We start from the raw sequence: 144,179 nt of genomic DNA on the forward strand, positions 1-144,179 counted from the left end.
GCCCGCACAATAGGACTACTCTCCGCTTCAATCCAGGCAATATTTCCAGCCCCACTACACTATCGGGCAATGCAACGTTTGAAAACACACTACTTACGTCATTCAACATCTTACGAACAACAGATTTTTCTCACAGACGAAGTACAATTGGAACTCCACTGGTGGCTTCAACATATGGAAGCCTGGAATGGAAGGGCTATCTTCGGCCGACAACCGGATTTCATTCTGGAGTCAGACGCCAGCCTCCTCGGATGGGGTGCCACTTGCTCGGAACGTTCTACCGGAGGCCTCTGGTCTCCATCAGAACAGGCACTACACATCAATTGCCTCGAGCTAATTGCTGGTTCTTTCGCAATCCGCAGTTTCGCCAAGGAAGCTTACAACTGCAGCCTTATCCTGAGGATGGACAATGTCTCGGCAGTACGATACGTGAACCGCCTAGGTGGCTCCCGATCAAAGATGCTATCGGATTTGACAAAGGAATTGTACCAATTCTGCCTCAACAGGAACATCTCCCTTCGTGCAGAATACCTCCCAGGCTCCGACAATCTTGTGGCAGACTGGTTCTCCCGCCACTGGAGGGATTCCAGCGACTGGCAACTAGATCCACAAATTTTCCTTCAACTACAAGCTCTGAGAGGACCACTCAACCTGGACCTGTTTGCATCTCGCCTGAACCGTCAGACGGACGCATTCTTCAGCTGGCTTCCAGACCCAGCGTGCCTGGCAGTGGATGCCTTCCTCCAACCGTGGCCAAAATCCGGGGCATATGCATTTCCCCAGTTCTCCATGATCCCACGCACGGTACAATACCTCAGAACACAGGGCGTCATGATAACACTGGTGACCCCACTGTGGCGAACCCAACCAGGGTTCCCCTACCTACTGGAGATGTCAGTGGACTACCCCCTACTCCTACCCGTCTCCTACAACCTCCTCAGGGACCCTTCAGGCAACTTCCATCCACTAGCACTACAAGGCCACCTCCAGTTGGTGGCCTGGACCATTTCAGGGGATCCTGGAACATCTCTGGCCTTTCGACTGCTGCTCGAGGACTTCTCTGGGACTCTTGGGCCCCAGGAACAAGACGCTCTTATCTCTCAGCGTGGCAACGTTGGAATAGCTGGTGTTTGGAGAGGGACGTCGATCCCTTTTCAGCCTCTTTGATTAACATCATGAACTTTCTGGCATCACTCTTCGAACAGGGTAAGTCTTATCGGTCAATTAATGTTTTCCGTTCCGCCATTTCAGCAGCTCATACTCCTGTTGACAACTCCGCGGTTGGCAAACACCCCTCCATATGTAGACTCTTGCGGGGCATCCGACTGGCGAGACCCCCGGCTCCCAAATACAATCAATTTTGGGATGTTGCTATTGTGCTCTCCTTCTTAGAGAGTTGGCCCTCTAATGAAGAGCTCTCTCTCCGACAACTGTCGGCCAAATTGGCACTGCTGCTCTGTCTGGTGTCTTTTAGAAGAGTTTCAGACATCAGAGCATTTGACGTCCATGCCGTTGATTTTACCCCTGAGGGAGTACACTTCTCCATTACCCGGCGCACCAAAACTAACTCATCTATGGTAAATTACCCCTACTTCCACGACAAACCCACGCTCTGTGTAGCTAGCTGCGTCCGACACTACATCCTTCGCACTACTGACCTTAGACCACAAACAGGCCCCCTACTGGTGTCCTATGTTCGACCTCACAAACCAGTGTCATGCCCCACGATTGCTCGTTGGATCAAGTGGCTACTGTCCCTAGCAGGCATCGACCCATGTTTCGGTGCTCATTCAGTGAGAGGCGCGGCTGCCTTTTCTGCATTTACGTCCGGAGGCTCCCTAACGGAGATCCTCACATCCACAGATTGGTCCAGAGAATCCACTTTCAGAACATTCTATTTCAGACAATGCCCTCATGTATCCAATTCCATCTTATCATCGCTTTAAAACAGCAAATATGAAGCCTCCTGTCTTGACATAAAATTCGGGATTATTCTAGCTTTAGTGACCAAATAATCTAAATTTTATTAAAGACAGGAGGCGAATATTTTCCCGCCCGCTGGAATACGCGCCCAACCCATCTAGGTAGGTATTACACAACACCTCTACTTCATAAACCAATTATTTTACGTAATCAAGGTGCCAGACTACTCTTTACAACTACACTTACAGATAATACCCACATTCACTAAACATAACTGAAGACTTGTCAGAATATTTGGTGTACTCTTTGGTTGGAAACATGTCATTTAAAGTAATTAAGTAATGTTCTCTTACCCAAGAAACCATACTTTCACGACCTCTCTCTCTCTTTTTTCCTAGTGTGAAAACCCTTCACTATCCTCCCAAGGAATTACCTACATTCTTCAAAATCGTTTACATGGTTGACTTCACTTTGAACTGTTCATCCTTCTCCTGTTATGTTTACATGGTTGATTCTACGGCTGCATCAAGAAAGAGGAGCTGGGAGGAGCCTGATAGCTGGACATACTCTGTTGTGCACTCTGATTGGTTAAATTTTTACTTACTGTTAACTGTTTCTTTGCTGCTGGGAGTTACAGTAAAGAAAGATAAGCAAATATTCGCCTCCCGTCTTTAATAAAATTTAGATTATTCGGTCACTAAAGCTAGAATAATCCTGAATTGCAGCAAATACTACAGGATTTCTGAATGATACAGACAGTGTCCTGTGATTAAATGTAACTTCATGTAAGTATAATGCATAAAAAAATGCAAAAGTGAAAATATGTCAAAGGAACACTTCAAGCAACATAACCACTACAGAGCGCTTTAGTAGTTATAGTGAGAGTAGCGCCCTGGCCTCCCACCCATGGTAGTGCATTAACCTTTTTCAAATGGTTTGACACTTACCTAGGGTATACCTGCCTTCTACTCCTGCCTTCACTAGCATCGGCTAATGTGGTGGAATCTCGGTAAAAATAAATTTAGTAGGCCGAGATTTCCACGTGGCATATGTGTATGTTGGTGTATCAGTTTGTCAGTTACACGTAGCTAAAATACAATCAACAGTGTACTGAGCAAGTGTAGGAATACAGGATATACGAGTATTTCCCCTCCTCCCTTGTGCTGGGCAAGCCATGTGGTCAAACAGGAATTTAGTCTCTATTAAGTTGATTAGATAAGAGTATGTGTAGGTTGAACTGATTATGGGAGGAGCTACATGCCTATATAAGGGACCTACACTGTATGACCCTCTGAGTCCCGGTCGGTGAATCGAATAAAGAATCTCTTCCTTCCTGAAGAAACCTGTGTCCATCTCTCTGTGCTTGGCTTCCGTCAGTTTCTCCGGTATCATTTGGTGCATTGGCCGGGAAGCTCATCGTTCAACGGTAGCTGAGAAGCAGAGGCGTGAGACGGTCTATCTTTGCCCACGCTCCCTACGGCTGCACCCCTGAACTTCTGCGTGGACCTCCTTTCGTCTCGGCGCCACTGGTCTGTTGTCCAGGAGATCATCGGCCTCTACGTAGTAAGTGCTGGGGTGCCCCCGTCGATGAGTGTGAACCCAGGTTCAGGAACGAGGAGGTAAGACGACCACTGTTTTAGACGGTGGACCCACTAGGGGTATTGGATACCGATTGTGCGGTAGGCCCATAAGGGGTTATTTGTGTATGGAATCTGCCCCCTCCAGTGGAGGGAAGGAGCGAAGGCGCACCGCTCAATTAAACGCCCTGTAGTCAGCCCGTTTAATTTTGGTTTGGAGTCAGGTTGGGTTCTGTGTAAATAGCCCAAGCCGGACACCGGTGTCTTGTCTAGACTAGCGTTCTAGGGTGTATATTACGTTCGCTAGGTCGGAGGGACCGGGAGACTAAGCGGCGTCTGTGTAAATTCGGTCCGCTAGATCTCTACCTATCTTGGCTAAGTGGGAAGGCGTGTAAATTTGGAACCCACTAGATTTTTGATAGAGTATATAGACTAAGAGGGTGCTGTTGTAAATTCCGCCCTCTAGTTCGCTATATGTGATGCTTGGGCAGCGTGGCTAACCAAAACGGATGTAAATAGTTTTAGGTAGTCCATCGAGGTACTGGCCAATAGATTAATTGGGAATTGTAAATGTGTTAAAGATTGTTGTAGTAGCATGTATATCTTGCTAGATAGCGTGAGCTCTGCCGTCTAGCGAGAGTGTGAATAGTGTGTAACTGTATTATAGCGCACGGTACCATAACCATGTATAATAACTACTGATATTGTAAATAACTACTAATAACTGTCGTCTATGTTGTATGTTTAACACCATAACCACTACTAATTGAACTGTGACTTTAAATTGTACTCTAACCAATGCTAACCGTACTATAACTACTGTTTGTAAAGACGATGTTACTGGGGTATGTTATAGACGGGTAATTCAGATATAGGGAATTATAGCGTGGGTGACTGTATAGTTTCGCCAAAAGGCACAGTAATAGTTATTTAGTGACTGGTGTAACAGCTGTGTGTGTACGGGAATTCCCTGAGTGTTTTGTTGTGTGCGTTTCACCTAGTAACTGTACCACGTGGTGCTATTGCCAAGGGAACGGGTGTGACCGTTGGAAGTGTGTTTGTTTAGTTTCTGTTGGAGACGATGCTTCATTGTTAGTATGGGTGCGTCAGATTCAACGGTTATGGATCCCTTAGGATGTATGTTGAAAAACTTTAAAAAGGGATACACTGTGTATGATTTTGGGGTAAAGATGTATCAGGTAGGCCTGAACTTTACGGCCAGTTTCCGTATATTGATTGTTGGAAGCAGGCCGTAAATTACTTGCCAAAATGGATCCGGGTATGCCACGAGGAACAATGTCGCCTCATGGTGGCCAGAACTCGCTTGTCCACTAAGGCCGTAATTACGCCCCTTTAGGACACGCCTCCTGAATCCGAGATCCCCATGCCGCCCCCTTACTCCTCCTCCACAGGAAGAGGAATAGGAGGTGCTGTTGGTAACGCTTGCCCTGTTGTCCCCACCTACCCCCTCCTCTAGCTCAGAGCCCAGCCCTCTTGTTTTAAACCCTCCCCTTCCGGTACCTACCTCCGTTAACCCCAACTATCCAGATTTGACGTCATATCTAGTTCCTGGTCAGGCTCCTCCTAGCCCGGCCCGGAATATTTTACTCACTGATCTCCCCCTCAGTAAAGCGTCCCCTTCCCCTCGTCTTACTACCCCTCGACCGGAACCCCTAACTGACGTTTCTAAACGAAGCCCCATACTAACCCGACATTATCAAATGCCTCTCTGACTGACACCAGGCCCGACACACATTAACAGTGACGGCCAGTTACAACACGCTGATCCTGTATTCGTCTATGTTCCCTTCACTACTACTGATCTATTTAACTGGAAGACCCATAACTCCTCATACACCGATAAACCTCAACCCATGACGGATTTGTTTACCTCCATAGTCCAGACACATAATCCCACTTGGGCTGATTGCCAGCAACTGCTTATGACATTGTTTAACAACGAGGAAAGGACACGGATAAACCAAGCGGCAATTAAAGCGCTGGAAGAAGTGGCCCGTACACAAAATCAGGCCAACCCAGCAGCATGGGCCGCAGCACATTATCCAAATACTGATCCAGAGTGGAATGTCAATGGCGCAGATATGGCCCATTTAAAACCATACAGGGACGCTATTATTGTTGGCATGAAAGCCGGAGGAAAAAAGGTGATTAATATGTCTAAGACGGCTGAGGTATTGCAGAAATGTGATGAATCGCCCAGTGCCTTTTATGACCGATTATTGGAGGCATACCGTTTGTATACCCCCTTTAATCCAGAGGCTCCTGAGAATTCCCGAATGGTTAACTCTGCTTTTGTCAGCCAAGCCTACGGAGATATAAAGCGCAAACTACTGAAGTTAGAAGGGTTTGTAGGGATGTCCATAACCCAACTAATGGATATAGCAAATAAGGTCTATATGAATAGGGAGACAGAGACGAAGAAGGAGGAAGAGCGAAAGATGCGTAGGAAAGCAGATATGCTAGCAGTAGCTATCGCAGGCATAGATAGAAGGGAAAAGGAAGTATATAGGGGAACGGATAAAGGTGAGAATAAGTGGAATGGGGAACCTTTGAGTAGGAACCAATGCGCGTACTGTAGGGAAGAAGGGCATTGGAGAAGTGAGTGTCCACGAAGGGAACAGTATGAGAGAGACAGACCTAGGGCAGGATATAGCATTAATTATAGAGGTAGAGCGAGAGGTAGAGGAGGTCCTGGAGGAAATAGTGGGAATAATAGAGGAAGTGTTAGTGGAGATAGATATTACCCAGCAGCGTAGAGACCCCGCGAGAGAGAGGATAGGGACTTTGTGGGTTTGGCTGACACAGTCATGGAGGACTATTGATACCGACCAGGCTCCATCCCCCTTGGCCGAGCGGAGCCTATGGTCGATGTAGCAATAGGGGGAAAAAGGAGTTCTTTCATGATTGACACTGGTGCTAAACATTCGGTGGTGACTGACCTAGTCGGAAGAACTATCACCATAATAGGAGCAACTGGAAGGAGTGCCGCTAAACCGGTTCTTAAAAGTCGACTCTGTACATTGGGAGGCCACATAGTGAAACACCAGTTCCTTTATATGCCTGAATGTCTAGTCCAACTGCTAGGACGTGATTTGTTGTCGAAATTACAAGCACAGATAACATTTCTACCTAACGGAACAACATCTTTGAAGTTCAATGGACCCTCAGGTATAATGACAATATCTGTACCAAAGGAAGAAGAGTGGCGACTTTATACAGTGTTGACTAGCCAAAACCCTAAGAGTGATGAATCCTTGTTCAATATACCAGGAGTGTGGGCAGAGAATAACCCACCAGGACTTGCTCGTAATATCCCACCAATTCGTATCGAACTAAAGCTTGGGGTTTATCCAGTAAGCCTGAGACAATATCACATTCCACAAAAGACCAAGAAGAACATACAATCTTATTTGGATAAGTTCATAAGGTATGGTATCCTAAAATTCTGTACTTCCCCCTGGAACACCCCATTGTTGCCTGTTCAAAAGCCCGGTACCGATGAGTATCGCCCTGAGCAGGACTTGGGAGCAGTCAATGATGCGGTAGTAAGTATACATCCAGTTGTGCCCAATCCATATAACCTGCTTGCTTTAATTCCGGGTGGGGCTACCTATTTTACTGTCTTAGTGTCAGGGTACCTGTAGTCTCTACCCCTGAGACGGGTAGAGACTTAGACGTTTTTCCATCCAGACGGCATGATTCTCCCGTTCCTCGCGGTCCCCTCGCGCATGTAAATGCCGGCCGCGAGAGAACTATGCCTTTTTGTAACGTGGCGCTCAATAGTCGACGTCATGACGCTATTCTAGCCCAACCTGTCAGTCAAATCCCGGACACGAATCAGGTCTCGGCGGAGGCGTGATTAGTCTCTAGAACCAGGGTATTTAAGGGAGCTCTCAGCATTTGCTCATTGCCCTGTCGTGGTTCTAGCCAGCCTAGTCACACAGTGCTCTTGTATTCTCTTGTCTTTTGGTTCTGACCCGGCTTTGTTATTACTTACCTGTCTTCTCTGTTATCCTTGACCCGGCTTGTCTCTCGCTTACCTGTCTTCTCGTTCCCTCGACCTCGGCTTGTCCCTGACCATTCTATACATAGTATTACGTTAAGTCTGGCCATTCTAAGGTCCGGTATACGTTTCTGCTACTCTTTGTACTCTGCGTGTTGGATCCCTGTCCCGATCCTGACATTACGACAGGGCCAATGGATCCTGCAGGTACAAACTGTCAGCTTGGTTCTCCTGATCCTAGGTTTGACGCCATGGATCATAGAATGGATCAGATGGCACTAGCACTACAGGCGTTACTATCACGTCCTAATAATCCACCTGAGGAGATGCGTAATACTTCTATTCCTCCTGTGAGTTCAGGGCTAGAGGTAGCCACTGTAGGTGCTTCTTCCCGAGTTACCCCACCTGTACGTTATGCTGGTTCTCCTGAAAGGTGTCGTGGCTTTTTGAACCAGATCAGTATCCATTTCGAGCTACAACCCCGTTCCTACCCTACTGATAGGGCAAAGGTGGGATTTATTATCACATTACTCATTGAGAAGGCTCTGAGATGGGCTAATCCGTTGTGGGAGAATGATAATCCATTAGTCTATAACTATAATGCCTTTGTAGCTGCTTTTAGAAGAACTTTTGACCCCCCTGGCAGAAAGGTCAATGCAGCTAGATTACTGTTGCGCCTTAGACAAGAGAACCGAACACTTGTGGATTACGCACTAGAGTTCAGGTCTTTGGCGGCAGAGGTTAAGTGAAATGAACAGGCTTATATAGACGTATTTTTAAACGGATTATCCGATGTAATACTTGACGAGGTAGCGACGAGAGAGCTTCCCGAGAATTTGGAGGACTTAATTTCCTTTATCTCTCGCATTGACGAACGTCTAAGAGAGAGGCAGAACACTCGAGATAGAACCGGTAGACCTTCCTTTAGACTAGCTCCTTCATTTCAAAGTCCTGAAACCAAAAATCCACAGTTTCCAGAACCTATGCAGATAGGCCTTACTCGCCTCTCAGAAGAGGAGAGACAGTACAGGAGAAGGGAGGGACTGTGTATGTATTGTGGAGTCAGAGGTCACTTACGTTTGAATTGTCCCAATCGCCCGGGAAACGCTTGCACCTAAGTTTCTCTAGAGGACAGGCCTTGGGTGTTTCTATTTTGTCCTCTACTCATAACTACAAAGAACACAGGCTTCTATTACCCGTCTCTTTAACTTGGGAGAGGGGAACTTTAGAGACTGTGGCATTGATAGACTCCGGAGCTGCTGAGAGCTTTATCGACCAAGTTTTTCTCACCAAACACGCTATCCCATCCCAGTTAAGGAAGACACCTTTGGCTGTTGAGGCCATAGATGGTAGACCTTTAGTTGAGCCTGTGATTTTCCGGGAGACCACACCTCTTAACTTAACTACTGGTATTCTACACAAGGAGGAGATATCTCTACTACTCATTTAATCTCCTTCTGTTCCCATAGTCCTGGGATACTCCTGGCTGAAGAGACATAACCCCATTATAGATTGGAAATCAGGGGAAATAGTCTCGTGGGGTCAGGATTGTCAAGAGAGATGTTTAAAGAGAGTGTCACCCCTTTGTATTGTTAACACACTTAATAACTCTACCGACTCTACTAAAGTACAGATACCGTCCTTGTATCTAGATTTAAAGGCGGTATTTGATAAAGGAAAGGCTCATACCTTACCACCACACAGGCCTTTTGATTGCAAAATTAATTTACTTCCTGGTACTATGCCTCCCAGGGGCCATGTATACCCTTTGTCTACGAATGAGAACTTAGTCTTAGAGGAGTATATTCGTGAAAACCTAGACAAAGGGTTCATTAGGAGATCCTCCTCCCCTGCTGGGGCTGGATTTTTTTTGTTAAAAAGAAGGATGGTTCTTTAAGACCTTGCATTGACTACCGAGGTTTGAACAAGATAACCATTAGAAATGCCTATCCGATCCCCTTGATCACCGAGCTTTTTGATCGATTAAAGGGTTCCAAGATTTTCACTAAGTTAGACCTCAGAGGTGCTTATAACTTGGTGAGAATTCAGCAGGGACACGAGTGGAAGACTGCGTTCAATACTCGTTATGGGCACTATGAGTATACTGTAATGCCTTTTGGTCTCTGTAATGCCCCGGCGGTATTTCAGGATCTTATTAATGAAGTTCTTAGGGAGTTTCAGCAGGACTGTGTTATTGTATACCTCGATGAAATACTTATACATTCCAGGGATATTGAGACTCACCACGGACAGGTCAGAAGGGTTTTGCACAAACTTCTTCAACATGGCTTGTACTGCAAATTAGAGAAATGTAGCTTTGACCAATCCCAGACTACCTTTCTTGGTTACGTGATTTCTGGAGAGGGGTTTGAAATGGATCCGGAGAAACTCCAATCCATTTTAGATTGGCCTTTACCTAAGGGTCTCAAGGCCATTCAGAGATTTATTGGTTTCTCTAATTATTACAGACGTTTCATTAAGGGTTACTCCTCTATTATTGCTCCTATCACCAATATGACCAGACAAGGGGCTGACACTAAGAATTGGTCTACTGAAGCACTTCTGGCTTTTAAGACTCTCAAGGAGCTGTTTGCTTCCGCACCAATTTTAGTTCACCCTGATACTACTCTACCTTTCCTACTTGAAGTTGACGCTTCTGAAACGGGTATAGGTGCCATCCTGTCCCAAAGGTTGGGTGTGGATAAACCATTACATCCATGTGGGTATTTTTCCAAAAAATTATCGGGTACTGAGAGCAGATATGACATTGGTGACAGGGAACTCCTAGCGGTTATCATGGCTTTAAAGGAGTGGAGACATCTATTGGAGGGGACTTTGCATCCTGTTACCATTATCCTATATTGGGGAGGCTAAACGATTATCATCGAGACAGGCCCGTTGGTCTATATTCCTCACTCACTTCAATTACATACTCACATATAGGCCTGGTTCTAAGAATTCTAAAGCTGATGCCTTGTCTCGCCAACATGAGCCTTCTGCCATATCTGAGCCGGTTTTATCCTCTATAGTACCTAAGTGTAATATCATCGCTAACACAACTCTCAAAATCCATTCTCCGCTTCTGGATCAGATCAGGAGCTTGCAGCATCTGGCACCTAGACTGACTCCTGCGTCTAGACACTTCGTTCCTCCTGAACTCCAACTGGAGCTCTTACAGTGTCTTCACGAGAGTAAGGTGGCTGGTCATCCGGGCGTTCGCAAAACATATTCCTTGATCTCTAAGGATTTCTGGTGGCCTTCTTTACGAAGGGATATTAAGGATTTTATCGGAGCCTGTGAGGTCTGTACTAAGACTAAACTACCTCATTCGCTTCCTTGTGGTCTCTTACATCCCCTGGAAGTTCCAGAAAAACCTTGGTCCTGTTTGGCGATGGATTTTATTGTGGATTTGCCTGTTTCGAAAAAGCACACTGTTATTCTCACAGTGGTGGATAGGTTTACCAAGATGGCTCATTTCGTGCCTTTACCTAAACTTCCGACTTCACCTGAATTAGCGGAGATTTTTGCTAAAGAGATCTTTCGTTTACATGGGATACCTTCCGAGATTACTTCTGATAGAGGTTCCCAGTTTGTTTCACGTTTCTGGAGGTCATTCTGTTCTCAACTAGGCATTAAATTGAATTTTTCTTCTGCTTATCACCCTCAGTCTAACGGAGCCGCTGAACGTACCAATCAAAAGATTGAACAATATCTGCGTTGTTTTGTTTCTGAACACCAGGACGATTGGGTCGGTCTGATTCCTTGGGCAGAGTTCGCACACAATAATCTTGTTTGCGATTCAACTCGCTCTAGCCCCTTTTTCATGAATTATGGTTTTCATCCTTCCATTCTTCTGTCGGTTCCTTCTTCCCAGGGGGTACCGTCGGTTGATACTCATGTTGCCAATCTGAAGAAGTTGTGGGATCAGACTCGACAAATTCTCCTACATAATTCTATACTGTATAAGAAACACGCTGACAAACGCAGAAGGCCGGCTCCTAGTTTTGTCCCTGGTGATAGGGTATGGTTGAGTACTAGAAACATTCGTTTGAAAGTACCGTCTATGAAATTCGCTCCTCGCTACATTGGACCCTATAGGATCCTGAATCGAATTAATCCTGTTGCGTATCGCCTAGCGCTCCCCTCTGCCTTACGTATTCCTAATTCCTTTCATGTTTCCTTGCTAAAACCCCTGATCTGTAACAGATTCTCCTCCAAGGTCTCCTGTCCTCACTCTGTTCAGGTTGAGGGTCAGGAGGAGTACGAAATCAACTCCATCATCGATTCTCGAATCTCCCGGGGGAAAATTCAATACCTGGTTGACTGGAAGGGATATGGTCCAGAAGAGAGGACCTGGGTACCACAGGAGGATGTCCATGCTCCTCGTCTTCGCAGGGCTTTTCATTCCCGCTTTCCATCTCGTCCCGGTTCCTTCCGCCCGGTGGGCGTTTCTGAGAGGGGGGGTACTGTCAGGGTACCTGTAGTCCCTACCCCTGAGACGGGTAGAGACTTAGACGTTTTTCCATCCAGACGGCATGATTCTCCCGTTCCTCGCGGTCCCCTCGCGCATGTAAACGCCGGCCGCGAGAGAACTATGCCTTTTTGTAACGTGACGCTCAATAGTCGACGTCATGACGCTATTCTAGCCCGACCTGTCAGTCAAATCCCGGACACGAATCAGGTCTCGGCGGAGGCGTGATTAGTCTCTAGAACCAGGGTATTTAAGGGAGCTCTCAGCATTTGCTCATTGCCCTGTCGTGGTTCTAGCCAGCCTAGTCACACAGTGCTCTTGTATTCTCTTGTCTTTTGGTTCTGACCCGGCTTTGTTATTACTTACCTGTCTTCTCTGTTATCCTTGACCCGGCTTGTCTCTCGCTTACCTGTCTTCTCGTTCCCTCGACCTCGGCTTGTCCCTGACCATTCTATACGTAGTATTACGTTAAGTCCGGCCATTCTAAGGTCCGGTATACGTTTCTGCTACTCTTTGTACTCTGCGTGTTGGATCCCTGTCCCGATCCTGACACTTAGATCTCAAAGATGCCTTCTTTTGCCTACAAATTGCTGCGGAAAGCCAGTGTATCTTTGCATTCCAATGGGAAAATGCTGTAACGGGCTCGAAACGCCAGATGACTTGGACAAGATTGCCCCAAGGGTTTAAGAATTCACCTACCCTATTTGGATCAGCTTTAAGTCAAGACTTACTGGATTTCAAGTCCATCCCAGGAGAATGTGTACTATTACAATACGTAGATGATTTGTTGATAGCGGCAGTTACAAGAGAGATATGTCAGCAAGCAACACATGATCTACTGCACATTCTTTGGAAGGCAGGATACAAGGTGTCCAGGAAGAAAGCCCAGTTGTGTCAGCCAACTGTCAAGTATCTGGGATTCCATATCTCTGAAGGTCAAAGGATAATGGGGCCAGAGAGAAAAGAAGCTGTATGCCAAATACCAATACCCAAGAATAGAAGACAAGTGCGAGAGTTCTTGGGGGCAGCAGGCTTCTATAGGATATGGATTCCCAGTTATGCGATATTGGCAAAACCTCTTTATGTGGCTATAAAAGGTACAGAACACGATCCCTTCCTGTGGACCCCCGAACAGCAAAAGGCATTTGAAGATGTGAAGAAGGCATTGATGAGCGCCCCAGCATTAGGTCTACCTGATCATACACGCCCATTCTACTTATATGTACACGAGCAAAGAAGAATGGCTGTGGGAGTATTGACACAGTACTTGGGATCATGGCAACGACCTGTTGCATATATGTCAAAACAATTGGATGCAGTGGCCAGTGGTCTTCCACCTTGTCTAAGAGCCGTAGCTGCCGCCGCCCTGCTGGTAGCCGAAGCTGATAAGCTTACTCTGGGTCAGGAACTCTACGTGCGAGTCCCACACGCAGTACAGACGTTGCTAGACTATAAAGGCAATCATTGGTTTAGCAATAGCCGCATGACTAAGTATCAAGCTATGTTATGTGAAAACCCGAGAGTGCATCTAGAGACTGTTAATACCTTGAATCCAGCTCCCCTTTTGACCAACCTACTGAGTCAACATGATTGCCTGGAGGTGATGGATGAAGTGTTTTCAAGTAGGCCGGACCTTCGTGATTTTCCCATCCAGAACCCTGATGTCCAGTACTATACGGACGGCAGTAGTTATGTGAAAGAAGGGATTCGCTATGCAGGATATGCAGTGACAACCATAGACAAGGTGATAGAAGCTCGGCCATTGTCAAAAGGAACATCGGCACAGAAGGCAGAACTAATCGCACTCACACGAGCGTTACAATTGGCTGAAGGTTTGAGGGTGAACATCTACACGGACTCCAAGTATGCGTTTTTAACCACTCATGCCCATGGAGCCTTGTATAAAGAAAGAGGACTACTGAACTCAGAGGGTAAAGAAATCAAGTACGCAGCAGAGATATTACAACTACTGGAAGCCGTGTGGGAACCGAAAGAAGTTGGTATCATACATTGTCGAGCGCATCTGAAAGGTGATGGTGATGTAACAAAAGGAAATCGGATGGCAGATAATGCAGCCAAGCGTGCCGCTGAATCAGGAAAACAGGAGTATGTGGAACGTATAGCTGCTCTCATACCGACCCCTCTGTCTCAATGGACTCCAGTTTATACAGCTCAAGAAGAAGAGTGGTTAAAGACTGAAGCTGGGAAGTACCTGGAGAACAATTGGTATCAGTTAGAAGATGGAAGAATAGTTATTCCAGCATCGCTAGCTGTAGAAATTGTCCAGAATTATCATAACGGGACACATTTCGGAAGAGATAGCATGGAAGAATCTCTTAGGAAGCATTTCTAGATACCAAGATTGTCCAACTTGACTCAAGCCATTGTACGAAGATGTGTGATATGTGCCAAGAACAACGCAAGGCAAAGTCCAGTGAAACCACCGGGAGTCCAGTATATGGGAGGACTCCCTATGTCCGATCTCCAAATAAGACTAAACAGTAATGCCTAAATCCGGCGGACATCGCTACCTACTAGTAGTTGTGTGTACCTACTCAGGTTGGGTAGAAGCATGTCCTACTCGTACAGAGAAAGCAGGAGAAGTTGTGCGATTCCTGTTGCGAGAAATATTACCCCGATATGGACTACCATGCTCTATAGGATCGGATCATGGTCCAGCCTTTGTTCACCAGTGCCTACAACAACTGACTCATATGCTTGGTATTAAGTGGAAACTTCATACGGCATATAGGCCTCAGAGCTCTGGGAAAGTGGAAAGCATGAACAGAACTATTAAGAACCAATTGGCAAAGATGTGTCAAGAAACTCAACTTAAGTGGAATGTTCTTTTGCCAATAGCTCTGTTGCGCATTCGTAGTACACCTACCAGAAGGATGGGTCTCTCACCTTTTGAAATTATGTATGGGCGTCCACCTCCTGTACTTGGTAACTTAAGGGGGGATTTAAGTCAGTTGGGAGAAGGAATTACCCGGCAGCAGGTTGTAGAGTTGGGTAAAACTATGGAGGAGGTACAGAAATGGGTACAAGATAGATTACCTGTGAATATTTATCCACCTGTCCATTGTTATCATCCAGGAGATCAAGTTTGGATAAAGGAGTGGAACAGTGTACCGTTGGGGCCAAAGTGGAGGGGTCCTTATGTTGTTCTTTTGTCTACCCCTACAGCTATAAAGGTGGCTGAAGTGACTCCGTGTATTCATCACTCCAGGGTTAAACCAGCAGCAGTAGATTCTTGGCAAGCTACACCAAATCCAGAGAATCCCTGCAAGATCCGTTTAAAGCGTGTAACTCAGTCGGAGTGACGAGGAGATATTGGGACTTCAAGAGTAAACAAAGAGATCAGCAAGTAGGTGTTTTGCCGGCCATAATAAAGCCTGACCACCTACCCACGATACATAGCCAGAGTGTCTTGAAGGGACCTCTGTGAAGGGAAGAGAGGACTTGAAGGACTCCATTTCTTGCAGCCCTTACATCCTGGAAGCTGAGGTGCCATCGCACGGTCGTAGAATGAGTGATATGTTTTTTAATGTATATATGTGTGTTTTTAATTATTCAGGAAGGTAGAGGTACCGACACACCTGGCTGTGAGGTTTGCATTAAGACTACAAAAACAGGTAATCATATTTCCCAGACCCTTATTTGGCATTCACAATATGAGTGTAAAGGATATGTATCTAAGTGTAGATACTTAGGTATAGATTATAGTGTATGCCATTTAGGAGTAGGAGAACCTAAGTGTTTTAGTCCAGAGTATCAACCCCGTACAATTTGGTTGACCCTTCGGAATGGAGACTCACAGGGGACCCTAATAAATAAGACAATACTAGAAACCGTACATTCTTCAGGTGTTCTGCTATTTGATGCATGTAAGGCGATATCAAGTGGTAGAAAACCGTGGAATGTATGCGGGGATCTTAAATGGGAAAGAACGTATGGGTCTAATGATAACTATATTTGCCCCAGTAGTAAGAACAAGTACATAGATCCAAAATGCCCAAATAAGAATTATAATTATTGTCCATATTGGTCTTGTGTAGGGTGGGCAACTTGGGGACAGACAGTAGATAAGGATATGATTGTTACTAAGTTGCCTACCAAACCATATTGTAAGTCTATGGAGTGTAACCCAGTCCATATACTTATTAATAATCCTGAACAGTTTATAGATAGGTTCGGAAACTTATTTGGGTTCCAGATATATGGGACAGGTTTGGATCCTGGGACAATATTATTTATAGGGATAGAGACCGACACTGTGGCAGCCCAGACTCATCAGGTTTTCCATTCTTTCTACGAGGAGATGAGTGTAGAGAATAAGATCCCCCATAATGCTAAGAACTCGTTTATTGATCTAGCCGAGAGTATTGCCGGTAGTCTTAATGTAACCAACTGCTATGTGTGTGGAGGTACTAATATGGGAGACCAATGGCCCTGGGAAGCAAAGGAGGTAATGTATTCCGGTTCTGAGACAATTGAACAGATAACATCTTCTCAAGCTGATTATCAAATGAGTGTTAGAGGTAAATCTGAGTGGCGATTAAAGACCTCCATTATAGGTTATGTTTGCATAGCAAGGAAAGGAATAATGTTTAATACATCTGTAGGAGAATTGACTTGTCTAGGGCAAAAAGCTTATGATGATGATACAAAGAATAAAACTTGGTGGTCAGCTTCAAATGTCTCAGAACCACCTAACCCGTTTGCAAGTTATACCAATTTAAAGGATGTGTGGTTTGACCTGCTACATCGAGTTGGAAAGCCCCAGCAAATTTGTACTGGATCTGTGGTAAGAAAGCCTATTTGGAGTTACCACAAGACTGGGAAGGGGCATGTGTGTTAGGTATGCTCAAACCATCCTTCTTCTTGTTGCCTATTGAAACAGGAGAGACTTTGGGAGTTAAGGTATATGATGTGAATCATAGAAAGCAAAGGGGACCCCTAGAGATAGGTACCTGGGAAGATAATGAGTGGCCTCCCCAGCGTATTATAGATTATTATGGGCCAGCTACGTTGGCAGAGGATGGCACTTTTGGATATAGAACCCCAATATATATGCTCAACCGTATTATAAGGTTACAGGCAGTGGTTGAGATAATTACCAATGAAACATCGCAAGCGGTCAATCTCCTAGCGAAACATAATACTAGGATAAGGACAGCCGTTTACCAAAATAGATTAGCCTTGGATTACCTATTGGCAGTAGAGGGAGGTGTATGTGGGAAGTTTAACCTAAGCAATTGTTGTCTTCAAATAGATGATGAAGGGCAAGCAATAGCTGAGCTTACTAGCCATATGGTTAAACTAGCGCATGTGCCTACCCAGGTATGGAAAGGGTATAATCCAAGTAGTTGGTTTGGTAACTGGTATGAGCAGTTTGGAGGACTTAAGGCATTGGTAGGTGGAGTCATGCTAATCTTGATGCTGTGCCTTCTCCTACCATGTCTGATTCCTTTGGTAGTTAGGTCTGTGCAGAGCATTATAGAGAATATAGCAGAGAGAAAGGCTGCTGCACAGATAATGGCTATATATAGGTATGAGGCTCTAAATCAGGTAGAATTAGTACAGGAAGAGGAATGTTGAGGGATTCGTATCTTTAGGGAGTCGCAAAGTCTGGTCTGGTTCATAGCAACCTGAGGTGTAAGCAAACTATGGTTAAGTGATGCATCTGGAATTGTGAAATATCAGAAGCATCAAAGGGGGGAATGTGGTGGAATCTCAGTAAAAATAAATTTAGTAGGCCGAGATTTCCACGTGGCATATGTGTATGTTGGTGTATCAGTTTGTCAGTTACACATAGCTAAGATACAATCAACAGTGTACTGAGCAAGTGTAGGAATACAGGATATACAAGTATTTCCCCTCCTCCATTGTGCTGGGCAAGCCATGTGGTCAAACAGGAATTTAGTCTCTATTTAGTTGATTAGATAAGAGTATGTGTAGGTTGAACTGATTATGGGAGGAGCTACATGCCTATATAAGGGACCTACACTGTATGATCAGGACTCAGACTTTGCTGTATTTTGGTGACATTAGTCCCTCTGAGTCCCGATCGGTGATCCAATAAAGAATCTCTTCCTTCCTGAAGAAACCTGTGTCCATCTCTCTGTGCTTGGCTTCCGTCAGTTTCTCCGGTATCACTAAGAGTCAAAAACATGAATTTCTGTTTGCTCTCTTAAGCTCAGTGGCCAAGAGCAATGCAGGGCTTAGTTCAGGAGAGCTAACGGAAGTTCTAAGTTAGGAACTTTCGCCGCTTGGCCCACGTTACTGGAGTCGGAAGGTGTCATGTGGAGATTCCATCAGCTCTAATGAGCTAAGCCCTGCACTGTCATGCTTAATAAGTAGTGGAGGTGGGGAACCACACCCAGCGGACCTCAGGAATGAGGTCAAACCTTCAAAAACAGTATGACTGTTAACAATGGAGGATGCTGCATGGGGTTATACCAGGAGTGCCCTGGCACCTCCGCCCCTCCTTTTGTAAGTAGTTAAACTATTTTAGAATGGTTTGACTTCTTATCAGAGATCTGAAGGGCACGGCTCCACACCACAACTATTTGTTAAGCCTCACAGTACAGGGCGTGGCTCAGGAGAGCTAATGGAAGCTCAAGCTTGGGAGATCCAGTTCTCCATCAGAAAGCTTTCTCTGTGTCTTCTCCGCCAAAGAGCAGGAATCTATTGCAGCTCCTGGGTTTAAAGTAGTAGATTGAGCTTGTGAAGGAATATGAGAATGTTCCATTTCAACTGGTTGGAATCCAATCAGATCCTGGAGATAAAAGGCAGGTCTCTGCGGATGCGTTGACATGCAAAACTGCTGAATGGAACATTCAGCACGAGGTACATAACGTGTCTTTAATTTACTGAGAGAAATCAGAGCCTACAAAATGGCCAGCAACAACTGGCCAAAAAAATCTTCATTGTATCATGAAAACTCCTCCTCCAACTTTTTGCTTATTACTGATGACATCCACAGGTTGCCCCTAGGCTTCACACAGCTGACTATTCTTTATAAGGTTACTGCAATCACGATAACCAGTACAGCCCGCTGAAGTGGTCATGGTGCTTGGAGAACCCTTTCATATTTTGGAATATTTTAGAAACTCTCTCTAATTACTGATAGTAATAAGTATATATTGCTCAATATCTATATGCATGTGGGGGACAATGTAGCATTTCTTAGCTCCTGTGTGCGGAGCTACAAGAGGTAATTCGTGTGGACAGGTTGGTGAGCTCGGTGACTACTGATCAGGAGAAAACTCTTGCAGCAGTCTTATTGATTTGCGTATTGGACCTTTTGTTCTTACGGGGAGCAGCTGGAAACTACTATATGGTGAACTGTCTCCCTGGATTATATCCTTTATTATATTATATTTATTAAATTATATTTAATAGTGCTTGTAAGATGACTCCAGCTTTCCATAGGAGTCTGTAAATGTGAACACATTGAGTATAAAGGGTTTGCAAGCCTAATTCTGCTACATAAGATATTGGCCTAGATCATGCTTTCATTTTTAACCCCTTAAGGACACACGACATGTCTGACACGCCATGATTCCATTTTATTCCAGAAGTTTGGTCCTTAAGGGGTTAAGGAAAATCCTATATGTGGAATATTAAACTTCAAGTGCTTGTTATCAAGTAGGTGTGTGGTCTTTCCATTTACGTGGGAGTTTGAGATAGCTGTGTACGTTTGTTACGGATATTGACACTTTTATTTGGGGTTGCTTATAGTGGCTGATCAGTAAAATTCACTTTGGTTTAAGACAGTCTAAATACTTATATTCACTAAAGATGAGAATTGACAGGAAAATGTAAGGCCAAAACCAATAAACAGTAAAGATTCTCCAAGTCACCTTCCAGTTCAGCTACTTTGGCCTTAAAGGGAAACTATAGTGCCAGGTAACCAAGCTTGTTTTACTGGCACTATAGCTTCCCCCTTTGTCAACCCCTTCTGTCACTTACCTGGATCCTGCGCCGATGTCCCTCGGCGCTGGCTCAGCTCCGCCCACACCCCTCCCCCGCCGGCTGACAATAGCCTTGCTCGCATTAGGATCTCCCCACCTGAAAACATTATTCAATGTGGATTAGGCGACGATGGAAGTCCTCATGCATAGTGTGAGGACGTCCAGCGTTGTAAAGGTGATCAAAAGTCGTCTAGGCACCGAGAAGTCCCTCTAGTGGCTGTCTGGTAGACCACCACTAGAGGAGGAGTTAACCATAGCAGGTAGTTATTGCAGTTTATAAAGACTGCAATAAGTGCACGCTCACGGTTAAGGGTGATGGGAGTTTGCACCCAGACCACTTCAATGGGCTGAAATGGGCTGATTGCCTACAGTGTCCCTTTAAAGGAATAATACAAGCAACCAAATAACCAAAACATTACATTGTAGTAGTTGTGAGGCCAGGATTACTCTGGCAATCACCATTTTAAGTAGTTAAACCATTTTAGAACAATTTGACCCCAGGTAGTACTAGTACTTCGCCTTCACTACTTTTGAAGGAGAGCTGGACGATCCAATGCTGGAGTTCCGTTAGCTCTCCTGAGCTAAGCTCTGCACTGTCAGGTTTAGCTCACACAGAGACCATAGGATCTCTTTATGAACTAGGGGAGCTAGGTAAGAAATCAAATGGTTTGACTACTTACAGTGGGGCTACCAGAGCACTAATGGCACCATAAACACTATGGTGTGCTGTGGTGGCTATGGTGCTTGAGGTGTTTTTTTTTTTGTTATTGAACTTTGCTTTTAATTCACAACAAATCTCATTTTAGCGAATAACCCTGCTTGTTCCAGGTTGCTTATAGCAATTTGTGTCCTTATTTGCAAGTGCAGTGTTCACATAATAGGGTAGACATCCCCCTCCCTGGACATGAGCAGTCTGTGGCTCATTCAAGGCAATAAAGGAGCCAGTTCACTAAACATTAAACTAGGCTGTTTATAAATTGATAACGGCCACTGTATGGCTCCTATCAGCTGAAAGAGCTGATCAAAATTCTATGTGATCATCTGAACAGCTCTTTCATGATAAACTACTTATCTCATAATCATCTGATTAAAATGATAGAATAAGATCTGACCCCTCCTGATTGAAGTGTCTCATCCTGGTATTGGAGTGGTCTGCCTGCAAAATCCACTAAGTAGCAATTTACCTTTGAATGTATACTTGTTTTGTGTTTTTTTATTTTAATCTCTCTCTCCCCCCCCCCTTGGACTTTTTTTTTTTTTTTAAATGCATGCACCTTCCTTGCAAGACAGATTTCCTGGTTTGTCTTTGGACTGCTGATTGGCTAGGTAACTGCAGTCACGCTCCCATTGTTACGACAGCAGCTCAACGCAACAGTGAGGAGGCTGGGAGCCAAGGTAGCCTGCAGTAATCTCTCTTTGTATATTGGTTTTGCAGCTCTGACAGAATCACGTTAAATTGAACACAGAAGAGTACAAGAACAGGACTTACCCAGAAAATTCAAGACAGTTGGCAGCTATGTAAAATTGCAGGCATTGATAGAAAGTCCAAAAAATGGCTGCAAGAAATCCTAATAGACAGAATCCCCTGCCTTTACACAAAGTTTTGATTATAGGCAGTAGTGGTGTCAGGAAACATGATTTAATACTCCATTTTATGTATGGTGATTCTGAGGCAGACTATGAACTCACCGATCAGGACAGCTGCAAACAGGACTGCTACGTGAAAAAGGTTGTGGTAGATGGGGAGGAGGTCCAGATTGAAATCCGGGATCTATCTGGAATGGAAGACTATCAAGCCGTCATAGATAGTTACATCCAAAAAGCAGAAGGCTTTCTCTGTGCCTTCTCCATCACAGAGCATAAAACCTTTGCAGCTACTGCATGGTTAAGGGATCAGATTATGCTAGTGAAGGAATGTGACAATGTTCCATTCTTACTGGTTGGAATCCAATCAGATCCCGGAGATAAAAGGGAGGTCTCTGTGGATGAGGCAACATGCAAAGCTGCTAACTGGAACGTGGAGTATATGGAGATACCTGGAGCACAGACACAGGCTGAGGTACAAAAAGTATTCTTCAATTTACTGAGACAAATCAAAGCCTACAAAATGGAAAGCAAACATGATGAACACGACAAGAAAAAGCAGAAAAGCCTGGCCAAGATAATAAGAGAAAAACTTTTCAAAAAAAGATGAAAACATCGTCATTGCTAACATGCACACACCAGGATTAAGGCACCATATGGGGATTGGCTGCTCATTAACATCTTTGCAACATCTAGGACATTAATTAAAAATCAAAAAGCTGCACTGACATTTAACTTAAAAAAAACAAACAATAAAATAAATAAAATAAAAACCACATTTCTGATTGTATTATATTAACACATAATGAATCTCCAGTCACTTAAATTGTTTATTTGTACAGTATAGGCACAGATATAGTCTGTGTGTGTGGTTTTTTTTTGCAGTGCATATTAGGATAACATACAGGCATATGGTACCCCAAAGGCATTACACTTGCGTAGTTCAAAACATAGGTAACAATGGGGTATATAGGAACAGTGCACAATTTTTATTTTTAAATTCAAGAGGATCAGGTTTGGAGCATGCTAGGTAGGTATATATAGAAGTCACGAGTGTATCAATCTTAAGTACATAACTAAGACATTGGGGGCTGGGTTAGATGTCAGGCTTATGATGCTCTATGTGGAGGCATGGTTCTCAGAACACAATACAATAACTTAGGGCCCGGTGGAATCAGGCAACAGTGGGCTAGTAGGCAACCTATGCTACATAGTTTGATCCTCCGTAGTTAAGGAGTGGAGCATTCTATGCATTGAAAATGCATTAAACATCTAGGCATTTATGTCATCAGTCTCAATGTTAGAGGCACTGAGATATTGGTATAACCAATCAAATTATAAATTTCTAGTGTAATATAGTTTAAAGCAACTTTACCTCAATAAGCCCCTGAAAGTCATTAACGTCACATATGGTGTGGTTACCGCTAACATCAGTTATGGGTTGCGAGTGGTTCTGTAGGCTGCTTAACCAATTCCTTGCGATGGGAAGCTGCATGGGCATTCGTGCCAGAGTCCAGCAAAGGTGAGCCGGGAGCTTGTCACCTGTGTGGTGCGTCCTCGGTCTGGGCCCTGTGGTCTGCTAGCTACGTTCATTGCAGGACGAGTTGCAAAGGCGGCTGTTCGCCAGGGGCGGGGTGGGTCCTCCCTCCAGCCCCAGGCCGGTATGAAGGCCGACATCTTTGTGCCACGGGCCCGTTCTCTTCCAAGGACCGGGTCCTTCCCATAGCGGGAGTGACGGGGGGACGCGATGGTTTGTCGCCGTCTGTGGCGGCCGTCTCTCCGTCCGTGTGGATGATGTCTTCGGGTCAAGCCCTTGGTGGCCCTCAGCCCAGGTGGGCCAGCAGTGAGAGGTGCAGGCTTGTCTAGGTGTTGTAGGCCCGAGGGGGTCCCTTGTTCCCTCCGGCTCTTGCCGCCCCGCTTTCTGTCTCGAGGTTGGTGCGGTTTAGATATTAGGAGGGTTTCCAGTTTTACCCAAAACCGTTGAATAAGCTTAGTCAGCCGCTTTAGTATGCGGTCCACGGAGCAAAGGGCTGGTGCATATTGTTTGTGTGTCTTCTCATCATGCCATGTGTCAGACGCCATTATTGTTTCGGCCCTCTTCATGTGGCTGGACTCCGTTCTGGGTCTGTATGCTGTTTTCATGTTGCTTGATTTAGGCTGTCGAGTGGGGACCGGGATGACCCCCACCGGTCCAAAGGGGGGAGGTAGGAGAGTGTCTAGTCTCGTGGGTTACCTGGAGGCAGGGAGTTCCGGCGTCCCTCCCCAGCTCCGGTGTAGTAGGCCGCAGCGGTGCTCTCCCGGTCTCCCGTAACCGATCCGCTATGCAGGGTCTCAGGGTATCTCGCTGGGTCCCCTCTGGGCTCTGTGCTGCCCATCAGTGGGGCCAATAGCTGTTTTAGCCTGTTTAAAATTATTTTGTTTGCCTTTTCAGCGGGAGCTCATGGCATGCACGTCTACTCTCCTTGATAGCTAGGCTCCGCCGTCTGTGTGTGTTTTTTAATACGTGTTGCCACCCTTCCCTGGTCTCTTTCTTTTCTTTTTTTTTTTATAGTCCTTATATTTTGCTCTTATCAAGAGTGCTTTACAATCTATGCAAAAAGAGCATTGGTAATTATACAAACAGAGGCTACAGAATAAAAACACAGCTACTGGCATATAGTATGATATCCTGATGTGACATTGATAACTTGTGTCATTCAGATTGCAAAGTAAGAGAGTTCCAAGTACACCAGCTGGTCTGGTCATCCACTGGCCACAAACAGTTCCAAGGGCAGGGCTGCCATCGGACATTTTGTGGCCACTGACACAGCTCACTTTTTTTTATAGAAGGGGAATGGGGATACATTAATGGAGTGGAAAAATGTGAACATCAAAAAACTTAAAACTGGCATTTGCTTTCAGAAAATGGTCTGTTCTTCCTGGAATACAGTCATACAAACCTAGAACTACAGTTTAGTGGGATATTCCTCAGTGTGGATATCTACTTTGTAGTTCAGTAACTTCCCATTAAAGGGATTCTATAGTGTTATAGTGCCGACCTATGGCAGCTAAAAGGTTAAAAAAAACTTTCAGTAACTTATGCGATTCCACCGCTGATCTCCCTCGGTGCATTAGTCCCTCCCCTCCCATAGGAAAGTATTGCTTTAATGCTTTCCTATGGGGATTTCACTGACGCTGGATGTCCTCAAGCAGAATGTGAGGACATCCTGCGTCAGTTAAGGGACCTAATCTCCCTAGCATCTAAGAATTGCCTCCAGTGGCTGTCTGACAGCCACTGGAAGCAATCTTAGCCCTGCAAGGTAATTATTGCAGTTCATCAAAAAATGCAATGATTTACAGTGCAGGACTAAGTATGGGACACTGCACCCAGACTACTTCAATGAGCTGAAGTGGTCTGGATGACTATAGTGTTCCTTTAAGGTTCAATTATGTTCAGGTCCATCAGTGGGTGGGCAATGGAATGTGCTTTTCTTCCATCGTGATGCTCATTTAGAAATTATTTAACAATTTATATGGCAACATTCTTATTTAAATATTGGATAATGAGAGATCAGTGTTTTCATTATAAGATGCATCTGTACCCATTAAAGGCCTTTAGCTTTTATACAACTATGCTAAGCAATCATGTCATTACAGATCACTCACAGACAGGACTGAATGTATCTTTTGAGTTTCTTGCAATGTAACAATTCTGGCTGTTGAACATAGGATGACATATTGTGTTATTTTCCAGGACTCATTCATCCAGTTGTTCCAATCTTACATCAGTTTATCTATCTTCTTGGATTCAGGAAGGCCCGGACTGGCCATCGGGCATGGCAGCGATGGCCATGGGCCGAGACCGTCAGGGGATGTCACAGGATCTCCCCTGTCGGCCCATGCAGAGCCGGCACTATCCAAGCACTCAAAGATCAAAGATCTCCCTCACCGACCCAAAAGCACTGACATGCGGCCGGTCACCCAGCAGCCCCTCACACACACATTCACAGCAACCTCATACACACTGCACCCCTCACGCAACACACTGCACCACTCACACTCACACACATATTACATTCCAGATACACGCTAGATCCCTTACCCAACTCTGGATCATCTAATCTACACACACACACACACACATACACACACTAGATCTATATGTACATGCTGAATCCTCTACAAACACACACACACTAGATCTCCTATACACACTCTGGGTCCTTCACACACTAATAGCTCACCCATGGGCGTAGGAACTGGGGGGGATGGGGGGGACGCATCCCCCCCAGCAAATCATGCAGGGGGGACAGGTATGGGGAAATCCCCCCCAGCTCCGCCGGCCCCCCCTGATGCTGCAGCCGCCCGAGCGCTCTGCAGAGAGCCTCAGGCGGCTGCAGCTTTGCCCGGGCTGGTGCGTCCATGAGAGCGCACCGCCCGGGCGCAGCATGAAGAGAGGAGCTGACAGGAGGGAAGCGCTCAGCGCTCCCTCCTGTCACTCCTTCACTGTAGCGTAGCCGAGCGCTGTATAGTCCGCCGGTACAGGGAGCATCTGTCTCCTGTACCCGGCCGGACTAACAGGAAGTGCACACTGAGTGTGCACTTCCTGTTAGTCCGCCGGGTACAGGAAACAAAAGCTCCCTGTACCGGCGGACTATACAGCGCTCGGCCACGCTACATCATAGGTAGGGGAGGGAGGGAGAGAAAGAAACAGGAAGGGGGGAAGAGGGAGGGGGGGGGGAATAAAGAAACAGGGAGGGAGGGGAAATAAAGAAACAGGGAGGGAGGGAGGAAGGGGAAATAAAGAAACAGGGAGGGGGGGGAATAAAGAAACAGGGAGGGAGGGGGGAGGGGGGAATAAAGAAACAGGGAGGGAGGGGAAATAAAGAAACAGGGAGGGAGGGAGGAAGGGGAAATAAAGAAACAGGGGGGGGAAGGGGGGGAATAAAGAAACAGGGAGGGAGGGGAAATAAAGAAACAGGGAGGGAGGGTGGGGAAATAAAGAAACAGGGAGGGGGGGGAAGAAGCAGGGAGGGGGGGAGAAAGAAGCAGGGAGGGGGGGAAAGAAGCAGGGAGGGGGGGGAGAAAGAAGCAGGAGGGGGGGGAGAAAGAAGCAGGGAGGGGGGGAGAAAGAAGCAGGGAGGGGGGGGAGAAAGAAGCAGGGAGGGGGGGGGGGAAAGAAGCAGGGAGGGGGGGGGGAAAGAAGCAGGGAGGGGGGGGGAGAAAGAAGCAGGGAGGGGGGGAGAAAGAAGCAGGGAGGGGGGGGAGAAAGAAGCAGGGAGGGGGGGGAGAAAGAAGCAGGGAGGGGGGAGAAAGAAGCAGGGAGGGGGGGAGAAAGAAGCAGGGAGGGAGGGGGGGAGAAAGAAGCAGGGAGGGAGGGGGGGAGAAAGAAGCAGGGAGGGAGGGGGGGAGAAAGAAGCAGGGAGGGAGGGGGGGAGAAAGAAGCAGGGAGGGAGGGGGGGGAGAAAGAAGCAGGGAGGGAGGGGGGGGTAGAAGGAAGCAGGGAGGGAGGGGGGGGGGTAGAAGGAAGCAGGGAGGGAGGGGGGGGGGTAGAAGGAAGCAGGGAGGGAGGGGGGGAGAAAGAAGCAGGGAGGGAGGGGGGGAGAAAGAAGCAGGGAGGGAGGGGGGGGAGAAAGAAGCAGGGAGGGAGGGGGGGGGGAGAAAGAAGCAGGGAGGGGGGGGGGGAGAAAGAGTGACAAGGGAGGGAGAGAGATTGACATCCACCACACACACACACACACACACACAATCACACAATCATACCACCCTTACACACACAGAAACACACAATTCATCCTTACACACACTCAATGCACCCCGTGCACACACACACACACTCACACAATCATGCAACCTTACACACTCAATGCACCCCGTACATACACTCAATGCACCCCTTACAGACGCACACACTGCATCCCGTACATACACAGAATCACACCTTGCAGCCCTTACACATACAAACACAGATTCACACAATGCATTCCTTACACACATATCAGGACATCCCCTACACACTCCACCCCCTGTGAACAAACTCATTGGTGGAACATGAAGGTGGACCCTGGGATCCAGACCTTGAGCTGTGTAAAGGGCCCCCAAAAAATGGAGCTGCTTCCCGTTCTCACAGAACATTGATTTTTGTGACCACAGTTACAAACAGCCTCCAGAGAGCCTGTTCTACACCAGACCAGTGGAGCCAGACTGCAGCTAGAGCCCATCATCATCCTCATCTGGTTGTAAGTAGGCAATCTAGCATATTATTCGTTGCACTAATCTCTAATTTACCTCACATTAAAGAAACACTATAGTCCCCAGAAGCACTGCAGCTTAGTGTAGTGGTTCTGGTGTCTATAGCCTGTCCCTGCAGGCCTTTTAATGTAGGCACTCCAGCACTGGCGTTAGTTAACATGGCAGAAAAATAATTGGAAAGGGTTAGGGGGGCTACTAATAAGGATAGGGGAGAGGGGTAGGTAGAAAAATAATTGGAAGGGTTTAGGGGGGCTACTAATATGGATGGGAGGAGGGGGTAGGTAGAAAAATTATTGGAAGGGGTTAGGGGAGTACTAATATGAATGGAAGAGGTAGGGTGGGTTCTAATATGCATGGAAGGGGTTAGGGGGGTACTAATATGCATGGAAGGGGTAGGAGGTTAATGTGCGTGGAAGGGGTAGGTGGAGTTCTTTTGTGCATGGAAGGGGTAGGGGTGGTTCTAATATTCATGGGAAGGGTAGGGGTGGTTCTAATCAGGAGGATCCCGGCGCTGTATCCGGGTAAGTAAAACCCCTTCCCTGTGGTGACCCTTTAATGTTGTTATTATTTAATCATTTATATAGCGACTGCAAATTCCGTAGCGCTGTACAATGGGATAAACAACTCCTAGTTTACGGAATAAGAATATACCCGGCGAGTAAAAATGCTATCCCCCCCAGATTTTTTTGGGTTCCTACGCCCATGAGCTCACCTACAACACACACACTGCACCACCTACACACAGGAGTGTATTTACCGCGAGGCTGACAAGGCATTTGAGCGAAAGCTAAAGGATTCTATAAATGCAAATGTTGTATTGTCTGCAAGAGTTTTCCTCAGTCTAAAGTCACCCATTTTAAATCAAACAGAACTAACAAAAGTTATATTATATATTATAAAGATTTTATTGGATGTAATACCCCAAATTTTTTTTTACCAATTGGAGTGCCTGTGTGGCCTCCAATATGTGCGTATGACTACCAGGTGTTTAAAAACTAGACTAGGAGAACATTGCAGAAATATTAAAAATGGATACCAAAGCCACTCTGTATCACTTTACTATTCACAATAAAGATCCTAATTTCTGAAATGCACAGGAATAAAAAAAATGTGGGAATACTAAAAAATATTTTGGGCAGAATAGAAATGGAATGGGATTTTAGTTTGCAGACTCTAGCCCCCCATGGTCTGAATGCCGATTTTGATTTATATAATTTTTTATGATTTTTTAGTTGGTTTATATCCCTGCTTTTATGGTCTTTTTTTAGGTTTTACTTACAACCAAGGGGTTTTCAGTAGTTTTTAGATATGCTAAAGTGATATATTTTCATTTTACTATATGGCTTTGTATTTTATTTATTTTATAGACTCACAATAGTTTTATTATTATAAGTCTGTAACCAGCTTATATACTGTATAATATATCCATTGGCGACTCTAGACTTTGTAAGGCCTTAGGCGAAACTCAAACATGAGGCCCCCCACTAACACCCAAAGTCGAACAAAAAATAGGGGTGGCATTATGTGTATAAAGTGCTGTAGCTGTATTGAAAAAGCTTGCAGCGCTGGATACAGAAAGCTAGTCTTTGTATTCATTGTTCAGAGGCTTGCAGTGTCACGGCTCCCTGTGACCCTGTGTTTTGAGCTCTCCAACTGTAGTTATAGCATAATTTGCAATAAATAAATTTAAAGGATCACTACAGGGTCAGGAACACAAACATGTATTCCTGACCCTATAGTGTTAAAACCACCATCTAGCCCCCCTGGGCCCCTAATGCCTCCATAAATATAGCAAAATCTTACTGTTTTTCAAACCCAAAAAAAACAAGCTGTCTGCTGACATCATCACAAGTGGTAGCCTGATCCAATCACAGTGCTTCCCCATAGGATTGGCTGAGACTGACAAAGAGGCAGTGGAAGTGATCGAAGGAGTATTGTTTTAGGATCATGAGATAGCTGGAAATTTGTAACTTGTTTTATCATTCTAATGGTATCTTTCCATAAAGAGTTCTGCTCCTGAAACTGTGTGTCGTCCAGTTATTGAGATTGCTGTGGGGATACTGCTGTGTTATTTTGCCTGCTGGAAACTCTGCCTGTGGATTTACTATTGCCTTGTTCCTGAGCCTCACTGGGATCTTAAGTGGAGAATAGCTGTGGGATATCAGCTCTCTGCTACAGTGAGATTAACCCCTTCAGGACCGGCCTGTTTTTGCGATGTTTGTACGTTAAGGACCAGAGCAGTTTTAACACTTTTGAGGTGTTTGTGTTTAGCTGTAATTTTCCGCTCTCTCATTTACGGTTCCCATACAAGTTATATACTGTTTTTTTCACGACAAGAAGGGCTTTCTTTACATACCAGTATATATATTATGTCATATATTGTATTTAAAAAAAATAATAAAATATGGTGAAAAATAAAAAAAAAAACATGTTTTTGGACTTTTACTTGAAAAATCTTTTACTTATCTACAAAAGCTAATGAAAAAAACTGCTAAATAGATTCAAAATTTTGTCCCGAGTTTAAAAACACCCAGTGTTTACATGCTTTATTGCTTTTTTTTGCAAGTTATAGGCCTATAAATACAAGTAGGAAATTGCTGTTTCAATATATATATATTTTAAATGTATCAATAGTGACATTGTTACACCGTTATCTGTCATAAATCCCTGAAACACACCTAACATGTACATATTTTTTAAAGTAGACAACCCAGGGTATTCAAAATGGGGTATGTCCAGTTTTTTTTAGTAGCCACCTAGTCACAAACACTGGCCAAAGTTAGCATTTATATTTGTTTGTGTGTTAAAAATGCAAAAAACGCTAACTTTGGCCGGTGTTTGTGACTAAGTGGCTACTAAAAAAAGCTGAACATACCCCATTTGCAATACCTTGGGTTGTCTTCTTTTGCAAATGGTATGCCATTATGGGGCTAATTCTCATTCCTTGGCTACCATACGCTCTCAAAGGCAACCTAACCAATCTGACAAATTTCAATAAAAAAAAAAAAAGTAAAATCAAGCCTTATATTTGACCCTGTAACTTTCACAAACACTATAAAACCTCTACATGTGGGGTACTGTTATACTCAGGAGACTTCGCTGAACACAAATATTAGTGTATCAGAACAGTAAAATATATCACAGCAATAATATCCTCAGTGAAAGAGCTGTTTGTGTGTGAAAAATGCAAAAAACTTCACTTTCACTGACAATATCATCGCTGTGATATGTTTTACTGTTTTGAAACACTAATATTTGTGTTCAGCGAAGTCTCCCGAGTAAAACAGTACCCCCATGTACAGGATTTAGGGTGTCATAGAAAGTTACAGGGTTAAACACAGTGCTAGCAAATTAAATTATCTGGACTTTTGGCCTGGGTTGGCAGGCAGGTCCCTCAAATTGCAATCATTAAAATTACTTAATTAGGTAAAAATATTACATAAATATGCACGTAGAATTTTAATATATATACATATTTATATATTTGACGTCTACGTGTATATTTATGAAATTATTTATGTAATTATGTATGTGGACATATGTATATTTCGTATTATTTTTATTTATTTATTTATACATAGATATATATATCATTACATTCTAAGTGTATTTTGATATAAATATATATATATCAATATCAAAATACTGTTAGAATAAAACTGAATATATATATATAATTTTTTTTTAATTATTAAAAATTATTTTTATTTTTTGTTATTTATTTTTATTAACATATTATTTGTATTTTATAATAATATATATATACCATATATATAGTTATTATATATATTGTATATATTCATGTGTAATTTAAATATAAGTGTATTTTTATAATTATATACGTATATATAAATATAAAAATACACTTAGTGTGACATTATATATATGATATATATACATATATTATATATAGGTATATATAGATATAATACATGTATATATAGCATATATATATATACACATATTTTTTTTTTTTTTACACAGATTTTTTTTTTACACTTTATTTTGGATTTTTCACTTGCAGGGAGACTGCCTGTCAGCACAGACAGTCCCCCTGCAGGCAGATACACAGACCCCTATTGCGGTCATGTGATCGAGTGATCACATGGCCGTGGGGTCCTGATCTGCCGAGGGGGGACTGCCCGGGCAGACAGGCAACCCCCCTGGACCGGGAGGAGAGCTGATCGCCGCCGTGGGACCGACGGCGATCAGGTAAGTAGCCCAAAACCGTTATGACGGTTCAGGACCGTCAGCGGTCCAAACGCACGTTTTACCGCTGACGGTCCTGAACCGTCAGCGGTCGTTAAGGGGTTATGCCTGCAATGTAAACATAGCAGTTTCTCTGAAACTGCTATGTTTACATCTGAAAGGTTAAAACCTGGGGGACCTGGCATCCAGACCACTTCATTGAGCTGAAGGGTGACTATAGTGTCCCTTTAAGCAAAACAAACCCCCCAAAAAAGGGCAGTAATGGGCAAGGAGGTGTCACCGGTGACTGAAGGCCTAACGTTGAGCCTTGTGACAAATTCTCATTCACGCACCCCATAAACGCTATTGACGCAGATACTTAACCCCTTAAGGACCAAACTTCTGAAATAAAAGGGAATCATGACATGTCACACATGTCATGTGTCCTTGAGGGGTTAAGTTCCTAATTCAGCAGAGGTGAGTATAAAACAAACTAACTTCCGCAGCAATTCTGTGTTCATGACAACTTTGCCATCGTCTAATGCCTCAGGTCATCCACAGAGATCTGTTATCCATCCACATATGTGCCCTGGCACTTCTCCAGTACTACCATACAAGCACTCCATTCTGTAATTACATGTACATGTCATGCTGGCACCAAATGCCAACTCAAAAATAAAAAGTATTTTTTTTATTTTTGGGTGGGGGCTAAATTTTATTTACATATTAAATTTTTTAAAACTCTCCCTAATGAGAGTTCTTTTTAAATGATGGCCCACAATATGCCTGTATTTTGTGTTTGTGTACACACAGTGTGTATACAGGGTGCACACTGTTGTTAGTTAGTGCTGTGTATACCGTGAGGATGTCAGTGTTTGTGTACACACAGTGTGTATACAGGGTGCACACTGATGTTAGTTGTTTAGTGCTGTGTATACAGTGAGGATTTCAGTCCCCTCCTTGCTGTGCTCTCTCCTCCCTCCATAGGGCAGTATTAGCCAGCTCTTTCTCTCTATATCAGACACAGGATCTGCTTTTCGCAGCCGCCGCCTTGCCGTCAGCTTGCCCGGAGCCTGCTCTCCGCTATCCTTCAGCAGCCATGTCCGAACAGGGCAGCAGCAGCAGCCGATATCAGCAGGTAGGAAAGTGCCTGTTGGGCAGCGCGGTGGGCCGGGGAGACGGTACGCGAGCCCCGGGGATGAGCTCTTGTCAACTAGGCCGCAATGTTGCCATCTGCCTGCTGGGGGGGGATTGAGCTCAGCAGATACAGTCATGGCAGGATGGGCTGAGCAATGCAGCACCTTTATACCGAGCCTGCATTCATACTGTGCTATATGTAAAACACCTTCTACAGTGTACACCCCATCTAACATTGGTTATGGCCACAGTGTCATAGATACCCATTACAACATGTGTAATGCTGCAATACAGCTTAATAATTCGTGATCAAGATTCATTTGGTATACAGCACACGTTAATCGATCCTCGATCCAAGTGTTATGAGAATGAGATGATATGTTACATTTTATACATCTGTGTGTGTATATAAATATCTATCTATCTATCCCCACCACCCCACTGTCTATCATTGGCTCTGCAGCTGTTACACTGCTCTGGCTAGCCAGGAGTTCTGGGTCAAATAATTCAACAACTGGAGGGCCAGTCTTGGACACACATGGGTACAAACACACTCCTCCTGATGACCTTTGACATGCCAGGCATGTAGTGATATAAAATAATTAATCTTAGCCTCTACCCAGTATTTATGACAATTTGTGTGTATGTACATGTAGCAAAATCTTGTACGTGCTCACTTTTTGAGTCTTTTGAATTATGTGATGATGAGCACGACCTTTCAATGCAGTGCAATTACGAACCATGCATAATTAAATATTGCAGAGTACTGCACTTTAGTTCTAGTACAGCCAGTAGCCATCAGCAATAATTTTTGTTTTCTGTACAAAAGGCTCATTGTGGTTAGCTGTGTATGTGTTGTGTTGTTTTTTAAAATTTTTTTTATTAAAGGCATCCTAACCACTACTGCAACATTTGTAACTGCAGCTAATACATTACATGTTCTGTACCTTTTAATTTATAGTACAATTAAAGGTACACTTTCACCATAACCACTACAGCGGACTTTAGTGGTTATAGTTTGAAAGGCCTTCAAATGCTGTGTGCTTGCCTTGCTGTGTCGGTCCCTTCCGATCAGAGAGATGGCCTGATAAAGCACAAGGGGGTTAAACAGTATTGGCTGTGAGTGTCAGCTGATCGCTGTCAGCCAATCAATACTATTTAAACCTGGTTGCATTGGTATAAAAACATGGCAGTATCAAATTACACTTTATAAGGCAAACTCAGGCCAGATGGTCTGCAGGAACCCAACCCTGCAAAGTAAAAGTGAAACCATGTCTAAATTGACAGATTACTGGTGGACAGAACATGGGAACACTGTAGAGCAAGCATGTCAAACTTGCGGGCCGCATGCAGCCCACACTAAGTATATTTGCGGCCCTCCTAACCTGGGGCCGCTTTGTGCGGTGGCTGCGACCAGCCGCAAGACAGGCAAGATCTTTCATGTCTGATTCTTGCCTTTCCTTCCACGGCCGCAAGAGGGCAGAGTGTCTGTCTGTCTGCAGAGCAGGCCAGCCACTCGCCCTTCCCTCTTGCTGCAGTGCCAGAGGAGCTTCTGGCCTGCTTAAACAGAGAAGAGCAGGGCTGGAACTGGAGGATGCGCGGCTCATCTTGAGGTAGGAGAAGAGGGGCTTTGGGGAGCTTCCTGTGTAGTGTGCTAAATTGGGGAGGGTGAGGGGCAGTACATTGGGGAGGGTGAGGGGCAGTACATTGGGGAGGGGGGGCAGTGCATTAATTTGAGGGAGGGAGGAGGCAGTATATTGGGGAGGGAGGGGGAGGGGGGGATTCGGGGGCAGTGCATTCATTTGGGAAGAGTGGGGGCCGGTGTTTTTAATTTATATAGGAGGGATGGAGGAAGTGGTGTATTAATTTGAGGGATGGATGAGGGCTAGCAGTGTATTAATTTGAGGGAGGGGGCCAGTGTATTAAATTGTGGAGGGGGGGCAGTGTATTAATTTGGGGAGAGAGGGGGCAGTGTATTAGATTAAGGGGCAGTGTATTAGATTGGATTTAGGGAAATGTATTGAATTTATGGGCAGTGTATTAGAATGGGGGAGGGGGCAGTGGATTAGATTTGATCTGCATGGAGGTGCTGGAGCTCGCCATGAAGATGCTGATTGGCTGTGTAGCTTTTTGCCAAACATTCCCAATACTCTCCTATGGGAAAGCATTGGATTGGCTAAGATCATCAAATTTGATCTCCGCCAAAGTGAAGAACACACTCCTAGGACTTCAAAATCACCAAAATAATGAAATTTGATTTTTACAGCTGTGCAACAACATACATTCACCATTTCAGTCACATTACCAAACTTTTCTTAATATGTCAAGGTAGTTTGACTGAAACACTGGTTATATGCAAATGCAGGTCTCCTTAAAATAAATTTGCGGTTTTGTTTAGTTTGAAGCCCTACGAGCGTAAGGTCGTCTAGTGTCAGGCAACTTTTTTTTATACTGCACTTGTCAAAATAAACCTACGTTGCTATGAAAGCAGACGTTATTTTTTATTTTATTTTTTTTGCTCCCTCGTAAACTTAAACCTTGTTTGTTTGGCCCGTGTTACCTTTTGAGTTTGACGTGCTTGCTGTAGAGGATATGGTTCCTAGTTCCCTTTAATTTTACGAAAGATTCAATAAAAAAGGTATCCGCTGCAGCTGCCTTTCTTTGCATGGCGTCTTTACAAGACGCTACAAAAATCACAAAGTGCATCTGTTCAGACAATTTTTGCACTATTTTTCTGTTATTCAACACTGTCAGTTTGTTCCATTTGAGGTGGCAAAAATGCTGTGTTTAGCTGAATACTGCTTTGCCTAGGCCAGGGGTTCCTAATCTTTTTTGGACTTCCTTGATAGAAATCTATTTTTTTGTTTTCTAGGCAATTCCTCAATTCTAGATAAATTGTATGTGCTTAGCCGATCAAGACTGTAATAGTGCACACCACCTGCCTTATATAGCTGTAACCTGCTTTGCTTTGATTCACACAGTTGTAACATAGAGATCAAATGATCATCTGTTATTCATGAAGTCTTAGTTTTTGCACTAGAGACTGTTTTCTGTTTGAATGTATCCAGATAGTTTGGGAATAGTTTATCAACCTTAAAATCTTGTAGATCTTTTAGACAGAAACAAAATTTGCATTAAAAATTTGCTTTTATACAGTTTAGTTTGGTCATTAAACACATTGTATATTTTTCTCATAGTTTCCAGTTCAACTGCTCAGAAGTTGGTAAATATATAATTTTTCATCGTGATAAATGGTATGTTTGTGTGCTTTGGAAACTGTTAAAGTGTTACTTGCTGCCCCTGGCGCTAGCATCACAATTCCTGTAGGGAAGTGAGTGTGAGTTACAGTTATGACTTCTACCTTCCGATGCTGCCCTCTCCATACCGGGGTTGGTTATGCTTGGGAGCACTTTTCCAAGCAGGGCAGTGCTCTATTATCATGCTGGAATCATCTCATTTAAGTTGTTATTGTAACCACCTTTCCAACTCCTAGTCAGAGTGCAGCGCTATAGATGTGATTACAAAGTGATTAATGCAAAACATACTTACCCATATGCAAAAGACAAAAGCAGAGAAAATATACATAGAGTAGTATTGTTTAATATCAGATTATTACTAGGTTCCGGGAGTGAAGGTAAACTCACATTTTTAAGAGCCTTTTATACGGGTATAGGCTCTAAACACTCCTGCATCCGTGCCTTTAACCCCTTAAGGACCAAACTTCGGGAATAAAAGGGAATCATGACATGTCACACATGTCATGTGTCCTATTCTCCCTTTTTCTCTCAGCAAGTTACCACCAGAAGTAAATGACTAATATACATCTTGGCCAGTTTGTGAGCAGTAAGGGTAATCGAAGCGTTCTTCTCTGATTGTGAAGAAGAAGCATGGGAACTCATCAATAGATTCTTGGAGAAACATTACCGTCCAGACACTACTAGAAGTGAATATGGAATGAAATTCCGTAATTAATGGTAATAAACAGAACAGATTATAAAGGACTTTGGTCTGAATAAAAATAATATAAATATAAAATGTTGAAATTCATATGCTTTCAACTAAGGATCAAAATATGCCATTTTTGATATTCTTAATTGTCTAAATTTATTCTCCACCTATGCCAATATAAAACCAATAAAATCACATTGAAAAGCGATACAGTTTATTGTTTGTAATAAGGTGTAGCAGTTTCTATGAGCAAATTATTGGCCTACTAAATAAGTAGTGGATTATTTTTGTCCAAGACCTGTGGTTGAAATTATCACTCACCGACAAGCCAAGATTGATCTTTACAGAAGCTCTTAAACGAAAAGAAATCTTCTTGATTTAGCAAAAGTACTGTAAACAAAGAACAGACCACTTTAGGCTCCTTTCCTTTAGGCCGGTTATTTTAGATGTGGCAGTATTAATTACCTCTTTCTATGTGGGCTATGGGACACAGAGCTTTGCCTCTGTGATGAACTTTTTCCTGATATACTGTACACTATGCAGTTGTGCTTATGTAATCTATCTGCGTGCGTGTCACTGTGGGATACAGTATAATGGGCAGAGCTACGTAGTCCATAAATTACATTCAAAGAACACAGAAATTCTGCTTCTAACAAGAACTTAAAAAAACCTCCATTGTTATTCCAGTTAAGATTATACTATAGGGCTGTCCCTTTGGAATGAATTGGGTAGATGTTATGTCTAGGTGAGTTTCAATATGTGAGGCAAAGTAGGTTAACTATACCATTGGATCCTGCATGTATAGCTTCAACAGGTCTGAAGACATTCATTGAAACATACACTGCTTAGCAACAACATTAAAATCACGTATGTAATATCGTGTAGGTCCACATTCATTCATGTGGTTTAAAAGGCACTACATACCCCTTGTGTGTGTATATATACTTCAGATATTCTAGAAGACCTATTTTTGCAAACTTGTTGGCTTATGACTTTGGCCTTAATTTAGTTACAAAACGACTTCATAACTTTATGTCCTTATTAAATTATATCATTTATAAAGCACTGACCGATTCCTTAGTGTTGTACAATAGTTGGACTAACAAACAAGTATTTGTAACAAGACAAGTTGGACATACAGGAGCAGAAGGTGCTGAGGGCCCTGCTCAAACGAACTTACAAGCAACTGAGTAAATCAACCTATTTTCTTCTTTTCTAAATCATAGTGCATTCAACTTGGAGAAACTCTGAAGATATGACACTTTTTTTTTATTTACATTTTATCAAGTAAAGCTGAAAAGCTTGACGCACAAGATAAGCTACTCTAGCAACTCAAACTTCTTGAAAATGTTGACTCAACTTGATTCAGCAGATAAATGCTCATGATCAACTAGCCTAATTCTTTTCATTTTTGGGGGAAGTTTTTAAGTAGGTAAGCTAGAAGGACTTCCATCACATTGTGGCTAGCTTTCTGTTTTGTTTCTGGATCACTTGGTTTTCTGCTTTTTCAGGTTTTTCTGTAACCAATATCTCTGGAACCTGAATGTTATCTTGGAGCACTAGACAGAGCTATGTAATTAAAGCCTTTTCTTCATTAGAAGTTCCCCTATTGACTTTGATGAACCACTGGTGTTTGAATTCAGAGAAGAAGAAACAGACCTTTATTTTGCTGAGAAGGGCTGTGAGAGACTTTCCCTGTTTTCTGTCTCCCCATCTCCTTTCCCACAATTTGGTACAGGAGTAGGACTGAATGATAGAAGCTGCTGTAACTCCGACTAAGTCTAAGCAGGCTTAGATATGTTTCCTAGTGCTGTATTGAGATTAGGGACCTTACTCTGTATATGGTCCCTTCCATGATGCATTGTGGATTTGTGTTTTGTTGAGCAAATTAACTTACCTGCATAGGTAATTGGGGGGTGAATAAATTGTACAACTGTATGCAGACAAAATTTACTATTTATAATATGAATCCATTAGTCTATATTTTTGCCTTTCGTGCAGCAAGTATTATGAAGTCTGTGTGGATTTTATTCATGGGAACAAGGGCCACAACTGTGACTTATATCTTTTTGCATTTCATGTGCAACATTTTCTCACAGCAGTATAGCCAATGCTAGACAAAGGTTGATTGAGAATTGTAATGCAGGGTATCTAAACCATGTTGCACTTTAGTTTCTATTTTTATACATCCTCTGAGATTGGATTTCCCTTCTGATGCAGTTTTTCTTATATAAAGATACAAATTTTGTCACTGTTGTGCTACTTTTGTATTAATAAACACCCTAACCCTTACACGTTTTTATACGTGTACATTTAACTACGAGCAGTATTCAAAATCAAATATAGATGAGTTAGAAATATTATTTTTACAAGTATTGTTATTTATTTATATAGCTCCACCATTGACCGTTTCACAGAGATGGAGCATCTCTTGAAAATTTAACACTATATAAAAAGAAAATGTAAGATATATATATATATATATATATATATATATATATATATATATATATATATATATATATATATATATATATTCAAAAGAGTGGGGAAATCATCTCAATTCTGTTAAAGAACAAACTGACAAAAAAAAAAAAAAACCTCTTTAGAAGGAGGTCAACATAGGAATCTGCTGGGTGCTTTCCACAATCATTTTGGGAGTGGACAATGTCATTCTGCAAAACCCAGCCAAAACAGTGGAAAATGTATATCCAACAATCACATTGTATTAAAACAGACAGTTATACTTTACATCCTATGTCAGGCATAGGCAACCTTCGGCACTCCAGATGTTTTGGACTACACCTCCCATGATGCTTTATGGGTGTAAGAGCATTATGGGGGATGTAGTCCACAACATCTGGAGTGCCGAAGGACCTGTTGACTTTGTCAGGGACTATTGTTACCATAAATTAAAATCATAGTAAACCGCAGTTGTTAGTGAAGTAGAGGAATGTCATGAAGGCCAGGCTGATGGGAGCACAAGGATGGCAAGGAGAGGGAATCTGCCTCCGTTGATTATGTGGCACCAAATTCACATTGGCCATCCCGGAACCCTTGTTCATGGCTTGCCAATGATACCCAGTGGTGCTGGAGGTGGAGTTACCCCTTCAGCAGCAGAGGGGTAAATCTCTGTATGTGCAGCGTTCTAGCGAAACGCTGAACCATACAGACTCCAGGCAAAATGATGACTTCTAATCACTAAAGTGGTTATCGTGCTTGGGGTGACCTTTAATTAAAATCTTAATCATTGGCAGAGCATTAAATATTTAACTTGTAGCTTTTATGCTTATTAAGAATCATTCTATATTACTAGTAACATTCTAACCTGATTATTATACATTTTATTGTTTGGTTTACCACAGTTACATGTTTAGAGAATGAAGCCCACTATCTTTAGTATCAAGTCTCCAATTTCTCAGTACTCATACTTTTACAAAGCAATTGCAAATTGTAACCATAATTTATAACCTGCGTGGAATTAGGTTACTTCAATTTCATTTGATTTATTTACTCCGTATATTTTGATAACCCTTGGGCTGCTTCCTTTGTTGAATAATGTTTTTATATAAATTGACAGGGCTGGCAGAGTTCTAAGCAGAGCGCTTTGAATTATTAATTTTTTCCATGAAATGGCTCACAGGCTTTGTATGTAATAACCACCAAAAATTTTACTTGTTGCTGCAAAAGGAAGTCATTTTGTAGAGTGCTGAAATGGGGATATTACTATGGTATTTTTTTGTACATATGCATGAGTCAGGATACTTAATCATCTTTTTTTTTTATTAAATACATCAATGTGCAGAGCTGGAAAAGACCTACTGCGCATACAAAGTTAGTACCCAAAATATTTTAAATCTATACCTATAAATAAAGAAATGGAAACACTTTACTTTACTCCTTTAATGACCAATACTTTTTATTATTATAGCATCCACATAGATCCTATTGCTACTTTGAACTGTTCACTTATTTATATACAAAAGCTGACTTCTATAAAACAGTACATCAATTCTAGGGCATCAGTGTGCTATATAATTATTTCTCCGTTCCATTCTATTTAAACATTGCAAGGTATGAAATCTCAATAGATGTAGATAGGTGGAGGCCAAGTCCAGAGGAGTGAGCATTCCTGTGATGTTACAATGAGCCTGGCTGATATGTTGTGTAGCAAAGCAGTCGGACAGAGCTGCCCATGAACAATGCTGCTTAACCAATCTTGCATGGGCTTATTGTCCTCTTGCAGAGCTATGAATGCATTTATAACCTGGGCTAGCTGAAAACCTTTCTATGTTGTCTCACGAGCAAGACCTATTTAGACCTTTCTCTCCCTTCTTAGTCAAATATTTGAAATAGAATCGATGCTGGCCATTTGGCTGACAAGGGGAGCAGAAAACCCCTCCCACAGATGGGGCTTTTGCTTTCCCAAAAATGGCAATTACAGTGCATGCACTGTGGTTGCTATGGAAACTCCATAGCTTATGCAGCTATATAGGCTATAGGAATTGAGCTACTTGCATGACTACTTTCAGACGTGAGCATGCTCACAACAAAGTCAGCATGTCCGCATCAATCAGGAGGTTTCATCTGCCTGAGGAAGCATTCCCAAGCAGGGCAAATGAAAGAAGACCAGAAAAATGGAGGATGGACGGGAGGTAGTTATTACACGAAAAGTAACAACCACCAACCTCGGAAGATGGTGGTGCAAGAAAAAAGGTGAGGTTAGTATATCTCGATATTTTACATTGAATACACAATGTTTTTTTTGTGATATGATATATTCAATGTATATGGGGTAATTTAAGATACATCTTCTTTATCCTTTTCCCTTCCTCCCTGTCATGATCAATTTAATTTATTCCCGCTACAACTGTTTTCTGTTGACAGCATTAATTCTGTTTTTAGTGGGTGTCACACTTACTGTAAGACACAACTTTCTTGAATACCCCTGTTTGGAAAGCACTTAATTACTTCCCATAACAGGTTAAAAGTCCCTAACACTTTGTTGGCTTTATCGTATAAATGAAACGTATTCTCTCCCATTGCTGTAGCGTCTGACAGTCCATCCATAATTTTTATTTAATTTTTACTCCATGTGTTTTTGTTTTTTTTTTCTTGCCAAGAGCCCTGCTCTTCCTTCCCTTTGCAGGCAATGCATTTTCTTAACCTGATTTCAAGCAGGAGAGATGCCCAGTGGAGGGTTTCCCTGATGAGACCTGCAGAGCACAGCCTTCATATCTCTCTGCTGATTGGCACAAACTGGATTGACTGACAGGAAAAGGGGCTTTTGATTTCATCTTTTGATTTTTGAGAAAACTATACATTTGCTAGCACAATCTATAGATGCATTTTGATTCTTTGTCATTTAAGATTAAGTTGTATTTGCTGTGACATATACTCTTTAATCCAGTGGGTGCGATAGGTCTGTGTTCCTAATACATCACTTACCAATTTGACTCATAAAAGTGTTACAAACCTTGTTATATATGTACGTGTACATTATACAGTGTAATAGATTTGACACTAATGATTTGGCAACAAGATGGTCTAAGACTGAGGACTAAATGTTGAGTGCCAGAAATCTCTAACAGAGTTATTTTAATAAAGTGAAAACAGTCAGAATTCCAAGTAATTCAATGTAAATACCCAATTTAACACCAAAATAGCAGAATTGGGAAAAAAAATCCATCATCTATGCTTCCTGCTTGGCTATTTTTGTCTAAAATGTAACATTTTAAAATCCCTTTGAATTCTCATCAATTATTACTTTAGTATATAACTATGTACGTAAGTGTTTGAGAGATTAATGTCGCTATTAACCTTCCAGATAGCAGAAGCTTGCCTCTAGGGATCATTTCATCAAGAATTAAACAACCTCGTAAGCATATATCTGATTTTCTGATGGTGTCTTTTTATTAAATGACACACTGAAAAACCAAAGCAGAACTGGTGGGAACAGTTCCTACATTGGGCAACCACACACAAGGGGTTGGGAGCAGATGTAAATTATTACCGTAGATACAGGACAGCAGCATTAATTTTCCCCCTTCTAGACATTGTCATGTTGTGCTAACATAGGCACACAGTGCAAATTCTGTTGATACTTTCAATGGTAATCCGAAATAAATTATGTTAATTTAAAGGGACATTTAAAAACCTATATTCCTAACCCTATAGTGTTAAAACAATCATTAAGGTGGCTTGCCCCCTAAAAGGTAATAAAACTTGCCTTATTTCCAGCGCCACGTGGGTCTGCCGGTGCTGGCCCTGCCTCAGATCCACTACCTTGTTGACCTCATCAGAATTTGTTTTCAGCCAGTCCAGTGAAAATCGTCAAGGAGGCGGGAATCAATGCATCGCTATGAGGAAAGTTCAGCGTCTTCATGGACAGTGTGCAGCACTGCCCCAGGAAGCACCTCCAGAGGCTAACTAAGAATTGGACACTGGGGGTGTCCCTAGGGGGCAATGTAAACACTGCCTTTTATCTGAAAAGGCTTGTATGAAAACACCTGCAGGGAATGATTACTCACCATAACAACTACATTAACAGATGAGTGTACACATGTAGTCCTAAACCACTAGTTGGCTGATAATGCCTACAGAAAGGTTAGTTCATCTTTAGCTTTAAAGCTAAACTGCTTCTCCATTAATATGTGGCCAACCTAAATGTCTTGTGTAGTTGAACATTGGCTAGATATAATGAAGACTATTTCTTGTTTTCAAGTTCATGGAGACTTCTTCTATCAGGAAAGCAAGCTTTAAATAGAATGCCCAGCAATAGCAGTGTAACATTAATCTGGAAGGTATGAAATTGGCATTGGTGGGAGTTGAGACAGGGCAAAGTTGAAGTAGAGGTCATGTTAATAATTCCATATGTAACACTGGAGACCCTCAACAGCAGGAAGCTGGCAGACAAACCTGGCATGCGACAAAGTTAACAGGCCGCTCTGCAAGCCTTCCGCACGGATTTCCATGTCCAGAGTGTTGCCAGCATCTTTTGCATGCACTAAAAAATAAAAATAAAAATTGTGTGCACTTTCTGCACATATTATTGCCAACTCAATGAAGAATTACATGGAACAGTAGAAGAGAGGGAAACCATTATATACATAAAATAAAACATGGTTAATTACCTCTGACTTTAAATTGTATGCTTTCAAATTTTCAGTTTCAGTTGAACACAGGAAGTGTCAAAATATTTCTGTATATCCCATTAACACCTGCTTAAAGGACCACTCTAGTGCCAGGAAAACATACTCGTTTTCCTGGCACTAGAGTGCCCTGAGGGTGCCCCCACCCTCAGGGACTCCCTCCCGCCGGGCTCTGGAAAGGGGAAAGTGTTTAAAACTTACCTTTTTCCAGCGGTGGGCGGAGAGCTCTCCTCCTCTGATCCTCCTCTTCTCCTCCCCGTCGGCTGAATGCGCACGCGCGGCACGAGCTGCGCGCGCATTCAGCCGGTCACATAGGAAAGCATTCATAATGCTTTCCTATGGACGCTTGCGTGCTCTCACTGTCAAAATCACAGTGAGAATCACGCAAGCGCCTCTAGCGGCTGTCAATGAGACAGCCACTAGAGGAAATAGGGGAAGGCTTAACCCATTCACAAACATAGCAGTTTCTCTGAAACTGCTATGTTTATGAAAAAATGGGTTAATCCTAGAAGGACCTGGCACCCAGACCACCTCATTAAGCTTAAGTGGTCTGGGTGCCTAGAGTGATCCTTTAAATGCTATGCACACAGATGGAAAGCTGTTTAGTAAGTTATTTAGGGCTTGTATAGTCTGCTCTTATAAGAATTTGTTTGAGTAAGAGGAAACGTGAGCTTGTGGTTGCAACATTTTTTTTTTATTTTTTATTATTATTCTTTTCAAATGTCTGGAGCTGTTGGACCAGAATGAAGGAAGATTGACAACCGTCTTCTAGCTCCTTATGTGCTGTAGTGTCTGTGGTTCTTAGAATGCCTCTTTAAAACTCTCCATACTGGATTTCATACTACTGAATTGGTTTAACTCTGGGCATGACAAATTTTGTCTTGTACTAGGAGTTAAAAAGGCTTCTGACCATTAGCCATAATTCCCTGATGCAACTTTCATGATAAACCTCTCTGACCTTTGTATCATGTTCAGCATCCGCAATGACACCCTTATCACATTTGGCAACAATTACATCACATATCGTTTATATGTAACTGATCCCACCAATGTCTTTGGAATTATCATCTTGTACTGGATATTCATCCCAAACACCTTGTCTAGATAGGCAAGATTTATTGTCAATCACCAGCTAGCACCCACACTGGTTAGTGGATAGCTGTACTGTATTTTTAGCCATGTGTCATTCTTTCCCTTCCGGTGAAGTTATCACTGAACACAGAGCATAATGATGTGATAATGTCTGGCTTCCAGCTTGCTCTAATCTAATGCAGCCTGCTGTGTCATGCTTACAGAATGGAATTGGGAATTAAGGAATCCTTTCTCTGAAATCTTGGGAATTATTAAAAAAAAAAAATTTAGTTGCTAAATAATTCTTTCTATAATTTTATTGCTTTCATTTTTGATCAGGTGCTTCCCTTTTCAGTTTTAAAATCCAGTGGCAGCCAGTGAAATCCCAAAGCTACAAAGTCACATTGACTGCAGCTCAGCCAGTATGTACTTCATCCCAATGGCTCCAGGCCTTCTCTACCTAGACACGAGTGAAAGGAATTGGCAAATATAAGTATCAACTGTTGAGAATCAGTTTGTTATTTTTTGTTTTTTCTCTCTCTACATATTTCCCAATTCATTTACCATAAAACCTTTTGATATGTGATTTATTTTGCAATATTTGCTCTATTCTGCATTGGTGCTGTTACTTGGCACTTTCAGATTGTCATCAATAAGATGTTCTGGTCTTTTAAAAAAAAAACCAAAATTTTTGTAGACCATTACAATTTACATGTACATGTTTTTCTGCATTACACAATCTTCTTTGTATCAAATGATGCTGAAACTATGTTTAATCTTATACATAAAAATATACCTTTTTAAAATGTACCTTAAAACCATACAGCTGGCATTATGAAATCAGGTAAGGCGTAGTGTGTCCAAAAAATAGTGTTGGGCAGTCTCCAAGCCTTCCAAATAGAGCTACTTCTCTGCACAGCACAAATCTCTATCCCTCTCAAAATATTTTGTGATGGATAGGCCCAATTTGGGACACCTATCACAATATCCTGTATTTTTACTCTGGTGTCTTGCTTCTGAGATACTGGATGAGCCCTGTGTTTTTTTTTTTTCAAACCTCTTAAACTGACAAAAACAAAAACAAAAAAAAACCTCAGGGTATAGAAAATAATTAGCTTTTTAATGTATACTATACACTGTAGTAGTTATGGTGCCGAGAATTTTCATTTGCATCTTTTCCCCCCCTTTCTTTTATTTAAGCATAACAGAACATTATACAATAAAAGAAGCAATAAAAATAGCAATCTGTTTTATACTTAAATTTTATTAGCTGAACGTGTCCCTTTTAAAAAAAAAAAAAAAAAAAATGACCATGATTCTTCAATTCTGGGCATAGACACAAAATTGAATCTCAATGCTATTTCAGTGGTTAGCCATTTTTGACAGCTGCCTAAATGTAATTTGTCCACAAAAACTTGTTTACTGCTGTAGTTTACAACCAGTGTGCCGTATCATGCTGGGGTGCCCATTCAACCTCTAATCCTGTGACTTCAAGGCTGTTATAGGCTAAATATATTTCATCGTATCAATTAAAGGGACACTTTAAACAAAAAAATACTTTAGCTTAGTGTTGTGGTTTAGGGATGTATGTAATCTATGCCCCTGCAGTCTAGCTGCTCAATTCTCTGCCATTTCAGAGATATATCGCTTTGTTTATGCTGGCCTAGTCACACCTCCCTTTGCTCAGGCTTTTTCACATAAACTAGAGTCTGTCGTTAGTTTTATGGGTTTTTGGTCATGGAACACAATTGTAATTCCTACAGTGTTATGATAGACCGGAAGTGCCAATCTCCCAATCGTGGTACAGTTTGATTAAAATAATGTTATGCTATTTTTATATATAAAAGATCACTGTCCCTTTAACATATCTTAGAATCTTTAAGGCCAAACAAAATTTCCCAGCACGTAACTGTCTACCTGCATTTTGCTCATGTATTGGAATTTCCAAAGCCTGCTGACACACAGATATACATCAGAATTGCTCATCAGACCAGTAATTGTTTCCTTCAAATACATAGACTTAAACATACAAGAATTACATTTTAATGTATTTCTGTTAAAAAAAATAAATAAATAAATATCCAGTTGCAAATTTGATATATTGAGGGCTTGTGTAGATTACCACCTTTTGAATAGACCTAATGCAATTAGTAAAGGAAATATATTTTTTCCTGCTTGAGACTGTATTTCCTTTTGCAGAATTTTTTTCAATTATTTATCTTGCAATTGTAACAGTGAACCTCAACTGCAAAACAAACCCATGTTTTATTTTGTATTTCATTTGTTACTGTTGGGTTTGGTTACAATTTACAAGGAAATTGATTAAAAATGTTAGGCCAAAATGCAGTGAGGGGAAACAAGTATTCTGTGAGATTACAGAAAAAACTCTAGACAACCCATTTTTGGTTCTTGGAGCCTATTCTCCTTTTGTGATTTTTGACTTTTTAGGAATCTGACACCAAAGTAATGAAAGAAAATGTTACTCTTGTTAGCCTTTGTTTTGGATATACATTTTTTTTACCTTCAAGTGAAGAATCTTCAGGAAGAACAGGAAGAAACTGGGTTAGTCTGGGGAGAATTGTTTCTCATAGGCAGCATATTCAACCAAGGCTTCTTGGTTGCATTTGCACTCTCTGGGAATTGAAACATCCTATGTATGACGGCTCCCTTATTGACTCAATATAATAAAGGCAGGTGCTCTTACCCTTATTATATATTGCAAGGAGTTGGGTTGTGTTGCATAAGTTTTCCCAAAAATTTTTTTCAGACCTAATATTTTATTTTAATACTTTTTTTTAAAATTTTTATTTTATTTTATAAAGCACCTGCCATGTCTGACTATTTCAAACGTTGCCCAGTTATTTAATAAAGTAAGAAATGCTTGAAATTATCAGTAAATGTCAAATTTTAGACCAAAATAACTGGACTGGAATCATAGCGGACATGGTCAATATTTCCAACGCAGGTAATTTTGCCATAAATGTATAATTTACTCTGATATTCCTATTGACTTCATTGGGATTTAACATAGAAAGGGTTAAGAGAAGGGTCCTGTTTATAAAAGCATTAGCTGATGCTTTGCTTTTGGCACACATTGACCCTGTTTGTTTAGGCCTAGGCATGTGATTTCAGGAAGAAGCCAGTCAGATCTTAGAAGTGCAGGTCAGCATTAAGCTGCAGCTCAGAGTTAACCTCTCTCTGTGTCAGCCCATTTTGTTCTCTCCACCCTCAAAACCCACTCCATATTATGAGTGTAACCTGAGGCCAGCTCTGATTTATATTTAGTTACTTCTTTGTGTTGACATGCCAAAGACTGACTCAGTAAAAATAAGCAACTCCCTTTTAGATGCTGTTTGTTTGTAATAAGACACGTCATCAAAATAGATTAGCATTCAGTTTTTCTACTGGTAAAAAAATGCTTCTCCCCAATTTGGAGCATTAAAGGTTTAATCCAACCAAAGTAACAGTGTTTTAAGAAAATACTGTTATTGCTTAGATTAAACCTTCTGTTTTAGATGCATCCCTCCTCCCCATGTTCCAAGCTGGCTAATGGCACTGTCCAAGGTGACCTGGCAGCAGAGAGGTTAATCTTCATATGTGCAGCATTTCCTAGCAAAACACTTTACAGGTACTCCTAACTTAGCGACAGAGTTCCGTTCTTACGACCCGGTCGTAGAACGAATTGGTCGGGAAGTGAGGAGTTAAGGTTTTCCCTCTAGTGCGTTCGTCTATGTTCGGGGAAATTTCCCCAAACATAGACAAACGCACCAGAGCAGGAAATCCCTCTAATCTATGTTCGGGGAAATTTACCCAAGTGTAGACGAATGCAGCAGAGCAGGGAATTCCTCTAATCCCCACAATGGCTGGCACTTACCAACCCGCGAGAGAGCTGGTTGTAAGTGCGAGCCATCGCAGAACAGGTAGGTCGCAAAATGAGGACCACCTATACATGCAGACACCAGGTATAATGTATGTTGCCTTGCACTGAAGGGTTTGTGCTTTTATTTGGTGCACCAACTAAATGCCACTTTGCTAGCCCACAATCTATTGTGCTTACGGATGGACTGATTATCGGTCTGGGCAATATTATCGGCTGATATTCGGTGTAAGGGATCGACGGGCACCCAGACTGGGTACTTCCGTTGAAGGATGCTCCTAGCGCTTCCTGAGGACTCAAAGCACTGCAGCAGACACCACAACCACCGAACCGGAGAAGCATACCAATGCTCTCAAGCATATGAATGCTGTAAGGAAAAGCATACAATCAGCTTACAATCCAATTCCCTCAATAACGAGACAACACTTCGTTTTGAGGTCAAGCAGAACTGACTGTACTTGCACATACAGCCTCTTTTATTCACAATCCACAAACATAGTACTGCCCACAGGGTTTTGAAATACAACCAATCAATCCGTACAATACACACAGACCCTCCCACACAAAATCCTCCCCTCTGCCTGTGATATGATTACTGAACACAATGGGTAATATAATTATCACAGGCAGAGAAATACAGTTTTATAAAACATATCACAGGGACCCCAAAACATGCAATAACCCCATAAAAAGTGGCCACCCAGTAACTCCACAGTATGTCCCCAGATGGTTCTTAAAGGGCCAGTAGCAGCATAATAAAATACAACATGCCCAAATCAGTTCCTAGAAGGGCAATACATCCCAGGGCCATAGTCGCAGGACAAGAGGCTGGCAAGCAGTCCCCTCCAGGTACAAGTGGCGGGGCTGGTTTCCGCCACATTCGGTATTTTTGGCAATATCCGTATCTGCCTATAGAGATGCCGATGATACATGCCAGGCCCATGACCAGTCCGGCGGTCCTGGGGGGGGGGGGGAGCTCTTGCTTACCTTCCTAATAAATTAAAAATGTTTAAAATAATAAATGACCCCCCCCCCCAATTACATACATACATACATACATACATACATACATACATACATACATACATACATACTGCATTCACTATACACACACTGCATTCACTAAACACACTACACAAACACTCACTGCATTCACTATACACACACTACAAACACACTCTGCATCCACTACACACATACTAACCAAACACACACAGCTCCCCTGTCTAAATACGCTGCATCTACTACATGTGGCATGTATATTTTGTGCATTTACCTTTAGAAATAGTTTCTTCTCAAAATGGTAAATGTACAGAATATCGGTAAGCTATAGGCCTGAAAGTTCACAGATTATCGGTATCTGCTCAAAAAAATCAATATCGGTCGATCCCTAGTTGTGCTCATTAAAAAGGGCTCCTGGCAGGAAACTGAGCATGGCAGTTCCCGTAGGTGTGGGTGGGCATCATCCTAATCATTAATAAAGTAGAACTCACCATTGCTGCACCGCTGATACACCCCACCCCAAGTATCAGTCACCATCTTTGAGAACCCAGAAGGTTACAGAGATGCTTTAAACTGCTCAAAAAATTGTTTAAACATGAACGGAGGGACAATGCATGGGAACTCTCTGCACTAAAACCATTTCAAGCCATTAAATTGGTTATAGTGACTTGAGTGTCCCTTCAATGTTAATCTACATGCTGTTAAACTGTATATCTTTATCTTAATGGAAATACTGGCATTATTTTGGAGGATGACAGCCATATTAAAGAGACACTATAGTCACCTACAGCTTATTGTATTCTGGTGAGGAGAATCATTCCCTTCAGGCTGTTTGCTTTTCAGAGACAATGCAGTGTTTACATTACAGCCTAGTGATAACTCCACTGGCCACTCCTTAGATGGCTGCTAAAGCTGCTTCCTTGGGCAGTGCTGCACATTGAGCAGCACTGCCTTTCAGTGTCTCCACTCTCTGCATGGAGACACTGAACTTTCCTCATAGAGATGCATTGATTTAATTAGTATCTGAGGAGATGCTGACTGGCCAGGGCTGTGTTTGACTTGTGCTGGCTCTGCCCCTGATCTGCCTCCTTGACAGTCTGCCAGTCCTATGGGGAAGCATTGTGATTGGCAGAGACCACCCCTTCTGATGATATCAGCAGCAGACAGACAGTTCAGGGGCAGATCCAGCAGCTGCAGATTTAAATACAAGTAAGATTTTATTATATTTAGGGAGGCAAGGGGGGGGGGGGGGGGGCAGGAGAGCTAGATGGTGATTGTAACACTATAGGGTCAGGAATACATGTTTGTGTTCCTGACCTTATAGTGCTCCTTTAACACTAATTTGAGGATTAATGGCTGCAAAAACTTTTTAGGTTCAAGGCGCCCTTAATATTTCAGTATTTTTACAAGGCACCCCAAGTCAACATTTCTAGGTTGTATATATGTACAGCGCTGCCGCATTTTCTGGCACTATAGTGTAATGTACAGTGTTGGTGTTTGAAGGGGTGCTTGTATACATTTATTGTGTTTTTAATACAATGATGTTTGTTTATAATGTTTGATTGCAGGGGTGTGTCTGAACTTTTAAATGTGGATGTACATTTTGTGTGAAGTATTTTGTGTTTGAGGGTATGTTTGTATGTATGTAATATTTGTGTTGGATTGCAGGAGTGTGCTTGTATGTTGTGCTGGTGTTTGACTCCTTGGATACATACATACATACATACATACATACATATTAACACACAGATGTATATAACTACACCGACACACATACACACATGCGCCCTGATACATGCCCACACCACGAAACAGATAGATATACACTGACATAAAAACACACACCCTGACACAGATGCACATACACAGATGTGTGCACACTGACATATACACACACTCATACTCACACTCACACACACACACGTGCCTTTTTTTTTTGTTTTTTTGTTTTGATATCTCCAGCCACCCTCCTGTTAACTTACCTTATGTGCCACGAGGGTGGCTTAGTGTCCTGCTGCTGTGAGAATGAGGGGTCTGGAGCTCTTAATGCTCCTCTCCCCTCACTCTCCGGCTGCCTCCTCTTCCTCCCGTGCTGTCTCCCTGCAGGATGCTAGGAGGAAGTGACAGGCTGTCACTTCCTCCCAGCCGGCTGATATTACAGGGGCCAGGTTGTGGCCTTAAAGGACCGCGCCACTTGACCAGGTCCCTGTTGAGCAGTAATGTTTCCCCGGTGCTAAAATCATAGCACCGGGGAAATATTCCGCGGCACTCCGGCGCCATGGCACACCGTTTGGGGACTGCTGGGTTATCTGGTTTTATTTATTTTTATTTTAAACATTTACAACCTGATATGCAAATCACTGATATCTCATCATACTGTATGCAGTAGTTTTATGTTTTTATAGTGCAAATATCCAGAATTGCTGCTCGTTTCTTTTTGCTTATGTCCGCTGCATTACTCACTGCTGTAAACTCTTGCCCCAGTAAATGCTTTTGGAGAGGGAACTCTGACCAGCTCAACGAGGGACATTACGTCTTTACAAAAAACGATTGAACTGCTTTTAAAATAGGGATCGACCGATATTAATTTTTTAGAGCCGATACCAATAATCTGTGAACTTTCATGCCGATAGCCGATAGCCGATATTCTGTACATTTACCATTTTGAAAAAATAAACTATTTCTAAAGGTAAATGCACATGTAGTGGATGCAGTGTGTTTAGACAGGGGAGCGGTGTGTATTTGAGTAGTGTGTATATGATGAATGCAGGGTGTGTTTGTGTAGTATGTATAGTTAATGCAGTGACTGTGTAGTGTGTATATAATGAATGCAGAGTGTGTGTGTTTGTGTAGTGTGTGTGTGTATAGTGAATGTACTGTGTAGTGTGCGTATAGCAAACGCAGTGTGTGTGTGTATAGCGAACGCAGTGTGTGTTTGTGTGTGTGTGTATAGTTAATGTAGTGAATGCAGTGTGCGTATAGTGTGTGTGTATATATAATGAATACAGTGTAGTGTGTGTGTGTGTGTGTGCATTATATATACACACACTACACTATATACACATACTACATTATGTGCATACACTGCATTATATACGTAGTGTATGTGTGTATATAATGCAGTGTGTGTGTGTGTTCCTGAAGGGAGGTGATTTGTGTAAAATAGGGGGAGAGGGAGGGCATTTTTTATTTTAGTGTTTAATATTTGTTTTATTTAAATTTTTTGTCTCCCCACCTCCCTGCTTGTTACCTGGCCAGGGAGGGGGGCTATGTCATTCCCTGGTGGTCTAGTGGCATGGATGTGCAGTGGGGGGCCGGCAGCAAGCTGTGACATACTTTTCCAGCAGCTCCCTGTGTAAATCTTGCGGCCTGCGTGCCGCGCGGTGCGTTGCCATGGTAACCCATGGCAACACTCTAACGGCCGCAGGTGTCGCGAGATTTACACAGGGAGCTGTAGGGAGCTGCTGCAAAGGTAAGTCACAGCTTGTTGCTGGCCCCCCCAGGACCGCCGGGCTTGTAATGGGCCCGGCAGTCCTGGTATGTATTATCGGCAATATCTGTATCTTTATTGGCCGATACCGATATTGCCGAAAATACAGAATATCGGTAAAACCGATAATTGGTCAATCCCCATTTTAAAATATGAACTCAATATGTTTCAAAATATCCTGTGTCGTGTGCTATGACACAAATGGGAAGTAAACGTGTCTCCATTTTTAAGACACTTTTATCTGCTTCTCATTAAGGTAGCTTCATATACAAACGTCACGTTTCCACAGTAACCTGGTGAGATCTCTTGTCACATAGACTACAGAGACAGCATTACAAGCAGGCCTGGGAACAGCAGCAAGAGAAATACTTCACACTTAGATCATGCTGCTTATTAGTCAAGACTACAAGGCAATGCGACATCATTCATAATACATAAATGGCGAACGCTCGTTTTACAGGCACAATCTGAGGCATTGTAGGAAATAATTGCTCTGTTTTAGGCTTAGAAATAAAGCTCTGTGTGTATTGTGTGTTTTTTTTTTTTTTTTTTACCTATTCTAGTAGATGGCTGCAGTTTCAACATTTTCAAAATCCTTTCTTGGTTTATTTCCGCTTATGGTTGGATCTAATAAAATGCCCACTAACCTGGAAATTCCTACGTCAGCAATGTGTTGTCTTGCCCCACATGGGAGTTGGTAACTAGTCACAAAACCTTTCAGCCTTGGAGTTCGTGGAAAAGGAATACAGAGCACTCAAAATCTCACAGGTCTATCCTTGACGCATGCATACGTTACACAACTGTTCTATACACAAAGGAAAATAAATGTGAAAATACAAAAAGACCATCTAAGATATTTAAACAACTTGTGATTATTTATTTTCATGAGACTAGGAAAACACATTTTTATTTAACTATTATAGACTCTAGTTTAAGCATGCAGATGAAAGGTGTGTGTGTGTGTGTGTGTGTGTGTGTTCTCTTGATATTCTCACTTGTATTCCCCCACATAATAAGCAGCACATGCACCACTTTGTGAGATCATGTGGATTTCAGCCACCCTTTGCCATTTGAAAGTCTAAATAAAACAACCCTTTACTTACCATTAATAAAGCGCCGAGACGGTGTCAGCACAGCAGCCCAATCCACCTCCTTTGTGGTCATCAAGCATGATGACTTCACATCCAGTGTCCAATCACATGCATAGTAGGCAAAAAGCACATGCATGGCAAGTGTCATTTTCCTCTACTCAAATGCTTTTTGTAGAGAAGCATTGAATCCAGTGTTTCTCTATAAGAAGTTTTGGAAGCAGCGACACCATTTTCAGCACTCCCAGAGATCACATCGGAGCTGCCTGCATTGTAGGAAGTGAACATTTGGCGTTCTCATATATTGTGTGACAACGTTCGACATGAAGAATCAATTCCATCTAGTGACACCATAGTTTGAATGTATTCTACACAAATACGTGTGTGTGTGTGTATATGTATGTGTATACATGTGTGTGTGTGTGTGTGTATATATATATATATATATATATATAGGTAAGAGAAAATCAGCACTCCCAGGATTTATACGAAAAAGAAATTTAGGTCTTTATTCCAACAGCCAACGTTTCAGTTCCACTAGGGAACCTTCATCAGGACAGAATACCTATTATTCTGTCCTGATGAAGGTTCCCTAGTGGAACTGAAACGTTGGCTGTTGGAATAAAGACCTAAATTTCTTTTTCGTATAAATCCTGGGAGTGCTGATTTTCTCTTACCTATATCTATTAGTGCAATCGAGCACCGGGTCTACAAACAAGTGAGTTGGAGTGCAAGGCTTTTTCATATATATATATATATATATATATATATATATATATATATATATATATATATATATATATATATATATATAATCTCTATCTCTCAAAATTCAAATAGGTTATGGTGGTGAAAAATTGTGATTCTCTGGTCTTTAATAACATTTCAAAGTTTATTAAAATATATAGTTATCTCCCTGTACTTGCATATCTACTGATGTATTTTTCATGACCATGTATATTCTACAAAAACTGTGCAGCTTTATTCCATGTCATAATGTTGTGTGACTTGCATTGCCTGCAATCAGTATCAAGGCATTACAGGCCTGTTTTAAACCTTTTGCACAGCAAAAATAAAGCATTAAAAAATAAAATAACAATTTTATCTAAATGCACTATATGCACAGAGAAATTTCTATTTTGTTGGACTTTGAACAGTTGTGGTGGTTTGGGCAGTGGTGTATTTAGGATTTGTGCTGCCTTAGGCAGGACGGTGCTCGGGCACCCCCTACCCTTATTTACATTTTCCCCACCCCTTCCTGTCAAGGCCGCAATTTGACTGACAGACACACACTCCCATATACAATGACATATACACACACACACACGATTACTTGGACACTCACTGACTGACCCACACACGCACTTACTGACCGACATATACACACACACACACACACACTTACAGACACATACACATTTCTCACTGACTGACCCACACACGCACTTACTGACCGACATATACACATACACATACACACGCATACACATTTCTCCCAACACTCACATTTTTTTTAATTTTTTTTTATTATTTTAAATCCACCCAGCCTCTCTGGGAGACCTGGAGTGGATTATTTACCTGTCCAGTAGGGCTGCTGGTCGGGCAGGCAGGGGGCGGACAGGCAGAGTAGGCAGCGAGGGAGCTCTGATTGTCCTTCTCAGCTCCCTCGCGCGCCGCTTAGTGGGGATGGGGGGGAACATCTGATAAATGGAAATTCTTAAAGGGATACTTTACTCACTGCAACTACTACATCTTGCTGTTTTCTTAATCTCTGTAAATAAAAAAAGAAACATTTCATAAATGCTTCACCACTCACCATCAGTGGATTGGAGAGGCCACAGCAGATTAACGTACAATAAATAAAGGGATACAATAAAAAGATACATTTTAAAGTTTGTGAGTTTGCATTAAACTCAAAGGGTTTTTGTAAGTGCCCTGAGCATATCTAATAAACCTTGCATTATTAGCAGCGGAAAATCTGTATCTTTTAGAAATTCATTTTATGGTTTAATTGTTATGGAAGTTGAATTGATAATTATTTAGCGGTTATGTAGAATAGCTTCATGCAGTGGCTGCAACACCGTATAGGCAACCTAGGACATAACTGAAGTCCATTTATTATACAAGCCTCCTGGTTTACTGCTCATTTGTTGATTCAGCAGAGATGGGATAGAGTAGTATCTGTCACATCTGCACATCTTTTCTGCATTGAAAACATTCTGTAGAATGTAGCTGAGATTATTAATTCCCAATCAGCATCTCCTCATAGAGATGCATTAAAAGCATCTCTATGGGGAATGTTCAGCACCTCCATGCAGAGCGTGGAGACTGAGTGTAGGTGCTGCATATTGTGGATGAAGATAGGAGACATTTTAGTGGTCGTCTTGAGTGACAGCCACTAGAGGTGTTACTACGCAGTGACGTAAAAACTGCCTTATCTCTGAAAAGGCAGCTTTTACATAGAAAAGTCTACAGGGACAGGCTATATACACCAGAGCCATTACATTAAGCTGTAGTGGTTCTGGTGACTATAGTGTTCCTTTTAAGAATTGTATTTTTGTTAGGGGGGAAAAAAAGTGTGTGTTTTTATTATATACACATACAATTCGATGGGAGTTTTGCACTCCAGCTCTCCTTTAAGTTTTGGCCCGGTGCTCAGCTGCACATAAATATAGCCTCCCAGAAGAAAGCTAACACTCAAGGACTTCAACGTAAAAAATAATAGGCATTTAATTCAAATTGTCAACGTTTCAGTTCACAGCTGTGTGTCCTGAGGAACGTTCACAGCTGTGAACTGAAATAATAAATGGACTCTCTCTCTCTCTCTCTCTCTCTCTCTCTCTCTCTCTCTCTCTCTCTCTCTCTCTCTCTCTCTCTCTCTCTCTCTCTCTCTCTCTCTCTCTCTCTCTCTCTCTCTCTCTCTCTCTCTCTCTCTCTCTCTCTCTCTCTCTCTCTCTCTCTCTCTCTCTCTCTCTCTCTCGCACAAGTATACAACATATGAGAAAAGCTAGCACTCAAGGACTTCAATAGGTAAAAAGTAAAAACCTTTTATTCCAGGGTGTCAAAAAAACAGGGTCGTTGTTTCAGTCCACCGTTGTGAACTTTCTTCAGGACATCAGAAAGAAGAAGGTTCTGAAGAGTCCTGAAGAAAGTTCACAACGGTGGACTGAAACGTCGACCCTGTTTTTTTGACATATATATATATATATATATTTTTTTTTTTAAATGTCCCGCACTCAATGTTACCGGTCTTGTGCTTGCCTCGGTGCTACCTCAGCCTTCAATTTATACCAATGGAAAAGAGTGCACTCGGGAGGTCTTCATACGAAAAATATAATGAATTTATGGTGCCAAAATTCAAAGACAATCAAGTCGACGTTTCAGTCCCCGTAGGACTTTTATCAAGGTCTGAAACGTTGATCGTTTGTTTTTAAACATTTATCAATACATTTTGGACTTTTAAAATCCGTAAGTGCAGCTACCTAAAAAACTGTGTATATAATGTGTGGGTACAGTAGATAAGTAATAGGAAAATTACAGCTAAAAACAGCCCTGGTCCTTAACGGTAAGAACATTGAAAAACGGTCTTGTCACTAAGGGGTTAAACAAAATAACTGAAATCAAATAAAACTAATAAGCTAAACCTTCTTCAGGAGCCCAGGCTGACTAGGTACGTTGTCAAAACGTCTCTTTAAGAAAATCAATGGAGTGTGTTTGCTTAGCCTGTATTTCTCTCTCTCTTTTTTTTTTTTATCTGGTTCACAAAAAATGTATATCGTTTTCTCTCATGCTATATGTAATTATTGAAACTCTGCATAAAGAATGGGGGGGAAAAAAAAGACCTGGAAGGGGTACTGCATGTAGACTTAGAGTGAGAGGTTAAGTAGATTGGTGTAGAGTGGAAGAGGCTGACTAATATGGATTGTTAAAGATGGCATAATGACAGTATGAAATAAGAAAATTTAGCTGGCAAAGGAAGTGTATTTTGTGTGTTTGTGTTTATTAGTTGGGGAAACTGTTTAAGAGTAATCTGGGCTCTACAGAGTACTGAAAAACACGATTCAAAAACAATTAGGACAGAGGCAAATGAAGTGAGGAAAAAGTAAGCAAAAACAATGTTTTGGCACTTACAGATCTGTTTTGGCTCCTGCAGAAAATTGAACGCTTGTGCTAAAGAACATACAGTAAATTACTTCCTTATTTGTCACACTGCTGAATTATCATCTGCAAACAGGAATTAAATGTTGTTGTGACATTCAAAGGATGTCAAAAGTCTCCTCCTGACTGTCACAAGACACCTTGGGAGTTTAGACAGTGTGTCGTGCAGTGGGATCCCCACAGTTTACCAGTTCAATCGCCCCTCTACCATCCCCCCCCCATGTTTTTTTTTTGTTTTGTTTTTTGTGCTGCATCACTTGCCTCCTAGTTAAGTAGTTTCTGGAACTCCGAGATGAATGGAAAGATCAAGTGATTGATTGGCAGCTATAGTTCATTTATCACAGGCTTCCTCAAACTCCGGCCGTCCAGATGTTGCTGAACTACAATTCCCATGATTCTATGAATAAAATAGGCTGAGAATCATGGGAGTTGTAGTTCAGCAACATCTGGAAGGCCGGAGTTTGGGGAAGCTTTTAGCAGCTAAGTGCTCAGGGTTAAAATGCAAGAGCTTTCAATAATGGACTAGAACCTAGATAATGGAGTGGTGTTAATGTAGTAGAGTAGGGAGTGGGTTAATGGACTGTTTATGTTCATGAATATAGTTAATTTGAAAGCTATGTGATTGTGCTAATAAAAATGTTGCAATTTAATGACAATTATTTTTATTAAGGTTCTAAGACCTTATTTTTAGTTTGATCCTGACCAGTTGACTGTTTTCAATATGATCATTGCTATTTTAGATCATTTATTATTTTTTTCTTTTTTCTTTTCTTTCTCCACCAGTATGACTTTTGCTTGGTATTATTTTGCTAACTGCCCTAACCTGGCCATGATGTTACCATGACCCATATGTGTACTTTACCATGCCACTAACGGAAATAAAAATAATAGAATTTATGCACGCTTTCTTGTCAATTGTCAATTCTTTGCACTTACTCCATGTATTCATAGATGGTTGTATATATATATTTATTTTTTGTGTTTTTATGCAGCTACAAAATGAAGAGGAACCTGTAGAAAATCCCCAGGCAGCAGTAGATTCTCCTCCACCCTACAGCAGTATTGCTGGGGAAAATGCAGGTTAGTTCAAATTCTTGTCTTCAAATGTATTTCTCAAAATGCAGGGATCTGCTACTTCCACAACTACCTATGCCGAGGCCAGCAAGCATGTTGATATTTTTTCCACTTCTCCACTTTCAATTGGAGTGCAGTGTGTGTTCATATATGTACAACCTCTTTAGGAAGCAGTACAAATATGTTCAGCAGGGTGTGCACTTGTGTACTGGGCTGTTTCTTATCGATGACATAAAATATGAATTTAACAACGCACTGTTGTTTGATAACACAATCAGAAAAAGGAGAGCAAGACGTAAACTCGAGAAAACGTGTTGCAGGACACATGGTCCTGAGGATAAAGCCGCTCTAACCAAACATCTAGACAAATATCAATTCAAGATAACTCAGGTATAATCTTAATTTTTATTTATAGTGGTTGGAACGCGCAGCTCAAACGAGGTGAGTAATCGCTACAGGGCTTTAGTGTAGGAAGGATGGAGGGGAGACCTAACATTTTGCACAGAATTGACATCTGGCAGCCTGGAACAGAGTTCTGAGCTGCCAAAGTATTGTGTACAAGGGGTGTAACTTGTCCCCGGCACAAAAGTGCAAATATCTTTTCATTTCAAGCATTCGGAAATGCTGCACGTACAGACTCCTTCCACTGTGACCACCTATAAAAGCAGAAGTGGTCATGGTGGGTGGAGTAACCCTTTACAAAATGGATGTCTTTTGACTTTATGCTTTCTTGTATCATAGGTGCTTGCATGACAGTTTTTTTTTGTTTTGTTATTTTTAGGTAGAAATTATTTTTATTTCCTTCTTACAAATGAAAATGTTTTATAATTTTATTTACTTTATTTGAGCTTTTAAATGGTAACATGCTTCGTTTTACTAGTCAAGATTTTCACATAATACTCCTTTTTATACTCTTCTTTCACAAGCATTCTTCGATTACAAAGACGAGCCAGGTTTCCCAAAGCCTCCCTCATATAATGTTGCCACATCACTTCCCAGTTATGATGAAGCCGAGAGGACCAAAGCAGAAGCCACCATACCCCTTGTCCCTGGAAGAGTAAGTATTCAATTATTGTGCTTTAAATTACCGATTGTGCTTTATACATGAGCAAGCCCAGTTGGATATACTGGCAACCCAATGAAGTGGTTACATTTTAAATTGCCTTTGTTATGCCTTGAAATTACCCTCAGACATGGCTAACATAACCTTTCTACAGAATTGCAAAAAAACAACAACCCAACAAACTTAAAATAGCAGGATTATGTTGAACATGCCCTTTTCTTTTTGATGTGATTTGCCCTTACACAGCACAGAGAAAGGTTGGATGCGTTTGATGATTTCTTTCCAGTGTCGTCGGAGGTATGAGAAGTGTTTTAGTTGATTCCTAGATTTAAAGTTGTGTTTTAATAGATCTCCCCTCTGTTTCTTATTATTGTAGGTACTGTAGGTTAGATTGCCATTATATAAGAAGCAGTTTTTTAGTATGTAGTTGGTGACTTTACTCCTTCTGGGTCTTGTTTAATGTGTAGAAAATGTATCTTTGGCTACTAAGCTTATATCTAATTTATATATTTGTATTTCCTACTCTTACTGCTTTTGCAATGCATATGAACAAGGGGTCTTTAATTCATGCATTTTTAATACATTAGATGTATGCAAACCTTTAAATCCCTGTTTTGAAACATATCCTTGAGCTGTGATCTTCCACATCATTCAAAAAGTGGCTGAGATCTCTAAACCAGTTCTGGACCTTTCCTGACTTTCTGTACAAGTGTTAGCGTGTGTATGTGTGCATGATGTAGTATTCTTGGCCATTTTGTGTGCATGAGAATAAAACTCTTGTGAAAATGCAGGATGGTGAATGCATATCAGTTGACTGTTTCTACATGAATGTTTCCAATGCCCCTTTAATGTCCATTTGAGTTGTTTTTTTTCTTGTATGTAGTTACCGATTCCTTTATTGGTGGAAGAAAGCTTTTGCATGGATTGTCACGAACCGGATACAATTTCACTTCTAGAATATAGAAAGCAGTTACCCCCTTTCAAGCTGACATGGATCTGATGATGGACATATCAATAGTTAATATATTTTATTGGACTGGTACTGAAGATTACAAAGCTGATCAGCGATACAAATTTTGATTTCACACAAATATTCGTTTGCCAAATTAGATAACATGGTATCCTCCTCTCAAGTGGTCACATATATAAGCTTGTCAATAACTCAACCTTCCATGTGCTTTCCTTTTTAACCTTTTTATGCATGGGGTATCCCATTTCTTTTGATATGCTATACAAAGTGTGGCTCTTCTGTAATATGTGTTTGTTCAATGCCAGGATGACGACTTTGTGGCGCGTGATGACTTTGATGATGCAGATCAACTAAGGATAGGAAATGATGGCATTTTCATGCTCACATTCTTCAGTAAGTAGAACAAATACATTTAGAAAATTAATGGAGAGATGTTATATTTGTGACTTAAGGGTTAGTATAAATTATTAAAAAACAAAAAGATAACCTAAAAATCAAGTGTCTTTGTTTCCCCTATTGCTTGGTTGCAGCTGGAGACTAAACCTTAAAGCGTGTGCCTCTGTGATATAACTACGAATAAGAAGTCTCATCCCTGGCTGCACTGTGGGGAGGGGGAGAGAGAGACTAAGAAGCTTATTTTACATCAGTCTTTGTACATTTAGAGAAAAGCCTTTTCTGTATCCCAGTTCATAAGAAAACAGTCTCAGAAATCCTTTGGTGTCGGACTGAAGTAGGGAAAAAAAAAAGTAAAATCTAAAACAAAAATTAACTGTCGCCTTAAATGGTTACTCCAACAAAAAATAAATGTTTTCAATAAAACACTGTTTATGATTGTTGTAACCCTTGCTGGCACTCCCCCGCTTCTCACACCACCAACTAATCTGGCCTTTCCACACAGATTCAACACACACCTCTAGCAACATACATGTATTCATGTAATGGAAACCCCTTTCACCTTCTCCCTTGCTGTTCTTTACCTCTGTTGGCAGTGAGGAGGGAGGTGCAGAGTCTGATGGTCACCTTTGTATTAAGGATCCAGCCCAGGCAGAAAGGGGTTAATGCGCTGCTCTGCCCAGCTCCTTGTTGCAGGGCTGATGTAGGTATGCCAAAGAGCCGCACATGGGGATGACGTGAAGTTTCCTGCTCACTCTGCCTTTTAAATATTTTAGTGAGCTGACCCAGGCAGCCAGAGCTGGTGTGGGCACTGATATCCTAGTGTTTCCCTGCCTCTACTGTATTGGTTTGCTAGGAATTGCTAGGAAACGGAATAGAATACATGCATGTTTATTTGCATTGTTTCATGTAATGTGGGTGACGTTTTGTTTAGTGATAACCCAACCCACTGTATTAGTTAATATGCTGCACCTAAATTAGCTATCCGTGATGTACTGAAATAAGAGTTGGTTTTCTGTTATCTGCATTTGGATATCTTCCTGATATATATATTTTTTTAAAAATTATAATTGTGACACAGTCTCATCCTCTGTTGTGTTTACAGTAAGCCATCGCAATGGTTAATACAAATATTGTTACATAATTGTGATTGGAGACAATTACAGGTTTATAGACACAATTGGCGGTGCTCATTGAAAGACAAGCCAGATAATGTATAGCTTGGTACCTACACTTTTATTTTTTGTTAGTTTTTTTTTAGCTGCTGTATCTCAGTTGTACATCTCCTTCGCATACATATGTGTTGCATATACTAGTATAGCTAGAGTGCTAGAAACATGTAGTCTGGAATGCTCTTCCACGGTATGATCATCAATTTAGAAAGTACATTCAAATAAGAAATCCTATATCTGTACACTGTAAATGAAACTTTGGAGACCGTAAGAAAAGAGCATTGAGTGTTCACTCCATCATTATAGCTTAATAGACATCTAAAAAAACATTTACTTATTTTAGGGGTAACCAAAACTTTACATCTCTAACTGATAATATAACTGGAGATTGGGGATTCCGTTTTACAATACTGGTAGTTGTTGTCTTTATTTTGCCTCCCTTGAATTAAATAATTCATAAATACCTCTAATAAAAACAAAAAACAAAGCTTTTGTGGAGGATTTAATGTGTCTTAGAAATGCCATCAGGGATGGATTTCCACTTAGGCAGAGTAGACACCTGCCTACTGAAGCATGGGGCACCTTTTTTCTACACTTCTAATGTGCTTTTGGGTGGGCTAGATAAGTACCACGTGTCCCCTACAGTCTATTAAGCCTCCTGTGATTGATAGCAGATCTGCAGTAACAGAAATAGAGGATGTAAAGCTCAGTGCTGTCACAGCTCCTCCAGTGTCTGTGTGTGTGTGTGTGAGGCTGGACAGGAAGTGGAAGGGATGACTTCCTATCTGCCCACTAACCGCCTCTAACACACGAAATACCTTGCAGGAGGAGCAAGGACAGCACTGAGTGATGCACACTTTTTTTTTCTGATTCACAATGTAAAATGTTTCCTGCAGATCTACAATGAAAATAACTTTGCCAATAACCCTATAAATCCTTTTAATCCTTTCAACAGTAAACACCATGTGTAATCTGACATTAACCCCTATATAATCACCCTAATCACTTCTAACATTATTTTTAATCCTGCATGCATCTAGTGGCAGAGCGTGCTTTAGAATGGTGTTCCTACAGGAACTGGACATATAAATCCGGCACTGAATGCCATTGTTATTTTAAGGAATCTTAATTTATTGGAGTTCATTGACTGGTTTCCTTACAGTGTTTGCTCTTAGTACATTGCTGTGCCATTTTCCATCTCACTAGCTGCTCAGTTCATGCACCTGGCTCTTAAAGGAATGATTAATCCCAACCATTTAATGTAGATTGAGTGAGAGTTTTCTTTATTCTTATAATAAAATGGTTATGCACCCCATTTCTGATCTTTGCTTTACCACATGCTGCTAGTTTTCAGACATCCTCAAAACAGAGGGAGGGTGTGCTGTGGGAATTGGGGCAGGGAAGGTTATATTATGTGTCTTGAAAATAGGATCTTTGAAACATGTAATATTAATATTCACTATTTTCTGTCTTTACAGTGGCATTCCTCTTTAACTGGATTGGATTTTTCCTCTCATTTTGTTTGACAACTTCAGCTGCTGGAAGATATGGAGCCATTTCTGGTTTTGGCCTCTCATTGATTAAGTGGATCCTAATTGTCAGAGTAAGTTAAATGGTTCCTATATTAGAAAATAAATATACAATGACTTTTGAATTTAAATAAAGGTTTGTTCATAACTTATCCTGCATTTTTGTGATAAGACCAGATGCAACATACAAGTATTTGTCGACAGACCAAGTTTAGATATACTGTGTGTGTATATCATCATGATGATAATCTAAAGATTTCGGGACCGTTACTAGAAATAAAAAAGACTGCATATATAAAATAATGAATAATTAAAATAGTTTAAAAACAATCTGACCCCGATAGAATCTGTGTATTAAGTAGCAACCTCACAAGAGAAGTAAAAAACTACTTTGCCACCTTCCAGAATTCATCTTTTTATAATAACCAGACCTCCAGTTGCAATCTCTGTGGGTCCTTTTACATAATGACACTATCACTGTTGAGTATTTTAAAAAAAATTTACTTATACATTTAAAAAAAAAAAAAAAAAAAAAATGTAAAGATACATTTTTCATGAACACTCGCATTGAAGTAACTGAAATTTCATTAATATGCCAGTGCAATCAGAAATGACCAAAATACAACGTGCAGAGGTCTTTGTCCTAGGGACAATGTTGAGACAGGACTTTCACTGTCAACGTTCTATCAAGGATACTGCAAATAGTGACACTGCGTCCAGGTGAATGAAGCACCACGAGGTGAAGACGGACCCTGGGAAGAAGATAGACACCCTCAAGAGAGATCCTCAGTTAAGAATATCTCCCTTTAGCTTTTCCCCTGTGTAACCGCAGTACAAAGATGCTTGTCACCCTGGAGGGCCAAATATACAAAGACCCTGCAAGTGACTTCTACAAAGTGGCATGCACGGGGGGCTGTGAAAGCAATGCATTCATACAATGCTCCTTGTTTAACCTTGGCATTGCGAGCACATGGTGATGTACCCACATCTGCTATGTTTCTTATCTTGGCTGGTATCTTTGTGCTAGCAGCATAAAGGGATGCAATGTAGTTTACTTTAAGATACAGGAATAATGCTGCCTTCCTGTATGTAAAATGCACATACCACTAGAGGATGTTTATAAATTAATCACAGCTGAGGTACTAGGAGAAATATTATTTGCAACAGGTGAATCTCACTTCTTTTAACTTGCAGCACTTTCAGTGGGCCTCCTGGCTGCATCTATAGAATGTAAGCTTGTTTGAGCAGGGTCCTCTTCAACCTATTGTTCCTGTAAGTTTATTTGTAACTGTCCTATTTATAGTTAAATCCCCCTCTCATAATATTGTAAAGCGCTACGGAATCTGTTGGCGCTATATAAATGGCAATAATAAATAAATAAATAAATATGTAACTCATAGCTATACTGGAAATCAGGGCCAATGTGTCATCTTGAGATGGCCTTAAAATCTGCAAGTAAGAAAAGATTTATCGGAAAAGATCAGGAAAAGCAATCAATGCTAACATTTTGTTTGGGAGTTCGGTATAAAGATGATCACATTTGTGCCAGTTTTGTGCACATGATCCATTTTTTTTAAAGTATAAAACTGTTACTGTCTTTATGCATTGGGAGACAAAATAATCATTTTGTAAAAACACTTTTTCTTATCAGAAGCAGTTAAGGACAATGGGAAATAGCCGCAACTTTTTTTTTTTTTTTAAACTCCAGATCAATTTTTTTCCTCAAACCTGAGCTCCTCCCATGAATGAAATCAGGGTGCCAGATCTGGAAGGAAAGACAAAAATGTTAATCAAAGTGATATGTGCATGGTTTATGTACTAATACTAATGCATTCCTTAGCTCACATTAGTCCGTTCATAATTATTACAATTTTTGAAAGCAATTGTCAATTACAATTTTGAATGTACATTTTTTTTATTTTTTTTATTACAAAATGCTTTCAAATGATCGAATTATTTGGTAACATTGCTGCTTATAGGAAGAATTAATGTTACTTTTTTAATGAAATATTTGACCAAAATGACAAGAAATGGGGGGAGAGGGGAGAAACAGGACTGGTGGTGGATAAGTGCTTCTAATGTTCAGTAATTCCCCCACTGTCTTTTCTGCAAACTAACCAGATACTGGCAGCTTTTGCCAAACTGCACCTCTAGCTAAACCCAGTTGGTTTACGTCTGATGGCATCTTTAATATGGAATCTCAAGTTTTTCTATAATTCAAATTGTGACTCATTTCCTTGAGACAGGCTTCTAGTTTTTCAAGTAACCTGGAAATTACATGTCAACTCACTTTAGTGACGCTTTTTTTCTCTTTTGTAGTTTTCCACCTACTTCCCTGGATATTTCGATGGTCAATATTGGCTGTGGTGGGTGTTCCTGGTACTGGGTAAGTAGAAGTAAAAAAACTACACTGTGTCTGTCACATTCATGTTGTTTGGCCTTACGTATAACAATGCTTACAGGGTTATTTACTAATGTACAAATTCAATGTGAAAATCAAATTTAAGGCCAGAACTCACTTTAATAATTTTCCAACTCTGCTGTTTTAACCTGGAATTTGAAATTCACTTAGAATCCTCACTTTAGTACATTTCCTGTTGGTCTTTTCATGAAACAGATCAACATGCAATGCAACCCAATAAGTATCTAATCATTTTAGCTCTTGAAAGCATTAAACAGTGTTTTATGATAATTTTCTATCTTGTGGGTCCCTTGTATGTTAATGAATACCAGGAGTTCTTAAATAAACTTAGTGTGGATTTTCAGCATGTGTCCCAGCCAGGACGTTACTAAAATGAAATTGAACTATATGTCCTCTTATAGTACAACAAATGATCCACAATCAATTTGACTATATTCCCATTTAAAATTCTGTTTACACATCCGTGTAGCTATCTCATTGTGTATTCTGTAGTAGAACATTCTAAAATCTGGTTCTAGTATGCTAAACTATGTTTACTCCAAGTACATATATGGTCTGGTATCTTAAAAATCCTTTTATCTATGTGATCTGGAATCTTATTAAAGGGGAAACTCCAGTGCCAGAAAAACGATCAGTTTTTCTGGCACTGGAGGGTCCCTCTCCCTCCCACCCCCCAATCCCCGGTTACTGAAGGGGTGAAAACCCCTTCAGTGACTTACCTGGGACAGCGGCGATGTCCCTCGCCGCTGTCTCCGCCTCCGTGACGCTCCTCCTGGTGATTACGTCGGCCGGTGGGCGAGACTAATCTCGCCCACCGGCCGAGGAGACCTAATGCGCATAAATGCCGCGCATGCGCATTACGTCTCCCCATAGGAAAGCATTGAAAAATCATTTCAATGCTTTCCTATGGGGAATATAGCGACGCTGGAGGTCCTCACACAGCGTGAGGACGTCCAGCGACGCTCTAGCACAGGAAACCTGTGCTAGAAACTAGGAAGTGACCTCTAGTGGCTGTCTAGTAGACAGCCACTAGAGGTGGAGTTAACCCTGCAATGTAATTATTGCAGTTTATGAAAAACTGCAATAATTACACTTGCAGGGTTAAGGGTAGTGGGAGTTGGCACCCAGACCACTCCAATGAGCAGAAGTGGTCTGGGTGCCTACAGTGTCCCTTTAAGGTTCTCTAACAAGAGGCTTCCTTCATTATTTAATTTATGATAGATTACAGTCTAACAAGACTCAGGGTTCAGCAGGCTTGACCAGTAAACATCTAGAAATAGTCGAGCAATGGTGTAGAAATATGAGACCAAATTTCCTGGTGCAATAAGGCAGATCTGTCACTTGAAGAAAACCAAACTGGTTTAGCAAGGTAGTCTGAATAGTATACTGTTGTCCACCTCCTGTGATATTTTGCTGTAGGCATTTTGGATGTCCTAGTGAGCTTCCACTTATTTTCTGTTTTCTGTGCCAGTTATAAAACGGGTTAAAAGATTTAAAGTGTTAGAACATACTGTGCAAATCATGAATAGATAATATGGTTAATGCAAGAAGTTATCCCTCAAAACAAGATATATTTGTATGTTGTATATATTTGCCCCTGCACCAGCAGCACCCTATAATACATACATGTTCAGGGGAGTGCAGCACTAGCCATCTTTGGTTTCACATCTCCCTCTCTCCCTCCCTCCAAAAAGTTTGGTCTGATGAAAATAAAAACAGATTGGAAAGCAGCCCTAAATCTAGCAAAGGTGAACTTGATGGAAACCACATTTATGCAGGTGCTTGTGAGGGTGAGAAGCCCCAAGATCACCTTTGTACACTTTGAATAAAATAAAAAAAAAACACAAGGAATACAGGCCATAACGGGCCATTTTTTTTACTGCAAAGCTGGGATAGTACTGTCTTGGAATGGTTGAAATTAAATCACTCCTAACATCATTGTTAAAGAAACGCCCAATATACAACCAAGTTATCAGGCTCCACTGAGCACTTTACCCTCTGTTCTTTGCTTACTCTAGAACAGTAAATATTACTGTTAATACTGCTAGTATAGTAAATATTTTCTATTTATATCCTGTAAGCCTCCACCAAACTATTCTTTGTCGTTGCAATTCTGTTAGCACTAGAGCCCTCTAGTGGAGAAAACTGTTCCTTACAGTTAAATTCAATTTAATGTTTTTATACATCTGTATAGGAGTAAGAAGCTATGTAATATAATTGCAAATTTAGATGTTTTTATTTTTTTTCCATCCTATTTTTCATTAATTTAACTCTAATGTAGCAGCTATTTGAAGTGAAATAAAGAAATAAAAAAGACATGCTACCATACAGACTATTATTATTATTATTTATTATCGATATTTATATAGTGCCAGTATATTCCGTAGTGCTTAACAATATTACCAGAGGGGGAGATTTAACAATAAATGAGACCATTACAAAACTTAAAGAAACAATAAGTTGAAGAGGGCCCTGCTCAAATGAGCTTACAGTCTATACTAGGATTTGTTGGAGCAATATAATAGGAATGTATGAAGACTTACTGCAGGGCTCAGTCTTTGTTACGCCAATACAGTTAGTTATGTTAGTTATAAGTTCTTCTCGTACATTTTTATAAGACCTATGGTACTTTGAAATGAAGCAATGCTTGCTCACCACAGATTCTTCAGAAGTAGGTACCATGGGATGCCACAGCAGATGTTGGAAACTAGATGCAAGAGATGGTGCACGTCTTTTTGTAACCAAACTAGTGGGTGGCCATGTTAGATGGTCACACAGATTGATAAAAGTTTAGGCTGCTGATGAACACTTTTGAGGATGTCTGAGTCCAGGGTAATGATGGCCAGAAGGTAGATGCCCAGCTGTAGTAGAGCTAAACCTTCCATGATTCTGGTAAAGCATCATATACGTTTTTAGTTCTACATCAGCCTGGAATCTGTCCTAGTTTATATACTCAGGCAGCAGGTGCAGATTATATAGGGCACAACACATCCCTCTTTCTCCCCTTTCCCCCCCATTCATCTGTGTGACCTGTTAAATTAACTCAAGGATATAAATATTTTTTTTTTACACTGAATAAAACCCAATAAAGATACAGACTTCCATTGACAATCACATGCTTATAGTGCCAAACCTTGTGGTAAGAATGTTTTATAGTGTAAGTCCTACTCTTTCTGTGCTGAGCACTATGAGTTCATTTTGATACCGGTAGACGAAAATAAGTGCATGATAGGTCAAAATGGCTTTTAAAAGATAAATTTCAGCATTACAAATGTTTACAATTGCATGTTATTGGGGCTGTTTGTTTTTTAAACTGCATCAGCTGGTCTAAATTGGTCAAGCTCCCTGTGTAGCTAACAAGTGGCATTGTTATGGAGAGCAATTGTTATTCGTGAAAGCTCTGTTAGCTCAAACAATAATCATTAAACGTTTTATTCCATAGTGTTCCAGTGCAACATTGGGCAATAGCGGGCAAGAGATGCCCTGAACAGTGCCCTTCCCGTGTTGTAAATAATGTCTTTTTTAGATAATAGCTTTGCTACCTGCCCAACTTGAAAGCTTTTCTGTGGACACCCCTAAGAGCAGCAGGTTTGGTCATACGATTTAGTGTAGCCCAGATTAAATTAATCACACTTGTACAAAGAGCTGCTTGTATGTAGTCAGAGGCCAATAATTTATACATTCTAAAGCACTGTAACACTTTTTTTTACTGAAACTGTGGTTTAAACAAAGATTTTCGAACAAGGAATGTCAATCAGTTACCATGTTAATCTTTTTAACAGTGGAGATTAAACTACTATTCAGTGTGTTTAACAAATTGGTCAAAGTGTATCTAGAGCGAGTTTCTGACCGCTTGAAAGTGACATTAATGCTTATTTTTTACGTATGAACGTTCGTGAAGACGCACAAATAATTATATACACTCAACTTCTAGATCAACAAGTGCATTGCAAATTTACTAACCCAGTTAATTTTGTCTAAAAATCATTCAACTCTGTTGTTTTGGCTTGTATGCATGTCCCTCGTCTGTTTTCTGAAGTCTCCAAAATCTCCGCAAACACCTCACAAGAAAGCTTCAAAACTTGTGTATTTTTGTTAGATAAACCATAAAACTGTGTAATGACATGTCATGTGTTGTTCATCTGAGGTTGTATTAACTAATTTTAAAGGGAAACTATAGTCACCAGAACAACTACAGCTCAATGTAGTTGTTCTGGTGAGTATAATTATTACCTGCAGGCATTTTCATGTAAACACTGCCTTTTCAGAGGAAAAGGCAGTGTTTACATTGCCTCTAGCGACACCTCCAAGAGGCCGCCTCTCAGATGGCCACTGGAGCTGCTTCCCGGGTCAGCGCTGCCGAAAAAGCAGCACTTTTCCTCATAGAGATGCATTGATTCAATGCATCTTTATGAGGAGGTGCTGATTGTCCATAACGTCATATGGCCTGCCCCCTTGCCGATTTTTAGCCAACCCAATGCTTTCCCTATGGGAAAGGGGTTAAGGGGTGCAAGCCACCTAAATGGTGGGTTTATCATTATAGGGTCAGGACACACGTTTGTGTTCATGACCCTATAGTGTTCCTTTAAGACCTGCTAAGGGACGGATGACTCTTATGTCCCGATATGTGAAACAATAGAATTCAAAGAGGGTGTACTCTTTCCCATAACTGTAAGTTTCTTAAAATTTGACAATTTTATGTCTCAAAAAACAAAAACAAACAAAAAAAACCCTCAAAACTTTAAACCAGCTCTTTCTACTTATGCAACACATATACTGCATTAGCGACAAGCTTTCCAGAATTAATCAAGTATTACTGGGCAGAAGATTCACGGGTACTAGGGAAGGTGAACCATGTGTTTTAGGCAAGACTAATTGCTGTATCTCTAGCCAAAAAGCACGGACTATTGCATAACCCATATTGTTCATAACGTGAATTAAAATGCAGAAGAGGATTAAAACATTTCATTGGAGTCTGGCATGTTTTCCTAACTCTGCGGTGCAATCATGGACAATACAACTACGCACCGTTTTTTTTACTGTTGTGCATCTCCCACATATCTCAAGTTGGATTTTTAAAGTGTCCTTGAGAAATCATGTTGCCACAACTATATCAGAGTTCCCAGTGTGTTGTGTTTAAACCACATCCATTGCTAAGGGTAACTGCGGAACTGAAGAGTGAAGTCTAACACGCTCATTTGCATGTCAAGCTAGGATCTCTGGGATAGTTGTGGAGATATGATTTCACATGTTTCTGTGCAGAAGAAGGACACTTCAACTTAAGATATTTAATTTATCTGATTATCAATGAACTAAGTGGGTTTTAGAAGTCCAAACTTACATTATATTGTAATGGCAGCACAATCTGACATCAAATGTAGCATTTTAGTAAATTAGGACCACACGTAAATAGAGAGGAGTACACTGCCTAAAAAAACACCCTAACCTGTTACTCTATTTCTATAGTCTTAAATACTTTCTTTTTAACTGTTTAGAATACAAAATGTATCCTAGACTTCCTTTAACAGATAAGCATTTTTCGGAATTAACTGGCAACGTAGCACCTGGGTATACAATTTGTACAAAATCTTTTGGTTTCTGAGCTTATATTTATAGATCAGTGCGATGGACTCTGGCAGTAACTTTCCCAAATGTGGGATTGCACATAAACTACTTTCTGCAGCCATTGGACTTCATAACTGGAAATGTGTAAAGTACTTGTCGGAAACCCTTGCTATGGTTTTTCTGCACTTCAGACATCCTTGGCTAGTGACGTTACTATAAGTCAAAGTAGGACAACAGAGGCAGTTACTACAACCAGATGCATTTCTTTTTTTCTTTTTTTGTAAGAATGAAATAAAAGATGCGTTTTTTTTTTTTCTTTTCTTACAGGATTCCTCCTATTTCTCAGAGGCTTCATTAATTATGCAAAGGTCCGGAAGATGCCTGATAACTTCTCTACTCTGCCCAGGACCAGAGTTCTCTTTATCTATTAAAGGTAGAATTCTCTGTTCTATCAAACTATCTTTCTGCGTATCTTCAATATCCCATTATATATAATATATAACATTTCTATTGCATTTCGTGTTAAATGTTTTAAACAGAACCCCCGGTTATCTGCTTTTATGACAATGTGTCTGGAATCCCTTCACAGCCATTCATTTGCCCTCATAACCATTACAGGACAATTTAGAGGTTATGTTGCCCGTAGTGCACTGCACTCTTTCAGGGTTGGTAGTCAATAAATTTGCGAACTGTTTGAAAACTCACCTGGAGTCCATCAGTCACCTCCTCCTGTGCTGTGACCTACTCTGGCGGTGCATGGCTTAGCTTATTGGTGAAAGTGTCCGGCTGATCCTCTTTGTCAATGTTCTATCCCAGCAATGCTTTACTCTGTGGAGCCAAGGGTATCTACTTGCAAGAGTATCAGGCTCCACTAGAAGCTGTAACCTCTGCCTGGTGTACCCAAGGCAAGTTGTTAATCTGCTCGCAAGGTGTTTTCTGTTTTCCCTGGGAGAGTGCTTCTGGCACAATAACCGCTACAGCTGAAAAAAAATCTTCAACATCTTTAAAAATAAAATTAAAATTAAAAATAAAAATCTATTGTACAAATAGATATAAAAGTGCATATGACTTCTACTGTCCTGAGCTTCGGTGGTGGAAAAACTGTTTCTGTATATGTACTTTTAAGATCATTAGATCAGGTATGGGTTGCATATTTAAAGAAAAAGCTTATCTCCAAGAGTAATTGCTTAATGAATTTAGCTGGACATTAACTTCATACTGGCTCTAATTAAGTAGACAGAGCAGAACAGTTCCGATTGTGTTTTTTTTTTTTTAACAAAAAAAATTTAATTAAAATAAATAGACACTCTGGATATTTTTATATTATATACATAAACAAAAAATATTAAAACTACAACAAATAGATTAAAAAATACATAATGACTGAATGCGTGTTCCTAAAAATTAAATTTAGTTTTTAAACTAATAAATGTTAGTCTCCTACATCTACATAGTAGTGGGTAATCTCACAGTTTTACCTGGAACAAACTGAAAAATACATAAAAAAAAATGTAAACAGGCACTACAAATGCTGCATGAAAAGTTCTCTCCACCAGGTACACTTTAAGGTGACCCTTAAATAAAAGCCCAGTGATCCTTTAGCAGCATAAACTATAATATAATTATACATCGTTATGCCTAAAGTGAGTAGATTAGAAGTCCAAGTAAAATGCTGTTGTATTTTCTCCAAGTAATGTTCGGTTAAAGGATAAGGTGAGCTCATAACAAATGTACCATTCATTAGTGTAAAAATATGTAAATAGTATAGAACTTATCCCGTGGAACAAAAGGAAAGTTGCAAACATTTATATTTTAGAAAGAGTTTGTAGACTTTCACTTTTATGGCAATACTGGTTGCAGTACATGCCGCCGCCGAGCACTGTCAAAAGATTATTATGTACCATAGCAAACAGCGCCACCTGATATCTACAGTCCACACTCTTGGAGATGACAAGATCCCCTTTAAATGTAGTTATTGGCTAGAATGAATTTACCAGAGTTCAACTGGAATTGCCCAGGGGCATACAAATCTGGTAAAATAAAGTATTTTGCTATTTGGCAAGGGAATTTAGTAAAATCCAGACTATTTACCCACTGACAATGTGAGAAGCCTGCAGGAAATTATTTAAAAACAAACAAAAATTAACTTCCTAGGCAGCAAGAGGATTAAGTGTGGCTTTGAACCTCTATCACCTGCTCAACTTTTAATACCATATGTTCTGGGCAATGGGATAAGTATATGAGATTAATAGGGGGGGGGGGGGGGGGCTTTCTGTTGACCCCTTATTATCCCCAACACATCCCAGCAGTGAAGGCATTTAAAAAAAACAAAAAACAAGATGTTGCCAAATAAGTAGAGTGCTTACAGTGTTGAGGATCTATTAAGGGCTGACTATTAATGTAGGAATATTCAGTAGTATGGTTGGTATAGGTCAGTAAAATAACTTGGGAGGTCCTAGCAATGGTTCTCTCCCCACGTATGGGCATCAGGTGGATGCTAAACAATAATAGTGGCGATGAACATACCATTGTCCACACCCTCTTCCCTCTTGCCCCCACTTGTGTGGGGTTGGAGATGTACCCTTGCAAGTCGGGAGATAATTATAATAGAACAGGATGTGAGCAACCTCCTGCCCACACTTTCACCCATGGCAATTTTGTGGAGGTTGTAGTACAATAAGTGGGTAGACACATAATTGTTCACCACACTATACCCTCGGACCAATGCCATCAGGTGGAGAATTGTAGATGTTATATAAAGGTGTGAGCAGGTCAACAGCTCCTTCATCCTCAATGTTTTTTTTCTGCCTACCCATCTCTACTAGCTATATAGTAAAGCCTTGGGAAAAAAACAAAAACAAAAAAAAACGTATACCATTAGAATGTTATTTTATTTATTTCTTAAACAACCCCTAAATATAATCAATTCAATTCAAACCACATAATGTACATAGACCTGCAAGGCATTATTTTGTGATTCACCTAATCAGCAGGTGGAATGAGCCACCCTCCAGAAGGAAATAGACTGCCAGCTGGGAGCTCCACTCTGTGTTAAGTATTATTAACAGAAGCTTGATACCATGTGCACCTTGTCAGATCACATTATTCACGCAATATAGTCTGTAGATGCATTCATTGCTTAACACACGCTATTGATTACAGAAAAGAATAAAAAGGTCCAAGCAACATTTTATCTTTCTACAAAACAAACATGAAAAAGTTGACCATTTCATATGAATTTAGTACAGAAGACCATGCTGAAAGCTGCTGCTTACTGGTTCAGATTATTTTTTTAAAAGGGCACTATAAGCCAATATGACGAATTGTAACAGACTCTTATGCTTTTACTAGAATATAGAACTGTATTGCATTGTCCTTTTTTCTCTATGTACGGGCTAAACACGCCCACAATGGTTACCAACAACACAGTAAGGCAGGACACCATGGCCATATCCACCGAAATACACCTAGTATTTAACGTAGGCCACACGACACTTCTCAGAGGTCGGTCTCGGTGTGAACCGCGGTGTTTCAGCGGACCACATTCAGTACCGACGCAACACAAAGATGTTAAAGCCTGACCTGAAATATGCAACACAGGTTGTATTGTACCATTGTAAACCGCAGAAAAGTATCCTGACTTACGCACTGTACTTTTACATTGCAGCATTTTTATTTCAATGTATTTTACTGTACTGTTCTGTTATCGTATTGTTGTTTTTCTTGTTACCTTATAAAAGGGCTGGAAAAGCCCCCCCCCTCAGTTAAAAACGCGGAGCGGCGAAAATCAACACCGCATAAGCTGAAACATCATCTGTTTATTGATACATAACCTGTAAAACTGTTAGCAATCGGCCCCTGCGTGAGCCACTGTATATTACTATGCCGCACTCCGTGCCGACTCAAAAATAAAGAATAAAAAAAAAAAGGGCACTATAAGCAACATATCCATTACAGCTTGCTGTAGTAGATTTGTTGCTTGGTGTCCTCTGGTGCTGCCTCTCCGTTTAATCATAATACAGATTAAGGAACAGCGTACACATTAAAATAAATGAATAAATAAATATATATACATATACACAGTTTTCAATTTTATAAGGCTACTTAACATCAACTATCTCCGCAAACAAATATGGAGATTCAGTTCAACCATAAGGCTGTATCATGTTAATGCATTTATTTTTTTCATTTGAAATTTTTTATATTTTCAAATAAAGATGAGGATTGGGGTACAGAAACAAAAAAGGGAGGAGAGGGGAAGTCATCTTTGGTACAATGCATTTTAAAAACAACTGAGTGGCCCAGCATGCTTTATACATTCATAGAATGTTGATACAATAAGGTAATAAAGCTTGTCAACAGTTCAATGCCAATATGGTTCATGGATGATGAAAAAAAAAAAGGGAGGTGGGTACAGGGGGCGTGGCGAGCCGGTTCATGGAGTAAGTTGCACACTCCCAAGGCTCTGCAACCTCTGCCTACATAGCCCCCAATAAAAAGCACTCTTACACTCCGAAATGGGGAAACCGTGACTCCTGGACCCTCGAGCTCGGGTTCCCTGAGGCGAACAGCGGGTCCTATGGATGAATTCCTGTCCACCCCCGATAGCCTCCGACACATGTGGCTGGCAGAAAGGATGGCACCGAACTCTCCGGGCGCGGATAGCATAGTAGGCTCCCTGCCGGGCTCCCTGCGAGCTGAATCACTGACCCAGATCTCAGCCTTACTGGCTACAATCTCTGCCAACATGCTCACTAGGGCTGACAAAACAGCCTTAGTGGCAGAGCTGCGCTCTGTGATAAGGGAGGATGTCTAGGAAGTGCGCAGGGACCTCACTGCCCTCGACCATCGGGTCACCTAGCTGGAAGCTGACTGTCTGCAGGCCTCCCAACACTTTCAAGCAACTGACAATGAAACCTCCTGGCAGGGCACATTCTCGAGGACCTTGACGATCGAGGCCTACGCAATAATATCCGCATCAGAAGCCTATCCAAGCGAGAAGACTAGGTTCTTGTTGATACCCTGACACAGCTATTTACACAGATCACGTGTCCTGTGCCGCCTGACCCACAGTGTGCCGACCTCTAGAAACTGGCGCCCCCTTGTTCCCATATTGCCTCGGAAGCACGATGGATAAAGACCACAGGGGGTATGCACACTACTTACCCCGCAGCCCCCGTGACACTTGATATCGCCCCCTCTGGGGTTTTATCCCCTGCATAAACCGGGACTGTGAAATTGGCAATGAGTGGGAGATGTTGGTTTGGGTGCGGGAACGTGGGTACTAGACCTCCCATGCAGTGTCTGCTTGGAGGGGTGCAGCCAGTTGCTTGGGGGACTCTGCACGGGGAACATGTGTAGACAACTAGCCTTGATCGCCACAGTAGCCCAAGAACTAGGCTGCTAGGCCCAAAACTGTTCCCTGCTGACTCTGTCTGCCATGCCCATCTTGGCCATATCCTGGTATACCGATAGCCTGTCCAGCAGGGACCGGCTCCCACGGTGTTGGGTATGCTCTCCACGATTTCCCGTGCATGCGGTGTGCCTGTGATGAGTCCTTAACATCCCTGAAAAATGCAAACAGCTCCTGCGCACACTGGTCACACAGGGCATGGGTAGCGTTTTTGCAGGAGACACACTTTAAAGAAGGGAGTGCCCCTGCGCTAGGAGACAGGTGATTCCCACAGGGCTTCTTCACAAACCAGCAAGAAGCCAAGTGATCTGGAGTAGCCATATTTTTTGCGCAGACAGAAAATGCACAGCCACGCAGGTGGACCCACTAGGCCATTATCTCTTTGTGAAGGGTACCGTGGCGGACTGTCCATAATCTCTGGCTGACATATACTGCCCCAACCGGGATCAACATTTATTCCTGGCTTGGACCCTGTCCCTCTTGGAGAGGTTTAGAGAGGGTCTCCTGGTGTTGGCGGGGGACCTGAATCTACTACTAGACCCGCGCGTGGACTCTTATAGGGGCTCTAATGCAATTCCTACACACTGCATACGCCGGGCCAAACTAGCACTAAGTAGACTGGGCCTGGTTGATTGCTGGAGGGTGGCTCACCTGGATGGCAGAGACTATTCCTGCTACCCTGCCGTTCTCAACCAATACAGCAGGATCAACTATATCTTCATAGCACAGGAATTCCTCCCCCTGCTAATAACCGCAGACATAGGGATCCACTGGGACTCTGACCATTCCCCTGTTGCCATCCAGCTTAACTCGCCCCTATTTAAACCAAAGGAACGACAATGGAGAATGAACGTTTTATCTGACGCGGAGAATGTAGCACTGACCGCACAAGCACTTACTCAATATTTCGAAACCAATGCCTCCCCTGATGTATCCCCGCTTATAACTTGGAAGGCGCATAAATGCGTCATCCGAGGGCAATATAAAAAAAATCTACATACAACGTAAACAAGAGAATGCCAGACATGTAATAGAATTAACCAGACGAATAGCGGGCCTAGAGACCGTAAACAAATGAGAACTGACAGAAGAGGTATACCTACAACTGACTGATGCACGCAGACGACTCAGACTTCCTCTCCCAGAAACTTCTCAATATGATTCGTAAGTCCAATCGATACTTTTTTGAGTACTCTAACAAATGCGGCAGACTGCTGGCGCAGACCCTGCAACAAAGACAAAGGTAATGCCACATCTACAAAATAAAATGCTCGCAATCTAAAAGAAACGAGATTTCCGGCTGAGATCTTGCAGGCATTTCGGGAATATTATACCGGCCTCTACAACCTGGGCAAAACACCCAGAGAAATCACGACCGCGCAACACCGGCACAAGCTCATGGGCTTTCTTTCCTTGCATGTCACTTACAAGCTCAGTCCGGAAATGGCTGCAGACCTTAAACAACCCCTGAAGAGCTGTCTGCAGCCCGCAAACTATCGAAAACGTGTTAGGAAGAAGGAGAGTTTGTCCGCTTTAGAAAGCTTACTCTTACTTCTCGGAGACATGAGGAAGTTGAGTGTGTGTTTTGCTCTTTGGATGCTCGGGACTCCGCTTATTTTGGCTCCTCAAGAAATGAGCCAAGGGAGCTTCACATATGTGCAGCCGGTCAGTTCAAGCTTCAGTTCACGCCCCCCTTAATACATTGTTTTAAAATTGTATTTATCACATATATATATATATATATTCACAATGCTCTTACAACAGATTATTTAAATACACTTTAGTTCATTTACCACTAGCTCTATTTAATTTAATCTATTTAATGTCTTCCACGTTGGAATTAGTGTAGGACCCAATGATATTGGGGTACTGTGAAATAGCTGTGGCTTAACCATATGGTGGTACTGAATCCCCCCATTTGTTTGCTGAATTAAGTGATTTTAAGTAGCTTTGCGAAATGTAAAACTGTATTCTAAAGTAATTTTTGGATACATTTTGGTCTCTATGGCAGCACCATTCCTGTAAAATTCATGTTCCGATTGGGCCCCCAATTCCCTGTTTGTCTTGCCTCTCAGTTTATTATCCAACTGTTTAAATGTAGTTTTATATGAATGGCAGGTTTTCTTGACCGTCTAATTCTCTGCCACATTAATGATGCTGAATTAACACATCCACTTTGTGTAGTTCCATATTGTCTAAGAACAGTTTTATTTACCCGTCTCCATCTCTGCTATATTGATAGTTTGATATTGTTATGCTGGTGTCAGTGCCAGGGCACTCTAGGAAACATAACCACTACCACAAGTCTAATTGCTTATGATTCTGTGTGTCCCTTTAAGGGGGCTGTATTCTGTTCAGAGTTTATGCGATCTCGAATTTACATGTAATTTACACAGTGCTTGGCAATCTGTAAACTATTATCATGAAAGTCCCATGTATCATAGCCCTTGAGGGGGTGTAGCTTGATACCCCTGGTTTAATGCAATACAGGAAATATATCAGGCCCATTAATATAAAAGGCCTGATATCCATTACAAATAGGAAGTACTATTTTAGGTTTTAAAAACATAATTATAATAATTTCCAAGAATCTTTAATTAGCAGTTAGATTTAGGAGTAGATAAATAGATAATCTTTAATATATAGAGCAAAAGGTATGTGTTCATTTTAAAGGGACACAGCAGTCAGTATTTTTCCCGTGCTGTTTTTTAATGCTTAATAAAATACTGCAAAAACAAGAATATGAAATTAATACAAATGTTTGGCATTGAAGAATTTCCTGAAAAACTCCAGACTGTGCAGGATTTGAAATGTACTCATGCTTACTATTTCTTTCTTTCCTTTTTGAATATTAAGTATTGAAGAGGTTGTCCTATAAGCTGTGTGCATAGGCACAATAAGCGTTTTGGATGTTGTAGTTAGAAGACCACCTAAATCACCCAGACAACCTCCTATTAACCCCTTAAGGACACATGACATGTGTGACATGTCATGATTCCCTTTTATTCCAGAAGTTTGGTCCTTAAGGGGTTAATGAAGTGGTCTGGGTGCAATCTAAAGCATTGCTGTTTAGTTCATTTGGAAATCCTTACATTGCAGGATTTAATATGCATCTAGTGGCAGCCTACCTGACAGCCAGTAACTGTGCTTTCACTGTGAGAACAGAGTCAATCTTTGTTCTCACAGCTAGTTTCCAATAGGAGAAGTAATTGTGTGATTTAAAGGAACAGTGTAGTGTTAGGAATACAAACCTGTAACACTATGGTGCCCTATTTGCAGGTTTTTGATTTTTATCCCCCACCCCACCCCCCAAATTTCCAGTAATAAAACACTTGTTTAGACCCCTTGGAGCTGGAAGTCACTCATTCTCCTGCAACATCATATGGCTCTAGACTTTATGGGCAATCCAATGCAGTTCATAGAGGAGTATTGGAAACTGATGCGGAAGTGAATGTAGGAAAGCAAAGAAGTCAATTGACTTCTGCGTCAAATGACCATTTTTGTCTGGATCTAACCCTGCAGTTTAAACATTGCGCTTTCTAAAAAACCCATTGGGATGAAGCAATTTGGGTGGCTTTTGTGGTGGTCCTTTTTAATTGTTAGTCTTTCTCCATGACACAGAGCAACTGAACCGTGTCTTAGACAGATTTTTTTCCTCTTTCTTTCTCTGCTGGATGAGTAAGAGGAATGCCATGAATATTTTTGACATATTTGCTTTGCAATGCAAAGCAATGGCCACAAATCACTTGTATAAATCCTATTGGTAGTGTAGGGGTTTAATAGGCAAGACCTCTTGCAGCATTCAGATCACGGATGTGCTCAGAGGCTGCAATGTTGTATTATTTTAGGTTAATATAATTTGTTAGGGCTTGGTATCAACTGTTACAATACCTTGAATGGAGGAATCCTTACGTCTCTAGTATGTTGGTAATTCGGCTCTGCTTGGCATCTTACAGCACATAACTAGAAAGGCATCATGTTAACCACTGGTTTCTATAATAAACAATATAATTAGTTTGTGCCTTCCTAAATAGAGAACATCATGTTCTAATACATTGTGTACTCATCTCTCACGTCAACTGTACCATACGTATCTGGTATATATAACCTTACAGGAAAGAAGTACAATTCTTTCATTCATGAGCTCATCCTTTTTTTGTTTACAGATGTCTTTTGGGTCCTGACCTTCCTGCAATCACATGCTTATCCTTTACCGAGGCACCACAAACACCTGCAGGAAGAGAATTGAAACACCGAAGGGATTAAAAATGACCTGCTACATTTAGAAATAAAACAAAATCCCAAAAAGAAGCAACGGCAAGCAAACAAAAAGTACTGTTGAAAACGAAGAAGAAATTAAGCATATTTTTTTTGTTGTTGGTTTCTAGGTGTAAAACTTTAATGGTTATTTGCGAATTTCTGTTATTATGGAATCATTAGTGGCTATTGTTAAAATCAAAGTTCTAGCAATCAACTTTGTGACGTACTAATAAAGCCTTATATATTGTTTGTATAAAATAAACTCCACACCATTGACTATGCTCCTTCTACCAGTAGAGGGCAGTCTTGCTTCAGCTTTTCCCATCTCTTAATTTGACAGCAGTGCAAATGTTTTAGTGTACTATATTGTGTTTTGCTTTGCGGAAACAGTTATAGCCTGACAGGCAACAGTTTATGATAGTCCAGTCCTTACAATTAGTGTGAGTAACTTGGTGTAACATAAACTGTCTTAATTTCAATCATCTTCCAAACATAGGCATATGTGTTCAGCATCTTGTGCAGATATGTAAAAAACACAAACATGTAATTGGTTTTCTCATCGTGATTTTTACATTCTAAAATAATCCCCTATATCTTGTACAGACACAGACAAGAAGGCTTTAAAAAAAAAAAAAAAAAAATGAATGGAAAAAATCAAAGAATCAATCAAAGAAAATATAAATGCAGTATATCTGAAAATGAAAGCTTGCATTTGATTTCACAAATTTCTTTTTTTTTTCTTTTTTTTTTTAAATTTTATAGTATTTCCATAGAAGTCGTCGCACCTAAGGCTTTGTATAAGAAGTGTACTGTGCAGTGGCAGTTTTATTTGACATCTCTTTGAACAGATATGAAGCCCACATTAGTGTTTTTGAACTTGTTAGGTTAGTTTCATAGAGCCGCTATAAGATTTTGTTTTTGCATATTAATCATATTTTCTCTGTGAGAGAAACTAGCAATGTGTCTGCCAGAGGAGGGTTAATTTGAACTACAAACCCTTCAGTTCGTCCAATCAATCAGTTTAAAATAAAGGCACCCTGTACTGTATGTATGAAGGAAAATAAGTTTGAAGGCAACTCTGCCACAAAGTATCCTTTTATAACTTATAAAGCCCAGGGATAGGCAACCTTCGGCTCTCCAGATGTTGTGGACTACACCTCCCATGATGCTTTGCCAGCATTATGTGTGTAAGAGCATTATGGGGGATGTAGTCCACAACATCTGGAGAGCCGAAGGTTGCCTATCCCTGTTATAGCCTGTTTAATTTTGCTAAATTAGTGTTATCATGTATTCTTAATTGGAACAATGTAATATGTAGTTGGAAGTAACTCATCAGAGAAAAATTGAGTTTCTCTTCACATTTAGATTTAATAAAACTTAATTTGTAGTTACACAGTTTATATGCAAATAAGTGTAACTATTGTGGATCTATTGTAACCACACGATCTGTGAACAGCAATTGAACACTGGCTACTCAAGATTAGGATAGGCAACATTTTTGCATCTCGGAATCACAGTTCTTACTTGTGTTAAGTGTCCAGAGACTTCCATATGATATTGTAAAATGCCATTCACAGAATTATACCTCCAAACATTGTTCTGCTGTCGTATGGCTCAGAATAACTTTAGTCTGGTCACTTCACAAAATGGAACGAGTGTTTGAATGTTTTAGGATTATTATAATTATTATTTTTTTTAATAGGGGACGAGCTGTCTTGTTTGGGGTGCTATTGGGGGCAAACCATAACATACCTGTACTTTTCTTGTGCTTTTAAATTGTGTAAGCAAATCTTTGCATTTTGTGTAGACGGATATGCACCTTTTTTTTGCCAAGAGGCAATTCACTTCAAAGTTTTACGATGTTAAAAATGTAAATATAGCAGAATATTAATAAATGTCACTTATGTAGCAAACTTGTGAGTATATTCATTAGCGTTACCAGATATCCTGTAGTAAATGAGTAATCTGTACACACGGATGATCAGGAGGTAAATGAGTAAACTATAGTCACCAGAATCACTACAGCTTAATGTAGTGATTCTGATGTCTATAGCCTGTCACTGCAGGCTTTTTGATGTAAACGTTGCCCAGGAACACCTTTTAGTCCTTGTCACTCAAATGGCCACTAGAGGTGCTTCCTGTGTCACTCAGCATGGAGTAAACAAGATTTACAGACCACACAGGAAAAAAAAAAAGCTTAGCCTATGCCCACCAAGCTAAAACCACTGCTACCATAAGAGATACGTTTTGATTCCATAGGCGAGAAACCCCCAGCTTCAGCACAATAGTCTCACATCTCCCGCCACGTTTAGCATGTAGTCTGCGATCTTCCCACAGAATGTGCCCATTGGAGCAGATTGAGGATTTCCTGAAGGTATGATCTGTGCATGGGGTTTCTCCCTGATTGTAGTTGGGAACAGGACTCTTGGAGATGAAGCGTCGACCCCAGCCTCCCAGACCCCCAGACCCCAGCCTCCTGTCTCAACTCTTGCCGTATCCCTCTAGGGACATTCGGTGTAACTATCGCCATGAGGACTTCAAGGGGTTTAAGGCTTTTAATTTATGTCCAGAAGAATGGATGCAGAACCAATGGCTCACTGGTGTAGTTTTGCCTTAAAATTTTGAGCATAATTAATCAAAGGCTTTAGTAAGCGGGTTCATGTGTGAGTTTGTAGCGGATGTGTGTGGTAAAGACCCTGATCAGTAGCCATCTTCAATTTACCAACTTCACTGGACTGCAGACGTCTCCCAGTGTAGTAGTAGATCAGCATACCAGTGTGGACCAGGATATCCCCCTCTAGTCCAAAAGGGGAGGGGAATGCGAGAAATCCTCTCTATGTCCAGCCAAGTGAAATTCAAAATGCTCAGCTTGGTATTCTGCAATAAGTACAACGTACTTGCAGAAAATAATGTAGTTTTGCAAGGTATATTGTTGACTTTCAGGTTTTCCTAGAGGAGCACCAGCTACATGAGACTGTTAGGCCACACCCCTTAACAGATTTAGTATTATTATTGCCATTTATATAGCGCCAACTAATTCTGTAGCGCTACTCCTACTCATGGCTTAGCTACAACAAAGTTATTTTGGATATTCCTTGATACTCCGCTGTGTGCAACAATTTGATTACATGATTATTCAATTTTGGCTTGGAAAATAGTATTTGCATTTTTGGAACTTTTATTATGTTTTTTGTCTTTTACTGCAAGGTATTCTAACTTCTGGCTCTTAGAACACTCCTTCAAAATCAAGGGCTCAAGTGGTGATATTAGATTATCTTTAGAGACCACTGATTTGTTTATCAATCCATGCTTATAGTGTTACTTTGCATATTTTGTAAATCCCTCCAGAGGTGACATACCTGTTGGTGTAAAAGCCGTAAGTAAAAATTACTGACTTGAATCCCTGTGGAATTAACAAAACTTGGCAGCGGAACCTCTACCTCTTGTCAAGTATTTGCACCTTCAGGATTTGTTAATTGAGTATTTCATAAAGATTTCAACTTCAGAAAATTTTGAAATTCGGACTTTGATTTTAATATTTTTGACTTTTTTTTCAAATTATTTTTTTTGTGATACAGTTGTGCTCAAAATTTGCATACCTTTTTGGAGAATTGGTGATATATGTACCATTTTTAAAGAACACATGTGGGAGCAGGGAAAACGGATTTCTTTTATTTTTTTCTGGGATTCATATTCAACTGTAGGTTTTAACAGAATGGCATAATCCTAAAAGAAAACATGGCAACAAAGAAAAAAAAATGAAATGACCCCTGTTCAAAAGTATCCATACCCTTGGTTCTTAATACGATGTGTAGCGAAGCTCCCTGTACCTCTGCCAAAGGTACCACTTCCTAGCTGGAACAGGGGAATGGATAGGGGAACTAGCCATGTGTGCTCCCAGGGGCTGGATGGCACTCAGTCCCGGGAGCTCCTCAGTCCTTACAATTACTTTCCCCATTGCATCTTCCACCAGCTGCGACAAGCTATCCCAGGGATTAAACCTCTCTCCCCACACCCCCTTAGTAACTGGACAAGACCTAGTTCTGGAGGTTACAACACTGACAATCTTTATTGAAACACACAGCTTTTATCCATTAAGTTCAACACACTCCCAGGCAGGAGGGGGATGGTTTACAGATAACCATCCCCTGCCCTGGGAGATACCAAGAGCACATATAGTTATACACATTAAAACACATTATATTTATATATATATATATATATATATATATGTAGGGGCTCTGCGCCCCAGGAAGGGAAGAGGTTACATATATAAAACACATATCATTGGATTGCCCCGGGTCCCATCTGGGATCCCTGTAAATAGCTGGGCTATCGGATGTACAGAGCCCAGGAAACCATTGTGTAAAGTCTGGGCTCGAGGCTCTGTACATCCCTGAAATCAGTTCCATGGAATTGCTTGGTTTAGACCTGTGAATTCAAACTTCGCTCCTAAACCAAGCAATAGCCAATCAGGTGAAAGGTGCAAAACCAATTTGCGCTCAGGGAGGAGAGGGGTTACGACGTCCAATCAGGAGAAAGGGCGCAAAACCCCTGTGCACCAATCGGCGCTCGGGGAGGAGAGGGGATTTGCCGCCCAATCAGGAGACCAGGTGTAAAACCCCGTTTGAATGGGCGTTTCATCTCCGATTGGTCACCTGTGCCATACAGCTTCAGGAGTCCCGCTGGAGGTCGCGTCTCTCCCCTGTGGATACCTCCATGTAGGTAGCACCAGAGAGAGCACTCTCTGGGCCGGGTTTCGTTCATATGAGCCCTCCCGAATGTGAAACAGTCAAAATATACGAAATGCATACAAATACATGGGGAAACACAGAGGAACTACACAGAAAAAACACAAGTAAGCAGTGGGCATGGTACTTAGTGGCGGTGGTCCACCACACTGTGTATTGCCCCCTTTAGAATCAATGACCGCGTGCAGTCTTTTGTAATAGTTATCTATGAGGCATTAATTCTTAGTACAAATCAAACAGAGGCTGCACAAAATGTTGCTATGTGCACATACAAAGTGCTACCAAAATTTATTGGAGGACAGCATAATAAACAGACGTTTTGGGTACAACACTTTTTCAATGCACCATGTCCCTTAATTCTTGCAGGTGGTGTAGTTTCCCATTCATCTTGGCAAAAAGCCTCCAGGTCATGCAAATTCTTTGGTCGTCTTGCATGAACAGCACATTTAAGATTTCCCCAGAGTGGCTCGATGATATTAAGGTCAAAAGACTGTGATGGCCACTCCAGAGCCGTCACTTTTTTCTGCTGTAACCACTGGAGGGTCAACTTGGCCTTGTGCTTAGGGTCATTGTCATGCTGGAAAGGTCAAGAGCGTCCCATGCGCATCCTTCGTGCAAATGAATGCAAATTGTCTGCCAGTTTTTTTCTGAAACATGCTGCCTTCATCTTGCCATCAATTTTTATAAGATTCCCCATGCTTTAGAGCTCACCTCCCCCCAAACCTCAGTAAGCCACCACAATGCTTCACAGTGGACATAGTATTCTTTTCACCATGGACCTTGTTGACCCCTCTCTAAACACAGCACTTATGATTGTGACCAGAAAGCTCCATTTTGGTCTTGTTACTTGAAAATTACAGTGTGCCAGAAGCTGTGAGGCGTGTCAAGGTATTGTCGGGCAAATTGTAACTGGGTTTTTTGTGGCATTGTTGCAGTAACAGCTTCTTTCTGGCAACTCAACCATGCAGCTCATTTTTGTTCAAGTATCGTCTTATTGTGCTTCTTGAAACAACACCAGCCTTTTTCCAGAGCAGCCTGTATTTCTTTTAAGGTTACCTGTGGGTTTTTCTTTGTATCCTGAAAAATTCTTCTGGCAGTTGTGGCTGTGGCTTTCTTGGTCTACCTGACCTTGGCATGGTATCAAGAGATCCCTGAATTTTCCACTTCTTAATAAGTGATTGAACAGTACTGACTGGCATTTTCAAGGCTTTGGATATCTTTTTATATCCTTTTCAATCTTTATAAAGTTCCATTATCTTGTTACGCAGGTCTTTTTACCGTTTTTTTTCTGCTCCCATGGCTCAGTATCTAGCCTGCTCAGTGCATCCACATGAGTGCTAACAAACTTAGTGTCTGTGTATAAATAGTCAATAATTGCAAGTTAAAAAGTCACAGGTGTGGGAAATTAACATTTAATTGCCATTTTAACCTGTGTGTATCACCTTTTGTGTCTGTAACAAAGCTAAACAAGGGTATGTGAACTTTTGATCAGGGTCATTTGGGTGATGTCTGTAATCATTAAGATTTAAAAAGGAGCCAAACAAATATGTGATAATAAATGGCTCCATATGATCACCATCTTTTAATAATATACATTTTTTTGCATGGTCAGCCATATTTTCAAAATCAATGCCAAAAATTTCACAATTTCTGCCAGGGTATACAAACTTTTGAGCACAACTGTATTGTGTATTTTTTTTATTTTTTTTGAGTATCCTAATTTAAAAAGTTTACCCCAAAATATTAAATTATTATGAACATTTATCCAAAATGTTTAATCGAGTTGACTGACCTATTAGTTATAAACATTCATCACCTTACACATTTTTTTGTTTTGTTTTGTTTTTTGTAATTGTCTCATTCTGGTCCAATTCCCTGTCCAGCAGATGATTATGGGACACTCTGGGAACCAATACTACTTTAATGCATTTGATCAGGTGCATAAAATAAATATATATTTTGCAGAAGAAGACTTTCTAATCACATTTATGCACACATTTCAGGTACTGATAGTACTCATTGATCTGAACTACAAAGTAACCTACATTAGGAGAGGAAATCCAGGGAGGAATGTACACTGAACAAAATTATAAATGCAACACTTTTGTTTTTGCCCCCATTTTTCATGAGCTGAACTCAAAGATCTAAGACTTTTTCTATGTATACAAAAGGCCTATTTCTCTCAAATATTGTTCACAAATCTGTCTAAATCTGTGTTAGTGAGCACTAATGCCTGAAGGGAGCTATTATATTCACCAGAACAACTACATTAAGCTGTAGTTGTTCTGGTGACTATGGCGTCCCTTTAATTAACCGTGTTACACCCCCATGCTGTTAATCAGACAACCACTTCTGCTACTTTCTGGTTTGGTTAGCTCAGTGGAGTTAAAGTAAAGAGACAAAAAATTGCGCAGAGCATCTGTCTTGTAAAGACTTATCTTTTAGCTGCATTGGAAGCCTGTGATTGGACAGCCACAGAAAGTCTAAGCGGAGTTAGAAGAGGAGGACTTGCAAAGGCAGCAAGCAAGAGATATGCTGTTTTTAGACATAACCCTAATAAAAAAAAAAATCATAATTAAATGCACCAGGAAGCCGCACTTATCAATAGATACATGTGGCTCCTCTGTCAGCTGAGTCTATTTTTAGTGGTGTCAGACTGACCCATGAGCTCTATGCAGCTCTAGAATTCATGGCTGCTTGGAACTCTTTAATGCCATTCAATACACAATGGCTGAGCAATCGCTGTCAGCTGCTGTGTTTCTGGACTGCAGATATGTTAAGGGAGACCCCATAGGGTCTAAATAGATTAGCAGGGAAGCAGGCTCCATACGTATTACATTGAATGTAATTATGAGAACAGCCAGAAGCTGCTGGTCACAGACCACTGTCTACTGTTTTAACTAAGAAACCCATCGTCTGATATCATAATTGATATTAGCACAGGGTGTCCTTTGGGTTTGGGTTAGTGGTGAGGTTAGATTTAGGGGTAAGCGTAAGGTAGGGTTAGATAAGGGTTAAAGCTGTTTTGCTTTTTAGGGTTAGTAATAGTGTATGGCAGGGGTTCCCAATTAATTTTTCCCATGGAACCCTTTGACATAGTGTATCAACATCATTGAACCCCTCCCTGTCCCCTCCCCCCTGTTTTTTTTTGTATGTGCTGGTGTGTGTATCTGTGTTTATATGTGCCAGTGTTGTTACGGATGTTATGTTTGGATAACATGCAACTAACTTTATGGTTTATTCTCTATTGCACGTGTTTCATGTTGCGGTGTGTATTTCCTTCATGTATCTCCTGAAACATGGCTGCTATACACTAATACCTGGCAGTGCCTTTATTTATATCTCCTGAAACAAGTGTGTGTATCTGTATGTGTTTGTATCTGACACAAAAATACACACACAGTAGCACACAGATACACACACCTTGATACATAGTGTGTATCTGTGTGTGAATGTATCTGGTTGGCAAAGTGTGTGTGTGTCTGTGTTTGTATGTGCCATTGGGTCATCGGTTTGGTTAGTATAGCATTAGTGTGGGGGTTGGTATAGGGTTAGGACTAACTACCAAAACTTAATTTATATCCTAGACATCGTAGATATTTAACAATCAGGACTGATATAAGAATATATTTTACGGTTTTATTTATTTTGACCATCTTTATTTTTATTTTTTGTATTGTACAGAATAAGTAAAATTATGCATACACATGCGGTACTGCCTCAAACAGAGGCGCAACGGCTTAGCAAAAAGGAGATAGTTATTGTAACGGATCGCCTGGCACTCCGACTGGGTACCTCCGTTAATGGATGCTCCTAGCGCTTCCTGAGGACTCCAAGCACTCTGGCAGACACCACAATCACCGTATCAGAGAAGCATATGAATCCTCTCAAGCATCTGAATGCTGTAGACAGTTGAATAGGAACCATACGAATAGGTTTGCACTCCTAGCAGTCAAACTGGAACAGCATACAATAAATCCTCCCCCAATAATGAGACGACACTTCACTTTGAGGGTTAAACAGGAACTCTGGACTGGCACATCCGGCCTGGCTTTTATTACAAGAGTACACATACAGGCCACACCCAGGGGGAGGCATAAAATAACCAATAGTATCACGGGTGCAACCCACACATCCCCTCCCCTTAGTGTGACACATAATCCCATTATTCATACAGTTTAAAATATACTTTTTACACAATATTTATTACTTCAAAACCATACATCACATTCACATAAAATTACATATCCACAATCAATCCATTCAGGGGAACAACATATTAAAAAATGGCATGGATCAGACCAGGGGTTCAAAAGTTAGTAAAGTATCTTTTAAAACCCCTAGCTTTCCAGCTCAGACCGGTTTTACAGAGCCTTCTCTCCTGGAGAAGTAATCCAATTACCTCCCAGCACAGAGACAGACTCCATTGAGCACATGGGGACACAAAGACAGTAAAACACTTTAAAATACATAAATTCACCTTTTACACATAACACACAGACATTTCACATATCCCCAGATAGCTGGGATCTGTGCGCACAAAACTACCGAATAGCGCGCAGATCCTATTCACACAGTTCACTTGCCATGGAGCCGAAGTCTTTAACTACACAAATGGGCTCCATGGCATAGCTATCTGGGTTAACACATTCACATAAAGTCTGGTCCATAGTCCAAAGGCAAGAGGCGGGCAAGCAGCCCCCTCCAAGGACACGTGGCGAGGTCGGTTTCGCCACAGTTATAGATTACAACCAGGGGAGGGCTGGCAGCCTCAGGCCTGAGGGGCAATTCCAGTCAAGTGGCCCATTGCACCACCGAATCAGCTCACCATCCATGCCCACCTTTTCCAATGTTTCAATGTTGTCAGAGCGCATGCTGAGAATCTCTGAGCCTGTGCTCTGAGTCACTAACTGAGTACCGGAACCACGAGGGAGAGGATATGATCTAAGGCACCTACGGCTGGTGTGCATCAGTGGACCACCAGGGAATCATTTAAATTGAATATGCTGGTGTCCCCAACTTGCGAGTTGTTTTGGCAGTCGGGCGCCTCTGTTGTCATGGCGCCCTGCATGACCATACAGCTTGCACAGCCCAAAGGCTGGCCCTGCTGACAGACACCCTGGCACTTACTCTCAATAACACACACAAACCCTGACAGACACACACACACTCACTGACAGGCAGACACACACACACACACATATTCACTGACAACCACTTACTTGAAAGACACACTCGCTGACACACACTAGCAGACACACACATTAATAGACACATACACTTACACACACACTTACTGACAGAAACACACACACTCACTGACAGAAACACACACACTCACTGACAGACGCACACTTACTGAGAGACACCAGTGCCATCTTAACAACATTATGGGCCCCCGGGCAAAGCAGTGCACTGGGGCCCTGCCTACACAGCTCACAGGAATAAAAACGGAAATTATAGATACAATTAAGCTTATATTTATTAGTAACTCCAACAAATGCAATACATACATTCATACACACAGACTGCTGAATACATTCACACACTGAATGCTGAATACATACACACACCGACTGCTGAATAGACACACACACAGACCGCTGAGTACACATAGAGAGTGATGAATACATACACACAGTCCACTGAATACAAACACACACAAAAACAGACTGCTGAATACATACACACAGTCCGCTGAATACACACACACACACACACACACACACACACACAGACTGCTGAATACATACAGACTGCTAAATGAACATACACACTGCTAAATAAACAGAGAGAGACTGCTGTATACATACAGATGGCTAAATTCACACATACTGCAGTGAGGGATGCAGTGTATGTGTTTGTGTGTATGGGTGCAGTGTGTGTGTGAGTGTGGGGTGGTGTGTGTGTGTATGTGGAGTGCTATGTAAGTGGGGTGCTGTGTGTGTAGTACTATGTGTCTGTGGGGTGCTGTGTGTGTGTGTTGCAAAGTTTGAGGGGTGCAGGTACAAATGTTTTTAGTTTTCTTTTAATACTACTACACATTAAAAAAAATATCTGTCTCCCCCACCCTTCTTCTTACCTTTGGTGAAAGAAGGGAGGGGGAGAGACAGCCAGCCCTGGTGGGTCCAGTTGTGAGTTCTGGTTGCAGGCTGTCTCCTGTCCTCCTGCGCACAGAATGCTGTGTGGAGCATTGTCATGGTAACGCGCAGCAATGCTCCACACAGTCTGCTTGCGGGAGGAGCGATCTGCCTTACAGGTCGGCCTCTCCTGCAGCCCTGGGTCCTAGCTCCCTCTCTCACCGATCAAAGGGAGATCTCCCTCACCGGCCCAAGGGGGCCCACAGGCAGAAAACAGGGTCGCCTCCCCATTACCCGGCAGGGGAAATCAAAGGAGGACACACACACACACTCACTGACAGACACACTTTCCGACATACACACACTCTCAAATTAATTGTATTCCTTGTTGCTCCTACCTTTAGGAGTCCTCTCCCCGGGGTCCATTGGCTTTCATGATCTTCCTGCTCCTCTCTGCTCCCTCGCACTGTTTAGTGATGCGGGGCCGGAATGACATCATATTCCGGCTCCCGGCATCACCAGAGAGGGTGCGCGAGGGAGCAGGAAGAGTCAGCGCTCCCTCTCCGCCGCCTGCCTCCTTCTTCACCCGGCTGATGTATTGCTGCAGAGTAGGCACCTGCTATCTTAGGACGGCCTGGGGGGGCACTTGCCTCCCTGCCCCCCCGGCCAGCTTGCCCCTGATTACAACTATAGTAACAACCCCCGGATGTTGAGCTAAGGTAACATCCCCAGGACGTACTTGAAAATCAGAGTAATCTGAATGCACCTTTCCTGGTTAAATACTTTGTTGTTATTATTATTATATATAATTCTGGTTTGATCATGCCTATCCATAGTAACATATCTAACTGGTAATTCTGTGGAAAACATAGTTATATACAATATCCTTGGAAGGAGTTTGTGACATCCAACATTTTTTTTTTTAAATATGGCACACTCACCTGCCTTGGGTTTTCAGAGTGCAAAGGAGATTTTTTTTTTTTACATTTCTCGTTACAATTCTTTTTTCCCTTTCTTGTTTTTTGGATGTCAATATTTCAATGAGTGGTTCCAGACATCTTTGCTTGAAGCAGATTTTCCAGTAGCTTCCCTTTTTATTACCTATGCAAACGTATTAATTTAACTGACATTTTCAGAAAAGCTTAGCTTGTTATACTGTAATTACTTACTGAATAAAGTAGCTGATCCCCTGTTCATGGAGGAAAATAAATTCAATGTCCGTCCAAGAACACTCGAACAACTGAAAGGATCTACCCATTGTGATAATGGGAGACAAAATATTATGTGCTTTGTTAAAGTAGGAGAGTACTTTTTATTTTTTTTTTAACTTAACAGTCCACTGATCACCCAAATATGTATATATTTTACTGTTTAGTAGATATGTGCTTAATGAAAACCTGCCTTAATAATGTATTTTTTTCCTAGACAATATATCTAAAAACAGCTTGCAAAAGCTGCAGAACTCTTGACTGGAGCTTTTACAAGCCCTCCCCTTCTAACTCAGCCCAGATGTTCTCTGGCTGTGCAATCAAAGCCTGCCTCCACAGAGATAAACAACTGGAGAGTAACAGGACTGGTTGTCTGTAGCAAGTTTAATTCATGAAAGTGCCATTTTCTATTAAAATCTGCACTTTTTTATAAATTGAAAAAAGAACACACACTCTTCACACATTAAAGGGACGCAATCGTCACCAAAACAGTTTTAGCTTAATGAAGCAGTTTTGGTGTTTAGATCATGACCCTGCAGTCTCACTGATCATTACTCTACCATTTGGGAGTAAAATCACTTTGTTTATACAGCCCTAGACCCATTTCCCTGCATGAGACTTACACAGTCTTCCTAAACACTTCCTGTAAAGAGTCATCCAATGTTTACACTTCCTTTACTGCAAATTCTGTTTAATCTAAAATTTCTTATCTCTTGCTCTGTTAATAGCTTGTTAGACCCTGCATGTAAAGTTCAATTTACAGAGCAGGATATGCAACATTTTAAAGTAAGTTAAATCTGATTGAAAATCAAACCATTATGTTTTCATGTATGCTGTTTCAGTCTCAGCCAAGGGAGGTGTGGCTAAGGCTGTATAAACAGAAATAAAAATGATTTAACTCCTAAATGGAAGTGAATTTAGCAGTGAAACTTAGAGGCATGATCTACACACCAAAACTGCTTCATTTTGGTGACTATAGTGTCTCTTTAAGAAATGCGTTTGTGCAACAGGACAAAAGACTACAAAGAGAAATTGAGATGATGTTAAGATCACGTCCAGCAGTTTCCTTGACTCACCATCAAGTTAACAAATGGCTATTTATTTTTGAACATTTGTTGGAAAGTTATGACTAAGAAGCAGCTAAGCCATGGAAAAATGTATTTGTTGTAGTGCTAGTTTGCTGAATGTTGCTTTGAGTGTGTTCTAAGCAGATCTGGCCAATTCACAGTGGAATTTCTTTGAAATACATTTCTGATCCACCTAAAAAGTAATACATGGCTCGCCCATCTGGCACAACAGTTAACTAAATCATTTCAGGGAATAAGATCAGATAGAAAAGGACAAAAAAATAATACATGATAAATATGCACAATATTACTGATGAATCTGTATTTATATATCTCCTGTATGAAGCCAAGTTATCTAAAAAAAAGTTTATACAGGGTAAATCAAAAATCTATAACCACTCAAATAATGTACTAATTTTTTACGATTGTAAAACAATATTTATCGAGATTAGGCATCAAGATAAAAACAATAACAAAATCAAGAAAGTACCAGATTCAATCATAATTAAAAATGACTTGAGTGCTATTTCATTGTATTCCAAGTATGTTTACATATCAGCATTTGTGGAAGAGTTGATTTAAATTTTTATTTTTTTTAAACTGGAATTTTGTTTAGACACTTATTTTAGATTTTTAGATTTCAGTAAAATTCTGGAGGTCATATTGAGTATCTAACATTTTATTATAACCTTAATAATTTTACAGGTATCTTGGGTGGTTTGTGACTTTTGTTTTATCCAGTACATATGAATGTGCCTCACATAGATGAAACTTAATACAAGTTAGGCCTTACTTTTTTAATATTTCTTTTTTAACCATATTGCAGATTTAAGCAGAGGCCAATTTTAATTCAGTGTAGTGGAAGATGTCTTGTGTTTATAGATCTATCTGTATAATCTCTAAACAGTGGACACCAGGATTAGATGGTATCTCAGGGGTACAAAGCTAACAGGACTCATGGAACCCTAGTCTTTGCTGCACAGGACTTGTAGTATACTACACATATCTCCTGGTACAACACATATATCTTGATCGCCTCTCCTTGTTCTGCCCCGGATTAGCACTTTAGGCACAATGCTTAGTGCAGATAGTATTGAAATTGTGAGGCATACATTATTTATTTTACAATGTTTAAGCAGTTAATAGTCACAGTGTACAATGTCAACATTAAAACTTTTGGTTTCACAGAGGTCACCGGTTCTACATACAGTTCTCCATAACCTAAAAAGTCCACCGAGCAAATCAATTGCCACTTCATCACGTCTGTATGTATTTAATGTTCCAGATTCCACTAGGTAAGTGATTGCAGTCCATGGCAACAAATATTGTGATAAGCACAATACACACCATGCTTAGCCAGCTTTTACTTGAGGGGTATATGCAGCCCACTGAATGATAAGATATCCGGTGGCTGGTCAATTAACATTCTACTCTACTCTAGCCATATGTCCACTTGTGATATAAGATATCAACTACCTTCCAAACAAACTACCTGCCAAACACAACTTACAAGTCGTGACCAAGGCAATTTCTACCTACAGTTGCTTAATGAATACCTTAGGGAAACCTACACTAGAATTTCCTCTATGCAATCCTGACCTGTCATTTGCTGGTTATGGTTACATTTTAACTATCAATTTTCTTTCACTAGCTTGTTTTACTGCCTTGTCTCCATGAGTCTAGCAGAGCCCTTGTCCTAGCAGTGAGTCTCCTCTGCTGGGTACTCCAAGATTGGCTCAGGAACAAATAAAACACTCCAAGAGATCAGCCAGATGTAGTGAAATATTGCAGGAATCTCACACCTCATCCCCAGCAATGGTACGACATTCAGCTCTGAGGGTATAAATGCCTTTAGTGAGCCACACACAGCCTTTTATGTGAATCCCCATGCAAGGGGTTTCCTGATACATATTCCAGGGGCATTCCCCACTGGACCTGAGAGTAGACTGAGACAAAATACACAACATAATTATATTAACTCTAAGGTCCCGGGCATAGACAGTAAGAACACCCCAAAACATACAGTTAACAAAAAGATACCCTCTCAAGTCCTATATCCCCGAATAGCCTGGATCTGAGCGCCCAACATATCTGAAAAGCACTCAGATCCCAGGAATGCAGCCAAAACTCCACTGAGGTATAGTTTAGACTGACCGCACACGAGGCGCCTGAACAGAAGAGCTCCATGAAATCAGACTGTGTGGTCGGTATAAAAACAAGTGAAAACTAACAAATGAGCTGTTCGTGCGTATGCTCCTCCCATATATCTTGTTAAGGAGTATTCTCCCCCCGAACGCCATAGAGTTCGTATGAATTCCGGCGAACATAACCGGAGGTGGAAGTCCTAGCGGTGTTCGCGCCTTTGAGTATCTGATTTTAACTCCATACACTTGATGACCAAACACTGCTGTCTGTGATTAAGGATGGCCGCTGTCACGTGTTTGCACATACGAACGGTGGCCACCAAGCCGACCACTTAGAATGTTGGTGTTATTGTGGTTAATGAAGGTGTTAACCAATGTTACTGGGATCAACAAGCGGCACACTCCACATATGGGTGTTTGGCGTTCTGTGATTTGTTTGGTTTTCGAACAAAATACTGTTAACATGGGAAGTGGATGCAATTTACCAAAATAGCAGGGGGGGGTGGGGGGGGAGATACGGACAGCCCATAGAAGGAACAAAGTGTACTTCCAAAGGGTAATTCCGCTACAACCTTTATCACCAAAGAGGGAGTTTATGAAAGCTATCTAATTTTATAACATGACAGGAGGCTTCATATTTGCTTAAGTCTCTCTTTACTAGAACTCCACAGCAGCACATTAACACAGAGAAAATCAACCAATCAGAAAAAAGTTAGATACAATAAAGCTCCCCTCCCCACACATAACTTCCTCTTTCTTTGCTGCTCCACATCAGTACAGATCAGAGTACCAATGCCGCCTGCTCTGAGTGGGTTTCTGTGGGATTTTAAATTACTGATTACTTGTACCTTTATTGATTAGTACTTATTGTTATAGTTTGCCTATAGTTGCCTATAATTCTTGTGCACTTTCTGGTCACTATTTCTATCTTTGTTTCCCCCTTTTTCTCCCTCCTACCCCTGGTGCTGCAGGGGACTCACTGTAGAGCAGTGCTGTGCTGTTCATTAGGCAGCTGTCTATGGATTCGCTGCCTCAGTTATTCCTTGGTTTAAACCTCTCATCACTACCCCTGCAGGGGTACACTGTACTAAATGAATATTTTACACTATATACACGGTGACTTTTTACTCCTGTCATTTATATGCATATTCTACTTTGCATATTCTACTTTTTGTTTTTCTTCATCTATATTTATAAAAAACAGAGAATAGAGTCAGCGCTAATATATCAGAAAGAGGTACAAAGGGCAGCAATCCCAAACAAGGACTCCCTCACGTGTCCTTGAAATAAATAAGAAAGGCAAACAAACAAAGGGATGGGACTGCGCCGGTGAGCAAAGTAAATGAAATTAAAAGTCCTGGTTGAGGTAATAAGTTTGTTTGTAATTTCAAAATTATTACCTCAACCAGGACTTTTAATTTCATTTACTTTGCTCACCGGCGCAGTCCCATCCCTTTGTTTGTTTGCTCATCTATATTTATGTATATTTAGTTATCATTTTCTCTCTGCCTTAACTTGTTGTTTATTTATTGCTTTCCTGTCATTATACTTTTCCTCTTATGTCTACATACTTTCCTTTATTTCAGCCGTATTTTACTTTTCTGTATTATTTAGTTTCTTTTGTGCTTTGTTTTGGAACCTTGTTTTCCCTTGCTCGGGACTTTGAGAAGCCTCTCCTCTGGCCTCCTCTGATTTCCCGGACTCTCGAGGACTGCGGAGAATGTCTCCAGCGTTTTCCTCAGGTAGCCGACTGCCATCTTGGATCGCACACACTGGCACGAGGTCCCGGCAGCCATTGTTTTTCCTGTTTCTTAGATCACGGGTTAATTCGACTCATAATACTGCTTTCTTATTAGAGGGTGACCCTCTCATAAACACAACCCTATGCTGTTTTCATACTGACATCGGTCAGTTTTTTTGTTTACCTTATGGCTTAGGTCAGTACATGATACTGACTTCATTATTAGAGGGTGAGCCCCCATCAAAGCAAAGCCCAATGCTGATTGTTAGACTGCTTCATATCAGTTTCTACTGACTTCATTATTAGAGGGTGAGACCCATCAAAGCTCAGCCCAATGCTGATTGTTAGACTGCTTCATATCAGTTTCTCTGTTTACCCTACAGTTTACGTCAATACATGATTCTGATTTTTCATTAGTAGAGTTTGAGCCCCTCTCATTCTCTCAGCCCTACACTGATATGGATACTAATTACATTATTAGAGAGTGAGCAGTACTGATATTTATTTTGCCTCCTGTCAGTTCTCTGTTTAGACTACAATCTATTACAGTATATATTACAGATTTCTTTATTGGAGGGTGAGCCCCCTCCCATTCACAGACCAATATGGATAGTTTTCTGCTTACTGACGGGTTATTTGTTTTGTTACGTTTTATCACAGTACATAATACTGGAGGGTGAGCCCCTCTCATGAAGACTGCCTCATATTAACTGGGAAGTTGGGGGAGAGCTCCTACATTACATATTACAGCTCATCTTATTATATTTCATTATTTTTTATTACTATATATGGGCTTCTGGGGTGAGCCCCCCGATTTCTGAGAGTGCCCTAGCTTATGCTATATACTACTATTACTGGAATGTATTCTGGACGAATATTACTGGGTGAGCCCCAGTTATTACAAATATGTACATAATTTACCCTAGCGAACGCAGTCTGCTACTATACGGGCCTATATTTTATACTATCTTACTGGGGGTGAACCCCCCATCATATTATTACATATCCTGGTACCTTGCCGTGCCTGGTTTTGGCTATTGGATCTGACTGGCACTGTTACAGCTTCAATGATTGGCCTGCTTTGTCCATGCCACTGTATCTCCCTACTGGATATTCTCCTGGAGGTTTTATTATTACTGGGTGAGCCCCAGTTATTGCGGTGGCTGGGGGCCCTAAAATTAACAATATTCCAATATAGACAACCTTAATTAACAATAAGGGGGGGACCTATTGTCCCCCCCCCGGCCCCCACCCCTGAGCGGTGGGTGGGGGCCCTAAAAATAACAATAAGGGGGGGATCTATTGTCCCCCTCCGGCTCCCACCCCTGAGCGGTGGGTGGGGGCCCTAAAAATAACAATAAGGGGGGGACCTATTGTCCCCCCTGGCCCCCACCCCTTAGTGGTGGGTGGGGGCCCTAAAATTAACAATAAGGGGGGGACCTACTGTCCCCCCCAGGCCCCCACCCCTGAGCAGTGGGTGGGGGCCCTAAAAATAACAATAAGTGGGGGACCTACTGTCTGGATGTGGGCCGGGGGGGGACAATAGGTCCCCCCTTATTGTTAATTTTAGGGCCCCACCCACCGCTCAGGGGTGGGGGCCGGGTGGGACAGTAGGTCCCCCCCTTAGTGTTATTTTTAGGGCCCCCACCCACCGCTCAGGGGTGGGGGCTGGGGGGGACAGTAGGTCCCCCCTTATTGTTATTTTTAGGGCCCCCACCCACCGCTCAGGGGTGGGGGCCGGGGGGGGACCAGTAGGTCCTCCCCCTTATTGTTATTTTTAGGGCCCCCACCCACCGCTCAGGGGTGGGGGCCGAGGGGGAGGACAATAGGGCCCCCCCTATTGGTATTTAGGGCGCCCATCCGCTCAGGGAGGGGGGACCCTTTTTTTTTTTTTTAACAGTGAGCAACCACAGGCTGCTCACTGTTTAATGGACATGCCCCTACTCGCGGTATTGCGAGTAGGGGCACAATTTACTAATACTAAGGCCACAAAAAGAAAACAAAAAATAGGGGGCGGACCGAACGCATATGGCGTTCGCCAGCGAACCGTTCGGGACATCACTAGTGACGGCTCATCTTCGTTTACAAAGGTTTTCATTACCTCATAGCCGGACTCCTTATTACTCTCCCGCGAGGATGCCCTGGGCTAATCTCAACCTCACTTTATGATTCCATTGTTCGTATACCTGGGCTTCGCAGTCTGCCAAGGAAAGTCGACCTGCAAGTTCCAGGGTTTAGGATAGAGTGCCCTTGGGAGCGCTTCGTCAGCCACAGTCATAAATATTCCACAATTCGTATGGTGAGCTGGAGAATTCTATGGCGCTACCAGATTCCCCACCGCATGCTAGCCTGCGGAGTAGACCTATTTTCAGATGATACCACTCACCTCGGAGGTCAATGGGGAATGAGGAGACTTTTATTCTTTTCTGCCCCAGACTTGGTCATGGTTCCAAACACAAGTCTTGAGATTGGGGAACTGCTTGCGCGACCACATCGCCTGATAGCCCTTAGACACTCGGAAGCCGGCTTCCACATCTTTGGTCCAAAACTGATCGCAGGTTTTCCTTTCGCAATCTCAAGTTTCACCGATAATTTATCAGACTGTTGCATCCTACTGAGAATGGACAAAATATTGGCATTGTATTACATTGAACGGTCACATGTTACCAGGTACAGTGAATCCTGCGGCGGATTGACTTTTTCCCGGGATTGGAGGAACATCAACGACTGGTTTCGCTGTCGATCGCATTTCCATTGCATCTTGCTGTCGAAAGATCCATTCAGGACGAATCTATTGGCCTCCCAGGATAATTACCAACGGAACAAGCATCATTTGCTTTGTTGACTGAAACAGCAAATATGAAGCCTCCTGTCATGTTATAAAGTTGCAGATTATGCTAACTTTAGTGTACCTATAATCTTAATTTTATTAATGACAGGAGGCGAATATTTCCCTCCCAGTTTTTTCATCCCTACCCTTGTTTGATCTCTGGTCAGAAGTTGTGGGTTATCAGGTATGTATGCAACTCTGCGTGTTTCTGCTACCTGTCGCTTTTCATGTTATCGTTTCTTACATAGAATGGTTGGGATCTCTGTACATTACAACAATAATGTTTGTCGCACTGGATGACTACATGTTTTTTCAGAGTACATTTCATTATCTAACTAACCCTTTCAACTATGTTTTTCCCGTTTCAGTTTATAATCTGTCGGTGGCACCACGTTAGAAATTTCCTTTCGGCTGGATGACATAGTTGACTTCACTGCCTACAAAGATTTATGTTACACTGCATGGTTTTATTCTGTTTCTTATTCTGTTTTGTCGCAGCTTGAAAGAGGAAGTTATGTGTGGGGAGGGGAGCTTTATTGTATCTTACTTTTTTCCGATTGGTTGATTTTCTCTGTGTTAATGTGCTGCTCTGGAGTTCTAGTAAAGAGAGACTTAAGCAAATATTCGCCTCCTGTCATTAATAAAATTAAGATTATAGGTACACTAAAGCTAGCATAATCTACAATCACTGCTCAATGTTAACTGTTGTACTTGGTGACCTATTCTATTGGTTTTCCACTATATTAATCTGTGCATTAATCTGTACGTTGTGTGGATGAAATGTGAATGTACATTATATAGATTAATTTATGTATTAAGAGTATGCTGTGCAGGATATATACATACCTTTTAAATAAACATTAAGAGTGTAAACACTGAGCACTAACTTCATAAGAAGCTCATATTTGTTAACATATACCCACTCTCTCACCTAGTGTGTGGCAAATTAAGTAACCGAGTGAAATAACTATGCAGGTGGCCCTCCCTACGAATATTGTACTCAATGTGCGAAGATCAAAGTCTGCGAGATGCTTTATAAAAATTATGCGTCAGTTGTTGAAGCAGCTGATGAATCTTACATATGTCCTAACCTGTGCTGTGTGACAAGGGTTTAATATGTTTAGGCTTCCCCAGGCATATAATAAACCTTCTATCTCTTCATATGATGTGTGTTGTGTGGGGTAAACATGATGGGACAGGTGGTTATGAAGGTGTTCACTCATTCCATTGAAAGGATGGGGTAATATACATTTGCAATCAAAATTATACAACCCCCCCAATTTACACTTTCAACTGTTTGCAATGAACAAATCAAACAAAAACAGATGAAATAGCTCAACGCAAAGGCGTCAACTGGTTTCCCCGAATTCAACTGAAAATGCAGCCTATAATGACTTCTACAGTCTAAAATTATTCAACCCCCTGAGTAGAATCCCTCACAACAACACAAATATGCAAAACAGGTGTTATCTCAAGTGCATCTGATGCAACTAATCAAGGCCTTCATTAGTTGCACGAGGTGTGCTTGAGCTGGAACACTTGAAATACCTGAACTGGCTAGGGGTTTGTTGAGTGTCACGTTATATATGGCAAAAAAATGGTCCACAAAGTTAAGAGAAGAGATCATCGCCTTTCAAACAAGGAACAGGATACAAAAAGATAGTGAAGACACTGAATGTTCCTAGAGCAGCGTTTCCCAATTGGTGTTCTACGGAATCCTAACACAATTGGGGTTCCGCCAAAAATTTTAAAAATTAAATGGTCGTGGACGGCGAGGGAGCAGTGCGCAGTGATCTCCCTGCTCAGCTTCCTCGCGCACACAGCAGTGATGGGGGAATGTCCAGAACACCCCTGGGACTACTGCACATCTTCTAGAGTGGAACAATCATGGCGCCCAGTAACATTGATGCGGAGTTTGACAGAGAGTTTAAGGGGCTGCTGGCTTTCTATGGACCCAACCCCTCTGAGAAAAGCATACAGAGCACGAGGAAAATAGTGGCAGAGCACCTGCCGCGCAAAGCAGAGCTGGCAAGCGAGTTGGCACGTTGGGAGAGACCCCAGCGGCCGAGCAAGTTACAGGGAAAAAAGTGTCTCGTCCTTCCGTCAGATCCCGGGGCATTTTTTCCCCATCACTCCCGGCAAGGACAAGGTTTTCAGGAAGTCATGCACTTCCATGACAAAGTGTACATTGTTGCTATTTAGATGGGGGGAGAAATTATATAGGACTGTGTAAAATTCCATAAACACTTTGTTGATATGTTGTGGTGTGTTGGCTAGTTCGCCACGCAGGATGCAAATTTTCGTGATTGGCTTTTAGCCACCTCTGGGCCTAAGAGTTCTGGCTAATAGGGTGTCCATTTTGTTCGACTTCTCGTAAAACAAACGTTTGGACCATGTGAGGGAGCGAGCAACTCCCTCCAGTGCTAGTTCTTTAATAGAATGTCTAAGTGCATTTATTTCAGTGAGTTTTGAGTGTGTGGGGTTAGATTTGTGCTGTTGTTCAGCTCTACGTAGAGCTGTTTGTAGATTTGTTAAGAGTTCTGTTTTCCACTTTTTCCGGTATTTGGCCTCTTTAATAAAGTGCCCTTGCACTACTGTTTTATGGGCTGCCCATACTGCTGTTGGTCTGGACACGGCACTGCGTTGAAGTCTTCCCCACCACGACCACACCCCCTCCCGCGTTTTGGGTCAAGGTAGTAAGAGTGTCCCAATATGGTGGGTCTGAGTCATTTGGTGCATAAACGTTTGTTACGTGAATCTTAGTGGTGTATAAGGTGCCTGTCAGGTGCCCCTCCAGGTCAACCTGTATGCCGGTTACCTATAGCGGGCACTGTCTATGAACAAAGATGGCCACCCCTGCTTTATTTCTCAGTGCATGTGCTTCATAAGTCCTAGTGTATGTCCTGTTTTGTAGTCTAACCGGAGCCGACCTGGGGAGGTGCGTTTCTTGTATGAACGCTATATCTGCTTTCTTAGTTTTGAGTTCCCTCAGCAAAAAGCGGCGCTTATTTGGGGTATTAAGGCCCTTAACGTTCATAGATATGACCTTTAGAGCCATGGGCTTGGGGATGTGCCTAAACTTGTTGGTATTGCTTTGTGGGTGCGGACTATGTTGTGTTTGTTACTCAAGGCTCCCCAGTGCCGCGGGGACATAGCAGCAATGCATAAACCTAGTAAGCAGTACATTTACAAAAAAATATAACTAAAAACAAAAAAGTCTGGTCTTACACCTTGCCAGAGCAGTCCCTCCCTCAACGAATGCAAGGTCCTCGCCAAGGGAGGTGGCTCCCAGCACCAATCCGCTGTGTGTCAAGGTGCAGTACCTATGATCGTCATTCAGTTCACATTCCTGTTACAACTAGGTAGTACAGTATCCCCCCAGCATCAGCCCCCCCCCCCGGATTGTGATAATCATGACCTTTGTAAGCAGTTCTCTATCTGGGTTATATGGGGCCCTGCTCTTCACCGGAATACCCTCACCTCATGTCACCTCCGGGGCCGTAGCTAGGTTACCCTGTCAGGCCTAGTGCGTTTAGTGTAAAGGTGTGTGTGTTATCATGGTAGGTACTAGTGTGGGTTGAGTGGAGTGCCCACCCCGTTTAGCTCTGACTCCAGCAAGTCCCATTCTGGGATCACCCTCCCCCAGAACATATGCTTAAGGTAACTATGTACATATGTTATCATATATAAAAGCAAGATAATGGCGTAGGGGACGTCCTCTCTTGCACAGCGACCTCTCACATCAGCATCCCATGTGTAGGACTCACCACCCCTCCCGCATCGCCATCACCACCTATCTTGTGTGTGTGGCAATGCACTTATCTGAACCATGGTGCTTCAGTAGTCCCCTGATTCATAGGATAAGGGTTAGTCAGTTCATCAGTGTGAAAGCCGTGAATCCAGTGAAAGTTCAGGAGGGGCTTTCAGATGCATCGGTTTGATTTGTCTCCTACGTCGTACCAGTCCCATGGCAGGGACAATTTGGGCCTTGGTGCTTTGGGCACTGTAAATCCTGGCGGTATTGTGACAGAGAGTCCCTGAAGGAAAGGTTCCCCCTCCGCTCCCGGTATTAAAGTGTGGGACTTGCCAGCTTGGAAGTCCACCAATTTGAAGATGTGACCCTAGGTATAACGAATGTCGTTTTGACACAGCAGGTCCATTTTCGGTTTCCATTCCTTTCAACACTGTAAGGTGGCTGGGGATAGATCCTGGTATATAGAGATTTCCACATCCCTGTACTGTAATGTATTGTCCCTGCTATATTTCACAGTAGCCTCCTTGGTTGCATAGTAGTGATAATGACGTAATGGGGAGTGGCGCCTTCAGCCCTCCTGGCCCTTAGCGCTCTGTGGGCCCTATCTATCACCCATCTTTCGTCGGGTATGTGAGGAAGGAGGCATTTAAAATAGTCCTGCATTGCCTGTGCCAGGCGCCCCTCATTGGGGGTTTTGGGAAGGCCTCACACCCGCAGGTTGTTGCGTCTTGAGCGGTTGGATAAATCCTCCACCATCATTTTGAGGTTGTTTACTCGGTGTGTCATTGCTTTGGAGTGGGTCACCACTTTGTTATGCGCCTCCACTATGCGGTTTCCACACACTGTTTCAGATCTGCCGTCCGGGCCCCAAGGCCTGTATCTCTGATTTTACCTCTTGGGTGTTTTGTGTCATCTCCCCTGCCAGGTAAGTTTTGACTTCAGTGAGTTTCTGGAGGATTTGTGCTGTAACCTCATGCTGCAGATCTGGGTTATCTCCCTCTGCCACCAATGCCGGGGAAAGTGAACCGCGTGGGCTTGCATGGCGGCTATCTTGCGGGAGCCGCAAGGGGCGCACAGCCGCAAACAGCTCCATGACTGATAGCGCTGATTCCCCTCGCTCCCCACGCTTTCTCTGTGGATTTTTCGCTCCTGAGCCACACCGGATATTTCTAGGTGTGTTTGGGATGACCACGGGTCCTGGTGCTGCTGTGTGTGTGTATGGATCAGTCTGTGTGTGTGTGCGTATGGATCAGTCTGTGTGTGTGTGTATGGATCAGTCTGTGTGTGTGTATGGATCAGTCTGTGTGTGTGTATGGATCAGTCTGTGTGTGTTTATGGATCAGTCTGTGTGTGTGTGTATGGATCAGTCTGTGTGTGTGTGTATGGATCAGTCTGTGTGTGTGTGTATGGATCAGTCTGTGTGTGTGTATGGATCAGTCTGTGTGTGTGTATGGATCAGTCTGTGTGTGTGTATGGATCAGTCTGTGTGTGTGTATGGATCAGTCTGTGTGTGTGTATGGATCAGTCTGTGTGTGTATGGATCAGTGTGTGTATGTATGGATCAGTCTGTGTATGTATGGATCAGTCTGTGTATGTATGGGTCAATCTGTGTATGTATGGGTCAGTCTGTGTATGTATGGATCAGTCTGTGTATGTATAGATCAGTCTGTGTGTGTGTATGGGTCAGTCTGTGTGTGTGTATGGGTCAGTCTGTGTGTGCGTATGGATCAGTCTGTGTATGTATGGATCAGTCTGTGTATGTATGGGTCAGTCTGTGTATGTATGGGTCAGTCTGTGTGTGTATGGATCAGTCTGTGTGTAGGGGGGTCAGTCTGTGTGTGTATGGATCAGTCTGTGTGTGTGTATGGATCAGTCTGTGTGTGTGTGTATGGATCAGTCTGTGTATGTATGGGTCAGTCTGTGTATGTATGGGTCAGTCTGTGTGTGTATGGATCAGTCTGTGTGTGTATGGATCAGTCTGTGTATGGATCAGTCTGTGTGTGTGTATGGATCAGTCTGTGTGTGTGTATGGATCAGTCTGTGTGTGTGTATGGATCAGTCTGTGTATGTATGGGTCAGTCTGTGTATGTATGGGTCAGTCTGTGTATGTATGGGTCAGCCTGTGTGGGGGGGAGGGGGGCAGTCTGTGAGTGTATGGGTCAGCCAGTGAGTGTATGGGTGTGGGGGCGGGGGGTCAGTCTGTGTATGTATGGGTCAGTCTGTGTGTGTATGGATCAGATCTTGATAAAGACCGCTAGACGGTCGAAACGTTGATTTATATGCATTCGATTTAATACCCTTTTTTTGATTCATAAAATCCATGGAGTGCTCTCAATTTTTTCTGTTTATATCATTGCACGGAGAGGCACCTGGTAGTTGCTGAATTATCTTTTGTTTGGGATGAGTGCCAGAAACAGCTACAATTTATATATATATATATATCTACAACTCCTTAATACGCACACAGTGCAACCCTAATACACATATACTCACAATGCAGCCCCTAAATGCACATGCACACACTTTCAGGCCCTTCCAGCACACACACACACATATTTTCTCACACAATCACAATTTAATATTTTTGTTTCAATTTAAATCCACCCAGCCTTTGGGAGAGCTGAATGGATCTTTCCCTGGCGTCCAGTGTGTCTACTCCCAGTCTTCCTGCAGTTTCTCTCTGCTCCTCTGTGCGCTCTCTGAAGTGATGCTGGGGGCGGAGTGACGTCATGTTACTAAACAGCGCACAAGGGAGCAGAGAGGAACTTCAGGAAGGTTACTGCTCCCTCACGCACCATCTCCATGCTCCCTGCGTCGGCCGGCTCTAATGTTTCCTGCGCGGCTTAGCAAAGGGCTGACAAATGCCAGGGTGAAATGTCTAGTCGTCATGGCGACCTGGCGCCTGGAATTTGTCGAGCCCTCTGTGTGTGTACGTATGTGCCCCCCTTATTTTGTCCCTGGCCCCTTATGTGCCCCCCCTAAGTTTGAATCCTGGAGACGCCACTGTGTGTGGGGGGCTATATGTGCTGTGGTGTGTGCATTTTGTATGTGTACTGAATGTTTGCAATGTATTATTATGTGTGTGAGACATCTCTGTATTATGGCACTGTTTAAAAATGTGTTGAGGGTGATGCGGAGCGACCAGCAATAAAGACACATGTTGCACAAGCACCAATTCCTTTTTCCACTTTCCTGCTGTTTAAGGCATAATATTTGGACAGAGTGGACACAAAATATATTCACATACACCTAAACACCATGGGCAAACACTCAAAAAAATGTCAAATTTTTCTGGGCAGTGGTTCTTGAGATATTGGGAACATGCTGTTCCAACCATCAGGACCAAATATGGAACTGAGTCAAGAGGCCTGCTCCACCTCCAGCTACAAAATGTGACATATTAGAGCTCATGAAAAACATTTACTCCTTTTTTAACTCCGACCTGGAGCTTCTTACTGTCACTAACCAATTAAAAGCCACAGCTATACATGTGCTGTTGACATGTAAGATATATGTTCACCTCAATAAAAATAATAAATAAATAATTTAAAAAGTCTTTAATTTAAAAAATATAAAAATTTTGAGAATAAAAGCTTATTATAAAAAAATATTGTCCAACTAGATGCGCATGAAATCATTCTGATCCCTTGTGTGTATCCAGTTGGTGCACACCACTTGTACCTCTCCCCCTGTTCTGACACTTCTTAGGGAATTATAGTGCTGCTATTGTAACCTGTGGCAAAGTTCTAAATTGCACAGAAGCAATGGGACGAGAGGTAGAGGGAAAGGAAGTGACCAATACCTGCAGGCCACCCAGATCACCAAATTCCTTACGTAAAAAGAAGGGCACTCTGGACTATCTTAGGAAATACTCTGACCTCCACAGCAGACCTTTTTGGGTCTGGTAGCCTCCCATGCCATGCAAAGTCACCCTGTGCCATAGATTGCAGACCACTAGGATTGCACTAGGGATTTATACCCAATTTCCTATTCAAAACCCCATGCTTACAATGATAGCTGATATATACGGTAATCATCAAAAACCTTCAACAAGGTTGTTCTGCTGCCCAAAACACTGTTTTGGTGTTTGTTTATGTATGGTGAATTATTAGGATTTTATTGATTCCAATAAATACCACCATAAAACACAGACCAGTATACGACTATTATTATGTATTTAAAAGTCTATTTGAATTATTATTATTATACAATACAAACCATGCAAATACACCACCACCATGTAGATAAGAACCACTTGTTTTCTATGAATGAAGAATTGCTGAATTGTCCCTGTCGGCCATCCCCTCCAGCATAGATTAGAGGCACAAGCACACATGAATACCAAATGCCTAGATAAAAGACACCAATAAAATAAAAATGCCTTGGTGTATATACAGCAGGAAAGTTTTGAGCGCTTAGTCACAACCTTCAACCATTGATCTAAGGCAAAGTGTACCTTTATCCAGCCTTGAAATCTGCTTTGTGTTTATTTTGATGTTTTTTATACTGTGCCTTTTTGAGAGTACATCATTTTTCTGAGCATTAAAGTGTTAATTAACTTTTGTAATGTTTATGCCATGACCCTCACTTGTTTGTTATTCACTACTGCTCAGAACATTAACAGACACACCTACGTTTGTGCTATTTAATTTGCTATGCCATGCAGAAAATGGCGGTGTCTGGTAGACTAAAACAAACAATGGCTACCTAGCTAGGACATGTTATTATTAGGTGTGAACCTTGGCCTACCCCATTTCTTCTCTCACTGTACAGAATACAAAACAATCTGATTTCTTTGCTGCTCCCCGGATGGGTTTTTGCACTCCGCCTAGACAGAATTAGTTTTTTTTTTTCGTTTGCCTAGCCAAGGTATCATTTACACCTGGAGGCTATGTTTGCTTACAGAAGCTGTTAACAAGGGTCAAACAGGTTGTCACACAAACAAGATTCCTTTGGGAATAGCTTCAGCAATTCAAAGCCCTGTTTTCTTAACTGTATTTGTCTTCCTGCTTTATTTGTGTCTTGTGTATTTTTGGTATCTCGATTGAGTGAGTTCAGGAAACCGCACCTTATTATGATTTCCTGATCTGTTGTTCAACACATGGCTTTGACCGAGCAGATAATGTCTTTCAGGACCTGACTGGCATATCAGCTCAGTTGTCCACACTGAAATCCATCTCTTCTTAATTTGATGTGCTGGTGGCAATGCTGTGTCAAACTATTTTACTCACCTTTTGTGTTAGATCATAAAGCACTTGTTAAAATGAAACCCACACAAAACATGAAGAATATATATATCTAAATGTACTACATCTCTTATACTATATTTATATATATATATAGTAATATAGTATGAGATGTAGTACATTTATTAGCCTCGTAAAATTGCCAATATTAAATTCATGATTACATAAATACTATATTGTTAAATTATGGAAAAAGACAAAGTACTGTATGCATCTTCTCAATAAAAACATTTTTTTTTTTTTTTTTTTTTACAAATTATGTGAACTTGTGCAATTAAAGAGCTCTGCTCTACTTACAGCTGATAAGACAAGAAAGAGAACTAAACTCTATAAGGAGGCTTCCCTTCACATTGTCCTATTTTTTGGCTCCACTACAATTAGTATGGAGTCTTAATATTGTTGTAAGCTCACCAGGCTACTTTGTTTGCAGGCCTGAAACAGTATATATATATATATATATATATATATATAGCAAAAGATCCAGCATATAGCACCAATTGCAAGATATCCCATTGGGAGCATCCTTTTTGGTGACCAGGGGCCTGATCTAAAAGCTCTCCTGGAGGAGAGGGCAATAGTAAATGGAATGCATATGAAAGCCACTAGATTAGGCAGATATGGCTGATTGAGGCTCAATTCTACTTGATTCTGACATACTGATTTTGGTTGATGGTGGGCCTCTGAAGGTTCTCAGCTCTTAAGGAGTTAACATAATATCAGCATTCCAAATTATTAGTTTTATTTTACAGGATAAGTAACAGGAAGTGAAAAACCACAGTAGCAGTATGGAGCACCATGGATAATCACCTAACATTTTAAGTGTAGCCACCTGAAGTCAAACATGAGAACCAGACTGTAAACAGGGCCATAAGTGGTTAGGTCTGATACACAAACAGACAGACAGGCAGGTAGGATCAAGGTGACAGTGGAATACAGGCTCTCTGACATAAAGAACTTATTAACTGAGAAACTGACAAGGTGAAGGTCCAGCAAGGACCATAAGTATTCTGACAACAAAATAACATTGAGACAGGATTTGTAAATCAAGTAGATTGGATCCAGGCACATGTTAGATTGTTTTCACATTTTGTCTTTAAAACCATAATCAACCCTCGCGCATCTGACGGTGTTTAACTATTTGCCTGCTGGCAAAAAAATCTAGGCCTGAAATTGAAGCCTCTGGCCCAGATTTAATTCATTTGGTCAGTATTTTTGATGGGTTCAGCTTAGTTCTTTCTGGCTCAAATCTGGACCAAATTCAGGGCCTGTTAGGATTCTGATTCACAAGATCCAGGCATTAATGAATTCCATCCACGATATTAAGACTTTAGTGAATATCTCCGATTTTTCTAATATACAGTAAAAATAGACCATTCAGATATGCTGAATTGTACTACTCAATAACTTCTCACCATAAAAATAAAGCGCATCTAAAAATTCCAATTAGATATAAGATGAAAAGTGCAATATGCCAAGTTCAACTCATAAATAGCATGCAATATACATGATATAGATACTTGCAAATATAGTTCTAAAAAGCAGACGTCGTATATAATGCAGGGTGATTAACTCTGTATTTAATTGTGTTGTAGGACACTCTATTCAATCAATATTGCAACTTCAAAAAGTATTATAGACTACAGATGAAAAAGACACATTATTTTACGTTGATACATTTTATCGTCCAGAATAAACTTTATATTTGTAAAAAAAACAATACTGTACGCTTTATTTATACACTTTCTAGGTATGTCTTAGATAGCATCAAACATTCTAAAGGTCTTATTATTTTAGCAAACAGCCCCTCCTATTTCCTTTACTCTACTCCTCGATCTAAGCCTGGTTCATTACACTGCAACCTGCGCTACAGGCAGAAAACAAACCTTTGATGTCTTTGACTCCATGGATAAACCCTCCCTATGCATATTTTCCCATTGCAATGAAAATTGGATTTGGATTTTCAGTAGAGTCTAAATTGGTAGCTCACTAAGATCTTGACTCTCTGTAAGAAATGTCAAAGCACTGCTCATGTAGGTGCAAGATAAAACTGTTTTAAACAACTTTACTCCTTTTAATCCTTGTGTTGAAATCACACTGTTTCTTTGAAATGACTAAGTCAAGCATGCTGTCCTTGGAGTAATGGGCTTAAGGGGAACTTCAGAGGGATTGTGTTGCTGGAGGCCCTAGGAGGTATCTTGGGTTGTTTGCCAGAATGAGATGTTTGGAGCAACACAATCTTCACTTGAGGATTGAATATTTGTCATCTCATGTTACTAATGTTATGTCATTGAAAATTACAGACATATAATGTTGATGATGCTGTGGTCAAGCCACTCTTAGCAGATTGTTTTACTTTCTCAGATATATTTGATGTATTATCTACTATATAATTTCTAAAGCAAACAAACAATCATGCTATTATTTCAAAATGTCAAATGCCTGGGAAGCTAATTGGATATTTAATTTTTGATACTGAATCAAGATCTAAGTTTTCTTAGCCATTGGACGTTGAGATTTCTTTTAATTCTAAAGGATTTAACTCCCTTACTCCAAGAGTGTGTAAAAGATGCATGGACAAATGTCTGTCTGCTTTCTAACACCAGTTTCTCATGATGCTGCTAAGCAACATCAAAACAATACCAGAAACAACATCAAAACAAAACCTCATCAACCTTAGATCAACCTTGTGTATGTCTTACATTTGCATTTTTGGGGTCCACAGGATTCCCCAACATCAATGGGGCCATTGGCCTGTACAAGGAGTATGCCAGATGTGCTCAGGGACACCCCAATACAAGGATTAAATTTACCATCACCATTTAGGTAATTACCTGCTCTTTATGTGTAAATTTGAAGACTAATTTCTGGTTGAATGTATGGATTACAAAACATTATAGATGCCTGTTGATTAGTGTTGGATAAGGAGCTTCACAGGCTTGAAGTTGAAAATTACAGTGGGCCTAACTACAAAATTTGAACTTCATTTCTGTTCTCTTTTGCTTAGAAGAGTATTTGCCTGATCTCTGTCTACAACTTGACTTTGCATGTATACATAAAACCATTCACACATTTATTTGATATGTTGGCTGATTAGAGCAGTGGTAACATCACTACCTTAGACCTGGGAAACCTTAATACAGATTACAGCACACACAAAAAATACAGTTTTACATTTTACAAGGCTACTTAAAATCACCCATCTTAGGAAGCAAATATGGGGATTCACTTACACCGGATGGCCATAATCTGTTAAGCCCACCACTATGTCATAGTATCTAAATAACTGTAGATTTGTTTGTTTCTTTCTTTTGTGTGTGCTGTTCCCCATTCTGTATTTTGTATATTTTGGACTTTACAGCCGCACCACTATTTAGAAAGGCATATATCCTGGTGTGCTCCCAACCCCATCTTTTCTAGGTTCAAATCCTGGTAGACCTCCTCACCAGTAAGGTTCCTTCAGTACGGTATATATGACTTCCTCAAATCTTCATAAGCATTCTACAGATTCCCTTTCCATAACTGCAATGCAATGTGGACAGTGTTTCCCATGATGCTCAACTGGCCAGGGTATCTGTGTTAGTTCAGAATAAAATAACCCCTTCCTTCATGCCCTTCTTTGTGTTTCCCTTGATGCTTACCCAAGCTAGGGAGGATATCTATTTACAACAAAATTATCTCTTCCTATATGACCTACATTATGCTATGTTACGGAACCTATCGATGACTTGAACTGCATATATCATCATATCTTTTGGTTTTTTATCAGAATCCTGAGCTATGTGAAAAATAAAGAATGATTTGCCAAACAGGTTAATACAAAAACAAAAAGAAATGGATGGGGTATCCCAATAAATTAGAAGGAAAAAAAAAACTACTAGCAGTCAGATTGTGCACCAATTAAGTCAACTGGAAGTTGACGGTGTCCTAAGTGATGATGTCAGGACATATGTTGATGCACAGTACTCACTGCTTGAAAATGTTTCCAGGGTGGTCTAAAGAGATAATGCGGAAATTATGACGTCTTCTTGGCCATCCAGCATTCCAAGGAAGTAGATCAAAAACTAATAAGCCAAGATTCAGCTTGGTCCTATTGCTTTGTGTGCTCCTGAGGTTTCAACTCCAATAGCCACTATGCTAGTTTCCAATGCTTATTTAGCATTTTAAGTTTAGTAAGTAATTAAAAAGTAATTAAGCCAAGATTTAGTTTGTTTGATGAGAACAAACAATCCTCTTTTTATAAAACAGAAAGCTCCAGGTGCACTGCACACACACAATAACATGTGTAGAAACCAACAATACGTTCTCTTATCTAATCCACATATCTTACCAAATGATGCCAATCTCTCTATCTACAGTCCACCCGATCCTTGACCTGTATAGCTAGAGGTCCTGGAGTTTTTTTCAGTGACCTTGTGATACTGAAGGGCTAAAGGTTCAAAGCTGCTGCCGTGTATGAGATTGTGACTCTTCCACAATGCTCCCTACATTATTTTATCCCCCTACAAGTCCTGCGCTCAAACTCCCATCACTCCTGGGCGGCAGCAAAGAACACAGAACACATCAACCCCAATACATACAGTAAAAAAAACAAATAAAAAAAGTTACCTGTGCTCTCTCCTAAATACCTATGTATATTTAAACAAATGGAGGTTATTTAGTTACTCCAATGGCCATTGGAGGGAACGCCCGCCTACCACATCAAGGCAATCCCCGTAGGTGGGTCCTACACTGACCTGTCACCTTGCTTCCTTGAGCTTCTGGCAAAGATATCTCTAATGAGAGAGAGAGCGGTATTTTTTCTATACACCCCTTCATACTTATTATTTTATCTCCAACCTACTAATACTTTGAAGATTAGCATGCCACATAAGATTGATTTGGCAGATTATTCTAGCTTTTTATACTTAATGAGTGGTGACCTGTGTTCCACCTTCTTTCCTAATGGAACCCTCATTACGTGATGGAGAACTGCTTTTGTGGGATCTAATAAACATCAGTTGGCTAGGGATGGGCTTCTATGAGTCTAAGCCCAAAGTTTCAAGCAAGTCTGGAGTAAATGTGAGCTGCTTCCTACTCAATGCACATTCATCCAGAGTAGCTATTATCCTGATGTTGTCTGTGCAATGGACTTGCTATTACTGCTCTTCTCTGAGGTTTCTTTAAGGGCCAACATCCAAAAGAACCAGCACTTTTTCAAATGACTTAGCCAACACAATCTTTTTTTAATTTTGTTGTCCGGACTACCTTCACTCTGTGACACGAATAGACTTTGAAGTTATCCACCACTGAACATGAACAGGAGTGGACACCAAACACATTAATACTTTGCTTGTTCAGGACTACATTTTGACATCATGTTTCCCTCATTTATGCTTTGTGTGTTTGAGAATTATTGGAAATTTACAATGTACTGGCCAATATATCCCCCACCAAAAGTAACGTACAGAGATATTGTGTACAATGTTATTAGTTTTAATGTTAAAAGTATAAATTTACATTTGGCATAAAGAGGTAAATAGTAGATAAAACATTTTTAACACAAAAAAATGTCTACCACATCAGTTGCATTACTCATAAGGTGGCATAGGCGGCCATCCAGGGCCTGTTCTTGCTGTGAGGGGACCCTCCTTGTGCTGACTCAGAGATCAAACAAATCTCACTGCTCAGCCCTGTGACCTCACACAGACTCAGACACTTCTCACACAACACTCAGCTACACTTACACCCCCCCCCATCCGCACATACAACATGTAAACTCCCTTTACACACAAAACTCAGTTACATTGACACAACAATCAACCAGCAATCTCAGCTTTTCCCACATACAGCTCTCAGCCTCCACACACAACACTCAGCCACTATATACCCCCTCACAAATATATGGCACTCAGTCCCCTCACCCACAACACTCACTGAACAGAGCCTAAGGCTCCAAAAAGGGGCCTCAATTTGGCATCTAGTAAGCAGTAGTTGTTCTGGTGACTATAGTGTTCCTTTAATCATCATTATGCAATTCCCTTACATTTTATTTGTAACATTAAACCTGTAAAATAAATGTAGATATTCAGTAACAGGGGTCTATTTTTGCTCATTTTTGTTAATACAGTTTTGCCACAATAGCCAACCATTATACCCATGCGCTTCTGTTTGGGGACTGACCTGAGCTGGAGCCCCAAATCTGACCCTGAAAAGCCCTCGGTCTGACTCTAGCCCTGGATCTGATTGTTAGCCCCGAGTCTCCTTAAAATCAAAAATTTGAGGGGATATTTCTCTCTCGCTGTTGTATCTAAATTACAACTCCAATGGCAGATTTTTCTATGATCCTTCTACTGACCAACTCAGTTATGTGCTTACAATTTATTTAATGATTTAACATGCAAGTAGAATTTTTAATAGCAACAAATATAGGTATAGCGTAGAAAAGATATAGGTGGTGGTGGTGGTGTTGGGGCAAGCTGAAACTGGTGATACCAATTAGTCTTGTTTTTTTGTGCTTTTTTATGCTTTTGTAATATAGTTTAGATTAGTTTAGATAAATCTAATTTATAACAGTTGGAAATGTAGAGAGTAATGAAATAAAATAAAATACAACAATAAGACAATAAGGAAAGAGGGTAAAGAGGATTGATCAGGAGTCGTGAACGATGAAATACACAATAAAGGTGATTAACATGATTGTCTTAGCCATTCTGTGTATATTGTATAGTGGCTGACTTTTTTTTTTTTTTTTACTGTAGTCTGATAACTGAAGTTCAGATATTGTCTCTCTTGTTGCACATTTTGTTATACATTCTCCATGAGCTCTATATTCTGCTGTGCCAGATTTTCTTCAACAAATGTAAGTGAATTATTATAGCCATGGTCTCAACGTTGTTTATTTATTTTTTTTAAATTCTTTATTTTATTTGTGCTCAGATTAACATCAAACATGCAGTGCCACAACAGCTACTGCAGGTGTAGTCAAAGCATTCCAGGTTGCAGCGGATTATACAGCACCTTTTTGTAAAATATAATGTGGAATTAACAGGCTATGAGACTTCCATAGTTAATAGTGTACATGCTGAAACATGAGGTTAACAGGCTATAAGAAGTTAACAAGCTGCTTGAGTGAGTAAGCATAAGATTATAAACATGCTGGTCAATGAATTATATTCTAAGCGTTATATTCTAAATTATGGTACAATGCATTAGTATTCAAGCAAAGTATTATCTTAGCGTGGTTGAGTAGCCCTAGCAATATCCTAACAACATAATCAGAGGTATTCCTTTCAAACAGTTAGCACGGTTAGGGCGGATATAGGGGTAAATCTTCGTTAGCTGGCCGGATCCATTGGTAACCTTGCGTATGTGTGGCTATACGGTTTGGGCACTTAGCCGATGCCCTCAGGAGGTGAGGCACAGTCCCTGGGTAATTGGGTGCCAGCAGACTTAAGCAGGTTGCTCCACCGATCCCTAGCTGCATTCTTCATGCCTCTGGGTGTCGCCGTGGTGCAGGTATAGTTGCAGGTGCGAGTGGGGTTGTCCCTCCAGCCCCAGGCTGTTGTATAGGTCGGTAATTCGGTGCCATTCCCCCGGTGGCTTTGAGAGTCGGAGTGTCGTCCCCTTATGGGGGTACCGGAGGGCCTGGTGTTCCGCAGCTGCTTGTGGCGTGTGCGCCTCCGTTTGCGTGGGTGCTGCCTGTGGGTCTGCACCTTCTTGGCCTTCAGTTTAGGAGGGCCCTGGGGGTTAGCAGTAGGAGTATGCTGTGGTGCTGTGCCCGAGGGTATCCCCTTTGCTCCACTCTGTTTGCGGTCCAGCCCGCTCTTTGCCGGGAGTGCTTGGTGGCCCATCCGCTCTGCCCACGCCCGCCTCCGTAGTTTTTCCCAGAATCGTTGGAATATATGTTCCAGGCGTTGCATGTGGTCGGCTGTGGTATCAGGATGGGGCACTTGGCTTGTAGGTAGGCTCGGCATCTCTAGCGTGGACGCCATCTTGGGGGCGCCATGAGGGAGAGGCAGTACAGGTGTGTTGCTCAGCGTGTAGGTCTGTGCTGGGCTGCTCGCTTTAGTTGCCGGGATATCCCTCACCGGCAGGGGGGGGGGGGAGGATGGTTCATGGGGACCCCCATTATTGTGGCCCGCGGTCGGCTGAGGGAGCGGCCGCCTCCCCCGCGCCTCTCGGGTAGGCCGCATGTAGGCCTCAGGTCCATCTGCTGGCTGCAGTTGCCCAGTCGGGTCACTTCTTCGCTTTAGCCTACCATCCATGACTGACCCCTATTACTGGGGTTTGGAAGCAGGTTATACGTCGTTTATGGAGGTATTGTGGCTGATTTTTTGGCTAATTTGCCCGGAGCTCCTCTGCAGTGCGACTGTTCGCCTAGGCTGTCAAGCCCCGCCCCCCTCAACGTTGTTTATTTTGAGTTTGCAGACATGGTAGGTGTCAGTCTTGATGCTATTATTATTGCAGCTATTTAATTACTTTGTTTTCTATTGAGCAGTCCTATTAATGCATTTTTGCTATGAAATTAAACAATTTTATATGCAATGCTCTCTCTTGTTAAGTCATTTATGTAATGGAACTTTTTCTGTGAACTTCTTTGACTACTTAACCTTTTAAGGACAGAGCCAATTGTACACGTTCTTATCCAAACAAAATCAAAACAAACCTTAAAATGTGACTAACTTGTCTGTTCAACCTAATTTGTCTGTTCAATCTATTTCATATTATATATCATTTTGTTCAGAAGAAACAAGGCTTTCATTTTACATCAAATATTTACATGTGAAACACAATTTTATATAAATAAAAACTAAAAAAAAAGTGTGAGTAATATGTGTAAGTATCTTTGTTCTGCATGGCATTTTAACTGTTAATGTCATCATACTGTTATCTTTTACTACAATAAAATACCCATATTTGTTTTCAGCGATGTGTTCAGAGTACAACAGGACCCCCATGTACAGCTTTTATGTGGATTTGGAAAGTTACATGTGTGTAGGTAGCGGTTATCGTGTGGTGCGACACATTACATCCCCCTCATTCAAACCCTTAACCCAATCAAAACTAGGAAACATATATGTGTGGTATAAAAAGGCCACAGCTTTTATTTATAATTTAACAAACATATTTATAAAACCAACCATAAATAAAACAAGGTATAAGCATTATTTAACTTGAACTAGTCCTTGCCAACCGTACCACCAACCCTCTAGGGTACACGCCCTACCGAGGCATCAGCCCTCCCCCCTCGTCCAGGATACCTGGCCTTCACCTTGGCCTTCCAATACCACATGCCAACCCCTGGCCACCATTCCTGGCACAGAGGGCACGCGCAAATACCCAAACCTTTCCCGAGGTTAGGGGAGGGGGCCCGACCCAGCATCCTTCTTTTCCTGTACTCCTCTTCCCAATTGGTTCGGCAAGGACCATACCCGCCGGCTGTGACAAGATATTGAACACCTACAGAGAAAGGAAACAAAACAGCAAAAAAGGGGAGGGAGGGAGGGAAATTGTCACCTTGCCGTTATTTTTAAGATGGCTGAGGTGAAGGGGACAAAATGTCCGTTATTTATACAACCCCACCCAAACCCTTAACCTAAATGCCACACCCATTTTACACCCACACCCACCACACCCACACATGCCTCCTATCCGGCTAGCTTTCAGCCCGCCTCCTCTGGGCCTTGTGTGTAGGTAGCGGTTATCGTGTGGTGCGACACATTACATCCCCCTCATTCAAACCCTTAACCCAATCAAAACTAGGAAACATATATGTGTGGTATAAAAAGGCCACAGCTTTTATTTATAATTTAACAAACATATTTATAAAACCAACCATAAATAAAACAAGGTATAAGCATTATTTAACTTGAACTAGTCCTTGCCAACCGTACCACCAACCCTCTAGGGTACACGCCCTACCGAGGCATCAGCCCTCCCCCCTCGTCCAGGATACCTGGCCTTCACCTTGGCCTTCCAATACCACATGCCAACCCCTGGCCACCATTCCTGGCACAGAGGGCACGCGCAAATACCCAAACCTTTCCCGAGGTTAGGGGAGGGGGCCCGACCCAGCATCCTTCTTTTCCTGTACTCCTCTTCCCAATTGGTTCGGCAAGGACCATACCCGCCACTAGCCCCGCTGCATTTACGCCTAAATCAGCGGGCGCGACCCCCAAGCAACGCCATGGCCTGCTCCAACGCATCCTGCAGCTCTAGGTTAAACAAGTCCAAACCGACATCAGTGAGATGGACCCCATCCGGGCGAAAAAAGATTGCTGCCTCCCGCTCGAAAATACGGTGTCGCACTGCCAAGCCCCCCAACACCTAGCACAAATTTGGAAACCCGCTTATTAATCTTTACTCGACAGCGCTCCATAGCTCCCTGATCGCGTGCGCACTTCCAATAGTTCCTGGAAACTATTCCTGACCATATTAGGCAAATTTTCGGAAAAAGTACTCGCAAGCGCGCCAAGTCTCGCCTGATCAGCTCCCCTAAGCCCCACGCAGGCAGCGAACCTAAATCGTTCCCTCCCAGATGCACCACCAAAACATCCGGGATTCCTAATAAAGTGGATAACTGCACGACCTCAGGCAACAGCTGACCCCATTTCATGCCCCGGAACCCGAACCACCGGACCTCCGCCAGTTCCCGAGGTATTCCAAGCCTTGTCCCACCCGGGCGAACCCCAGCCCGCAGGTGGGCCCAGTAGATGTAGGAATGACCGATTATCCAGATCCGTCGGCCGGGCCCTGTGGAGAAAACACAAGGGGGATACCGATCAGACGTGTGGGCCGAACATATGACCGAAACCTCCCCGATTCCCATCTACCAATCCTTTGAATGGCCTGGTCCGAGAAACCTAAACGAGAGGCTTCCGTAGCGGCCCCAATCCGAAAAGAGTGACCCCCAAAGTCTGTGCTTGAAATACCCAGTTGTTCGAGTGCCAAACGGAAAACCCGGAGAAATTGGAAGCGAGAAAGAAAAGACCCATCCCCATGAATTAACAATGGGCCTACAACACCCGGGCGACACAGAAGGTAAGATTGAAAAGCTGCGACGGGACAGACAGCCGAGCCGGGAATGGCGCGAAGGGAAACCCATGCCCCCCTACCAAAAATGTCAGTTTTCGACTTTCGCACCAAAAAACGCACCGTATCATCCACGACAGACACATCATGGAACAACAAGCCGCCTGGAATCCGTTTGCTAGGGCTCACAAGCTCCCCAATCCGCAGAGCACCAAAGAAGGCGAAAGAGAAAGCCACCCGAAACAAACGCGCTTCGAAATCGGACAAACAGACCCTGGATAAGACCGACGCGATACCAAGTAGCAGTGCGCCAGAAACCGGTCTCCTGGAATCCCGAGGCTGCGGACCTCTACGCCAGCCACGCATTGCAAGCCGGACCATGAAGTCTTTGGTCACATCCGGCACGCGAGTCAGGTTGAACCAGAAGCTCAGACCTGACAGCTTCCCCGATACCGTGGCTGGGGAACAACCACTAGCCTCCCAAAACCAGAGCAACCGTAAAACCCCTTGAACCCTCTCCGCAGATGAAGAAAACCCACCTTGGTCCTGCTCCAGAGCGACCCAGTCCCCCCATGCCTTACCGTACCGGGCCCAAGTAGCATCCGACACTGAAGACCGAATCCATTCCCTTATTCGCTCAGGCCAAGGGACCATAGCTCTCTGGGACAGGGAAGGCCCTTCGTATCTGCTTCGGGCGCGATCAGACGAAACACCTGCCATTGGAAACGAGAAAGGGCGTCAGCCGTGGTATTCTCTACACCGGGAATATGCACAGCGCGACATGTAACGTTCAAAGACAGGCAACACAGTACCAAGCTCCGCAGGAGCCTGACCACCGGAGGAGAGGAGGCTGTCAACCGATTAATGGCCTGGACAACGCCCAAATTGTCACAGTGGAACACGACACGCCTGTCCTTGATCTCCGGCCCCCAAAGATGGAGAGCCACCACAATGGGAAAAAGCTCCAAGAACGCCATGTTCTTGGTCAGGCCCGAGTCGAACCACGATCTTGGCCAAGGTTCTGCGCACCATTGTTTTCCCATGATAGCCCCAAAACCCGACGAACCCGCGGCATCCGTAAACAGGTGCAGCACTGAGTTCGCTACCTCGGGCTGCTGCCAGTAAGACCTACCATTGTACTCTTCCAGAAAAACCGCCCAAACCGCTAAATCCTCCCTGAGCGGTTTGGTCAAGCGGACGAAGTGGAACGGCTTCAGTATCCCAGACGTGGCAGCCGCCAGGCGTCGGTTAAATACTCTGCCCATGGGCATAATCCGACAGGCAAAGTTTAATTTGCCCAACAAGGATTGAAGTCGTTGCAGCGTGATCTTCCGCAAGGAGCTCGCCTCCTGGACCACCCCACGTAGATCAGCCAACTTGTCCAACGGAAGCCGACATTCCCCGACGACCGAATCAATCTCGATCCCGAGAAAGCACAAGCACGTGGAAGGGCCAATCGTTTTGTCAGGTGCCAGCGGCACGCCGAACTTACAGGCCACATCCGACACTGCTTGTAAGATCCGGGAGCATATCGGGGAATGCGCGGGGCCCACACACAGAAAGTCATCTAAGTAGTGAAGCAGGGAATCGTAACCGGACTCCATTCTCACTACCCATTCCAGAAAAGAGCTGAAACATTCAAAATAAAAACAGGATATTGCACAACCCATCGGGAGACACATATCCACGTAATAATGACCTTCAAATGCACAACCCAAGAGATGATGGCACTCTGGGTGAACTGGTAGGAGGCGAAAAGCAGACTCGATATCAGTTTTTGCCATGAGTGCTCCGGGGCCAGCGGCCCTTACTATGCCCACAGCAGCGTCAAAGGACGCATAGGAAACGCGGCATAATTCAGCTGCAATGTCATCGTTTACCGAGCACCCATGAGGGTGCGACAGGTGATGAATCAGCCGGAACTTTCCCGGTTCCCGTTTGGGCACCACGCCCAACGGTGAAACCCTTAGATCGGGGAGTGGCGATTCCCGAAATGGGCCCGCCATGCGGCCCAGCGCTACTTCCTTCGCCAGTTTTTCCCTGACCACCCCTGGATATTCAGAAACAGATCTCAGGTTTCTGCAAAAACCGGAGACCTGCCGAGGCCGGTGAGGGATCCAAAACCCCTGCCCAAATCCCTCCAGTAATAAGGCCTTCTTATTCTTATAACGATTTAGCCATGGGCGCATCGCGTCGACGTCCACCGGCGTCTTCGCCCTTAGCGCCCACAGAGTCCCCTTTGTCGCCAGTTTTGGCTTGTTTGAAGCATTTTGAAGCGGGGTGGGACCCGCCGCACCCCGAACATTCATGCTTGAAGCGACAACTAGACCCGAATTTGCATTGGCCATCGTTATATTGCCAACAGCAGCCTGTTTTACGTTGACCGGCCGACGCTGCGGTTGAAGAACCCGCGCCGGCCCCCCCAAGAAAGGACGACAGGCCCCCTTGATGTGAGGCTGGGCGGGTCATGATAGCTAACCACAAGCCAATGTCCATTTGATCCCAGCCCATGGAAGGCCGAACCGCTAAACGTTGGCGGAACTGCTCATCATACCGCCACCACCCTAACCCGCCGTACACCCGACAAGCGTTCCATATCACGTCCTGGTAGCAGAATAGGGAAGAACATTTGGCGGGAGTCTTCTCACCTATCACGCTGGCTAAGATCGAAAAAGCTCGGATCCAGTTTCCGAAAGTTTTCGGAATCTTCCGATACCGAAACTTTTCTTTGTCCTTTTCGGACTCTTTAGCGTCAGCGTCCACCCGGGGAAGATCTTCCATAGGGAGGAGAGAAAAGATTTCAACAAATTCCCCCTTGTCTATTTTTGCGCGCAATTCCGGCGTTAGATGGAGGCCCAGAGGACCTGACCAGCACATGTACGCCGCACCGTGCGCGGCCGGAGCAACCCCCAAACCCGAGAGAGCAGCGGCGTCCCCGGCCGTGCCCCCTGCAGTTTCCGGCGTCACCGTCAGTAACGCCGAGGTTGAGGGGCTGGGGGCCTGTGTCATATTGGTGGGCATTGACGCCGCGACTGCTGAAGGATCAGACCCTGCGGAACCTGCCCAACCCGCCCGAAGTTGGTTATCTAAAGCCACCGGGGGGGAAGCCCCGGGGCGATATCCCCGCTCAAGGGTTAGCAAAACCTGCTTCATAGCCTGGAGTACAGAACCCCATTCTTGCACTTCCCCTGCGCCAGCGCCCCCCAAACCCGACCCCGTTATACCGGAGTACTCACCTGCAGGAGCTGAATTGGAAGGTAGCAGCGGGACTTCAACATGCCCACCAGGCTGCAACGGCCCCAAGGGAACTGCGACCGCAGGAAGCACTGCACCAGTCACAGCATCAGGGAACCGACTTGTCAGCCGACCAGGGGTGACCTGCGAAGACAGGACAGGTGAAAAAGAACCCTGCCCACCCAACCCAGGTAATTGGGGACCCGCAGAAGTGGTAAAAACTGTGTGTGAATCTGGCATGGCAGAAAGAGCCCCAGAGGGGGCAGCATGGGCCGTAGTTAACGGTGGGGCAGATGCAGAGGGCATCAGACCCATAGGGAGGGGTCCAAGGGGGGTAGGATGGGCAGGAGAGAGTGTTGGGAGAGCTTGATGGGCGGCTGAGGTTGATGAGAATGCAGGATGGACGGATGAGGTTGATGGAAGTGCATGCTGGCCGGATGAGGTTGATGGGAGTGCATGCTGGCCGGATGAGGCTGATGGGAGTGCCTGCTGAACGGATGAGGCTGATGGGAGTGTGGTAGTGGCCGGGCCAGGGGAGACAGAGCGGGGAGGATGAGAAGGGGGGGGGGCTGTGCCCACGAGTAGCCGGACCTGGCTCTATACCCCGACCCCCCGAACCCCCCAACCCCCTACTGGTTGCCCTGCCGCCTCGCGGCCTACTCACCACTCCTGAAGAAGGGCCGGCCGCCGACCTCACTTGCTCGCGCTCCGCCTGAGATCCGCCATGAGCCGAGCGCCTGTCAGGTGCCCGGGTCGTCGCCCTCCTGGAGGCCCGCGAGATCACAGGAGCAGGAACCGGCGCGGGGCGGCCATCACCTCCCCGAGAAGCGGCAGCCGCACGGGTAGCTCTAGACCGCCTTGGGGAGGAGGCGACAGACTGCACTGACTCGCTGCCGCCCGCGGCCGCGGGGGACCTGGCGCGCGGGCCGGCAACGGGGCTCCTGCTCCTACCCCTCACCCGACCCTCCCGCGAGGGGCTGTAACGGGTAGGGGGACGCGCCCGGCGGCGCGGAGTACCCTGGCTGCCGACAGAGGGAGCAGCTACCAAGGAGGCACGCTGCAGCCTTACCAGCTGGGCCTGCAGGTGCCGGCCACCGTCCTGGAGGGCCTCAGCCCGAAGAGCAGCAAGGATTCCATCGATATCCATGCTCCTGGCCGTGGGGTAAGCAAAAGCAACAATAAATGATAGGAAACAGGGGGAGAAATTGTCACCTTGCCGTTATTTTTAAGATGGCTGAGGTGAAGGGGACAAAATGTCCGTTATTTATACAACCCCACCCAAACCCTTAACCTAAATGCCACACCCATTTTACACCCACACCCACCACACCCACACATGCCTCCTATCCGGCTAGCTTTCAGCCCGCCTCCTCTGGGCCTGTGTCAAATAAAATTGCCCATTTTAGTTTTTACATATTGAAATTTGCCAGATTGGCGATGTTGCCTTTGAGACCGTATGGCTGCCCAGGAATGAAAATTACTCCCATCATGGCATACTATTTGAAAAAGTAGACAGCACAGGGTATTTAAAATTTGCTATGCTCAGTATTTTTTATTAGTCAATTAGCCAAAGTTAGCATTCATATTTGTTTTTTGCATTTTTTTTTTTACACAAAAACTGCACTTTCACTGATGATATCATTAGCATTATACATTTTACTGTTTAAAAACACACATATTTATGTTCAGCAAAATCTCCCGAATAAAGAAGGCTGTGTGTCTGGAAGCGTGTATCTGTTTGTGAACCTGGTAGTATAATTGGCAGTGTGTGTTTCTGTGTGTGACAGTGTGTATTAATGTGTGCCTGACAGTGTGTATGAATTAATCCACCAGTGCTGACTCATATCTATGGGATTGCGACATAAAAGTTCCTAAACACTACCTTAGACACTTGTACTTGGACTGTACCTTTAACATGTAGTGGTCTGTATGAAATCGCTAATGAAAATAAAATATGCAAAATGAGCAAAAAGTATTTGTTTGTCAAGGTGTCTATCAGTGTTCAAACAGGGTTTGCGGGAAGTATGAAAGCCTTATCTCTTCACGTATTTATTCACACACATTTCTCAGCCTTACCACATCCTGGATGGCTTCCAATATCAAATCACTATAGCATTGTGTAGTCAGTATGGTATCCCCAACAAGAGAAACATCCCATTCACAATTATGAGATTAAATAATTTATGTAAGTAGAAGGTGTGGTGTTTTAAGATGTTAGTGTACATACATGGAACAAATTACAAAATATGAAAACATCACTCACTTAGAGCTATAGAAGGCCATATGAACAGTAACATCAATAAAGTTAAAATAAAATCCATTCTTTATTCAAGAAAGCATAAAATAAGGATCAGCCCAGTGATCAAATGCATTTAGCTGCACTAAACATGTTAGGTGGTTAACAGAATTTGCTGCTTGCACAAGGTGGACTAAATTTTTATATTCATTTTTTCGAAAAAGCAATAGATTTTATTTTACTGGGAATTCCTGTGATTTTATTTCAGAATTAACCCACTTATGTACTTTCAATGTTTGCCATGTGCAGCAAGTCTGAATACCAGTGGTAGTTTTTTGAACGGCTGAATGTCCTCTAATCAATCTTAGATACAAGCAGAAGACATGTGCAATTTGTTCCGTTCTGAATGTAAATTTGGACGAATTTCGGCAATTCAGACATTTGGATGCTTTAGAATGTCCGAATTGCCGAATTTCTGAAGTGCCAAACCGAACCGAATTGCCGAAGTGCCGAATTTCTGAAGTGTCGAACCAAACCGAATTGCCAAAGTGCCGCATTTCTGAAGTGCCGAAGTGCTTCAGATTTCTGAAAAGTGGCAAAACAAGAGAGGGAGGGAAAATTATGTGAATGATGACAAGAATCTAAACCAATTAGCTAATTCCTGGCACTGGGAGCCCTATAGATGTGTAAGTGGTTGTGGTGGCAGTCCGGGCACCTAACCCTACCACTAACCCCAGATGTGTAAGTGGTTGTGGTGGTTAGGGGTAGGGCTAGGGTTAGAGGTAGGATTAGCGGTAGGGTTAGAGGTAGAGGTGGGGGTAGGGAGCCCTACAGATGTGCAAGTGGTTGTGGTGGCAAGAGAGGGATGCTTATGAATTTTCGAATTGCTAAAGTCCTGAAGTGCCAAAGTCCTGAATTGCCAAAGTCCTGAATTGCTGAAGTCCCGAATTTCGGAAGTGCCGAACCAAATTTCTACCCATGCACATCCCTACCAAGCAGTTCCTTTAGTATTAGTATTCAGTATTTAGGATCTCGTGCCGCCGGTTGATGTAGCAGTTGGTCATGACCCCGAGGAGACTCTTTACGGCGAACGACCCTGCCATGAATTCCATGAGTTTCTTGATGAGTTTGACCGTTGTGGGGGTAGGCTGAGTGTCCCGTGTATCTCATCGATGTTGAATCCCAAGAACTCCATGGACTGAGAAGGGATGAGCACTGACTTTTCCCAATTGATCAGGAATCCTAGATTATGAAGGAGGGACAACGCCCAAGAGAGGTGTTGACAAAGCCGGTGGGCATTGTGGGCCATGATCAGCATATCGTCTAGGTATATTATCATACGAACACCTCTGCTGCGTAGAAGGGCGACCATGGGTTTCAACAGCTTGGTTAAGCACTATGGAGCCAAAGACAGGTCGAAGTGGAGGCATAGGAATCGCCACATAGTCTCGTCCCAGTGGAATTGAAGGAGGTGTTGGCATTCCTTGGCAATTGGAATCGCGATGTAAGCGTCTTGAAGGTCAAGTCTGACCATCCAATCCCCCAACCTGAGTAGGTCTCGAAGGCAGTGAATTCCCTCCATTTTAAACTGGTGATACCGGGCAAATGCATTGAGGGGGCGAAGATTGATAACCGGTCTCACACCACCACCTTTCTTGGGTACCAGAAAGAGGTTGCTCAAAACCTGGAGATTGGAACCTGGTAGATTGCTCCCTTTGCCTTTAGCGTGCTTATTTCCTCGAAGACTAGACTCCTGTCTTGTGGGGAAAAAATAATCTGTGCGGCACGGAGGTCTGGATTGGGTGCTGCACAAACTCGATATGATAACCTAGAATGGTGTTTAGGACCCAAACATTTGAGGTCAACCTGTGCCAAACATTGAAAAAATGGAACAGTCTGCCCCCACATATGACATACAAGGGAGAGGGGATGGTAGAAAACTCACCATAAGGCTGTCGGCCATAGGAGGTTCCCATGTCCCTCGGGACTGCCAAGATCTGCCCCTGACCGGGAAGTAAGGCAAAGGTAACTTGATCTCTGTAGTCTGGAATCTCTTCATGGTGGAGCCTCAGTAACACTGGTACGAACCCCGGTAGGATCAGCCGGGCAGACGGCTCAGATGTCTGCCGGCCCCACCAAAAACCTTCTGAGAGAACAATCTCTTTGTGTTTAATTGGGCCTTGTCCAGTGTCGTAAAGGTACTGATATAGTTGCCCAGTTCTTTAACAAAATTGTCCCTGAACAGGAGACCTTTTTCCTGTGGTCCAGGCTCAGATACTGCCACCACAGGCTCAATTTTTATGAGGATGGCTTTGTGCCTCTCAGTGGCCAATGCAGTGTTAGCGTTAATTAACAGACAAATGGATCGCAGGACCCAGCCCCTGATGACCAATAAATTTACTGGTGCACCTTCGGTTAAGGCCGCTACGAACATATCGAAGATTCTGGCACAAGGCCCCAATACATTTAGCACTTTGTCTTGGCAGTGGCGTAGGCAATAATCAAGCTGGATTTGCCCAGGAACGTCCGGTGTGACACAGACCGTGTCCGGGACCATAGGGGGTGGGCCAAATTGTCTGACATAGCTCCCATAGCAGTGTAGATGGCCTGAGTGACTGATTTGGTCATGGTAGTGTCCAGGAGCGAGTGGAACTCCTCCAAGTCCATTTGCTCCAGTGACGCTTTTTTATTTCTAAGAATATCTTAATATTCTTTCTTTGCTGCTGAGGAATAAAGAAAGCAATAAATCATAATATGAGCTTCCGGGTCCTTTATGTCAGGATTACTGTTTGATCCAGCACGTAGAACTGTATAGCACGGATGACAAATAAGTAACGTATTACCGGTCCTTAGAATGGCCGGATTTAACGTACATAGAATAGTCAAAAATACTAGCCAAGGACAGGGAACACAGAAAGGGACGCAGCGATGAGGAAAGCCAGGAGTCAGGATACCAGAATATAGAGAAGTCAATAAACAAAGCCAAAGTAAAAAAAACAGGTAGAAAACTAATAACAGGAACGCGCTCTCGGACAACCACAAGGGAAACCACGACAGGGCACTGAGCAGGATGAGAACTGGGCCTAAATACCCCTCCTTTAGTTCTGATAGGCTGTAACTGGCCTTTGACCCCAAAGTCAGTTACCAAGTACCATTTGCATAATTGCTGCTCAGCATTAACCCTTCTGTGGATTAGGTTGCTGCTCGGCACAACTTTTCCTGTGTGGACAGTAAATGTCATTAACCACATTTCTATAAGCGGATGAATACGTGACACTTTAATAAAATTGTGTGTGTATGTGTATATGTGTGACAGTGTGTATTAGTGTGTGCCTGATAGTGTGTATGGATTAATCCACCAGTGCTGACTCATATCTATGGGATTGCGGCATTAAAGTTCTTAACACTATCTTAGACACTTGTACAATGGACTGTACCTTTAACATGTAGTGTTCTGTATGTAATGGCTAATGAAAATAAAAGATTCACAATGCGCAAATGATATTTGTTTGTCGAGGTGTCTATCAGTGTTCAAACAGAGTTGGCGGGAAGTATTGGTTTCTGTATCAAAGCCTTATCTCTTCCTATATTTATTCACACACATTTATCAGTCATGTGAGTTTGCCTTACCACATCCTGGATGGCTTCAAATGTTCAATCACTATAACATTGTGTTGTCAGTATTGTATCGCCAACAAGAGAAACATCCGATTCACAATTAGGAGATTTAATAATTTATGTAAGTAGAAGGTGTGGTGTTTTAAGGTGGTAACGTACACACATGGAACAAATGACAACATATCACCTGCTTAGAGCTATAGATTACTATGTGAACATATATATTGGTCAACATTAATAAGGATAAAATAAAATCAATTATTTATTCAAGCAAGCCTAAAAAAAAGTATCAAATACCTTCAATTGCACGAAACGTAAATTTTAATGGTGGTTATTGGAATTTGCCACTTGCAAATTGTGGAGTAAAGTTTTTTTATGCATTTTTTTTTAAGCAATAGATTTTATTGATATATCTCCGCTACAAAGACCTTTTTTCATATATAACCCAACTATGAGCAGGCTTTAATTGCTTTTCTGGCAAAATGGTGGTCTCCAAAGTTGGATTTATATCATCCCCTTATTATTGCACGGCGGACTTACTAGCAATTCCTGTGATTTTGTTTTGTGAATAAACCCACTTATATACTTTCAAAGTCTGCCAGTAGTTTTTCGAATGGTTGAATGTCTTCCAATCAATCTTAGATTCAATATTACAAATAAGTTTCTAGGTGGCAGCTACTACCCAGGTTCCTTATGTAAACAAATTGCTATCTCCCACCCATATGTCTACCTTCACCTTGATAGTGGGCAACAATTATATAGCACCAGTATTCATTTTTTTTAAATAAAATTCTTTATTTTTGCAGTGCATATAGAAAAAATACAAATAAGCCTGCAATGCTCCAACAGCCAAGGCAAGCACATCAACAAAAACAGTACAATAGACATGAGGCATTGTGAGAGTACAACACTAATTTTATGTTTTGGTATATTCAGGTTAGTCACGTATGTCTAAAGTAGGTAGGTTCGACTAAGTTAAATATTAGCAAGACTTTCTAGACATAGATTTTAGTTGCATAAAAGTAATATATGAGAACATGCTTAATGAAGTAGTGTAACTACTTTAAAGTAGGGTTTAAAACATAAATCAAATGGTAGCTGGCTAGACAATTGTAAAATAAAATAACAAGAAAGCAATATAAAACACTGAGTAACTTGTCAGAGTATATCCCCCAAGAAGTCCCTTAGTAGGTGGTCTATTTAGCATAGTAAAGACATATAAGATTGAACAATATGAGAGATGAGGATCCCATCAAAGTAAACTAAGAGGGTTAAAGTGAGTAGTCATAAGCCTTGCAGTGTCCAGTCTGCATGTCCATTTCATCCTATGCCCTCCATGGGCAGAACACCGACTTGCAGCAGGATGGAATACCATAGGCCCTTGAGCCCAGATGTGGACAGGCTGATCCAGTTGAAGGGCGAGATCAGGGTTTCCCGCTGCTCCACAGGCATTCTGCAAGACCTAGCTTTTAGCCACAGCAGGTGTGTCGCAAGCACTCTGGGACTCCCAATGCTGGTCCGTAGCTTTGTGTTGAAGTGGAGGGTGCTTCCTGCCTCGCCGCCTTTTTGGGGCCCTGGGCTGTGGAGGAGCCACAGTCTTCTGTGGCGGATTTAGAGTAGGCTGTCGAGGTGAGTGACTATCAGACTGCTGTGGGGTAGTCCTCTGCCATCTCTGCTCTAGTTTCTGCCAGAAATCGTGGAAAACACTGTTCAGTCTGGACACCATGTCAAGCTTTTCCTCTCCAGTGTTGGGGTGCTTTCATGACGTCCGCCATATTAGGTGGTTCGCTGTAATATCTGTCAGCTTTAGTGGCTTCGCTTTGTGCACCCATGAGGTCAGAATAGCTTCCCAGGGGCAGACCGAAATCACCCCCACCGGTCCAAATGGTAGGGGGGGGGGGGCATATGCACAGTGCTGTATGTTGCTGGGCGATTCCTGCCTGGGAGATTGGCCACTTCTCACACTTGGTGCTCCATAGGCTGCAGGGTCCAATCTGTGTAGAAAACAAGCTCCAGTCAGATCAATGACCTCAACATCGTGCTTCAGCACGTCGAGAATTAAGTAAATCGCTCGTCATGAATTAAAATCGGTCTTGAAGAGTCGGAAAACAGCTTTTATTGCCAGTATAGGAGATGAGCTCAAGCAAAACACATCTCTCCACCATGGCAGTAAGGCCCTGCACCAGCATCAGTATATCAGCATTAATTTTGACAGAAAACTTTGATTTAGATTTAATCATAAATCTAGAATTAGTCATGGCTGGGAAATGCCCTGTGAGTGTACTGCATATGATTTGGTTACATTTCAGCTCAGAGTTCTGGAATTCAACCAATCACCTGATTTGCTCAAATGTAGACAACTTGCAATTCAGACCGAAACAAATCTTCATGTCTAATATGTATGTACATACCAATACAGAGAGATAATGAATGGCACTTTACTGCAGAAATTGAACCTCACCGTGTGAATTCTGGATCGGAGCACTTGTCTTGCTTCAGCCCAGAAAACAAACATAGTGATTGGAAAAATGGTGGATGAAGGACTAGATATCAGGACATTATGTTTAGGCAACATTATATTAAAAACATACACGTTTATTAGACCATTGAAAAATACGAATGTTTGGTATGAGCAGCATCATGAAAAATGGAGCAGAATACAGTGGGTGCAGAAAATGAAAAGGACACTATAGGCACCCAAGCCACTTCCTCTCATTGAAGAGGTCTGGGTGCAGTGATCCTGTCTCCTTAAGCCTGCAATGTAAAACATTGAAGGGGTAAGTACACTTCTAATGGTTGTCTTCCAGAGACAAGATATGCTTCCTGCTCCCTAACAGAGTTTTACTCTGTGAAATGATATTGAGCATCTCACACTTTGCATCTTCATATTCCCCATAGGAAATCACTGACTCAGGCACAAAAACACACATAAACACACACACACATTGACACACTTAAACATACTCATACACACACAGACTCATACACATAAACACACACACAGACTAACAAACAAACACATTTATATACAAACACAGATTCACACACACACAGTCATATACATACACAGATTCATATATGTATACACACATAATCATATACTGTACACACAGATCCATGCACACCCACATTGTCATGTGCACACACTGACTCATGCATACATATTCATGTACACAAACTCATACATACATACATTCATATAAACACGAGAACTCATATATTCACACAGAGACTGATATACAGTAACACATTCATTGACCAACAAATACTTACATTAATAAATACACACTTAATTTAGTATTTTATTATTTTTACATTTTAACAACAATGTGCACTCTGCCTTACTGTTTAAAGTAAGAGCTGGAGTGGAACCTCATCTCTAGTGTTGCTGAGTTCAGTCTACTTTCACAGCTCACTGCTGCTCTGTATTGATGCCGGGGCTGGGGTGACATCAAATTTTATCACATGACAGGAGGCTTCGTATTTTGCATAACTTTCTTTACTTTATGCCTCCAGCAGCACAAGTCAATCAGAAAACTTTAAACCAATCAGTAACCAGCATCACATCCATATATAAAGCCCTGACAGTCACATGATTTCCTCTTTCTTTGCTGCTTCCAGCCAAGGCACAGGTCAGAGTATTAAGCTCTCAACTGTTTTATATATATAATGCAAATTTATTTTGTGGTCTCTTTAAATTGTTTTGGCATTGTACCTTTTAATTTCCCCCCTGTCTGGGGCCCCCCTCTTTCATCTGCCTCCTCTACTTCTCTCTGCTGTACCCATCCTTCTCCCTGGACTGTAAGGTGTTTTTTTCCCCACTGTTTTTTCCCCTGCTGGGATCTGTTGCTGTCTGCCTGCTTGCCTGTTTGTCCCTCGCGATTCGCGGCATTTTACCGCGATCGCGCGGGACCACCAGGCTTATCCAAGAGTCCCAGGGTACCGAGGGGTGGGTAGGGGGGCGCGAGGGGGTACCAACCGATACCGTCGGACCGCAATCGCGGGCCGCGATCGCGGACTGCGCGGCAATTTTGCGCGCGAACGGCGGCCATCTTGGATCTCGCGATACCGCGAGATCCTCGGCGGCCATCTTAGTTTCGCCAGTTCGTGATTCCCACGAACTGGCACATAGTTTTTCTGCTTCTATAAATGTTTTATGTGCCATTAAGAGTTACCTGAATAAATTGGTCCTACCCACAGGACACCTCACCTAGTTTTAAAGGTGAAGTGTCAAAATGCTGGACATGGTCGGAAATAAAGTTTTGCCACATGATATAGGTGTAAAAACTAAACACACTCCCCACATCAGGCTTAACACACTTCTCACTGCAGTTAACCCCTGCAACTCTGTGCTAAAGGGCCACTGCAGATAACTTACCATTAGGATTGTATTGCACCAAACCAGGAACAACTCCCATCAGGCTAAGCACACTTCTCACTGCAGTTAACCCCTGCAACTCTGTGCTAAATGGCCACTGCAGGTAACTTACCATTGGGATTGTATTACACCAAGCCAGGAACAACTCCCATCAGGCTTAACACACTTCTAACTGCAGTTAACCCCTGCAACTCTGTGCTAAAGGGCCACTGCAGATAACTTACCATTAGGATTGTATTGCACCAAACCAGGAACAACTCCCATCAGGCTAAGCACACTTCTCACTGCAGTTAACCCCTGCAACTCTGTGCTAAAGGGCCACTGCAGGTAACTTACCATTGGGATTGTACTGCACCAAACCAGGAACAACTCCCATCAGGCTCAGGCTGCACTACCCAATCGGGTGAACACTCACAGAAGGCAATGAGGATTGGTACAAACCACTGAAGAACTACCCAGAAATCATTACAAACAAACAAACAACAAAAACAAAAAATCTGGCATTATCCGAAATGACAATTTTGTTTTACAAAGGGTGACCACCACGCCCAATCTAGGGCTTATAACGAAGTACGCACAATCCACAATGGCAAAATTTCCACAAAATTCCATACACAAGGGTGAAAGCGTACTGAGGTCTTCGATACCTCCCATTACCGGGCTTACGTCCCGACCATTACCGGGCACCGTCCCGACCATTACCGGGCTCCGTCCCGACCATTACCGGGCTCTGTCCCGACCATTACCGGGCTCCGTCCCGACCATTACCGGGCTCCGTCCCGACCATTACCGGGCTCCGTCCCGACCATTACCGGGCTCCGGCCCAACATTTAAGACCGTTCACCCCGGTCGATAAGAGGGTGACCCCTCTTCAGACCACTAGTCAAATTCCTAGTGGTACTGATTACATGATACCTGGGTGTCCCCCAGTTGTACGTGGAAGCCACTGTGTAGATACATACGCACTGACGTATACTCTGTCTCCCCACAGACGGGAAGAATCATACTACCTTTGTGTCAGACACTCCACAAGACCCCATCAGGGGATGAGGAACCATTATCTCCACTGTCCTTGGAAATCATAGACGAATGGAGGGCAGAGGACTCGCCCTCGGAGGAGGAGGACTGGTAAGACATACATCAGGAAGTCAGAGAACCCAGCCTAGACCCGGAATGGCTAGGGATATATAGATATTGAGGTCTAATCCCCACGCCCTAGGACGGGCTGATAACCATGGAGTACGATCTGTTACACAATGGATACAGGTCGACAGCACCAAGAAGGAGAGCTCATGGTGCTGCCAAAGCTCCACAGTACTATATCCAATAAGGGTGACCCATTGGATAATTTGGAGACTACCGTACCCCCATACGGGCTTACGTCCCGACATTTCTGACCGTTCATCCCGGTCTTATTGAGGGCGACCCCCTCCTCAGGCCACTCCAGGAAATCTCTAAGTGGTATTGATGGAAACAGTTCTGGGTGAACCCCAGCTGTAGGTGGAGACCCACTAGTGACAATAAGTGTATTACCATACCTGACACCTGTCTCGGTACCCCACAGACCGGAAGAGGGTCCCAACAAGACCAGGGCACACTACAGGCATGTGTGCCGACACCTCTATGTTTCAATTGGAGGACCCGTACGCCCTTCCCTTAACCGAGAAGGAGAACCCACTATACCGCCAAACTCCACTATTCTAGGACATATAAGGATGAACCATTGGATTATACATAGGGAGACTTTCACGTCTCCCATACCCGGGTACGTCCCGGTCCTACGGAGAGTGTCCTCATGCTCAGACAACTGCCCAGATCCTGCGAAAGTGGTACCAATTAATCAAAATGCTGGGTGACCCCGGTTATACACAGAGGCACACTGAGTGACAATAAGCGTACTGTTATACGATCCTGACTCCACAAACCGAAAGGGTGTGAACCAACAGGTCAGATTTCCCTCAATTCACCGAACAATTTCCAAGTGAAGAAGCCCTCTCCAGGGGGCTGACTAACAAGTCGGGCATCCTACCACCTAAGCACCATGGGAATGGCCCAACGTGACTTCCCCAATGGGGAAAGAGAAAACCACGACTTAGCGGAACCGTCTCTCAGAACATCCTACACATTGAACATCTCAGACTCCATCATCAGGGGACGAGGACTCCATCCCCCCCCTTCTCTGGAGATCATAAGAGAAGGGAGAGTCTCCATCGGAAGAGGAAAAGTGACAGAATCCGCCTGGCAAGAAAAGTTTCCTTTGGCACACTGGAAAACCTTGGTTGACTCGCGTACCACCAGACACCCAGGATCATCCGAAAGGGGTTTGCCGAAGCACCGGGCACACCTTGCCAACCTCCGGCTTCGGGGAAAAGAAGTACGAAACAAGCTCAGGATGGAATGCCCATGTCATCTAGGAACGTACAAGATAGTCCTCAACAGGGAGCTCGGTGTCACTACAGGGATATCTATGCCCCGATCAGACCGAGGTCCACGTAAAAGTAGTAAAGAAGAAGACAGGAGACTCTCACCTAGTCATCAACATAGGCCAACCCAATGGCTTTGGGACGTACTGACATCTCAAGAAGGAAGGTATACATCTGTTAGGAGACCTGCTCCTCCAAAGGGTTTTGCAAGGTAAGATTTGAAAGGACACTTACCTATTGGCTCACATAGTACCTCAAGAAGTTTTGGAAGCTGGTCAGGACGCACTGAAGAGCAAAGGGTATCCGCCGTAGCATACCTAGTCAACTTGCTGACCCTTTTAAGCCCAATTCCTAACTGCGTATACAAACGAGATTTATTGTTACAGTTTCTGGAATTGTTGGGATTCATAATGAACAGAGCGGAGTCGGTTCGATTCCAGCTCCGAGTAACTACGTACCTCTACTTCGGAATAGATTCCACCTTGGACAGATTGCACTTTTTCCACATCAGCGATAGCGATTTTTCGTAAGGAAATGCGACGGATATGGCGGAAAGGCTCCATAGTACCTTGACTATTTCCCATGACCACTTCACGGACAGGCCAGACATCGACTGAAAGCTCGCTGCCTGAGATCCGGGCACACCTATGAAATTGGGATCAGAATGGCAAGGACTTCGATAGTACTCGTTACAGAGGTAAAGGAGCTAAGCGTGACACCTAGAATGATTTGTCTTTAATTGGGATCATCCTTTGCTTCTTCAGTTCTAACTTGCCTTCGGGCAGATCAAAAGGGAGAACATCATCATCGATTGTTAATGCAGGAGCGGCTAGAGTTGGTGAATTGGTGTCCTTCAAGGGAGACTGGTATGTCAAGAGACTATCGCAACCAACTAGAGTCATGGGACTCATGGACAACAGGTATTCCCCGAAATAACTTATCCACATGGAACACTTGGAAGTCACTGGGGTATGGAAAGGGACTACGGTCTTTTTTACTACCCCTATCTACCTCGATGTTGAATCTGGCTCATAATTTTCACGACGGGCCGATCGGCACGATCCGACCGCTCCATTAACGGGTTCCGCTCCGTTAGTTCGACAGCGCATAGTACGATTCACGACACTCCGGTCGATCAAGAACTTTTTCATAGGTCGTTTTTCCACGGGATAACATACGGTCCAGAACCATGAGTTAAAGTATCACTGTTGTGAGACTTTGATTGGGGTTTTCGGAACTAGTCTGATAACACGAACCTATCACTCTGTCAACCGTCAGTCATAATCACGTTACGTTAGATTTTTTCGTCGGGTATCAGATACTCTGGAGGTCGACGCGAATGGTTTTTCAGTATCAACAGAAGGGAGGACCTCTACGATGTTTCGTAGAACTAATCCCTTTCGCGTCCGCATTTTACCCGGTTCCCGGCGGTCTCCCAGTCTTTGTGCAGTTATAGCGGTGTTTGGTTATATGGAGATCCCGACATCACTTAGATTGACACAGTAGACATCTGCGGGATTTATAACAACCATACAAGCCAGTTTCCATGAACACTCTGTCTGGATGGGTTCACTGGTGGTTATCGTTAACGGGAGTGGAGACGTGCTTCAGGTACTCATTCGGTACGAGGCACGGCCGCTTCTCAGGCCTCTATAATTTTTACGGGCGGCGAATTGGACGCGGCGAGACAACTTCCGTATATTTTCGTCAAACACACGCATCCTTTTCGTTCATACCACAGCTTTAAAAATGCAAAATACGAAGCCTCCTGTCATGTGATAAAATTGTAGATTATGCTAACGTAGTGTACCTATAATCTTAATTTTAATAATGACAGGAGGCGAGTATTTTCCCTCCCTGTTTCCCTCCCTATACTCTGGGAAATTCTATTTTCTGGTTGTCATCTTCAGTCTAATTATAAGATTTTGGATATTTCAGTATATTTATGGGATGCTTATTTGGTTGACGGGTGTTTCAGCCGTGGCGATTATTAAAGTATTCTACGGTTGTTTAATGTTTTAGTATATTAACGTAATATAAATATAGATACATATAATACTGGATTTAATGTGGACATCAGTTGGGTTCCATCACCTTTCACGTATTTCTGTTCTTTTCAGAGTAACCATCATAAAGATAAAGATCAAGATAAAGCTGGAAGGTTTCAAGCCTCGTTACAAGTTATGTTCTACACGTTACTCAGGACTGTTATTCGAATTCCCTGACGCTATAATGGACTGTTTTCGCATCAAAGAAAGAGGAAATCATGTGACTGTCAGGGCTTTATATATGGATGTGATGCTGGTTACTGATTGGTTTAAAGTTTTCTGATTGACTTGTGCTGCTGGAGGCATAAAGTAAAGAAAGTTATGCAAAATACTCGCCTCCTGTCATTATTAAAATTAAGATTATAGGTACACTACGTTAGCATAATCTACAATTCCAGCTCCAACAACAGTTCAGAGCACGTTGCCCGCACTGCATATACTCACAGCACAGCATCGTACTGGGCACCGGTAGACAGGAGCCTGCTCGGGCAGAAGGGGGGTGTTCTGTGCACCCCTTACTCCATGTCACACAGGGCACCCCCCTTCACCCCCCCTCCCCCCATCCATTGTGCTTTAAACTTTTTACTTCTACTTTATTATGTCCATTTCTGTCCTTGTGTTTACTAAGCACTAAGTAAGAAACCAAACTGTTTTGTGCAGATTCTTTAATCAATAATTCATGGACTGACTTAATTACAGTAGTATTAATTACAGTAGTATTAATTACAGTAGTATTAATTACAGTAGTATTAGGCAACCAAAGCACTGGCCCCTTTTTTCATTATTATCAGTTTATTATTGATTTTTCTTGAAGATTATTGGTTACAAGAAAAAGTGATATGACCTGATTTTTTCAATATATAAATGTGTACAATTTTATATGGTACAATATACTGTGTACAACGCTGTATAGTGCAATTTCTGAATGTGTACAACTATTCAATACAGTAACTTTCAGCACACCCCTTAAAATAATACTATAAAGTAAATCCAGTCAGTTCCTTTTGAACATTGTTCGTTCTTAAAAAAAAAAGTCCCCAAGGTAATGGGAACATACTCAACGTGTAAATCAAGTCTTTCTATCTAAAGGATGATGGCACTTAAGCTGAAATTATCTGTACTTAGCAAAATAGCTTCCTGCAATTTGAAGGTAAACATCCAATAACTTTGTTAACTAGAGTGTTTTCATTAATTTATTTTACTTTACAGAGGGTTTACATCCTGAATAACCTAAATTGTTTCTCCGAGAAGGTCTGCTGCATGGGAAATTAATGAGTGAAAATGTGTTACTCGTGAAAGAACAGCTAATTGTATCTAAAACACACCATTTCGCACCATGTCGTTGATCGAAATGTACCAGTATTACCAGATTTGGAAATATTCTAGGTGTGCGCAAAATTCAGACAAATCGTGATTCATTTGAAACTGAATTTTCAAGTATATTAGGTTGTAGCACCGGCCCCTTCTTAATACAGAAAATGTGCACCTTCCACATGTTGGTATAAAAAGGCAAGTCCTATATGTTGGCTGATATGTTTATACAGTACTCTCTAACGATCATGCAACCTATGATAAGTGCTATCAGCCATATGAGTACCTGTATTCATGTTCAGGTTCTTAGAATCTGCAATGTAATAAGCAGTGTCACTGCTTTTATTACGGCATTACCGGATTATTGAAACCGTTCTTGATTTTTCAGAGAATTTACATTGTTTACTATATGGCTTCCCCAGTAGCTCGCAAGCTGCCTGTGTTTATGAAATGCCCATAAAATCGGAGCCATGCGGCTCTGCGATAAAGTTAATTATTTCCTTGTGTTAACTATCTGGAAGCTTTAGAAAAAAACCTTTAATGTTGATTTCTGTTTCTCTTTACTAGGAGCCGAACTTTAAAGGCAGAATAAAGGACGAAGACAAAGCTAGTCTCTTATAAGGTCATTTTAAGCTGTTTAATGCCAGTGTACTCTGATGATGCATAATTCATCAGATGGTATATGACTTTCCTAATACACAAAGGATTAAAGGGATAACGTAAGAACCAAAAAAAACCCAAAAAAAACAACTGTATTAAAAAAGCCCTTACCTATGTAGTGGTTTTGATGCATAGATACTGTCCCTTTTTATTGACAATGCAAAACATTGGCAAATATTAGAAATGGCTCAGTTTACAATTGCCAGAGATTATACCTCTAGTGACTGTCAGACTGAATGCAGCAATTGCCATGAATATTCAGTAAGTGCCCAATGTCCCTCTATTTTACTTCCTGGGAGATAAATATAATTTAAAAACTTTGTACAGGGATGTGTGTAGGAAGACAGGGATGTGTATAGGAAGAGTAACTTCAGAAAATGTGCTCTGGTTACTAACACAGTGACAACATACAGGGCCGGTGCAAGGATTTTTGGTTACAAAGACAAAGATGCATTTTGCTTCCCCCCCCCCCCCTCCCCGCGTAGAAAAAAATATATCTTTACCTCTGTGTCTCGTAACACCCTTTTGAGTTTCTTACCCCCTTTAGTTTTTCTTTTTGTGTCAATCATATTTTATTGGTAAGGTTTCACCGGTAACAAAAACAGCAATTTCACATAAGTCACACGGAAATGTAGATTGATCCTTTTACAATAAAATAACAGTTAAACTTTTGAGGTGCCGAAATAGGATGCCGATTTCTGGGAAGCTTAGGTAACAGACTTGGCTTTGGCCAGAACACTCGTTTGCTTCCCCCTGGGTTTGCTTGGGTTTATTTGGGCGACTCTGTGGTCGGCAGTTCCCATTCTCATATCCCCCCTTATTAACAGCAGATTTCTAGTGTTACCATTTCGGGGTTAACTCCTTACTACCCCAGAACCTACGTCGTGTCAGGGTATGAGTACTCTTTGTGTGCACGGGTGGTCCAAACGGGACCAGATTCCGTTGCTGTGTGTAGTTATTGGAACAGTGTGTCCCCTGGGCGTCTTACTTATGGTTTGAGCAGCCCCATGTGTTACCCTGCTCGGTGGAGTGTCCTTTCAGGGGTATCGGTCTTGTCTGGTGGGCCATGGCTGTCCGTGGGTTTGTGTCTAGGTGGTGGCCTACTATCACGTCTATGTCCATCTGGCTAGCTTCCCTTGACTCCTAGGTCCCCTCAAAGAGGTTTTGTTCCGTATCATGTCGTGTGGTCCGGATCTCGGTTTTGAACACCTAAGTGCGAATAAAGTTACCTGTCCGTCAGAGTGAAGTACAGTCAGTTAGGGGGCCAGATTCCTCTGGCGTCTAGTAGTATGAAAGGTCCGTCTAGTTAAGGGTTGGTGGAGGGGAAGAGGGGGGAGGGGGGGGAGCATAGTCGGTACAGGGGGGAGAAAAGAAGGGGGGGGGGGAAGTCTAGAGCCCGGGTGAGGTCTCCTCCGGCTATTTAGCTACTTTATTTCCTTAGCGCTAGGTATAGTCCGACCAATCTGCGCAGTTCGGGTAGCCATTCCGGTTCTCTGCCTATCCCGGGGATTTTACGCGATTCCCCTGGAGATGTAAAGTCGCCAGGGGTACCATTGCAATGCGCACTTATCTGAGCGTCCCTGCAGAGAGGCTGTCAGTATCTCCATATCATAGACGCTCTCCACCTTGTCCACCCATTGTCTAAACGAGGGTGTCGTTGTGCGTTTCCAATGTAGGGGA

At 42.4% G+C, this 144,179-nt stretch overlaps 2 protein-coding genes across 2 annotated transcripts; both read left to right on the forward strand.

Moving 5' to 3' along the window:
• The first annotated feature begins 21,402 nt into the window (after window positions 1-21,402).
• LOC134600862 (ras-related protein Ral-A-like) lies at window positions 21,403-22,275 on the forward strand. Its single transcript, XM_063445250.1, has one exon. It carries the CDS (start codon window positions 21,527-21,529, stop codon window positions 22,166-22,168), a length of 642 nt encoding a protein of 213 aa, XP_063301320.1. The 5' UTR covers window positions 21,403-21,526; the 3' UTR covers window positions 22,169-22,275.
• A 10,665-nt stretch (window positions 22,276-32,940) lies between these two features.
• On the forward strand, window positions 32,941-83,056 carry NDFIP1 (Nedd4 family interacting protein 1). Its single transcript, XM_063447404.1, has 8 exons — window positions 32,941-33,115; window positions 59,892-59,979; window positions 60,900-61,030; window positions 62,312-62,399; window positions 65,050-65,174; window positions 67,420-67,486; window positions 73,415-73,520; window positions 82,667-83,056. Exons 1-7 carry the CDS (start codon window positions 33,077-33,079, stop codon window positions 73,516-73,518), a joined length of 642 nt encoding a protein of 213 aa, XP_063303474.1. The 5' UTR covers window positions 32,941-33,076; the 3' UTR covers window positions 73,519-73,520; window positions 82,667-83,056.
• The last annotated feature ends 61,123 nt before the right edge of the window (window positions 83,057-144,179 follow it).

This window comes from Pelobates fuscus, chromosome 3 (genome assembly GCF_036172605.1).
Source record: "Pelobates fuscus isolate aPelFus1 chromosome 3, aPelFus1.pri, whole genome shotgun sequence".
Classification (NCBI taxonomy): domain Eukaryota; kingdom Metazoa; phylum Chordata; class Amphibia; order Anura; family Pelobatidae; genus Pelobates; species Pelobates fuscus.

Bases quoted from the DNA above. Each gene is read 5' to 3' on its own strand.
- NDFIP1 (XM_063447404.1), top strand. From the start codon at position 33,077: ATGTCCGAACAGGGCAGCAGCAGCAGCCGATATCAGCAG. The intron at 33,116-59,891 runs GTAGGAAAGTGC...GTTTTTATGCAG, and splicing joins GCAGCAGCCGATATCAGCAG to CTACAAAATGAAGAGGAACC. The intron at 62,400-65,049 runs GTAAGTAGAACA...CTGTCTTTACAG, and splicing joins TTTCATGCTCACATTCTTCA to TGGCATTCCTCTTTAACTGG.
- LOC134600862 (XM_063445250.1), top strand. From the start codon at position 21,527: ATGGCTGCAAGAAATCCTAATAGACAGAATCCCCTGCCTTTACACAAA.